The sequence below is a fragment of the Dipodomys ordii genome, unplaced genomic scaffold, assembly GCF_000151885.1.
Source record: "Dipodomys ordii isolate 6190 unplaced genomic scaffold, Dord_2.0 Scaffold8, whole genome shotgun sequence".
Lineage (NCBI taxonomy): Eukaryota > Metazoa > Chordata > Mammalia > Rodentia > Heteromyidae > Dipodomys > Dipodomys ordii.
Window position 1 is genome coordinate 18,211,511 of NW_012267224.1, and position 122,510 is coordinate 18,334,020.

A 122,510-nucleotide genomic window follows, 5' to 3' on the forward strand; every position below is an offset into this window, starting at 1 on the left:
CACATCCGTCCCCCCACGTCGATCCTTCCCCACCCCCCCTCCGTCTGCAGACCCTCGACCTGCCGGTCTGCTGGCCCCACCGGCATTCAGAGCCGGGGTCCCCCCCCCAAGCCCCGGCCCTCCCCAGTGGTCTCCCTGGAATCTGGTAAGTACTCCCAGCTGTCTGGAGTCCAGCTCTAGAGTGGGAAGACAGCAGTGAGCCGGCTGTGGGAGGGTAACCTGTGCCCTGCGGATCCCATTTGGTTCCATCCAGAACTTCCAGAAGGGTGCAAGCAAGCCGTGGCTCCTTAAATCCGTGGCTCCTTAAATCCGTGGCTCCTGAACTTCATAACACTTCGGCCAACTTTCCCTAACTGAGAAGGAGGCCTCTGTCTGCTCTGTCTGCCTCCCCCGTGGTCCCTTCCCACCCCACCCATATTCCTAGACTTTCTTCTTCCTTTTTTCCTTTCATCCAACCTTAAGATCCGAGAAGAATCTGATCCACATCTTAGCTTGTAAGCCCTAAGCAAAGAATGAACTTTAGGGGTGGGATTTGAGGCACCTGGTGCAGGAGGAGTTTGAAGGTAGAAAGGGGCCTTTCTGAATTTCAGAGATTCATGCCATATGCTTAGCCGTATAAGACAAGACATATCACCTATTACTATTTTTGCCAGTACCAGAGTTTGAACTCAATATTTTTTGCTAGTACTCTGTCACTGGAGCCATTCTCCTAGCCTGGCTTTTTGCTATTTTGAAGATACAATCTTTCGGACTTCTCTGCCTGGGCTGGCTTGGAACTTGGATTGTCCTGATGTCAGCTTCCTGAATAGCTAGGATTATAGGTGTGAACCACTGGTGTTCAGCAAATAGTGTTTGTTTTAAATCACTGTCAAACAATATATTTCAGTTCAGTAGATATTTATGAGTCAGAAATGAAAGTCAGAGCCCTGAAAGTGAGAATGACATAGAAACCAGTATTTTTAAAAGCAGTAGTAGAAATCCATACAAAGTCTTCCAAAAACCATAGCAAGAGGAACAATCCATTCTTTGGAAGTAGTGGGGAAGATTAGGGAACATTTCAAAGTAAAAGGTGACAGCCAGGCGGTATCAGTTTGCCAGGTAAACAGAGGGAGGTAGCCCAGACAGAACCTCATAAATAAAGGCAGGGAGCATGAAGGGCTGTGAATTGTGTGAGCAGTGATCAAGGTTGAGAGCCAGAGGTGTTGGGTGCCTTAAGAGCAGCAGGAGATAGGCAGACAGTTTGGCGCTGGATTCTGAGAGGCCACAGATGTCTTGGGAAGATGCTTACATCTAACACTTTTAAACAGGAGCCAATAGGTCTCAGAACAGTGCAGGGCAGACACATGAAGAGCCTGATTGTGTGCACTTGTCAGGCTGAGCAGGACCTGGAGCCTCAGCCAGGGTTTATTCCTGCTTGTTTACTGACCAGCACTTTTTTTAAAACCAGGGAGGTGATCTCATACACAGCTTATTACCATATTTCTATTTCTCCAAGGGAGGGCCTTTAAAAAATAATTCATCTGTCGTCAGTATGTTTTCATAGAATGAGAGACATTTTGACACCAAGAAAAGCACAGAGCGAAACATGCAAGACAAAGGCAGAGCTTTATGTCAAATAAAGTTAGATGTATGAAAAACTGGAAATCTTGTCCTTATTTTTCTCTGTCATGAGGCACTGGCCCAGTCCTGCAATCAGGCTTAGGGAACCAAGTATACTGATCCTTTTGTTCATCCTGACTTTATAGACGAGGGAATGAAGGAAGACCAGTGAGAAGGAGGGATCGCTGGCCCATGAAGTGCCATTGAGACCAGAACCAGAGACAGGTTTCCCCCTCAGAATCCCAGCCTTCTTCCATGCAGCCTGTCCTAGCCACATGGCTCCATCCTCACTGCCTAGAGCTTATTCTTGGCACCATGCATTTGCACATGCACCCACAGAAGCTGGAGTAAGCCAAGCAGGTCAGACTTGTGCAGGAACATTTTTCTTTTCATTATTTAATATGCTTTTTGCATACCTCCCTCCCCACTTCTACCCCACCCCCACCCCACCCCTGTGCTGGGAGTGGAACTCAAGGCTGCCTGCTAAGCAAGCACTCCACGACTGAGCTGCACGCTGTCCCTGCATAGCTTTTTTAACTTTTGTTTTTGCGCCTCAAACAAATCATTCATTTCTGAAGACGGTGACCTGCACTTATTTTGAGGAGCTGTGATGCTGCTACCCCACCATTTTGCAAAGTTCTAGAAGCATTTTAGGTGATGAATGAATTTGCTCATGAAAAACTTAACTTATTCCCAGTCCACAAAGGCTTCTTTATCCACCACGCTTCCTCTCTTTGGGGTTTTCTGAAGCAGCCTCCTTGTTCCTGTGGCTTGAGTCTCCATTAGAGACATGGACACGGCTGCATGATGATGTGCATTCCAAACCCCAAATCACAAAAGACATGACTGCTCATCTGACACTCAGGCGGAGATGTAGCCACCTCAGAAAACATCAGGTGGATCCCATCCGAAGTCCTACTGGACCCCAACAGCCCTAGCTCAGAGACAGCTATACATTTAGAACATGGTTTCTAGTGGGTTCAGACAAAAGTGCACAGCCATGAGGGAGATCCCCCATCACAGTAGTAGCTGGAGCCAATAGGAGAGGTAGATTAGAGAAAATTTAGACTAGAATGAGATAGAGGAGTAAACAGACTAGCAATGCACATAATTAGAAGTTACAGTGGCTGGACGCTAGTGGCTCACATCTGTAATCCTAGCTACTCAGGAGGCTGAAATCCGAGGATCAAAGTTCAAAACCAGCGGTGGCAGGAAAGTCTGTGAGACTTATCTCCAACTAACCACCAGAGAACCAGAAGTCCTGCTGTGGCTCAAAGTGGAAGAGTGCTAGCCTTGAGTGAAAGTGCTTAAGGACAGCACCCGAGCCCTGAGTTCAAGCCCCATGACCAAACAAATTTTTAAAAAACGTACAGCAGAACTGACTGCATGACTTTTATTTTCTAGTATATGTGAAAACAATCCAGTCATCCAGTCTTGCTGAAGTGTATATATCATCTATAGGTCTTTCTTTTCCCTCTCTTTTTCCCTCTTCCTCTTTCTCTCCCTCTCCCCCCCCCTCGCCCCCGCGTGCTCTCTCTTCTCTCTTTCTTTCCCAGTCCTGGAACTTGAACTGTAGGCCTGAGTGCTGTCCATGAGTTTTTTTTAGCACTCTACTATCTGAGCCACATCTTCAGTTCCAGCTTTTTGCAGCTACTTGGTGATAGGAATTTCACAGACTTTTCTGCCTGGGCTGGCAGCCTCCTGAGTAGCTAAGATTACAGGCATGAGCCACTGGCACCTGGCTTTAGATATTTCTTAACTATCATTTAACATCTTACAGCTGAATTTTGTGGGTTTTTTGGGTGTTTCTAAAGGGATGGTTAATACTGCTGGTTGAATGCAAAGCAGTCACGGAGAAGAGAAGTTTTATTGTAGCCATTTTTCTGTCCTTCCGGTGAACTGACAAGGCAATTTGGCCATCAAAAGTAGGTGGGGATGTAGGTTTGCTCTTTTATTCATCCCTGTTGTGAATCAAAGCTCTTTATGGAATGCAGCCACATATTCATGTGTCCATAAGCAACCAGGATTCATTATATAGCCTGTTCTGGGGAGTTTGAAGTGTTACCTCACTATCCTATAGACCTTTTTTGAACCCTAAAATCAGGACTCAAAGCTGAGAGAGCTTTGGAATGTTGCAGTCAGCTACAAGCTCTAGAAAAACCCAACTGCAAAGTTCAACAGGCTGCTGGACTCAATGTAATCTCATGCCCTGGACACAGGACAGAATGTACCTTATTTCTCACCAATCTACATATCTTATGCACTTGCCATTTTAGAAGTGTAAAATGAGTTTTAATACATCTTATGCTAATTAGCATCCCCTGCAGCCCCCAGCAGGGAAAATGGTAATTGAAACCTCAGCAGTGGTCACCCAGTTATAGATTTCAAATTTCTTACTAAAGACTCAAGGCACTTTAAGTGTTAACTGACCACCCTAGAGTGTAAATTAGGACTAATTAACATGTACATATGCCATTTGGTAAATACCCCATGACATAGTATTTTATTTTACATATGACCAATACAACAACATGTTTATAATTAACATGTGCATCAAAATATTTATAATGGTTTTTCATTTGCCCATGAATGTTTATTGTAGCCAGATTGTTCTTATATTCCTGTTTATAGGAAATATTGCTACTTCTTAAAAATCCAGATTAATAATATGAATACTCAAATTACTCCACAAAGAAATATAAATATTAGATAAGCCTGTGACCAGCAATAGATTTAAAAATGGGAGTAGAAGTGATACAAAAGTATCATTTATCCATGAAACATTCTCATTACAGCTGTGACCCCAAGACAAGGATAAATTAGGACAGAAATCTGGGGCCAGGTATGGTAATCCATATTTGTAATCCCAGCTACTCAGGAGGTGGAGTTAGGAAGATAGTGGTCTGAGGCAGATCCTGAGGCAAAACAAAATGGTCTCAGTTGGAATGGGAAGGAGGAATCTTCCCTGAGACTATATAATTAGAGCTGGAAAGTAAAGGATGGGGAAGAGAACAGTAATAGAGGGTGAACCCAAGGTTGAAAGGCCATTGGGAACGATAGTGAGGCTAAAAGTCAGAGAATAAATGTGGGTTCTGAAGACTGAGCCTTTAGGATTTGGCTCCTGGCTGAATGTAAGAGAAGAGGCAGGTAGCACTGCAGACAGGGCTCTGCTATGGTTCAAAGTCAGATTGGGTTCAAACTTTGGATCTGCCATTTACTAAAAGCATCACTTCTGAACCTTAGTTTCCTCATCTGTAAAATGGGGCCCAACATATCTAACTCACAGGAAGTAGTTTTTGCTATTGGTTTTGCTATTGTTGGTACTCAATAAATGATATTATGTATTTTTCAGAGGGTGAAGGTTCATTCTTTGATAGCTCAGAGATTTTAATCCTGAGTCATTTGGAAATCTAGGTATACAGTTTGATTTTTGATATATCTACAGAATTGAATAGCCATTGTCAGAGATCTCATACCCATTAACGGTCACTCTCATTCCCCTTTTCTTCAGTTTTTTCTAAGAAACTAATAATCTACTTTTTGACTGTATGGAATAGAGGAAGATATTTCAGAGCCACAATAAAAAATGTGACCCTCCAAGGAAGAGCATAGCAATAGTGGCTCTTTGAGGGGACAAGAGGGCTAGTGTGAGCCATGTGAACATGCCGGACCCATCCGATGTGAGCCATGGGAACGTGCCTGACCCATCCTATGGCCACTTTGTTAAATGGCTTCTCATGTACCGTGGTTTTAGCAGCAACCTGAGATTTGACCATCTAGTAAACATTGAGGCCAACAAAAATGTCCAGTTGAGGGCTGGGAAGGTGGCTCAATGGTAGAGTGCTTGCCTCACATGCATGAGGCCGTGGGTTCGATTCCTCAGCACCACATAAACAGAAAAAGCTGGAAGTGGCACTGTGGCTCAAGTGGTAGAACACTAGCCTTGAACTGAAGAGCTGAGGGACAGCACCCAAGCTCAGAGGTCAAGCCCCACGACCAACAACAACAACAAAAATGTTCACTTGATTTTCCTAAGATTTGGCCTCTTATGTAATAAGAACACCATGTCTTCATTTTAGCCTAATAATATCATTACCTTGAATTAACCTTCTGAATCTTTGGTGTTCATAAAGGTATCCACTGGCCATGTGTGCCTGTGTTAATTTGAATTATTAAAAAATTTAATGTAATTAAAAATTTAGTTCTTCTGTTGCACCAGCCACCTTCCAGGTGCTCAAGTTAGTCACATTGGATGGGGTTAGTACAGAACACTTTTACTGTCACAGAAAGTTCTCTGGTATAAAACCATTCCATATGATATCACTAACGTGTAAGCTTCCAAAAGAATTTTCTGTGTGGTAGGTTACTTCGTAATGTCTACCTACCTCATTTGGCTTCATGGTTCACTTCTTTCCTTTCCATTTCATCTTTGTATTTCCCTGACTAGATTGTTGTCACACCAGAACCCAGACCTTCACCAGCTGGTTCCCAATAAATCATTTGTGTGTATATAGTATCTCACTGTGAATCTCCAGTTATATTACAAAGCTAAATATTTATAAACACATAAATAAGTATATAACTATATGGTTGTATTTGTGCTAGTACTGGGGCTTGAGCTCTGGCTTTCAGCTCTTGGTTTGTTTTTTTTTCAACTCATGGCTGATGCTCTACTACTTGAATCAGACCTCCAGTTCCAGCTTTTTGCTTGTTAAATGAAAGTAAGTCTCATAGATTTGTCTGCCTGGACTACCTTGGAACCACAATCCTCAGATCTCAACCTCCTGAGTAGTTAGGATTATAAGCATGAGCCACTTGGGCCTGGTAGAAGTTACCTTTTGATAAGCTCTTGAATATTTTCTATGTTTTTCTTATTATTGCTGCCAAAATAATGAATAAAGGTAGGTTAAGTAATTTTACAGACAAATAATGCTGTTAGTTCCCATATGTATATCTTTTTCAGGTCAGGGAAGAGCGTCCTGAATGTCCGAAGATAGGGCTGTTAGTTTGTATTACTTTCCTATTGCTAATATATACAATACATTTAGTGGCTCATATCAGTTTTATTCTTTTATGGTCAGTCCCTTAGCCACTTTTCCTGGGCTAAGATTAAGGTGCTGGCAGGGCTGATTTCTTCTAGAATCTCAAAGGGAAGAATGATTTCCTTGTCTTGTTCTGCCTCTAGCCTGGATTCTTTGGCTCGTGGTCCTTTCCTTCATCTTCAGAGCTCATCACTCCAATCTCTGCTTCTGTCACCACCTTACCTTTTCCTTCTTGTAGTCAGATCTGCCCTCTGTTTCTCTCTGATGAGGGTGCTTGTGACTACCTTTCCGCCTCAGATGAACCCAGATCATACCCAAATTTCTAGATTTTTAGTCATCATGTCTGCAGAGTTTCTCTCTCTATGTAAGGGAACATTCATAGATTACAGAGATTAGGAGATGGGTATCTTTTGGGGCCATTATTTAGCTTAGCATAATGTTATAAAAATTATTTACCGATAGAAGAATGTTTAACCCTATCAGGTTTAATTGAATTATTTGGAACTTTGAACGATGGGTCAATAACACAGATTACAGCATAAAGTGTTTATACTCATGTTGACAGATATTTAAAATGTCTGATGATGCTGGTGACACCTTAGCTGCTGGAGACAGAACAGATACTACTGAGATACCCAAGAATCATCATGCTTCACCTGAAGATGCAGAAGTGTACTGTGATCCAGCTATAACTTCAAATGATCCAGCTCCATCTGGCCGCAGAGGAGATTTGCAAGAGGATGTACCTAGTCAGAATGCAGAGACCACTGCTGACCCACACCCAGAACAATCCAAAGACCTTGGTGCCATTGAAAGCCCACTCAACAGAGAAGGGGCTGAGGACACACTGGCTCAGTGCATTGATTCTGTCAACCTGGAGGGAGAACCCGGATCTGAAATACTTCTGAAAGAACAGGATGATCTGGTAAGAGTTGTCACTCAATTCATTTCAGCATCAGTTCCTTCTGACACCTACTATCATAGACTGCTTTCTGTTGCTAGTAACACAGTTCCACAGACCAGGTAAGTTATAAAAACAAGAGAGGTTTATTTGCTCATCCACTAACTCAAAATCCATATTCCACCGATGAATAGATTGTATGTTCCCATTTCAGGCTTCTAATAAGTATAATATGTAGGATTGTCAATGAAGTTAACATAAATCAGTGTGCTCCTATCTTATCTGCTTTTATGAGTTGTTTGATAAGCTAGATGAAATCAGATAAATCCTGCTTTGAAAATACTGTGTAAGTCTTCTCAATGTCACAGTATTAGAACCTGCTGGCAGCAGATATACCCCTCCTGTACTACCCTGGGAGCATCAGAAGAACTTTGGAAAGGTGAGCACTCCTCATAATGGAGCATCACAGAAGGATCTGGATGGAAGTGCAAATCCTGGGGTCTATGACTCTGTATTTGTGTGCATTGCATCAGGAGCTCAGATACAATCTAGCATGGGGAGAGATGGATGATCATGTTTGTTCCAAGAAGGGAAGAGAGCTGATAGGACTGACAGCACAGGCCTGGAGAGGAGAGGATCTCTCCCATCTGTGTTGTTTTTAAGCCTGCAGTGTAGATGTAAATTCACTCTATTTTAAAGGAATACCAGCACAAGGTGGTCTCCTGCTCTCTCAGTTACTAATCTTAAATTAGTATGAGAAGAGGTTAACTTTGTGCCTAGTGTTTTAGTATTATTCTTTTATATGCCCTTTGACACTTATAAGAAATCTTTTTGCATTGATAACAACTATTCCTGTCAATCTAGCAGATAATACTAAAAAAAAATATCTGGAATCCAAAGCTGGTCACTTGGATGTTGTCCTTAAGTTATGTCTAATTCTAAAGGAAAACAGCCGAACTCCAAAGCCTGTTTTGATCCCAGGTATTACTGAAGCCTGGTAAAATTTCATCACCCCTTTAAAAAGTATCTATAGGAAAAAACCTACTTACAAATAGTCTTGTGAGGGGGCTGGGAAGGTGGCTCAGTGGTAGAGCGCTTGCCTTGCATGCATGAGGCCCTGGGTTCGATTCATCAGCACCACATAAGCAAAAAGAAAATAGTCGGAAGTGGCGCTGTGGCTCAAGTGGTAGAATGCTAGCCTTGAGCTGAAGAGCTGAGGGACAGTGCCCAGGCCCAGAGTTCAGGCTCCACGACCGGACAAAAAAAAATTAAAATTAAAATTAAAAAAAAAAAAGAAAAAAAGCCGGAAGTGGCACTGTGGCTCAAGTGGTAGAACGCTAGCTTTGAGCTGAAGAGCTGAGGGACAGCGCCCAGGCCCAGAGTTCAGGCCCCATGACCGGACCCAAAAAAAAAAAATAGTCATGTGAGGAAGATTAGACTTAGAGGAAGTACACACCATTGGCTTGCAGAGCACACGCACACAAATGATTTATCCTTCTTAAAATGATTTGTATTTGCATAGTTACTTTGAATTTGGATCCCCTTAAAGTCCATACCATTAGATTCACCTTTGCCTCTCAGAGTAGGCTCTACCTTGATTGATAGGACAAGGCCAGAGAACAGGATGAAGCCAGCAGCCCAACAGACCCTTGCTTTGTAATATCACTCTGTTATGTACTAAAAGAAAGCATCTTTTTTTAAAGGTCATTTCTGTAAAACTCAGATGTCACAGAGTTTTTCTGCAAGAACCCACTTGCAAACATTTATAAGAGAAGGTCCCAATTCTTGTTTGAATGTTGATGTTTGGAACAGACTAAGACTGTATAATAACATTATAATAATATAATAACATTCTTTAAATCTGAGAGTCTTAGTGGTATGACTGAGGATGCCTACAGTCTAATTGTGGAAGCCAGTGTTGTATAAAAGTACTTCGAACATTTCTTACAACACAAGAAATGTCTTTGATGGAGCACTGCAATCAATCTTAAGGAGTCAGGGAAGGAAGTCTTCAGCCTCAATTCAGATAGGTTTGCTTTGGGTACTGGATGGGCATAGTATGTATACCCAGGGGCCTTTATTGTGACAGCCTGTCAACCCTTAAAAGATCCAACTTAGATAAAGTTTCTTTACATTCTTAACACCAAGAAATGTACCTAAAATTGAAAAAAGTTATACTTGCTATATAACATCAATGCGTAAGGCCTATTATGGACAATGTAAAGAATTAAAATTTTACTATTATAAGTACTCTCATAAGCTCAAGATTGTAGGCTGTCACCAAATACTTATCTTCTTAGAAAAGAAGGAGAATGTTTAAGAATTGTAAAATTACTATGAAAGGATAAAAAGGTTTAGAGTCTGAAGATACACCTTGGATCATATATCCATCTAAAAAGATCAGAAAAGTGGTGGTTTTTCTACATTAAAACTTAAATCTAAACAAGCTGAGGTTTATTGCTTCCCATAGACTGTGAAACCAAGTCTCTCCACCCTGAGTGGAGAAGAGGCCCACACATAGTGTCAAAAACACTGAAATCAACTATTTATCAACTGAAAACCACCCTGCCAATCCATACACCAACACTGTGCCGTCACTTATCTTCATGAAGCTGAGTGAAGAAACCACCACCTGAAAGTAAATAAGAGTTTGAAGAAGTTGAAAATAAAGCAGAGAAGTTAGATCAAATAAATAAAGACATTGGAAGACACACAGAAGATTAAACCAAGGGGACTTATAAGCGTTCTTGGACTCGGTCAAAAGACAAAACGTATGACTGACAGGAATAGATGAGGACAAAGAAATAAAAACTAAACAGCAAGAATCTTCAATAATAAAATGGTAGAAAAGCTTTCCAATCTCAAGAACGAATGTTACCCATGTAACATGAGGCTAGCAGAATGTCAGATCAGCAAGATCAGAGAAGAAACATCCTTAAACTCACCATAGATTATAGTAAAAACACTCTCTTTCTATATATATGTATATGTATATATATATACTGAAAGCTACAAAAGAAAGAAAAGTAATTTACGATGGCAATCATGTTAGAATAACGGCAGATTTCTCATGAAGGGAGGGCAAGGAAAAACATAGATTAGCAATAAATGCCAACATAGACTACTTTACCTAGTTAACCTATCAAAATTGGTAGTGGACTAGAATTATCCAAAGTGTTTGTTGAAAAATTCAGATTCCTAGGCTTTACTCTGAGAGATTACTATTTAAAACATCCTACTCCACTTCTGACTTTTTCGTGGTTAATTGAAGATAAAAGTCTCGTAGACTTCTCTGCCCAGGCTAGCTTTGAACTGTGATTCTCAGATCTTAGCCTCCTGAGTAGCTAGGATTACAGGTGTACACTGGTACCTCTTCTTAAGAGGTGAAGAAAAAAGATGTACAGTAGAAACCAGATGAGTTAAAAAAAAAACACTTTGTTGTGATTTTTATTTGTTACTGTCTGATAAAATGTAGAAGGTAGGAAATAGAGAAAAAGAAATAGAAAAACCAGGAGAGGGACAATTAGCTTACCCAAGCCCAGATGATTTCGCTCTATCTAAATACTTTGTTTTTTCTAAAACATACTTCAGCCAAATTATGTTTTGTGCATAACAACAACTACTTGACATTTAATTTCAACAGTTAGTGTTCAGTTTATTAGGACTACAAATTTAAACAATTACTTCTTCCTTCAGTTTTATATTCAGCTCATAAATCTTCAATTTAGAAGTCTAGTAAAATTGAACAGTTACAATCCTGTGGTTTTAAATTGATCTTTGGTCCTTTTTACAAATTTAAACACGTTCAAACATCTTAAACTGCATTTAAATGTGTTATATATTCTATTTCCTTTTTAAGTATCTCATTTATCTCCATATATAAAGTGTTGGTTAGTACTTAATAGTTGCTATAAAGCTGTTAAAATAAATTTATACTGTGGACTTAAGGACCTCTTAAATGTTATGATAGTATGCATAAGCTTAGGAAGACTTCAGCTTAAAGTCCTAAGTCTGAAAATTCAACTATTTATTTTAAAGTGGTTTTCAAAAGTTGTCTGTCTGTCAAATTCCATAAATATCAGTATGATAGAAAAGACCCAATGTGCACAAAACATTAATAGCAAAGCTTTGATGCTTTAGACCTTACTATATTTAATATTTAAATCTTTTTTTTTAATTTAATTTTATTTTATTTGTGAACATACTGTACAGAGGGGTTACAATTGCATGGGCAGGATAATGCGTACATTTCTTACCAAGCACTGCAGCCTCCTCCTTTGTTAACCTTCCCATCCCTTCCCAGCCTTCCCCCTCCCCCTTCATTCATGGCCATCTAACCTCCATGTTGGGATTAATCTAGTCTTGTTTTTTGAGATAGAGAGGATCTTGCATTGTAAGCCCTAACTAGCCTCCAACTCTTTTTTTTTTTTTTTTTGGGTCCGGTCATGGGGCCTGAACTCTGGGTCTGGGCGCTGTCCCTCAGCTCTTCAGCTCAAGGCTAGCGCTCTACCACTTGAGCCACAGTGCCACTTGCGGCTTTTTTTTTTTTAATATTTAAATCTTCTCAGAGTTGAATGATATATACTTACCAAGGAAGAAGATCACTTGAAAATAACAGGCCATTTCCTGCCAGATATTTTGACAGATCTCCAGTCAATCTCCAAAAAATCTCATCCTCCCTTATCATACAGAATATCAGTGTCATGAGTTATGAGACTCGAAACAGGTTTTGTTTCTGTGAGACCAAATCACATATAGGTCAAATCACCCACCTTGATGCAACACATTTATAGTACCTAATTCTCAACCACTCAAGGAACAGGACAGCCAGTTGATCTAAGCATTAAAGACCTTTGCATTTGATGGAATTTCTAGATGTGTAAACTATTTTGTATCAAATGGGACCTTTGAACCTGAAAGCCTAAAACACATAAGTTCTTTCATTTTGCTGGGGATGAGACCCATAGTCTCATGCATGCTAAGCCTTTACTTATTGCTGTTCCTATCACTGAGCCAAACCATCAGCCTCAATAAATGTATATTTTAGTTAATGTAAAAGATCTTTAGATCGTATAATAGGTACATAGATGCGTTTACTATTTATAATTCTGAACTTGATGGATTTCTGCATTTTTCATCTTCTTTGGGCCATACAATGGTTCTAGATGTTTAAATGACTTCTAGTTGAGTTTTAGATATCCTTGATCAATCTATGTCTGATTCCCTGTTACAGACAGTGTGAGATCAATCCTTCTTCTAAGAGTGTATGGGGAGGAAGAAGAAAGTTGAGAGAGTTCCCATTTGATGACTTTTTCTTTCTCTGTGAGTTAGAACATAAAGCTTTCTGTTTTAGGAGATGTGAGTTCCATGGCAAAAGGAAGATGAGAGAAAAGATTTAAAATAATTATATTTGCTAATGGAAGATTTGACTTGATCCTTGTTACCTATTTTATAGTTCCATGTGTGACATTAAGCCCATTTAAAGTGGAGATGATATTCACAATGAGGTACATTTTTAATTCTTGTTTAATATTTAGTTTTTGTATTAAGAACATTTAGTTAGTTGAATATTTTCCTTTTTAAAAATTTTAAAATTTTATTGTAAAGGTGACATACAGAGGGGTTACAGTTACATAAGTCAGGCAATGAGTACATTTCCTTTTGAACAGTGTCATCGCTACCTCATTCTCTCCCAGTGTTTCCCTTCCCAATTTCCCTTCCCTTCAAGTTGTATAGCTCATTTCCAACATAGTGTCTAGTGGGTTTCGCTGTGAATTGGTTCACCCTTTGTCCCACTGTGTCTGTGCCTCCATTTCTCCTCCCTAAGTAAGATAAACTTATATACAAGTCAAAAAGTAGAGAAATAAAAACAGCAACAGAAAAGAATAAATCAAAGAAAAAAGGAAAGGCAAAAACCCCACAAACAAAATATGCTTCCATTTCTTGGGGTTCGTTTTTATAAGCATCATTTTATATGCTCATCTGCAAATAGCTATTGAGCCTTTGTGATCCTCTCCTAAGAATATCCTCCTTTGTTCTCACTGTGCAAATGTTTAGACTACTGTTTAACTCATCATGTCCAAGTGTAATTATTTGTCTTTTATTATCTATTGGGTTTATTTGTAGATTTATAGGCGTATTCTTTGGTTACAAATAGTCTTTTCCTTTTTGATGCTACTGGGGTTGAACTTGGGGGCACTGAACTTGCTAAGCAGGTGTTCTACCACTTGAGCCAAGCACCTGGCCCTACGTTTTGCTGATTATTTTGGAAATGAAATCTTTTTTTTATTATTTTAAGTAGTTGTACAAATGAATTGCCATTTAACAAACTAGCTTATGAATACTTTTTGATCAATATCAGCCCTTTCAACATTCTCACACATTCTTCTCATATCCACTCCTCTCATTCTTCTTAATTTTGTAGAATATACATTGACTTCTTGACTGTATTCTCCCTCTCTTCACCTCTTCATTTGTCTACCCCTTGCCGGTTGATCCCACCTCACTCCCTTTCAAGTACCTGATTTCCTGGTGTTTATTTTGCTGAACTTTGACTTTGCCTTTCTAAGGAATTACACTATTTGAGATCTCCCTTGAATCTACTATATTTCAGTTAATACACTTGTATATACTTGTATACCACCCAGTGTATTTACTTACAAGTTTATAAGCTAAACACAGCTTATACATATAAGGGAAAACATGCAGAAGATGGAGTTTTGTGGACTCTTTTCCAGGCTCCAGCAGATCTTCCCTTCTGAGCAGCTAAGATTACAAGTGTGAGCCATGGGTGCCTGACTACCTATATTCATTGTAGCTGATGAAGAAGTCCCAGGTCAATATCAAAAGATATTATTAATAAAGTAGTAGAGGTAGTCACTTATTACATAGCAAAAAATTCTAGATTCAGTTAACATTTGTTTCCATTTGCTAGTCAATTACCAGCTGTCAGAACATATTAAATATTGTAAATTTGAGTCAGAAGCTGTCACCCCTAAGGGTATTAGCTATTCCAAATTATAGATAGTGTTTTGTCTTGTGGAAAGATGGTATTAATCCTCCTCACATTTGTCTTCATGATGGTATAAAATTACCAATAGATGCATTGCTGAATGAAGTAAATCAATGTAGACACCGTAAATGAAAGCAGACAGTCAGAAGTCATGAATATTTCCATTCTTGTTAACAGGTTTCTCATTGCTTCTAGACAGAATGCAAGAACGACAACCAACTTTCAAAGCTTTTCACTCCTTAGTCTTAAAAATGAAGTTTCTTGTTACTATTACTAGAAAACTTTTATGGAATATATGTTAAGTGCAAGAGGCTGTGTTCACAGCTTTGTATCAATTACTTCTTTTAATCTTTATGGCAAATGTGAGGTTGCTGGTTCAAGTAGTTCATATACTTCCACATCTCATGTCTTGTAATGAGGAAACAAAATCTTCAAAGAGCTTGACTAACTTGTTGCCCTAAATGGCAGGACCTGGACTCAAACCCTGGGGGGATGTGAGGAACATAATGCACACACACACACACACACACTTTTTTCTGGGTTGGGGAGTATTGGGGGTTGAAGTTGGGGCTGTGGACTTGCTAAGCAGGCACCCTACCACGTGAGCTATGCCCTAGTCCTCTTTGCTTCAGCTTACTTTTTAGTTAAAGACTTGTGCTTTTGCCCAGACTGGCCTCAAATCACAAGCCTCCCATCTCCCCTTCCTGCATAGCTGAGATAATAAGTATGAGCTGGCTCGAAGCAACTTAATTCTGCAATCTTTTCTATTATCCAGTTCTCTCCGCTAATGAATGTTTTTTGTGCTTATTTGGTGAATCAGTTAGGAATTTAGTTAGTGCAATTAACTCCAACCCAACATATAATAGTTCCTAAATTGCAGTTTATATTTTCTCACTTTATGGAAAGGATAAGCTACTCACATTGGTTTAGTGCTTCAGCAGAGCCATGACTAATGATTGATTGCTTCCTTGTCCTTTTCCCTAATGACAACAAAAACAACTGCTTGAATTTCAAGCATTGAATCCACCACATTCAGGGAACAAGAAAGGAGAGAGTTGGCACTAGCCATAACTGTAATTTATCATAAAAGCAAAAATCCTCCCCAAGAAAAAAAGTTTCATACTGCCACTCTTTTCAGCAAGGATGGAAAAGAGCAAGGGAGAGGGGAGCTAAGAATGACTGGTGGACCAGGCTTGGGTCAAAGTTGTTGAATCCAAAGCATGTGGGAACTTTTCACATCCTCCTTTATTTGTCCTGGGCTTGAACTCAGGTCCTGGGCACCATCCCTGAGCTTCTTTTTGCACAAAGCTAGCACTCTACCACTTGAGCCACAGCACCACTTCCAGCTTTTTTTGTTTATGTGGTACTAGTGAATCAAACCCAGGGCTTCATGCATGTTAGGCAAGCAATCTACCACTGAGCCACATTCCCAGCCCATTACTTATTTCTTTCTTGAGTGAATGGAGTGGGTGAGAAAGCTGATACACTGTATGTAGTGTTTTTTCTTGCCTTATTCGCTAGATGTGTTCCTAGATGGAAGGAGAAACTTGTGGTTCCACAAATTGAGTCAGGGCTCATTGGACATAAGAAACAGAAACTAGCCAGACACTATCATGACTCATGCCTATAATCCTAGCTACTCAGGAGGCTGAGATCTGAGGATATGGTTGTGAGCCTCACAACCAATTTAATATTTTTTTAATTTTAAAAAATAGAAACAGAAACTAACACGCAGCTAACTGAAAAAAATGGATGGCGAATTTTAGTCATATATCCAACAAGTATTTATCAAGCACACATTATATTCTAAGTACTCTTACAGACTTTAAGCTCTTTCAGTGAACAATTTTTGTGTATGTGTGCCAGGCCTGGAACTTGAACTCAGAGTTTAGGGGCTGTCCTCGGATTTTGTGCTCAAGACTAGCATTTTGCCACTTGAGCCACAGCTCAACTTTCAGCTTTTTTGGTGGTTAATTGGACATAAGTCTTACAGGCAGGCTTTTAACCATTATCCTCAGAGCTCAGCCTCCTGATTAGCTAGGATTATAGGCTTGAGCCACTGAGCACCTGGTGCAGAATGTATGTATGTATGTATGTATTCATTCATTCATTCGGGCTTGAACTCTGGGCCTGGGCATGTCTCTGAGTTCTTCAGCTCAAAGCGAACGCTCTACCACTTGAGCCACAGTGCCACTTCCAGTTTTCTGGTGGTTAATTGGAGATAAGAGTCTCACAGACTTTCCTGCCTGGTCTGGCTTTGAACTGCAATCCTCAGATCTCAGCCTTCTGAGTAGCTAGGATTACATGTATGAGCCACTGGTACCCAGCTCAGAATACTTTTTTAAGTATTAGGGATTCAAGAAAGAAAACAACAACAACAACAAAAAAAAACCAACCAAGACTAAAATCAAAGAGGAGTACAGCAGAGCATCAGGAGAAACTACACGAGATGCAAACAGCCTCTCTGAGCATCTCTCCTTCATTCTGGTCCATCTATTTTCTCTTAGTTCTTACCGTAGTACGTAGAACAAGGTGAGCCCATAGAAGCCCAAGTTCTCATCTTCTCTTTAAGCCAACAGTGCAGGTTGAAACACAGACTCCCTTAGTCCCTATTTCAGAAGCCTAAGGAAAAGAATTCTAATTCCCCCCAGAATGCCAGGGGCAATCTTATCCCTGTGCGCGAGACATGGAATTGCAGGGGCATTTGAGGGGGACAGACAAGCAAATGAGAAGAGTGTCTACCTTGCCAAGTTCTCTGTGGCTGTGAGGTCTTTTCCTGACTCTGTCCATCATCCATGACAGGGCTGACCGCTGAGGCTCCACAGGCTTCAGCCTAACTCTGCCTTGAAGATCACATGTGTTTTGAGCTTTGTAAGAATTGGCTGGTCAGGGCTGATTCTAGCATTCTGAATCTCCTTTGTGCTTTCCACGTAGTTCTCACCTTGTTTCAAACCAAGTCCTTAGGAGCAGACACTGCCACTGATTTGATTCAGTTTGGTTCCAAAGTATGTATTTTAGTGTTGTGTTAAGATACTCTTTTATGATTGATCTAAACCAGTGAGATATGGTTGTTAATGATTAAAAAACAAAACAAAACCTACTTCTCTTTGTTTCAAACCCATGGGTGCTTTTCCACTCAGGGCTAAACTGAATTGCTGACCTGCCACTGATCTGTGGTTTTTTGGTTTGTTTTTTCTCTACAGGCTGTGGATTCCCCTCCACTGGGAAGAAGCTGGGCAGGCTGGGGCTCCTGGGGCAAATCTCTGCTCTCATCCGCATCTGCCACAGTAGGTAAGCACTGGAATGAAAGGCTTTATTGGAATAAAGTTCTGAAGCCTAACAGGGTGTGACATGTTGACTCATTCATCTGAGGCTCAAAGTTGCCTTCAACAGGTTGGTGCCACTAGGATTGACCCCCACAGGAGGATGAGGCCAGTGTTTCTGCGTAGCTGGCTCTTGTGCTTTGAAGGAGTAATCTTTCGGAGGTCCTTGGGGGTGGGGTTAACAGAACTCAATTCCTTTCCATTACAGGACAGAGGTCTCCATTTCCTTGCTTATTGATCAGTGGTCACTCTCAATTACAGAACTGTTCTCAGATACTTCATCAAAGCCAACAGGAAAATCTTTCTCATACATCATGTTTCTCCTTTGGTTAGGGCCTAGTATTTTATCAAAGCTTACCTGATATGTTCAAGACCACAGAGGCTGAACTCTCTTTTTTTTCTTCGTGGGGTAGGGGGGCAAGGGAGAGTGGTCCTGGGGCTTGAACTCAGTCCCTGAGCTTCTTTTGCTCAAGGCAAGCACTCTACCACTTGAGGCACAGCACCACTTCTGGCTTTTTATGAGTAGTTTATTGGAGACATTGGAGTCTCACCGACTTTCCTGCCCAGGCTAGCTTTAAACCACCATCCTCAGATCTCAGTCTCCTAAATAGCTAGGATTACAGGCCACTGGTACCTGGCTGAGCTCTATTTTTTTTTGGGGGGGGACAGTAACTCAAATTCAATTGATTATGAACTTCAATTACATCTGAAATGTATGCCTTTGGGAGATCCTGTAACCCTGTCACAGCAGTGAAATCCTATTATATACCTAGTACTACATACCCTTCCAAAAGGAAGGGGATCCTATAGGATGGATATATACACCTGAAGACAAAGATCTTATCTCCTCAATACTGCCTACCACACATCTCTATTCTCTTGGAAATCCTAGTCTGCTCTACCACCAGTTCTAGAAACTTCATCTTTTTTTTATAGCTCTGCCAACATGCTAGAATTGTGAAAAAGGAGTAGATTTTGAATTTCCTATTGTACTCAAAATGGCAAAGAATACTTGAGGAAGATCATAGGAACTTTGAAATATACTTATGCTAAGAATCCCTGTGATTTAACTTGGGAAAATCAGATCCTGAATTTATTTACCACTATGCGTCATCAGTACCCCAAAGAGTACAGTAGAAACACAGCTGGATGCCATTCTTAAATTGCAAAGGCATATTTAGTAGACTTCATGTGTTATGACTTTGCATGATAACAGTAGTCAAAATAATAGCAATATGCACTCTAAAGCTAGCTACGTATCTTTGTGGACCTGATATAGGAATGAAGCCATGTATTATAAGAAGAGATATCCTTCATGGAATCCAAAGCTGGAAACAGACAAAATGTCTGGGAGTCTGACTCCCAGAAGGTAACAGGGAATCACTGCCTGAAATAGGGGTTGGAATGAGGTCAATCATCTGTGAAGAGAAATGTTAGGAAGTTACCAGTGCCATCCTTGATTGTCATCTATGTTGAGCTGCTACCTTGATGTTGGAAAAGCTAGGGACAATTTTCATTACATTCAGACAGCTCGTTGATCCCAGAGCTTTGCAGTATTAACAGTTTCTCATCACAGGGCAAAGAGACTTATTGGAAAACAGTACTCACAACAGTAGACAAGCTCTTGAGGGTTTATAAATTGCCTGTGGAAAGTAAAGAAAGAAAATAAGCACACGTTCAATTGCAATTGATTTCCACTCAGAAACCTTATGTTGCCCCCAGGGTAATTCCAGTTGCAAGACAGGAGTGCACAACACATCGTCTTTTAACAAAACACAAAGCTGTCAATGGAGCACTAAAAATAGGAGCCAAAACTTCTTACAATTGTTAAAAAAAACCAGCAATCACAATAGTTGGAGCTATTTAGAGTTGGCAGGAGAGTAATTGGAAAATGAGAACATCTGAAAGGTGGTCCTGCCTTGGAATGAGCAGTGTTCCATGAGTTATAAGCCTGGGACCTGGTTGTAAGAGCTACTAATTTGTCATCACCAGCGATGGTCACTACCTAGCTATACCGTGCACTAACCCTCTGAGTGACTCAGATTGTTTCTTTGGAAAAGTTTGCATTGAGAAATTTTGAAATCTCCTTCAACTTCTAGAAATGATGATTCTATAGTCTATGGCTACATAGAAAAAGAAATAGATACTCGTAACCATTCTGCCAGATAGAAAAAAAAATGCAAAAGGTTGATTGGTCCTTCTGTGTTTCCTGTTTTCTCTTTTCACCAAATATGTTGACCTCAAGGTAAGGGGAAAATGAGAAGTGACCTTTCTAGAACATATATGGTATTTCTCAGCCAGCAGTTGCCAAACTGGTCTTCACTCTTGTTTTTAGCCCATCCTAAGATCTGATCTTCTACCATCTAGGCCTTTCCATGAGTTCATAAAATGCAATAAAAATCTGCATTATTCCAGATAGACACCAGTGTGGGAAATGTCAAAAATACAGAAAAAATTTTAAAAAAACTTGATGACAATTTCAAAATGATGCTGTGTGCCAGCTATGTCCACTCAAGCATCTTGCATGCTTCGCTTACACTTACATTTATTGCTAAGCTATGTGGTAGACGAATAATAAAATTAAAGTTGATCATGCTGAAACACATACAAGTGTTCCAAAGTCAAACCCTGGGAGTAAAACAGAGCAGTTTATTTCTAGATACAACCAAAGGCTTAAATGTTTATTTGAGATGGTTCTTTTGACATTTTTATGAATCTAAACATCTCATGCAAGAGGACTTGAGGTTGGAGATATGAAATATATCTTATTATACATTCTTTCAAAATACCATTCCTCCCCATTCCCATTATCTCCTAAGCTAGACATTTTTTTTCTTTCTGCACATTTCAATGAAACTTTCTACCAGGTCCTGTCAAAAGTGATGACAGTGTTTATTACAAAGAATAGCTAACTTGTCAAAATAGCACTGCCGTGAAAACTCTGGTGTGTGAATCACTCCCAGTAGCTCATGGGTTCATTTTGGAAGGCAACATTGCTTAACAATGGAATGATTCTCAAAAATCATCAGTACAAAAGCTAACAGGACTGGTACTTGGAATTTGGCCATAATGCTTTGCAATCTATACATAGGCCTAGGGTTAATGAATTTCTGCTGGGCTATCATCCAAGTATCATCAGTTCAGTAGCTTTTGCTGTTAACTCACTGTGTGGGTCGTGAGCATCACGGCAAAGTAGAAGCCATCTATGGAAAGGAACAACTTTTACAACAGGAAGGTGCCTGGCTCCTTTTATTCACCGCTTCATAGTTTGTTTTAGTTAATTTTGACAGCCTCAGCTACATATTTTCCTAAACAGCTGCCCTCTACAACGTGTGTGTGTGTGTGTGTGTGTGTGTGTGTGTGTGTGTGTGTGTGAGAATTCAGTACTAGGGCTTGGACTCTGCGCCTGGGCACTGCCCCTTAGCTCTTTCACTTAAGACTGGTGTTACACCTCTTGAGTCACAGCTCCAAATGCAGCTTTTTAGTTGCAAACTGGATATAAGAGTCACATGAACTTTTCTGCTCAGGCTGGCTTTGAACCAAAATCCTCAGGTCTCAGCCTCCTGAGTAAGTAGGATTACAGGCGTGAGCCACTGGCACCCAGCTGCTCTCCACATTTTTCTTTAATTTTTAAGTTTTATGTTGAGCATTTGTACAAAGAGATTTCAATCCAACACATCAGATTATAAGTAGAATGCATCTTGATCAATGTCAACCCTTACATTGCTCTCCCCCATCTTTCCCAATACAACTTTTTATTTATTTATTTTTTGGGGTCTGGTTGTGGGCCTGAACTCTGGGCCTGTGTGCTGTCCCTCAGCTCTTCAGCTCAAGGCTAGTACTCTATCACTTGAACCACAGTGCCACTTCTGGATTTTTTTTTCTGCTTATGTGGTGCTGAGGAATCGAACCTGGGACCTCATGCATGCAAGGCAAGTGCTCTACCACTAAGCCACCTTCCCAGCCCAACCAATACTGGCTGGCTTCAAATGGCAATCCTCAGATCTCAACCTCCTGAGTAGCTAGGATTACAGGTGTGAGCCACCAGCACCCAGCCTCTGTAGTTTTAAAGCACACTTGTCCCAGCCTCGTAGTTTTACTGCTGGTCCTTTGCAAACATGAGTTGTATATTCAGTCACTTGAGACAAAGGCCCCTCTCTAGTGGGGTTTACATGCTATTGGAGGGTAGTAAGTAATAAACAGTGCTCATCATGGCCAGGAAAGTCATATAGAGTGCCAGTAGATGACAGGTCTATAAAAATAAGTGCAACAGGATATGAGGAGTCAAAGGCTGAGGCAGGAGGATAGGGAGGTCAAAGCCAGCTTGGGTACATAACAAGGCCTTGTCTTAAAACAATACATTATAAAGGAGGTCCTACCTGTCCCAAAAGGAGCTTGGAGTGTGGGATGATCCTTTAGAGTGACCTCTCATTAACACAGAGCAGAGCCTTTCTAGCACAGGATGTCTGGTTGACCAATCATTGTAGCTCAGCCTTGAGGGGACTAACTCCCTTTGGCCAGCCACCAGGCCCAGGGAGTCTTGGATTGAGAGGTGTCAGTAGGCAGCCCTTCTGGCACCAGTGGTACTTTGTACTGTGACCCCAGACAGTTCACAACACCCAAGCTGTCAGCATGCGTGTATACTCCAGGTCTAGAGCACTACATGGAACTGTGTGTGTGTACTGTTTCTTCCTGAAATGAATCACAAGAAATAGAGTTCTTACTTTAGGGGAAAAAGGGGGAGGGGAGGGTTGAGAGGGGAGACAGGTCTAGTTCAAATCTCTCTCTCTCTCTCTCTCTCTCTCATTTGGTGGTAATTGCACTGAAGTTTGAATCCAGGACTTGCTCTTGCTGGACAGGCATCCTTCCACTTTAGCCACACCTCTAGCCCTTGTTTATTTTAGTGTTGTTTTTCTACAAGTAGGGTCTTGCTTTTGCCTGGCATTATGCTTAGACCATGATCTTCCTATCTGCACCTCCTGCAGTTGGCATTACAAGTTTATTCCCCCATCCACCTTTATGAAAACAAGGTGCCACTATGTAGTCCAGGCTGGCCTTGAATTTATGGTCTCCTGCCTCAGCCTCCTATGTGCCAGGATTATACGTGTCTGCCACCATGCTCAGCTACTTAAAGATTTGTTTGTTTTTTCAGTCCTGAGGTTTCATCTCAGAACCTCTTGTTCTTAGATGTCTAGCTCACCTGGTACTCTACCACTTGAGCCATGCCTCCATTCCCAACAACTTTTTTGTGGGCCGGGCGCTGGTGGCTCACGCCTGTAATCCTAGCTACTCAGGAGGCTGAGATCTGAGGATCGAGGTTCAAACCCAGCCCGGGCAGGAGAGACTGTGAGACTCCTATCTCCAATAAACCACCAGAAAACCGGAAGTGGCGCTGTAGCTCAAGTGGTAGAGCGCTCACCTTGAGCTGGAGAGCTGAGGGACAGCGCCCAGGCCCAGAGTTCAAGCCCCACGACCGACCAAAAAAAAAAAAAGAATTCAAGACCCAACAACTTTTTTGTGGTACTGAGATTTGAACTTAGGACTTTGTACTTGCTATGTAGATGTTCTATCACTTATGCCTTCAGCCCCTTTAAGCCTTTAAAATAAAGCCCCAAGCACTCTATTTTGAAAGTTCATACTGTATTAGATATATCAAAGTATACCCACACTCTCATTAAGTATTATTTATGTACATATATATATAACTATATATATAATTATATGAGTGAAATTCATTTGGGTGATACCATATTTGAGTACATAGGTGTAAATATTAATTAACCTCAAATTTGAACCTTTTTTCCTTGCCTTAGAAGCCTATTATAATGTTTTTAAGACTTAATTTTTCCTTTTTTCTTATAAACTCTATTGTCAATTATGTCACTAGATGCTATCTACATAGAAAGAGGTCTGTCTACTGTCTGCTGTGTTTGTTTCTGTAATTTTTGGATTTGTAAATGTTATATGTTCATTTCATCATCATCATCATCATCACTACTACTACTATTATTGTCTTACCAGTTCTGGGGCTTGACCTCAGGGCCTGGACCCTGTATATGAGGGTTTTTTGCTCAAGGCTAGAGCTCTACCACTTGAGGCACAGCTCCACTTCCAGCTTTTTTGGTGGCTAATTGGAGGTAAGAGTCTGATGCCTGGGCTGGCTTCAAACCATGATCATCAAATCTCAGCCACTAGGATTACAAGCGTGAGCAACCAAGGCACAGCTTGTTTTTACTTATTTTTGAGCACATGCAAAGATGCAAAACATCTTTTTCTCTAATTGTTGGAACACATTATCTGGGGAAAGGGACCCACCCAGATCAAAGGTGACAGTGACTGTATGTATTATTTCCTTCTCTGAGCACTAGATGTCAGACTAAGTAAAGTTTTAGAGTTACTCTTCAAAGTAGGGTGTGGCAGTGACTAAGCCTTAGCTATGAAAGCTTACAGCTTATACATAAACGAAAGCTTAACTTTATATTTCTAGTAGAATATATTAAAAAGTGCGGAAAAGTGCATGCTAGCAATGAATCATCAACTCAGGGTTTTTGGTGCTGATTCTGAGCTTTTTTTCCCCTCAACACTGTGATCTTCCACTTGAGCCAAAGCTTCACTTTATAGTGGTTAATTGGAGATGAGTCTCAGGGACTTTCCTGCCCAGGCTGGCTTTGAACCATGATCCTCAGATCTCAGCTTCCTGAGTAGCTAGGGTTACAGCATGAGCCACTGGTGCCTGACTAAGAAGTCCTTTGACTAGCTAAAATATTATTAAAAGAATTATTAGTCAGAAAATAAAGTTGGAACTATCATCATGTCTGTTAAACAGATCCATCCTACACATAGGCACCTGCAAAGACTTTTTCCTTCCAGAAATGAAATGATGTTTTGGGAGGCAGATTGTGTGCACATACCCATGATCATCTATACGCTGAGATGGCAAGCAGCTGTTCTTTCCTGCAGAAAGAACCAGACAAGACTGGAGAAGGTGGGAGGCAGTAACGAACATGAGGTTAATTAAGCCCTAAAATGGTACTGGTAAGGACCTGTGTTACCTCTCTTCTGTGGCTTTCAGAAGAAGATTGAGCATCTGCATCTCCTATCCTCCTAAAACTCATTTATGCCTTGATTCTGGCTCTTGGGAATCTAGAAGAGGATTTTAGGTTGAGATTCAGATGTAGTCTTCTTTTGGAAAATACATGTGTTTAAACAAATGTGAAGGGACCACATATCTAAGTGAATTAGATGATTACATTCTATGACGCAAATGTGTTACTGAAACCTCAGTTAAGTTTTTACGGAAGCTAGAAACCCTTAATTGAAGTTTGGAGTTTAGTGGTTCAAATCAAAACTTTGTTTTAGAAGTTTACTTTTTTCAAGTCACTCCATAATGAGCTTGAACAGTATCTGCATAGGAGGAGAGATATAGTTCTATTTGTGATTAAGGCTGTAAATGATATTTGTTAGTTTTCAAGGTTTTCTTGGTCATGTACAGTGACAGGTGTTTTCCACTGGATGTAGTTGGTGAACATCAGTACTTTGCTTGTGTGCAGTTTTCTCTAATAAAATACTATTCTTTGAACTTGGAATTCATCCCTGTTTTTCTCATTCAGGAGATGGGTGCCAGATCAACTGGTAATTCAAACAGTAGTTTCTAATTCCAGATGGTTCTCTTTACTCTAAAACCCTACTGTGACTTGCATCCGCCCCCCCCTCTGCCCCATCCCATCCTTTGAATTAACTTCAGCTTTGTGTTTTAACAATCTGAGGTCCCTAGAGAAATCTTTCCTTTTTTTTTTTTTCTCCCTTGAGACCATAAGGGTGGTTGAGCTGTGAGGGAAGCAACCCAGGCTGTTTAGCAGTCAAGCAGCCATGAAGGCCCAGGAACTCAGAAAGGCCTCAGCTCATCCTGGGGAGGCAGGGAGGAAGGATGCCTCCAGAACAAAATAGGAACAAGCCCATCTCCCCCTTTTGCAGGTACCAGGGTTTAAATTCCTGGCCTATCTCTCTGTGTATGCTAGGTTAGAGCTCTACCACCTGCGCCATGCCTCCAGTCCTACTTTGTGCTGATTGCCCAGACTGGGTTTGAATTACAATCCTCTGTATCTTAGCTCCCTTAGCATCTAGGATTACAGGTGGAACCCACTGGCATTCAGCAAATCCATTTCTCTCTGAAGTCAAGCGTTGGGTTTTGTTCAGTGCAGGTGGCAAAGTTATTTCTGTATTCACTAATAGAATTGCCCACTGTGCCAGGTTCTCAGGAATCATACCCATTTGGATGGAGGTACAGCCTTCAGCCTGAATTGGAATGTTACTGTGTAACATCCCTTGTCAGAGCTTTTGGGTAACCTTCCTGGTTTTTCCCACTGACCTTTCTGATTTGGGGATATCAGCTCAAGACCCTTTGAGATGATGAATTTCTGGCTGGAATTCTCAGTCCTCCTACTTCAGCCTCTCAAGTGCTCGGATTACAGGCATGAAATACTATCCTCCACTGTATATTTTATTTCTCTACAGGTCATGGATTGACAGCAGTCAAGGAGAAAGCAGGAGCCACCCTACGGATTCACAGCAGCAATTCTGGATCTTCTGAAGGAGTACAACCTAACACTGAATGTGAGTGATGGCTGAGCGTGGGCTGCATGGGCTTTATTGCATTGTGTGCACAGTTAGAATGTTCCAAAGTCCAGGTCAGCAACAATCCTCTAACAGGATTGTTTTCTCTCCACAGCTACAGATGAGATCCCCGAGCAGGAGCCAACAGGGAGCGCCCCCACCTCCCCTTCATCAGGTTCAGGGTCTCGGGGCATGCTCTCAACCCTCACCAACGTGGTTCAGAACACGGTGAGTCCTGGCGACTTCCACTGTTTTTGTTTGTGTGAAGTTTCCATCTACCAGTGACCCAGTTACATCAGAGAAAAGGCAGCTTTGCTCATGGCTCTGCCCTATGACTTTGCTGTGCTTTCAGCTACAGTACAGGGGAACCCATGGATCCAGCATAACAGGGGTAAAAGGAAATACAGCTTATGATTAAAAGCAAGCAGCTATCAGAAGATGCATTTCCAACCAAGTTTCTCCGAAGACTGCCTGTGGTTGGGGAAGGAAATCTTTGGCACAGCTTGCTTTCCTGGATGATCTTTCTTACTGCTCTTTTTTTTTCTTTTCTATTTTTTCTTTCTATTTTTTTATATATTTTTTGAAAGGCTTGCAATATAGACCCCAAGCTGGTCTCATACTCACTACATAGCCCAGGGTAACTGCAAACCTGGAATCCTCCTGTCTCAGCCTCTGGAGTGCTAGAAATAGAGACATACACCACCAGGCTCAGCTAGTCAGGAGGCTGAGATCTGTGCAAAAAAGTTCAGAGCTAGGCCAGGCAGGAAGGTCCGTAAGACTCTGAACTCCAGTTAATCAATAAGCCAGAAGTGGCTACGCTCAAGTGGTAGTGTGCCAGACTTGAGTAGAAAAAGCCATAGAAGAGCACAAAGCCTTGATTGTAAGCTCCAATGTATACGCAAACCAAGTGTGAATTACTGACACACTATCATCCCCCAAAATATGTGCTTTTAAAAACTTATTCGTGTGGGCTGGGAAGGTGGCTCAGTGGTAGAGCGCTTGCCTTGCATGCATGAGGCCCTGGGTTCGATTCCTCAGCACCACATAAGCAGAAAAAAAAGCCAGAAGTGGCACTGTGACTCAAGTGGTAAAGCTAGGCTAGCCTTGAGCTGAAGAGCTGAGGGACAGCACCCAGGCCCAGAGTTCAGGCCTACGACTGGACACAAAAACAAAAACAAACAAACAAAAAAAAACTTATTCGTTGGCTTGATTATTGGTTGGCTTCCAGATGAATATCAAAATGAAAATGAAGATGGCTAATAAAAATTAATTCAGAAAAGTTACTATTTGATAATTATGAAGATTAGGAAAATATATATAGATATAAAAATATTTTTTTCACATGAAATGGGGAAAGTATGGATATGACAGTTGTACAGTTGGTATGTGTACTGAAGAAGTGTGTGTGTGTGTGTGTGTGTGTGTGTGTGTGTGTGTGTGCGCGTGAGTGCACACGTCAGTCCTGGGGCTTGAACTCAGGGTCTATACACACTGTTCTTGACCTCCTTTTGCTCAAGGCTAGCACTCTACTTGAGCCATAGCTCCACTTCCAGCTTTTTTGTGGCTAATTGGAGATAAGAGTCTCATAGACTTTCCTTCCTAGGCTTACTTTGCACCTCTCTCCTCAGATTTCAGCCTCCTTGAGTAGATAGGACTAAAGTGGAAAAGTTTAAAAAAATGTGGTTTTATTCATATAAGTAATTTATGTAAATACTGATTGTTTTAATTTTCTTAAAAGGAAAATAATGGCTGACAAAGGTATTTTCGGGTGATAACTGATTAATAGTTTCCCAAATTGGAAGTTCATGAAAATCAAGCTGTCTTATCATTAATATGTTAATTATATATGTTTCAGAATGTATTCATAAGTCATCCGAAACAGCCTGAGGCTCTTATACTCCAGGGCCCAAGATTAAAGAACTCCTAAAAATGGCAAGAGTATTTGACATTTTAATAAACTGCTCCAAATAATTCTGCTACTTGGGTTAAAATTCCTTTAAGACAAAATAGCAGTTCATTTTATGTCTTACATACATACATTTCTATTTATATGCTCAGAACCAGTAAAATTAATCTCTAATGTGTTTTCGTGTTTTTTTTCCTAAGCATTTTTTAAAATAATACTTCATGCCCTACAAATTATATAACATGATTTTTCAAGGAAAAGAAAATAGGATTAAATGGATGATAAATCTCCCAATGGGGAAAAGTGGTGGCTTTATATTGATTTTAATATTTGAAGATAATGCCAGTTACCTAGGATTTGCTGAGTGCTGCAGAATAGCAAATTGTGAAAAATAATCTGATCTCATTGGCAGGGCAAGAGCGTCCTCACTGGAGGTCTTGATGCTCTGGAGTTCATAGGCAAGAAAACCATGAACGTCCTTGCAGAAAGTGACCCTGGATTTAAGCGGACCAAGACGCTTATGGCGAGAACCGCTTCCTTGTCCCAGGTTTGCTTTTACAACTTTTTCTTTTCAGTTAACAAAGTAAATAAGCTTTTATTTACCTTTTTGAGTAGATCATTAAAGCATGTACTCACATTCAAATGGGATTTCTCAGAGAAGACTTTGTACTTGCACTTTTGAGTAATGTTGGAGCAATTAGACTTTGGGGACTCTTGGAGATGGACCATGTTGGATTATTAGCTTCCCATGAGCCTTTGGGGGACCATGAGTAGAATGTTATAATTTGAACATGAACTCTCTGCAAGCTCATAGGTAGAATGTTTAGTACTCAGGTGGTAGCACTTTGGGGGCGGTGGTGGAAACCTTAGGAAGTGGGCTTTAGGTCTGTGTTTGTCCCTAGCTCCTTTCTCTCTACTTCCTGTCTGCCAGGAGGTGAACAGCCTTCTCCTCCATGCACTGAGGCTTTGCCTCAGGCCATGTGAGCATACACTGAAGACTCTGAAACTGACAGCAAAACAATTTTCTTTTTTAATGAAAAGTCAAATGGCACAAAAATAGATGAGAGCAAAACCTAAGGTGCTGATACCCCCCTTTCTCCCAGTCACTTAATGTCCCATGGGAGACAGTGACTTAACAGTTTCTTATGCATGCTGTTAGTTATCATCTAGTTATAGGTACAAATGGACACAGCTGTGTATAAACATATAGAACATATAGATATACCTGTCTGTGTGGATAGATCATGTAATAGAGAGATACAACAGAGATATTGTATATCTGATTCATAATTACATATGCTGCAATACATATAGATAGGTATATACATGCACACACATACTTTTTCAATTAAATGATAACATACTAATCATACTGTCTTATACTTTGTTTTATTCATTTAATAATGTCTTTGGCATCTTTCCATTTGTGCTCACCTGAGCATCATAACTCATAGGGCTTACCAACTCTGGGCCACCATAACTCTATTGACTTGACCTCTTTCCAAATAGTGCTTTTCATTCATTCATTCATTCAGCAAATGCATTTGAATATCTGCCTTGTGTCAGACACTGTCTTTCAGAAGCCATAATGGATAAGAATTCCTGTCCTTGAAGAAGTTTTGTTCTAGAGAGGAAAGATGGCCGATCAATCAACATTATCGAGAAGATGAGTGCTGTGGGGAGAAAGAACATGAGGCAGAAACGAAGGGATCTGCAGTGTGGGAGGGAAAGTAGTAAGCAGCTTGGGAGGAAGTTCATGGAAATGATGACATTTGAGCAAATACTTGAAGGAAGTGATAGTGTTGACTATGCAGACACCTGTGTAAAGCACATTCCGGGCAGAGGCAGGAGAGTCTGGTACGAACATGGATCAGCAAAGATGCCACATGGTGAGAGATGAGTGAGCTAGGAATTATTGAAGATGAGGATAATGTTAATGGAACCCAGGCAATGGCAGATCATGGGGGATATTTATAAGACGCTTGAGTTTTACTGTTAGTGGAACAGCATTTGGAAGAGGAGGAGTGATAGGAACCAATTTGTGGAGCAGAAAGATCACTGTAGTTACCATCATGAAAATAGACTGGAAGAAGGAAGGCCAGGGAGGCCATATTAGAGTATGAATCAGTTTGTCCTCCTGGAAGCTGTTGCTGTGAACTAAGCAAGAGATAAGGGTGGCTCAGAACAGAACTTTGTGGAGGCCCTGCAAGTACCTGGTTGCAACACAGTTTGAAAATAGATCCAGGCTTGCTTGCTGATGAAATGATTATGGGCTGTGACAGGAAGGAGCATCAAGATGGCTCCAAGGTCCCTTCAGAGCAGCTAGAAGGATGGAGATGGCATCAACTAAGATAAGAAAGTCCACTATGGGAATTTCATCAGGCTTCTGTGTCTGTGACAAAACACCTGGTGTAAACAACTTACAAGGAGGGATTGTTTATTTTGGCTCATGGTTTCAGTTCATGGTCATCTGATACCATTGCTTTGGGACCCTATCACAACATCATGGTGGTGTAACAACTCTGCTCACCTCATAGCAGCCAAGAAACAGAGAGAGAGAGAGAGAGGAAGCGGCCAGGATCTCAATATCTCCTCCCTCTAAGTCCTACCTTCTGAAGGTCCCCCTCCCCCCCAGTAGCACTACAGGCTGATGGCCATGGCTTTGACACCAGTGCTTTTAGTGCTCACTCAAATCCATTGCAGGAATCTATGACCATAAAATCAGATCTGTTCATACGTGTACTACCCAAGTTTCTTGTTTTCTATCCTAACAGCACAGGGAACTTTTTTTTTTTTTGAGAAACACGCGTTCAGGATGGTTTTCAAATAACTGATTTAAATTTCCATAGCATCTTCCTGTCAGGAATTCTCCCACTCCAGAATCCCTCCCTGCTACTTCAGCCCATCTCCATTTTATCTCCAGAGGGCAATGGAGCCAGCATCCTTTGGCAAGGAGATTATTCTCCAGGTAGCTCTGATTCCATGCTCCACTTTCAAATGAAGCCTAATTACACTTTTCATTCCATCTCTTCTCTCTGTCCAAAAGTACACATTCAGAGAGGGAAGCTGGTGTGGGGAAAGGCAGCAGCCTCCATTATTTCCCCATCACCACGCCTTGAGATTAGCGCAGTAGTTGAGTTTCATTACATATGTTCAGTCGTTCTGGTGACAGTTTTATTTAGTTGTTTTGAGAAAACCTAGAAATTGAGAGTCTGTACTAATTTAGTCTTAAACATAGACAAGAGAGACAATTCTTTCCATAGCCCAGTGGGTTCTTGGCTAGCAATCTCAAGAACCCCAGAGAAGAATAAGGCTGATTGTTTTGCTGGCACACGAAAAACACCAGCCTCTGTTCTTGGATGATCTTCCCCATGACCTTCTGGTATTGCCCAGGGTATTTAAAGTCTCACCACGGATATTAAAGGACCCTATAAACTTTATGCTCTAGTAAACTTAATGAGAAATCACATAAAGGATGCTTACAAGCCAAAAAAGCAAGTACAGAAAATTGAGAGTGACTGATTGACTTGCATTCCTTTTGTTGCCTTTTTATTTAAATAATGGGAGGGGTATAGCACAAGGGTAGAGTATTACTGAGCATACAAAATTAAAAATGGAATATCATGTAAAAATTATCAATAGCATCCATCAAAACTTTGCGGAAGGGCTGGGAAGATGGCTCAGTGGTAGAGCGCTTGCCTTGCATGCCTGAGGCCCTGGGTTCAATTCCTCAGTACCACGTAAGCAAAAAGAAAAAAGCCGGAAGTGGTGCTGTGGCTCAAGTGGTAGAGCGCTAGCCTTGAGCTGAAGAGCTGAGGGACAGTGCCCAAGCCCAGAGTTCAGGCCCCACAACCGGACAAAAAAAAAAAAAAACTTTGCGGAAATTTGGGGTTGGGGGTTAGAGGCTTGGTTCAGTTGATAGAGCCCCACCAATGAGCAAAAGCATTAGGCACCAAGTTCAAGTCCCATTCTGAGACCTAAAAGAAAAACAATTCCAGAAATCCCAAAGTAACAAAAATCTAACCTTTCCCAGACACGAAGTCAGTTATTTCCATTGTCCCCAAGTCTTACATAGGAAGCTGTGTGTGCACGTACGCCAGTCCTTAGGCTTGAATTCAGTGCCTGAGCACTGCCTCTCAGCTTCTTTTGATCAAGGCTAGCACTCTACCACTTGAGCCATAGCTCTACTTCTGAACTTTTTGGTAGTTTTATTGGAGATAAGTATCTCAGGAACTTTCCTGCCTAGGCTGGCTTTGAACCACAATCCCCAGATCTCAGCCTCCTGAGTAGGTAGAATTACAGGCATGAGTCACCAGAGCCCATCATGGAAAGGGGCTTTTAAGCATACATCTGGTGAATAAATGTTGCATGTTTCTGCAGATGTTAAGGGAGGCCAAGGAGAAGGAAAAGCAGAGACTGGCACAGCAGCTCAGCGTGGAGAGGACCGCCCACTATGGGATGCTGTTTGATGAATATCAAGGTTTGTCACACCTGGAAGCCCTGGAAATTCTGTCCAATGAAAGCGAAAGCAAGGTACATAGCTCTAGTCACTTCAATGACATGTTTAATGGTGTGTTTCCTTACACAGGAGAGGAAAACCAACAACAGAGTTCATTCCTAGAGTCTCATATGGTCAAATGGTCGAATGCTGTATGTACATACTGATGACTCCTCCAGCTGTCCATAGTTCCCTTGATCCATGCAAAGCTATTACCCCAGCCCAAGGCCAGGAGTCAGCACAGTAAGAGTGGCCACTCTCTACTTCCACATGGTGTAATAGGCTGTTCTAAAATGGGGCTGTCACACTGCTGACTCTCTGCACGCCCCCCCGCCCCGTTGGTGATGTATTCTGTCCCACAGCTTCATTGCTGCCTGCTAGAAACAGAGCAGCTGATGCTTCTTTTAGACCATGGAGCTTTAGTATATTTTGTTATATGGATTATATTGCTATTATATATTGCTATATATTCAGCATCTTGTTGAAATACCTGGGTAGTAAAAAGCAGCATTGCCCTACTGAAAATTAGTTTTATTTGGGAAGGAAAGCCCAGCCTTGTTTGGTAGCCCTGCTCATTCACGGCCATTGACAGCACCTTCTAGCTGTGAACTCAGATGGTGGAAGGGGCCAGCTCTGTGGGTTTCTTGTTCCATTTGTTTGTTTGTTTGTTTGTTTTTGGTGCTGGTCCTAGGGCTTGAACTCAGGGTAAGGGCACTGTCCCTGAGCTCTTTTATTCAATGCTAGCTCTCTACTACCTGAGCCATATCTCCACGTCTGGTGTTTTGGTGGTTCATTGAAGAGTCTCACAGACTTTCCTGCCTAGGCTGGCTTCAAACCAAGATCTTCAGATAACTACCTCTTGCATAGCTAGGATTACAGGCACCCAGCTTTTGTGTGTTTCTTTTGCAAGGGCACTGATCTCAGTGATGAGGCTCCCTGCTCAAGACCCATTTGCCTCCAAAAACTCTACCTCTAAAAACCACTTCCTTGGTGATTAAGCAACCCCAGAGAGTAAAGAATGAATAGCAGAAGCCAGATGATTTCGATGACGTTTTCCTTAAAGGGTCTACAGAAGTGTGTGTGTGTGTGTGTGTGTGTGTGTGTGTGTGTGTGTGTGTATTTAACAAGCATTTATATGGCACTTTTCTCATTTACCTGTGTATAATTGTCATCCTGACTCCACTCTGGGCTGATTTTCCAATAGAGGGAACCCTCTGCACATGCTGCCAGAGGGGCCGTGACCATCCTGGTGACACTCTAGGGAGAGCTACGAAGGTGAACTTAGAAATGAGCCACAGAATGCAAAACTAACTTTTGATTCTGCCTGAGCTTTATCTTCTTACATTTAGATTTTGGGGAGATTGAGCCATTTTTGATGGCTACTTAGGCAGGAAAGGTCACCTCTGATCATAACACACAGCTAGGTGCCAGACAGAACAGAGACCCCTTCCAAGCCCCAGAATTTTGAGCAACACATTACTATCTGTGTAGGTCCTTTTTGTGTGTGGATAACAGTCCTGCGCTTTTTTGCTCGGCTAGCAGTCTACCACATGAACAACAGCTCTACTTCCAGCTTTTGGTGGTTAATTGGAAATAAGAGTTTCACAGAGCCAGGCACCAGTGGCTTACTCCTGTAATCCTAGCTACTTATAGGAGACTGAGATTTCAAGCTAGCCCAGGCAGGAAAGTACATGAGACTCCTATCTCCAGTTAATCACAGAAAAAGCCAGAAGTGCCACTGTGGTGAAAGTGGTAGAGTGCTAGGCTTAAGCAAAAGGAGGTCAGAGACAGAGCCTAGGCCCAGAGTTTAAGCCCTAGGACTGGCACCAAAAAAAGTCTCATTGACTTTTTATTGCCCAGGCTGGCTTTGAACTACAATCCCCAAATTTCAGCCTCCTGAGTAGCTAAGATCACAGGCGTAGATCACTGGTGCCAGGTTATATATCTGCCCTTTATTGTTAGCCATGACCTTCAGTGATTACCTTGTGGTCAAAACTTCAAGCACATCATTCTCCCCAAAACGATGAAAAATGAGCATGTATTAATTAATTCATTTCATTAATTAAATGAGAAAAACAGACTGAAGTTATCACCAGTTCAAAGGAAATGCCTGAGAAACTTTCTATGAATTAAGGGAAAGCTGAGGTGAGTGTGTAGCTGGACCCAGGCATGGTTTCTCCACAGCCCTCCCAGAATTTATTCTAGTGCCTGTGGAAGAGACTGAATTTGCATTGCCATTAGCTATCTACAGTTTACACAGCTGTGTGTATACTTTCTAATCTGTGTGCCCATAGATTTAGAAATCCATAATCCAGGAAAGGGCATCCTAAAAATGCATTTTTTCCACAGAAACACAAATTTTTCATTGCAAATCTGGGGATGGAATCAGACTTGGTGTTATTTTATATTATTCTGTAGCAGTTTAAATTTGGACCCCTTTGGCCTCAATCTTCTTATCTAGGATATAGGAATAAAACTAAAGCCTTTCTCATAGGATTATTGTAAGCATTCAAAAGACTTCAAAGGAAACTAGTAGTAGCATACCTACTATATATTAAGCACTCAATAAGTATTAGCTAATATACATAAAATATATTATGAATACATTTTAGGTGTATTTATGCATTGGATTTTTTGTTACTATTAAAATACTACAGAGAACATATGTAAAACTACAAGATTCCTGATAATAGAAAGAGATTCCATTCTGATTGGTATCATCAAAAAAGTCTCCCCTAAACTGGCTAGGCTTATGTCCATAATCCCAGCCACTGAGAGGCAAAAATTAGGAGGATCAAGTTTCCAGGGCAGTTCAAACAAAAAGTTAAGTAGGCCCCATGTCAGCAAACAAAACCAGGTATGGTGGGTTCATAACCTCAGCTATGCAATAAGCAAGGTAAGTAGAATCATGGTTTAAAGTCAGCCACAGACAAAAGCATGAGTCCCTATCAGAAAAGCAACCTAAAGTAAAAAGAGATGGATGTGTGGCTCAAGTGGTAGAACTCTTATTTAGCGAAGTACAAGATCCCAAGTTCAAATGCCAGTACCACCAAATAAGAAAGATCTCAGCTATGAGACAGCTCTAAGCCCCTGAAAAGAGTCACCTAGGATGTACAATGCTGGAGAGCAATCTAGTCCTTGGAGAGTGTGTTAGCTAGCTTTCCAGTAGTGTAACAAATACCAATGAAAATCAAGTTATAAAGAGAAAAGGTTATTGTAGTCTGTGGTTTCACAGGTTCCAGTCCAGGATCCATTGACCCTGTTGCTTTAAGGCCGATCACAAGGCAGCACCTCATGGCAGGAGTAGACATAGAACAAAACCACTCGCCCATATCTAGGAAATGAAAACGGGAAAGAGGAAGAAGCCAGGGTCCCACAGTCCGCTTCAGCACCTTCATCTGAAGACCTCCTGCTAGGCCTCATCTCCTGATGGTTCCACAGCTCCCCGTATCCCCAAGTTGGGGACTAAGCCTTTAACACGTGGGCCTTTGGGGGACATTGCAGATACATACTAAAATAGAAGCACAGTTCCTCTGCGCAATGCTTCCACAAGCTCTGATTTCTTTCCCTACTTTGGAGCTTTTTTTATGGTATTCACAGAAAGGAATACAGAACAGTTAACAAAAAAAAAAAAAAAAACCCTGATAGTGACAGTTACTAGATACTGCAACAAAAGCCCTAAAAATATATGAATAAAAACCAGAAGTTATTTTTCCCTCCCGTGACAGTGCAGGGTAGGGGTGCCTGGCCAGCAGGCAGCTTTCCAGCTCTGCACTCCGGAGCCAGACTCTATCCATCTGTAGCTCAGCTAGATCTATCCTAAGTACTCAGGCCTCTGACAAGAATACAAATGGAGAACCAAACTAGGGCTGCCAAGTGCAGCAAATAAAAATGCAGGATGATTGTTGTAGAGATCTTCTGTAGTTGGGAGCCATGTTTGTGTATTTCAAATCACTACAAGGTTAGAGTTTACATATACAAATGATAAATACATGAGGTAATGGGTATGTATATTAATATGATTGATTCATCCCACAATGCAAACACCTATCAAAACATCACACTAGATAACTAGTTAAATTTAACCTTTGAGCTAGGCAACAGTGGCCCATGCTTGCAATCTTAGCTACTCAGGAAGCTGAGATCTGAGTATCATGGTTTGAAGCTAGCCCAGACAGATAAATCTGAGAGACTTTTATATGACTTAAGTAAAAAGCCAGAAGTGGAAGTATGGTTTGAGTGCCAGCCTTCAATGAAAAAGATAAGTAAGAGTGCAAGGCTCTGAGGTCAACCCCCAGTACTGATCTAAAATTATATATGTGTATGTGTTTCTGTGTCAGTGTCTGTGTGTATATACATGTGTGTACAGATATATACATATATATGGATCCATATATATTTATATATATATATACACACATGTATATATATGGATCCATATATATGGATATATATATACATGGATATATGGATATCCTACACAGATGTACGGATTCAGTGTACATCTCCAAGCCCTCAGGGGATGAATTTGGAGGGAGACACATGGAGCTGCATTCTGTGCTCTGTATGCTCTGTATTGTATACTCCATTGGTCAGGGAAGAAGTGGTTGTGAGCCATCAAGCAATGCTCACTCACTTCTGTCTGCTGAACTCAGTCACTAATGGGCTGTGTGTTGATATCTTCCTGCTGAGCTTCCGCCCAGAGCCTCAGGCAGGTGCATTGCATGAGTAATGTGCATTACCTTTCAGGAGAACAGAGCCTGGTGTCCTGGACACCCTGTCTCCCTGTCAGTGTTACCCTGGTGAGCTAACTATGAGCATAAATATGGGAGCAGATTGCAGAGGACTGGAGCTTCTGGCTAGTGCTCCCTCCATAGAACCTGGGCTGGCCTAGGCTACTTAGGGAGTTTGCAGAATGACAAAAGATAGTCCTACCCATTTACAGACATATTTTATTTTTGCTATGATAGTCATGCCCTTTGACCATTGTGGAAATTCAGATTTCTTTTCAGAGGATGACAGCCCATTTGCCCTTGATTTTGAAGTGTTGACAGAGGGCAATTTCAAAAGAGGTTCTGAAAACCATGAGCAGAAGGGACATCACCTCCTCTGTAAAGCCCCTCCCTGTGTACCCTCTTGCAGTTCCCCAGGGATGGAGCAACTGCTCCTTTCTTGGGGCCTCCATGGTGCCCTTCACTCAGAACTATTATGCTGTGACTGATTGGCATAGCCCTCTCATCCTAGGGAGATCTTAGGGACTGATGGCAAACACAGAATAACTCACATCTAGCAAGTATACATGTGACTCTATATAACACTTAGGTATTTACTACCCATGTAAACATATATACATGCATATAATTAATTGAACATCCTTATGAATATTTTAAGTAAATTTTCTTTAAGTAAATGTTTTTGTGTGTATGCTGGTATTAGGGCTTGAACTCAGGGCCTGGTCTTTTTTCTGTTTTTTTTGCTCAAGGCTGGTACTTTACCACTTGAATCACAGCTCCACTTCCAGTTTTTTGATGGTTAACTGGAGATAGGAGTCTCACAGACTTTCATGCCTGGGCTGGCTTTGAACTATGATCTCAGATCTTAGCATTCTAATTAGCTAGGATTACAAGCATGGGCCACTAAGACCTGGCTTAAATAAATTATTAAATTCAGTCCTCAGAACAACCTTATACAATAAATGCACTATTCAAGAAAGGAAACTGAGGCATAGAAATGCTAAATAACGTTTCCATGTCTATAAGGTTCTTGTAGATTTTCCTTCCCATGCTGGCTTTGAGCTGAGATCCTCAGATCTCAGCATCCTGAGTAACTAGGATTATAGGCATGAGCCACCGATGCCTGGCCCAGAGTGAGTTTTTAAGCATGATTGAAGAGCTGCCTCCACCCTTTATTTAGCATCGACTATGCACACTTTCTACACCTACTATACACAAAGGATCACAATAAAGTATGGATTTTGCTTTAGGACTGGGAAAATTGGCCTGGTGTGGTGGCACACACCTGTAATCTTAATATTCTGGGGCACAGGTTGGCCTAGACTACTTAGGGGTTCCAGGACAGTCCGAGTTATGTGGAAAGAACCTGTCTCCAAAACAAAACAAAACAAAAGGCCCAGGTTGCTTTTATAATCTGCCCGAAGCTGCAATTTATATAAAGTCAGCATTAAGCACAACAGTACCTCCCATTCCACAGTGTCATCGGGGTCTGGATGTTGGGGAAAACTGGAGGCTGCTGCATGTAAACATTATTAATGAGAAGAAAAGACGGCAGTTTTGCTGACCTAGATCTTTTATTTCAGGTTCAGTCATTTTTAGCATCACTGGATGGAGAGAAGCTGGAATTCCTAAAAAATGACCTAATTTCCATTAAAGATATCTTTGCAACAAAAGAATTAGAAAACGAAGAGAACCAAGAAGAGCAAGGTAAAGGAAAACAGCTAGCTAAATATTACTGGCATGAAACTGCTGTTCATCAACCCAGCCCTTCGGACATGGTGGCATTATTTAATCCAAGTGCTCCTCCTGCGTGCTTCCACAATACCCTGCGTGCCTGTGCTGTGCTTACAGGAGCTGTCTGAGGTGATTTATGACCCTCGCTCTCCCTGGGCAGGAACTCCTCTTCTTTCTCTGTCCTGCCCAGTCCCTGGCACATCACAGGCAGGCACAAATTCATACAGTTGAATGAGCAAAAGCACAGTCTACTGGGTCCTAAATGACTGCAGCTTTGTGTACCATCGTCTCAATTTATCTGCATGTGGAAGTTGCTTCATGTGATTAATGGTGATGCTGGGTGAGTCCTACAATGGATTTCTTTGCAAAAGTGTCTCTTCCCTTATGGCAGCAGCGGGGCTTGAACTCAGAGTCTTGTACTCTTGCTTAGCTTTTTATGCTCAAGGTTGGTGCTCTACTGCTTGAGCTATTCTTCCACTTCTGGCTTTGGGTGGTTAATTGGAGATAAGAGTCTCACAGACTTTTCCTGTGTAGTCTGGCTTTGAACGGCAATCCTCAGATTGCAGTTAGAATTCCAGGCACAAGCCATTTGCTTTCATCTATTTTTCGTGTGTGTGTGTGTGTGTGTGTGTGTGTGTGTGGTGTGTGTGTGTGTGTGTGTGTGTGAGAATGAGTTTGGGTGTATTTATAAATGTGATATACTTCACCTAAAAAGTCTAGTTCTAAGACTAGGGCAGAGTGCTTACCAATTATGTATAATACCCTGGGTTCAATCCTCACCACCACCAATAAAAGAAAAAGGAAAGCATTGTTCTGACAAAGACTATACCATTTTCCCACAGTGCACAAAAAATGCTTCAGGTTGACACTCACTAGAGTGATGAAGTGCACATGTCCTGATTATCTTCCCAAGAATGACTTGACCCATCTCCCCAACAAGAGCAGAAACTATTTTAAGAAATGCAAGATTCCTTATGAGGGGAAAAGATGTGTGCAGCATGGATTGCACTTTACCCCACTTTGAGCCACAGTGCCATTTCTGGTTTTTTGGTGGTTAATTGGAATTAAGAGTCTCATGGACTTTACTGCCCCAGCTGGCTTCAAACCATGATCCTCAGATCTCAGCCTCCTGAGTAGTTAGGATTACAAGGATGAGCTGCCCAGCTGGAATAACTTCTTACTGAGGTCATAGCAAGCCCTATACCACAGGAGTTTGGGATAGGCTGTGCTGAAAATCCTAGCAACTGCAGACACAAGGCCATCTTCTCTTAGGAATGCAGGAAACGCCCCTTGCTCCTCCCCCTCCCCAGGCCTCTGAGCATAGCCTCTCTTGCTGTATGGCTGTGAACAAGTTATAGAATTTCTGAAACTCAGTATCTTCCTCTATATTATGAAAATAATGATGTGCATCCCCAAAGGTGAAATTAGATAGCATTGTAAAAACATGTGTTACAGTGCCTCACACACTAAACTTCTCAGAAATGTTAGCTGTTTATTATTTAGAGTATTATTGCTGTGCCAGGAAAATGGAAATCTGTGGTACTTATTTACTATTGGACATGCTATGGCCATCATGCAAGAATCATGGTAATGTGTGTTCACTCTCCAGTCACTGGAAGTGTTTTGTGGCCAAGAATGTTACACACCTGTAATCAAAGCTCAAACACAAGTGTTCAAATGTTTGGGTCTTGATGCTCAGAGCAAAATTATTCTAAGCATTTATAAACACAGCTTCCCTTTTAGACCTAGTTATTGATCTTGTATGCCTTCCCCTTAATAAGATTTGTGCACTTTGCATTAAGATACAAGAATCAGTTATACTGAAGCATAGAAAGAAGTCAGTATAATGATTTTCAGTATAAGTATGTTTCTACAAAAGTCACAAAAGACAACAACCTTGTCTGTTATTGTTCATGAAGAAATTAAAATACTAATTGTCCAGAGGGCCTGAAGTTTTCATTAGGAACCCAAGATAAGATAGTCAGCCTTCCCTTCTCAACCAAAACAATCAGGCATTCCTCTTAAGTGTCATGATGCTTGAGGTAAACCTGTTTCCTCTGAAGTGTCCATCAGAAAGGATAAAAAGAACTCCTACATTCCCTGTGACCCTAAAGACCTACTACAGATGATGTATTAGAGCTCTGTAAGTTGAAATTAAAAAAAAACCTCAAATACACAACCAACTGGTGATGGCTTATACCTGTAGTCCTAGCTACTTATTAGAAGGCTGAGATCTGAGAATCATAGTTCAAAGCCAGCCTGGACAGAAAAAGTCCATGAGACTCTTACTGCTAATTAACCAAGAAAAAGACCAGACTTAAGGAGCAGCTCAAGTGGTAGAATGCCAATCAAGTAAAACCTGTGTTCAAGTCCGATATAGCATACACACACACACACACACACACACATTGAAGTGCTCAACATCATGATTTAAGAATGATAGATTTTCTCTTTAAGTGTCAAACTCTATTATCTCCCATATGTCCTTTTTTTCTTAGAGTATTTCCAGATTGTCAAAACACTATTAATTTTAATTAATATGGTTTAATAAGTAAATGTCACTTAGACAATGAAATACTGGAAGAAAAGAACAGGGATCCTGTCATTAAATCAACCCAGTTTGAGGGAGAGTTAAGGCTCCAGGAAGATTGGTGAGTTGTCCCAAAGCTGCGGAAAAGAATCTTATCATTAGGATGAGCAGTAAAATCCAGGAGCAAGATTCTAGGAGAAATCAGAATTTCCATCATATGTTTTTTTCTTGTAGGTACATAGATTCCTAAAAGCCTCTAACAACTAAATAATTTATTTGGTAGTCTCAGAAAGTGTAATAAAGTCATTTTTAGATAAATTTATTATCAAGTTCCTGTGCATTGACGAATGTTAGCAAATGGTAACTTTTTCATCCTGCTGTGGCTCTCTAAGTTGGTTTACCTGACTGCAAGGAGATTTTTTAAGACATTTTCTACTTTTATTGCCTTGGGGAAGACCTCAGTCATATGTACAGAATCCTCGAGAGTTGCAGTAATGATTTCTGTTGCAACATTTTACTATCATCTATTTCCATCTACTCCCAGTTTTCTTTGCAATTTGTTTTGCCTAAATTATTTACTAGAAGTTATTCACTTATGTTTTATAGCATCAAACACACATTTTATTTGTTTGTACCATCCTAGAGCTTAATCTCAGGAACTGAGGTGCTGTCCCTCAGGGCTCTTTTGGTTGTTGTGGGTTTTTTGTTTTGTTTTGTTTTTTTGGTTTTTTGGGGGTTTTTTGCTGAAGACTAGAGCTCTACCACTTGAGCCACAATTCCACTTCTAGATTTTTGGTGGTTAATTGCAGATAAAGAGTCTCACAGACTTTCCTGTCCAGGCTAGCTTTGAACCGTGAGCCTCAGCCTCCCGAATAGCTAAGATTACAAGTATGAGCCACCAGTACCCAACAAAACACACATTTTAAAGCCTAAACTCGTGTCTAAGTTAGTGCCAATTCCTAAATGTACTTAATCTTCCTGTTTCTATCCGTGTAATTTATTTACATAATATTTCCACATTTATAAAGCAGTGCAGTGTTTGTTGAAATATTTTGTCCTCATGCGATCTTTAAAGAGGAGATGGGTAGATTTTATTACCCTCAATTTGCAGCGTAGGGTGTGGAATCAGATGGAGCCTGAGGTTGCGAGCCACATTAGCTGCCTGAGCCGCGGTGGGACCCGCACTTAGTCAGGATTCCTTCTGGTCTGCAGCACTGTCTCATGTAGGACAAAAATGACCAGGCTGTTTCCTAATGAGACCTTGTTGATGCTGTTCCTGTGTGCCTGTCCGTCCTCTCATCTTCCCACATGAGGATGAGCAACACCTCCCGCCTGCAGCTCTACCCTCTCTTCCTGTGTGTGGATAAGAAAATCTCTTTCTCAGAGCCTGTATTCCAACATCACCTCCTTCAGGAAGGCTTCTGAACCCCCTCCTGAGAATTAGATTAGTTCCCTAAAAGCCCCTGAAATCGCAGCACTTATCTCTATGGGTAAAAACGGGGCTCATTTTGGATTTGTCATAAGCCAACAAGTCATCTCTAACCCAAGGCACACGCCTCCCTCTCTTTCCTGCCGCCGCACTTGGTTCTTCTTAGTCCCCTAAACTTGCCAGCCACAGCCACACTCCCTCCTGGGCCTTCCTCTCACTGTGCTACTTCTGGAAGACTCCTTCCCCTCACAGCTAACTCTTGGCCGCCCTTCTCCAGGTCATTACTAAATTTCACCTTCTTTAGCTTTCCTCCTATCTTGACCTGTTCAGGCTATTATAACAAACCAGCATACACTATGTGGCTTCTAAACAACAGTGGATTCGTTCTCACAGTTAAGGAGGATGTGAAATCTAAGACCAAGTGCTGGCAGATCCATTGTCTACCGAGTGCCTGCCTGCCTGTGGTCATTAACAGCGCCCTCTAGCTGTGAACTCAAATAGTAGAAGAGGCCTGCAAGGGCACTAATCTCATTGTTGAGGGCTCCGTGCTTATGACTCAGTCACCTACCCCCAAAAACCCATCTCCTGAAACAATCTTCTTGGTGAATAGGAAGAACACTGACATACAGACCTATTTAAAATTCCTAAGCCCCAGCTATACTGATTCTATCCCTTGACTTACACTTCTCCATAAAACTTACTACTTGATTACTTGACATGTATGCTTTACCTACCCTTTTTGCTTATTAACCTGTTTCCTTTATGAGAAAAGGTAAGTTACAGGTAATAAACTGATCTAAGTCAAATGTTTTGAAGAAAGATATACAAAGCACCCTCATGAGCTGCCAATATTGTTATCGAAACAACTGAAACTAACCTATCTTGTGCTGTATTTCTCACAAGGCTTAGCGATACCTCACTTCTTGCTCCCAACCAACATTTGCTTCTCAGGGCCATGTGAATGGCTTGATTAATTATTATTCCCCCCCAGATAGGGTAATGAGCCCACTATGAAATCAGCTCTTCAGCGATACAGAAACTTTTAAAATGGAATTACCATTTAGATTACCATTCTAGATGTGAATGCAAGAAATAAGATTGTAGCTTTTAAAGATCTCTGTTGTTAATGATTTTTTTATTTTATAATACTTATTAATATGTATTATATAATTTAACAAATTATTGATTCCATAAATATTCACTTTATCACCTCGTAGGTTCCAGGCCCTGTGTGGGTGGTCTGAATTTAGAAATGAGCCACATAAAAGCTGTCTCTGTCCGTAGGTAGCTTCTAGTCTGAAAAGAAGACAGCTCATTAAGGAGTATTGCCGGACCAGTCAGGTATCCTAGAAACCTTGGGAAGTTTCTCCAGAGAGATGATGTTGTTCAGTCAGATGGGATGCACCCCACTGAGACCAATTCTGTGTGCTCAGTATTGTGTCTCTGTGGACACAGAAGGGTACCCTGGGACTCATCGGGGTGTGATGAATCACTACGAATCATAAACAGACTCTGGGTCATAAATAAAATGGTCCATGTATCAGCAGCCGGGCAGAGGTGTTTTGTTGGTTTTTTTTTTCATTCAGTCATTAAGCAAACATCTACTAGCCACTGATAGCTGTGAAAAAGACAAACTTCCTCCTGCCCTCTTGTTAACCCAGTCCAGCCTTAGAGGATCTGCAACCAAGCCTCAGCTCTCACCCCTCACCCAGCTACTACATGCACACCTCTCTGTTTTACTGGCATTGGCCAACATCCCTCATCACTAGTAGCTAGAGGGCAGACTGACACAGCCCCCTTCGTCTACCCCCCTGCAGCCTAGAAAATTGGGGGCAGCTGCCATATTCTGAAGGATGGAAAATAAATCATGCTTCTTATTTCTATTGTGTTCTATTTCTAGGCTTAGAAGAAAAGGGAGACGAATTTGCTAGCATGCTTACAGAGCTTCTCTTTGAATTACATGTTGCAGCCACGCCTGACAAGCTCAATAAGGTCAGCACCATCTGATTGTGACTCTTTGGTTTTAAAAAGGGCTGAGAGGTAGGACCTCCTACCATGTAAAACTCTAGAGATCCAGGTGAAACAGAAAACCCCAGTCCCTGTATGGCACAGGGAAGAAAGTAATTAAGATTTGAGGAGGCAACATAATGACATGCCTTGCTAGAGAATATTCAAGACAGTCATGAGACTTGCCCCTTGCAATTTTACTGGTAATTACATTGTGACCTTGAACGAGTCACTTATCTGCTCATGGCAAAATAAAATGTTCTGTCCGAGTAGCTGTTATCTTTGGCACAGGGAAGGAAGAGGGGTAAAGAGTCAGCAAGGGATTTTTTTAAATCCTCTCACCAAGCCTTTTAAGGAAATATACCAGAATTAAGCAGAGAGAAAGAGACAGAAGAGAAAATATGAGAGGAGAAGAGGGGGAGAGAGGAAGGAAAGGGGGAGGGAGAGAAGAATGAAGGGAGGGAGAGAGGGAGAGAAAAAGTAACAATTAGGTGAACCATACCTCTCCCATCTGGGCTACTACAGCTATATCATGTCTGAGAACATTCCAGCATTAACAGTCTATTTCTCTAATAGTACCACAGTATGTTTTGTAAGCTAGTATAAGGTCTTTCTGTGGGATTTCTTTTTTTAATATATATATATTTTGTCTTGCAAAGATACTGTACAGAGGGATTATAGTTTCATGAGTAAGGTAATGAGTACATTTCCTATCAAGCATTGTTACCCCCTCCTTTGTTTTTCCCCTACCATCCCTTCCATCCCCACCTCCCCACCTCCTCCCCGCCCCCAAGTTGTAAAGCTTGGTTTTCAACATAGTGTCTTGTACATCTCATTGTTACAATGGGTCAACCGTATCCTTATTTTCAGCATTTTGTTATTTCCCTTCCCCTCCCCAAATTAGAACAATGTACATACAAGATACGGGCACCAGAATCAGATACAGTGAAAACAGGGGTTATACCTTGGGGGAAGAATACACAAAAGAAACAAAAAAATCACATAATACATTATAAACACATTAAAAACAACAGCAAGAAAGATAAAACCTCATTTCGCTTAGCATCATCTTATATGGTCATATGTACGTAGCTTTTGACCTTTTCTGCTTGTCCTAGACATATACTAGTTATTGCAAATAAGGGAAACCATGGGACCTATGTTTCTTTGGGCCTGGCTTACTTCACTTAATATAATTTTTTCCAAGTCTTTCCATTTCCTAACAAATGGAGCAATGTCATTCTTTCTGATGGAAGCATAAAATATATATATATATATATACACACACACACACACACACACATTTTCTTGATCCATTCATCTACTGAGGGGTATCTGGGTTGGTTCAATGTCTTAACTATGGTGAATAATTCTGTGATAAACATAGTTGTTCTGGCACCTTTCGTATGGCCTTGTTTGTGATCGTGGGATCACAATCCCACAATTGTGGGATTGCTGTGTCATAGGGGAGCTCTATGTGGAGTCTTTTGAGGAACCTCCATACTCCTTTCCAAAGTGGTTGAACAAGTTTATACTCTTGCTGTGAAATTTCTTTTTATTTTTAATTGTGAAAATATCATATAGAAGGGTTACAATTACATGGACAAGGAAATGAGGACATTTCTTATCAAGCATTGTTGCCTCCTCCTTTGTTTCCCGTCCCATACCTTCCCACCCCACCCCTGTGCCGCGACCCCCCCCCAAAGTTGTAAAGTTCATTTTTGACATAACAACTTCTACATCTCATTGTTGCAGTGGGTTCACCTGTATCCCTATTTAAACAATTTGTTTCTTCCCTTCCCCTCCACAAAGTATACCAACATCAAATACAGTGAAAACAGGGGTTATACCATGGGGGAGGGATATACAAAGCAACAAAGAAATAATCTTATAAATATGTTAGAAACAATTGCAAGAAAGAAAAACCATTTGAATCCTTATCTTGGGGTTCATTTCGCCCAACATCAACTTATCTGACCTTTCTGCTTGTCTCAGATATATACTAGTTATTGCAAATAAGGGAAACCATGGGACCTATGTTTCTTTGGGCCTGGCTTACTTCACTTAATATAATTTTTTTCCAAGTCTTTCCATTTCCTAACAAATGGGGCAATGTCATTCTTTCTGATGGAGGCATAGAATTCCATTGTGTATATATACAACATTTTCTTTTCTTTTTTTTCTTTTTTATTGGGGGGGTGTCCGGTCGTGGGGCCTGAACTCTGGGCCTGGGCGCTGTCCCTCAGCTCTTCAGCTCAAGGTGAGTGTTCTACCACTTGAGTCACAGCGCCACTTCCGGCCTTTTTTTTTTCTGCTTATGTGGTGCTGAGGAATTGAACCCAGGGCCTCATGCATGCAAGGCAAGCACTCTACCACTGAGCCACCTTCCCAGCCCCCACATTTTCTTGATCCATTCATCTACTGAGGGGCATCTGGGTTGGTTCCATATCTTAGCTATGGTAAATAAGGCTGCAATAAACATAGTCGTGCTGGTAGCTTTAGTGTGGTCTTGTTTGTAAACATTTAGGTAAATGCCCAAAAGTGGGATTGCTGGGTCACAAGGGAGCTCTATGTGGAGTCTTTTGAGGAACCTCCATACTACTTTCCAAAGTGGTTGAACAAGTTTACACTCCCACCAACAATGCAGTAAGGTTCCCTTCTGTCTACATCCCCTCCAGCATCTGTTGTTATTAGATGATTATAGCCATTCTAACTGGGGTGAGGTGGTATCTCAATGTTGTTTGCTGTGGGATTTCTTAAGAGGACACTGATCATTCCTTTATCTCAGCAGTGTGATATCCTTTTCTTTCTCCCCTCCTTCTTTTAGCCTTTCAATTTCTTAGCCACAGTGTTTTACACAGCCCTCACCAATGTGGGTGAGGACAGGGCAGAGTGAGCTTCGAGGTGGTGAGATGAGTGATTTCTTTCTCTTTCTAGGGGTCATTGATGCTGGTGGGTCAGTGACTTGAACACAGTGGGAAATTGCCTAATCCATCTCCCTGCAGCATCTGCCAATGCTGGGAGGGCCCCGGGTGGCTGCATGGTTGCAGTGGTTTATTTACAATACTTAGAGTCAACCTTTATCCCTGAAGAAGACACACCAAGCACAGCTTTGTTTCCATGTGCCACTCAACATTCTGATATGTTCAACTTTAAATCGTGTTGGCATAAGCCAATAAATACTTTTTACCTTAGCAAGGGACTTAAGCAACCTGATAAAAATCTGGATAAGGCTGCCCTTTTAGATGCAAGAAACGATATTGAGGCAAGATTGTTTCTACATCTTTAACTAAGTCATGATTTTGAAGCCAGGGGTTGCTTACATTGCGCTCTTGTGAGGCTAAACTAGTCCCAGAGCAGCCTCAGGCCTATTCCAGCCACTTCCCTCCCCGTGGAGCCTGGAAGACCTGCCATGAATCAGGAAGAGCAGAACCATCTTTCATCTCCCCAGCTTGATATGTTATTAGGCTTCTGAAACCTGATAAGTTTCGAGGAAATTGGCTTTAGCTATGGTCCTGGCTAAATTTCCAGCTCATAAAGGAAAAAGTACCTGTTCTTTTTTTTATATACTTGCCATGAAAAGTGAAAAGTATACTGTAGATTTTTCAGTGTAACAGACATTTTTATTCTTATCTGCATATCATACTTTTTTAGAAGTACACACGGGTTGGGAAGGTGGCCCAGTGGTAGAATGCTTGCCTTGCATGCATGAGGCCCTGGGTTTGATTCCTCAGCACCACATAAGCAGAAAAAGCCAGAAGTAGCACTATGGCTCAAGTGGTAAGTGCTAGTCTTGAGCTGAAGAGCTCAGGGACAGTGCCCAGGCCCAGACCCAGGCCCAGAGTTCAGGCCCCACAACCAACTGAAAAAAAAAAGAGTACAAAGGTCCAGCTGGGTGTAGTGGTTCATGCCTGTAATCCTAGTTACTTAGAAGGTTGAAATAGGGAGGATCACAGTTTGTGGCCAACCTGGGGAAAAGTTTACAAGATCTTGTGAAAACATAAAATGAAAAAGCTATTATCCCAGCTGCGTAGAAAGCATAAATAAGAATATCACAATCCAAGCCAGGCACTGGTGGCTCACATCTATAATCCTAGCTAGGAGGCTAAGATCTGAGGATCACAATTCAAAGCCAGCACAGGTAGGAAAGTCAGTGAAACTCTTATCTCCAATTAACCACCTGAAAACCAGAAGTGGTGCTGTGGCTCAAGTGGTAAGTGCTAGCCTTGAGATAAATAGCTTAGTGACAGTGCCTAGCCGGAGTTCAAGCCCCAGGACAGACCAAAAAAAAAATCACAATCCAACCAGCCTGGATAAAAAGTGAGATCTTATCTAAAAAATAACCATAGCAAAAAGTGCTAGAGCATATATGGCTCAAGTGGTAGAGTGCCTCCCTAGCAAGCTCAAAACCCTAAGTTCAAACCCCAGTACTGGAAAAAAAGTCTCAGGCCTGGCAAGACGTTCTGCAACTTTCTACTCTGTTCCCCTTTCTTGTTATATTATTTTATTATTTAGAGAATGCCGCTTTATTTCTGTAATCAAGTCTATGTAGGCAGATTAAATGTTAACATGTATATACTAAATATATATGCATATATTTAATACACTGTGTTACTCCTACACAAATGGAAAAAATTAAGTGTCTAGACCAATTTGGCTATTATTTTTTGTACAACATGATAAATTGAGATACTTTTTCCAAGTTGACAGCACAAATAAAATTTTCAAATATTCAAATTTTACATATATATGGTATTTATATGAAAAGACAAATAATAGTAGTATGCTATGCATCAATAGCAGAAACTAGTTTATGGGTGTTTTTTTAAACAAACAATAGTTGATTATATTATGTTTAAGAAGGTTGAGGTATGGTCCTATCTCTTCTTAAACATAGAGTCGCCCCTTGCTGGAGGTTCTAAGCTGGGGGTTGGAATGACTTTGATTTTATGCTCCCGCAATGACTGGATTGCTTGGTTGGGGGCCATTGCAGGCCATGAAGAAAGCTCATGATTGGGTAGAAGAGGATCAAACCATGGCCCCTGTGGATATGACCAAGGAATCAGAAGAGGTGACTGAGAAGGATGAAAAGGAAGAAAAAGCTGAAGACCCTCAAGAAGAGAAAAGAGAAGAAAAGAAAACCAAAACTATAGAGGTAAGTTCATTCTGGATTGTCCACAGGAAGGATAATAATCTTTTATTAATTTTATTGGCAGCCTAATTTTAGTGAGGAGGATTTCTTTTTTATTTCTAAGCTGTCCTACATAAAAATAATTAGGAATCTAATAAACACTAAAATTTCTGTATGCTGAGACAATTTATAAATCAGAATAGATTATTGTAGCTTTTCTCCATAGCTTAACAAGTATAATTTAAACGAAGAAAGATCTCTTTAAGAACACAATTGATTTACATTTAGGGTAAGTATCCATCTTATATGCAAATTTTTATTATATAATGTCTTTATACTCCATAACTAACAATGTAATTGAAGGGTTTTTTTCAAAACTCATTTCTGTGCTTTTTATTCTATACTTTAATAAAATTTATATATGCACACTTTATGTCCTGCCCATATTCAAAAAAATAGCTTGCAATATATGTACCTTATGTTGAACTTAAATTTTAAAGCAAGTAGCTAAGTTAGGTAATTCTAAGGAAAAAAATGCTGAAGGAGTCTCTCATTCCACCTCCTTTCCACATACCTCAGTTAGCACCTGCCTCTTGTGAACTCATCATTGCTCTGAGTTCAGGAGACCCACCATGAATAAACAGGCACGTCACCTCCCTGGGAACCCAGAAAAAGTCTTAGACTGCCCATAATCTTGGTATAAACTTTTGTACATTATGCATTTTTACGAAGGATTCAATCATTTAAGTGCTAAGGATGAAGTTCAGTGGTAGAGTGTGTACTTAGCATGTGACAAGGGCCCAAGGTCAATCCCCAGCAGAAGAGAGAATTATATCATTTTTTAATATCTGCTCAGTGAATAATTCTCTGGTATTGATTCAGGAAGTATACATGTTGTCCATTGAAAGTCTGGCTGAAGTAACTGCGCGCTGTATTGAGCAACTTCATAAAGTCGCAGAATTAATTCTTCATGGACAAGAAGAAGAGAAACCAGCCCAGGACCAAGCAAAAGTCCTGATAAAGTAAATGCCACTTTTTATTCTTCATTTTTCAATTATAGATGTGTGTGTGTATTGTGTGTGTGTGTGTGTGTGTGTTTGTGTGCACACTATATATCCTAAGCAACTAAATAGCCAGATTCTGTGTCAACCAAACCGTTTGTCCCATTGTCACCTTAAGAAATACTCACTTAAAAATTCCTTATATAGGAAGAAGAAGCTGAGTAGGAAGAGAAAAAAGAAAGAGAAAGGAAATTAAGGAGGAAGGGGGGAGGATAGAGAAGGAGGAGGAAGAAGAACAAGAATTAACTAGGTACTTCAGGAATTCTTTATAAGGAAATTTAAGAGAAAGCATAGTAAATCATTCAGAACTTCAAAAGTGCTTATTTTAGTAGATCAAAGTCTTGGAAGTAAAGGCCTTTTAGAGTAGTTCTATGTTCCACATTGCACACAGAGAAGAACACTCTAATGTAACTACTCAGCTAGCTTCACAAAATAGACAAGGGCACTTCCAGTTCCCAGGAAGTTGTGGCAGCTCTGAACAGTGATGGTGGCTAATGTAAACCACTGCCCTGTGGGTTGTATTATGTCTCTGTTATAATAGTTTATGCTCTTTCACAAAGACTTGCTATGATTATTAGCTTAGCAGAAATAAGTACATATATATAGATACCCACCTGTACTAGCACATAATGATGGTTGACATGCAGTTGAAAAAATAATACACATGTGTAATTTAACATAAGGTAAAGTTATTACAAAGTACCTTTTGGAACATTGGCAGGATTTAAAGTACACATGTTTATGCATATGACTGTGTACTATAGCATAGAAAATTAACACATGTCCCAAATGCCTTCTCATTATTAAAACACAAACCAAAGTAAGCCCCTTGAAAACATATAGAAACACACAAACATACACACATACCTCAATATTTTTGCTCATTTTACCAGCTAGGTAAGCTTTACTTATTACTTACTGTGTTTGATAGAACAGGAAGGACATTTTTAGTTGAAGGACCTCCACAAAGTTAATGACTTGGTGCTGGTAGCATTTTTCTCAGTGATAAAGATTTGTCTGCTAGTCTAAATATTTGTATCGAAACATGTAGCAATAAAAGATATTTTAAGAAGTACATATTGTGGGTGTGTATGGGAGGGAAAGACTGGGAGAGAGCGAAGGAAGGGGTAACATTTTCCAAAAAGAAATGTACTCTTTACCTGACTTATGTAACTGTAACCCCTTTGTACATTACCTTTATAATCGTAATAAATTTTAAAAGGTACTCCCACAAAATAGATTAATATAGAGAGAAAAAAGTACATAATCACCCCCCTGTAATACTCCTAGAAAGATGTGTACTTGCTCAAAATATAGAACAAAGAAAGGACAAAACAAGAAAGTTTAAAATATTGAGGAGAATATCTGGTGATTATGTTATCTTTGAAGGAGAGCTGAAGTTATCGACCCTGAGTGTAGAGAGGAGGACTTCTTTCTTAGCTCTTTTCTGATTGTCAGCCCTGATTGCCCCACCTTTCCCAAGCTGCCCAGGCCCCTGAGGGCTCTAGCGTAAGTGCCCCTCCACCGCCTACTCAAAAATGTAGACAGATGGCTCTAGGCTGTCTCCTTGCCTTATTTTTGATGCTTTCTGCAGACAAGGTCAGACGGACAGATGCCACAGTGTAGCTCATCAGACCTGAAAACATAGGACTGAGTGTGTAATGCAGCAGTAGAGCACTTGCCTACCATGTGTGAGTCTATAGATTTGATCCACGCATGTGGGTATGTGCACACACGCACACACACAGGCAGACAAGAGGGAGATGGAGAGATGGAAGGGGAGCGAGAGATCCACAAGTCTAACTACAACACCTGAATAATCAGACAGACAGACACATAGACACACACACACACACACACACACACACACATACCATGAATATGCAAGCTAGATGGGGCTCATGTTTATCAAAAAACTTCTCTCCTGATTTCACTAGATCTTTAAGCATTTAAGATTCTGAACTTAGAGTTATAGTTTTTTCAATAGCATTCTCACCAGTATTCATAAAAGCCATATACACTAATTGTTAAAAAATCAGACAGGACCCATATTGTCAGGTAATTTGATTTTTTAGCTTTTATCATCATCCACTATGTTAGGAAAACACTATTTCAACTGAACTTTTGTTTCTCTCTTACTTTGTTTTCTTAAGATAAAGTCCTACATGTGGAATGGGCAAAAACATTGAGATTCTTTGATATATCATAAAAACATATTCTATATGATCTTTATTTAGAGACCTATAGGAAACACATAATCAATAAAGGCACAGTGGAGGGCCAGACATAGTGGTGCACAACTGTCATCCCGATATTCAAGAGGCAGAAGTAGAAGGATTAAAATCCATGGTCAGCCCAAGCAGTTAGTAAAAAACTAAATTGAAAGCAAAAGGATCAGGGAAATGACTGAAGTGGTAGAGTGCTTGTCTAGCAAGTACAAGGTCTTAGTTCACTCCTAGTTAGAGAGAGAACAAGAGAGAGAGACCTGAGTTTAAAAAAATCCCACCTCTACTCCTAGTCAGGTTACTTCATCTATATAAAAGGAAAGCAATAATACAACCCACAAGATTACTGGAGGACTGAATATGACCAGGCAAACAAGTATACTTAACATAATGACTCATTGAGTATTCATTATTATAAAGTGATCCAAAAGCCAGAGACAGGTCACCTGGGAAAATTCTATTTTCTATAGATGTGGAGACCAGGCTTCGTATTTTCTGCATGCTGCTTGACCTCAAAAGAGGTCAAATGACTTAAATAGTTATCCTTTCATTAAACGTGGAGAGAATTCTCTTCTTTGGAAGCTTGTTAAGAACTGTTTGCTTGTTTATTTCTGTAGACTAGCTTTGAACTTACATGCTTGTATGAAATAATTCATTGATATCAGTAAGTACCATGCCAGTTACTTTACTGTATTGAAGCCTCCAAACTCTTAACTTATTTCAGATTGACTACTGCGATGTGCAATGAAGTAGCCTCGTTAACAAAGAAGTATACAAATGTCTTAACCACTACTGGGGTAAGATTTCCTCATAGCCCTACTTTCCTTTAGAAGGTGAAAAAATAGCAATATTTTAAAAAGCAGGGAGTGCAGCACCTTTTGGAGTAGCTCCATAAACAGAGCCTGTGCCATGCTATGGGCTGAATTCAACCAAAAGCACCGCCTGTACTATTGGGCAACTTGGGGCTTGCTATGCCCAGGTTCTATGCCCAAGTCTGCTGTCTCACAGATCTGAGATGTTGCACAGGAGATGAGACTTTTACCAGCCTTTTTTCTTGTTAAAAAATGTCAGCTGGACATTGGTGGCTCACACCTACAATCATAGCTAATCAGGAAACTGAGACGTGAGGATCGTAGTTCAAAGGCAGCCTGGGTAGAAAAGTTTGTGCGACTTTTAATTAAACACCAAATATCTGTAAGTGGAGAAAGCTTGAGTGAAAAAGCTAAGGGACAGCACCTATATTCTGAGTTCAAGCCCCAGTACTAGCATATTTTATGTAGCAAGTCTCTACTGGGTGAATGTATATCTAAACTTCTTTTTGTACATGCAAGTAGTGGGCTTGAACTCAGGGCCTTGAGGTCATACTTTTAGTTCCACTCAAGGCTGGTACTCTACCACTTGAGCCACACCTCCACTTCTGGATTTTTGCTGCTTAATTGGAAGTAAGAGGTTCATGAATTTGTCTGCCTAAGCTGTCTTCAAACCATGATCTTCAGGTCTCAGCCTCCAGAGTAGCTAAGATTACAGATGTGAACCACTGGCATTTGGCATTTGTTCTTGAACTTAACATGTGTGTAATATATACCCCTATGTACAAATGCTTGTGTTCACAAAGTCAGGAGCACATATGTTATCATTTGGGAGAAAGAATAAGCTGGGATTATTATGACAGAATTTACTGGAATGTCATCTAACCACAACAATGCCCCATCTTGGGCTGTGATGAATCATTTGTATCAAGTCATTGTTTCTGCTTTCTAAAACAGCCATTACTCATAACTTGAAGTTAATGAGTGTATATTGTTCTCCAGACTCAGTTTAAATTGCTTGCACATCTCATTGATTCTAAAAACCAATGCCATTTTATTGCCCTCATTTTGATTATATTTTAGAGGTTATTGATAATCAAATAAAAAGGAAAGCAACCATAATGGATTTTGTGGTTACATTCAAAAATTCTTGGGGTTTTTAAGGAGGATTTTTTTTCTCCCCAAGATTCCATTATGGTTTCTTCTGTGAGACATTACTTTATCCTCAGTAATGCCAATGAAAGTTGGCTGCTCTGGAAAGATCTATTTAATTTATATGCCTTTGTTTGCCACAAACTCTTTCAAGTACAGTACGGGAAATAAACATATTACAATTGTCTCCTCTCTCCAGGCCTTTTCATGATTTATTGTGTAAGAATAGGTTGTGCATGTTAGGATAGGAAAACTTGATTACAGACCAGTAGCACAAATGAGGATAATGATACATTCTCTCTCACTTTGTAAGGACCTGTTTATACTAAATTTTGTGTACTGTGCTTTGTATATATTTCATTTTTCAAATTGTATTAACACGATCTGTCTCTAGGTTGTATTTAAGGGTACTTTAATTTTGTTACCATTTTGGAAAATTCTGTATGTCCAACCAATCATGTTTGCAGGTAAAAGAAGAAAGAAAAGAAGAGTTGGATCTAAGGTAGATAAATGAAGGACCTAACCTACCTGTAAAATTTGAGGGAGACCAAAAAAGAAATTAGGAAATAAAAACCCCTCAAGAAGCTAGATAAGGTATCATAATGCGGTATATTTTAAACTGAGAAATGCAAAGATATAACAAACTATTTATCAAAGTTATTTTTCCTTTCTCACATTGTCTTTCTCCTTTTTTAATTTTTATTGTTATTGTAAAGGTGATGTACAGAGGATTACAATTACATAAGTCAAATAAGAGTACATTTCTTGTTTTGTTTTGTTGGTCGTGAGACTTGAACTCTGGGCCTGGGCACTGTCCCTGAGCTCTTCAGCTCAAGGTGAGCGCTCTACAACTTGAGCCACAGCACCATTTCTGGTTTTCTGATGGTTAATTGGAGATAAGAGTCTCATGGCTGGCTTTGAACCACAATCCTCAGATCTCTGCTTCCCGAGTAGCTAGGATTACAGGCTTGAGTCACCAGCACCCGGTGTACATTTCTTTTTTAACAATGTTGCCCCTTCCCTCACTCACAATTTTTTTCCTTCCATCCCCATCCACAAGTTATATAGCTCATTTTCAACATCGGGTCTAGTGACTATGACTACTGCATTTGTTTACTCTTTGTCCTACCATTTCTATAACCCCCTTACCCTCCCAAAGACAGATAAACAACAAGACAAAAGAAAATGAAAACAAAAACAGCAACAAAGAAAAAGAACCTCTTGTTTCTACTTTGTGGAGTTCATAAGATGTATGTGATCTCCTAAGAATATTCACCTTTAGTCTAATACTGTATGAACGCCTAGAGACCTGTATCATTTATCATGTCCCAGTGTATTTTATTTTATTCTTATTGAAAAGGTGAGGTACAGAGGGGTTACAGTTACATAAGTCAGGTATTGAGTACATTTCTTTTTGAACATTGTCACCCCCTCCCTCATAAAGCAGAATTTAATCCCATACTTGAACAACCAGGCTTAATCTCCCCCTATTCCTGCATCTGCTAAAAACTTTAGTTAAAATGAGCGTAATCTGAGTTTACAGTTATTACTCTGTGACCTTACACAAGTTTCTCAATCTTCCTAGTCTCCATTTTCTCATCTAGAAGTTAGAGTACAAAGCCTGCATTCTACTTCTCCCTTCCTCTCAAGGAGATCTTCATTGAAGCTGGTGTCTTACATTTTATGTGGCAAGCCTTAAGATACAAGTCCCTAATCTGCCAATTTCATTCATTTGATTCCACAGAGCAACAAGAAGGCTGAGGTCCTCAACCCCATGATCAATAGTGTATTGTTAGAGGTAAGTAGCCCCTGGGGAAAGGGGGCTTCTGAATCAAAGCAAATGTTACAGCTATATTTTTCCCTTCTCTGTCTTTCTTTCCAGTGTTATTTCCATCCTAAATCTTAGCATCAACAGTCTTTTTAGAGTACATTTGTGTGGCCGAACCAGCTGTAAACTCTCTGATGAAGCAACAATACCTAATTTACAAGAATCCCTGATTATAAAAAGAAATGCAAAGCTTGCATGTTATTTCTGATTCCTGCTGCCAGTCTTGCACTGGATTTAATAGTGATTATTGGCTGTGATGAGGGATTATTCCTTGAAGATGATTTCTGTAAATCAGGGCATTTCCCTCTGTTCACAATAACCTTTGGTCTTAGCTAGGTCTAAGCTCCAGAGTAGCAAAAATGACAAGTGAGAGGCGGGAATGGGGGAATAGGAACCAGACATGGCCCAGCCTGTAAGTTTAGCTACTGAGGAAAAAGAGATGGGGAAATCATGGTCCGATCAGCCTGGGTGAAAGTTAGGGAGATTCTTATCTCAAAAACAAGCCTGACGCAGTGGTTCATGCCCGTAGTCCCAGTTACTTGGAATGTGAAGGCAGGAGAATCCTAGTGTCAGACCCTATCCAGAACATGAAGTAAAAAAGCAGAAAGATTGGGTATATGGTTCAAATGGTAGAGCACTTGCCTAGCAAGCACAAGGCCCAGAGGTCAGTACCAAGTACCATGCCCCCCACACACACACGCATGCATACATGAGACACAAACATAGAATGCTTAGACTCTGGTCATTCATCACTCTCTGTGACTACAGACTGCATTACCCACTTGCTCAAAAGACCTTCATAACACCAACTGTACAGGTGTAAGGTTCCTGTAGCTCCTCTAAGAACAGTGAGAAGAGACCCAGGGTTCTTGTTCTGGAGCGCAGGCACTGGATGTCTCTGTGGTTGGTATGGGAAGTCATCAGTTAGGGGCCAAACAATAAGACAAGGACATATCTGAAGCTGATGTCACAAGATGTTCACAAGCTGAAGCGGAGCCTGGCCAGGGTATATGCAGTGGTTTGCTTTCTAACGTAGTTGTAAATAGCAGTCTCTGGAAATTATGACACTTGAGCAGGGCTGCCTGATTTGCAGTAATGTGTTTGCGGGACTATACCTTAGCACTAAGAAAAATACCAAGGTACAAAAATAACAGACGAAGCCGGGCACCGGTGGCTCACACCTGTAATCCTAGCTCCTCAGGAGGCTGAGATCTGAGGATCATGGTTCAAAGCCAGCCCGGAGAGGAAAGTCCATGAAACTCTTATCTCTAATAAACCACCAGAAAACCGGAAGTGGTGCTGTAGCTCAAATGGTAGAGTGCTAGCCTTGAGCTGAAGAGCTGAGGGACAGCGCTCAGGCCCAGAGTTCAAGGCCCACGACTGACAAAAACAAAAATAACAGACAAGAAGCACCATGGTTAGTGTTCAGGACACAGTCACTCAGTGGAATAGTTAGCTGTAGGGACAAGAACTTAGGGACAAGTCCAGAGGGACAGACACAGCTAAGAGGAAATACTGGCAGGCAGAGGTAGAATAGCAAACAGGAAAATCCTTCCCCTGGCCTCCCATCCATTCACCAATTAGCCATCACAAATTAGGAGGTCAACCCATGATTCATTCATTCCTCCAGTAGAAGTTTTTCATATGTTTTAGTTACCTGAAGTTTATTGTTTGTTTGTTTGTGATGCTGAAGATCAAACCCAGGGCCTCACACATACTAGGCTCACTGGGTTGGACCACTGGGTTGGACTGAGTGGATAGAGCTACCACCAGCTCTATCCTAAACTTTCAGTGGCCTCTCTGCGTTTTAGTATTGTTCGGGAGTATACCACAGAGCCCAAGTTGTAATATTGCATATCCAAGCCCAGCAGAAGGTACCAGCACCCCGTGCCATGACACAGGGTGTGATGGGTTGCCGTGTATGCTTCTGTACTAATCAAATCTACAACTAGCTTTGTGTAGACCACACTGCTTATTCAGCTATAGGTTAGAATATGACTATTTTTCTGCATGTTCTTGTGGGATTTTAGAGCAGCATGATTAAGGTTGGAAAGGAATAGATAATACTTGGCACACTAGGTCATCTATGGTATATGTACATATACATGTGTGTATAAAAATACAAACTCATGCCCCTTAAAAGCCCATGGGAATGATTTGCCTCATTTGCCTTATGAGTGAATTCTTCTCTCTGGTAATACAGACAATGAAGAGCTACGCATACTTCATTTAAAGAATGTGTTTATAGCTGGGCACTGGTGGGTCATGCCTATAATCATAGTTACTCAGGAGGCTGAGATCTGAGGATTCAGGTTTGAAGCCAGCCTAAGCAGGAAAGTCCATGAAATTCTTATCTCCAGTTAATGACCAAAAGCTGGAAACTGTAGTGGTTAAGCCAGTCTTGAACAAAAAATAGCTCAGGGACAGTGCTCAGGCCCTGAGTTCAAGCCCCAGGCTCAGCACAAACAAAATGTGTTTACATCTCTTGCCACTACAAGCATTACAGGAACTTCATGATGTTCCAGTTTGCTAATGTTTCCTCTCAGATGAAAGGGATCATTAGCCAGTTCAGAGATCTAGGGCCAAGTGTGTGGGTCATGTCTTTTATCTCAGCCAAGCAGAGATAGGAGGATTTCAGTCAGATGAGCACCAGGTTAAAAAAAAGCAAAAAGGGCTAGGAGCATGACACAAGGGGTAGATCACCTGCCAAGAAAGCATGAGGCCCTGAGTTCAAAAAAAAAAAAAAGGGAGAACCATAGGTTGATGTATGAAAATATTCCTTCAACTCCATTTGTTTCCCTCTTGCAGGGCTGCAATAGCACCACATATGTCCAGGATGCCTTCCAGCTGCTGCTGCCCGTGCTGCAAGTTTCCCACATTCACACTAGTTGTTTGAAAAGCACAGCCATGACCTTGACAGACTCTGTCTAGCTCAAGAGCATGGCCAGCCATCACTTTGCTCTGCACCGCGTAAGGAGAAGCTATCAGCTGAGCCTGCCAGACACTCGATGGAGGACAGACAGCAATTTTGCACAGATTTGCAAGTTTCAAGAAAGTTAGTGTTTCCTTTCATGTATATCGCCATTTTTAAAAACAGTTGTGTTTTCTTTATATTAATTTAAGTTAATACAGCTTAAATCTCTGAAATTTACCCACAAATATTTGAATCTATTTCCCTAGTCAGACATGCTATATTTAAAAATTCATAGGCAGACCCAAGATTTTTCATGAATTGCTTAAATTTCTATCTTTGAATGTCACATACTATCAAGTGTCTCTTTAATACTATTATTATGTGGAACTTTGTTGTGTTGCATAAATGTTATGGGTCAAAAATAACACTACTTAAATTTTTACCTATTACAGTGACAGAAGAATATAATTATTCCTTTATAAGTCATTCATTCTTTCAACAAGCATTTATTGCACACCTAATATATGCTTACATTAAAGGAATGTAATCTCACTCTAGAGAGATACATATTCTGAAAGAGGTTTTTACAACAATTCTTAAAATAATTATTTAAAGTACTATTAAATTGCCTAAATCTAAACATTTGGAGAACAAGGCAATCGGTGCTATAAATGGTCTACCTTCAGTTACTTAGGTTTCTACCCCCCTTGAACTTTTTTATCCCACACTTTGTATATAGGATAAAAATATATATGAAAGGGGTATTTTTAAAAGTAAGTAGCAGGTCACTACTGTAATCCTAGCTATTCAGGAGACTGAGATCTGAGCATCACAATTCAGTTCCAGTCTGGGCAGGAAAGTCACTGAGAATCTTATCTCCAATTAACCACCAAAAAGCCAAAATGGAGATGTGGTTCAAGTGATAGAGTCCCAGGCCTGAGCAAAAAAGCTTAAGGAGAGTGCTTAGGCACTGGTTTCAAGCCCCAGTATACACACACACACACACACACACACACACACACACACACACACACGGAAAAAAGATACAGTTTAAAGTACATTATGATACCATCTCAAAGCTTAGATACAGATATACATAGAGATTTAATAGAAAATTTAAAGTGTTTCAACACAATAATATCACAGGTCTGCATTTTAGAACTCTGCTGATAAGATCTCATTCACTGGAGGAAAATCACAGGAAATACTGAGATGAGAGTTGACTTAACTGATATGTTGATCCAGGGAGATTGTACCAAAGACCTTGCAGCTTGGAGGGGTCTGGGTGACCTGCATGTGCTCTGAGTTCCATGTGTGTGCTGAAGGTGGGGAGTTTGGGTGATGCTATTTCAGAGCCTCATTGACATCCCTACTGAAGTGTCAGAAGACATCTGTCCAGTGGCTCTCTCAGAGCAAAAGAAGCTTATAGCTTAGCAAGTGTGAGAAATCCTTTATTTCCTTGATAACCATCTGCATTTGTTCCCTACTGGTCAAGTAAGGATATTTTCATATCATCCTACTTTTATTAGCAATTCATTTATCTTTGGTTTTTGTATTTCATTTGTTGATCTGCTGGAACAGCAAAGTAGAACATTTGAAGAAACAATTTTATTTACAGCCTGGAAAAATAAAATTCTAAGAGAGCTCTGTTGAAGATGTTTTCTTCTCCTTTTCTGATTGCCTGAATTGTTTTAATAAATCTAGAGGTGGTTACCTGATGAATATATTACATTTACTTCTTTATAAATTTTTACAGTGTTTGTGGGTAGAACAAAGAAAGTGATTTAGATTACAAGAGATTTTTTTAAATATTTGTTTTGGTTTTAAGCACTAGATGGATTTAGATATTACATGGAAATGTAAAAGAAAATTTTCTTTTTGTTTTTTTGGCAGCACTGAGGAGTAAATTCAGGGCCTCAAGTTTGCTAGGTGTGCACTCTACCACTTCTGCTATGCTTTCAACCCTTTTGTATTTTTAAGTTATTTTTCAGGTAGGTATTGAGGTACTTTCATCCAGGGCCAACCTCAGACTATGATCCTCCTACCCACAGCCTCCCATGTAGCTGGTATACCGGGGAACACCACTACATCCAGCTTATGGCTTGATTGCTCTTGTTAACTTTTCATCTGGCCTGACTTTGAACTGAGAACTGCCTGATCTTCATTCACTGAATAGCTGTAATTATAGGCAAAAGCCATCTTGCCTGGCCTAAAACAAGTATTTACAAAGGAGCTAGAATCTTAGCATCCAGTTCTAACTGTACCCTTTTAGTGATATAATGCATAGAAGAAGAAAAAACCTTACGGTGCTGGGGATCCATCCCAAGAGTCTTGCATATGTTGGGTAAGTGCTCTACCCCTGAGCTACAGCTACAGCCCCTCACATTTTAATTATAAGATAAAATAGCAATCCTTATCTTTTATGATAGAATGTTAAAGGTTGCCCGTGAGAATAGACTGAGAGATGTTTCTCTGTTTGATGGTCTGTGAATTGCATTATTTAAGAATAACTCCTTAACAGATATTCACCCTTCAAGATTACTCTTTCAATATTAGATTTCCCCCTCACCTTGAAATCCTTGCTCTTTCTTTACTTTGCTTTAAAAGCCAACAAAGTACAGCCTCTGGATCTGGGTAAATGTCAATCAATTGCTGAATGAATGACTGAGCAAACTAGCTGTGGAGGTTTTTATTCCTTCAGTAATCCTTTACATAAACTGAGCTCATTGCACTCTATGCCATTACCCTGAACAAGCATGTCAGGTTTCTCTTACCTCTAGTGCAAAGTAAGTTCTAGTCTACATAATAATGAATGTAGCTCTATGTCTATGCTTTATTAAATAAAGTGTCCAAAGTATATTTCAAAGTAAAAATGCCTTCAAGTGAAATCGGGGAGGGGGTTGTTGTATTGATACTTGCAGATCTAAAGAGCAAAACTGAATCCCACATCTTAAAGCTTCCACCTACACTTAAATAATCCACACCACTGAGGACAGGATTCGTGGCTTTTTCTGGGTCTCACACTGGACTGTGCTTCAAGCTAAGAGTCCAGTGAATAGTTGAGGCAGGGATGAGGGCCCTGGGTCACACCCAGGGAAGGAACTGCACACCTTAGCTGCAGAAGCTTAAAGAGATGGGGACACCCTAGCTATCACAGGTGGAGGAAAGTGTGAGGGATCAGGGAGCAGCCTGAATGGAGGAGTCAAGGGAAAGCATTTCCTATGCGCTTGGTAGCAATCGGCTGCCCTAGAAAGCTACTTCTGTGCATGCTGGTCATGCTAAGCCTGTGTTAGAAATGAAAGCAGCAGATCTCATTGGCAGCCATCCCAGAGGTCCAGAATATAACAGCTAAGGGGAGCAATGGACAAAAATGTGAAATAGCCATTGCACTTCTTTCTTTAAATTAAAAACATGTGTGTATAAGTGTTCATGCGCACTGAACTTACGGGGCTGATCATAATGCATAACTTCAAATGGTATTTAATTTTATAACAGTAATTCTGCTGGGCAAAGCTAGCCTTTTTGTAATGTAAAAAAATGTCTCTTTGATCTTCCTCTTAAGCGTGTCCTACATTCTAATGTCCACTTGGTTTCCTATATCCCCGTGTTATAAAGGCTTATCAGAAGAGATCATCCTGGAAATCCATCTTAAAGCTGCAATTTTGCTCTGGTTTTCATAGTTGATTAGAATTAGTAATGCCATAGGAGCAGATTCAGACCAGCCATTCTTCACATAAAAGAAAACAAATGATGTGGTTAACCATGTGTTTTATTTTTCTAGATATCTCATCCCTTAGGCGGGTTTATGTTCATTTCTTGTATGTTCATCCATATTAGATGATCCATTGCAATGTCTGCTACTCAACAGTTCTACTCACTTTTCAATTTTCTATTTCACTGGAAATAATGAGTCCTTCTACCCTTTGAACACTTATCCTTTGGCAAGGATTGAATGATTCCAATCCAAACAGCAAGTAATGTGTGGAGAGCATCTCTGAAATTTCTGGTGTCTGGAATCATCATAGACTAGGTAGAACTGGAAGCTGGTTGTGGAAGGTTCGAATTTTGTGTTGAATTTCAACTAAATTTACCTTTGTCTTGATCAGAGAGGATTTTTCTTTGTCTCCTTATTTTTCTTTTTGAACTGTCAGCCAACAGGATTATGTCAGCCTGGAATTGCTGCCACTCACCTGACAAAGGAATTGTGACCTGCAAAAGAATACTGTATTTCTTAAATGCCTTCCCTGAGTAGAGCAATGTGGAGTGGTCCACTGTACTTCTTCCTCCCCACACTTGGCTTCACCACCAGGCTGCTCCATTGCTATTTGGAAGAAAAAGGCAGCATCCGTGCCAAGGCCAGATGGGTGAACCCTGGCAAAAAGCAAAGCTAAGCTTCCACTTTTGGGACTCTGCCATCTTTATCCTTTTTCTCTCAGGATTTTTTTTGACAGTCATTAAGTATCCAGCTTCCAGGATCCATTTTTTTTAAACAATGTGCCCCTTTCCCACTTCTCTTATATTTGTATTACTACTCTAGTCTCCTGTTTACTGGCAAACTTATCTATCCAGTGACATGTGCCTGGCTCTGAACTGAGTGCTTTCTCTGCTTGGTGCTATTTAAGCTGTGGTCACCCTCCCGGGTAGATTGGGTTATCATCTCTGCTGCTCATGAGCAGATGACCCAGAGAATAGTACAAGTGGCCCAGAGTTAACAACTAGTAACCACAGAGACAGGATTGAAACCCAGATCAGTTTGCCCTGACTAACCAGCCTTTTGTACTCTTCTACAGAGTTCTCCAACAAACGAGAAACATGTGTTATTTTTAGGTATCTGAATGCTTAGATTTCTAGGCTTAGCTTCTCTTGAAGCTGTGAGCTAGATTGTAGCTGCAAGCTTGTGCTGTCAGCTTTGGTTGTTTCCATGCAACTGAGAACACACTGGGACTAAGGAGACCCAGAATGAAGCCACATGAGGTTATTTGGCCCCTGGGTGGTTCTCACCAAAGCCTGCTCTATCATTTCACAGACATTTACATCAAGCAAAATCCCGGTCTTCAACAGCACAGCAACCTGTCTCACAGGTGCCTTTGAGAGCTAGACATCTCCATTGCCTGCCCCGCCCTGGTCTCTAGTGCCAGGAAAACCCATTTGTCATTGCTGAAAATCCTGAGCCCTCTGTCCCTTTCTGGAACACCAGGTTTTAAAATACTTTAAAGATTCCAGACTTGTCTACAAAGCCTTTCAACTGCGTCTTTAATACCAAGTGGTGTGAGATACTGAAAAATGTTTTAAAGAAGGGTTAACAGATACCTCCCTACTCCTGAGCTTTACTAGTTCCATGCTACACTCAGTAAAGGATGGTGATGATGATGATGATGATGATGTGATGATGATGACAGTGATGGTGGCATATGCTTCCATATCTAGTCCAAGCACTTTACCTCTTTATTTCATTTAATCTTCCCTATCAATCTTATAGCATTATTACTGTTATTTTGTCCATTTTACAGATAAAAAAAGTGTGGCTTAAAGAAATGAAATAATGTGCCCATGATAGCCTAACCAATCATTAGAAGAGCTGGGATTTCTACCTAGACAGTCTATAAATTACTAGATAGAGCCCATAGACAAGTGAATCTCTTGTCATAAATAGAAAATAAGTTTGTTTTTCTTTGGAATGAGAGAAATCTTCCAGCTAATAATCCAAGGCCTCCTCTCTCTCAATTCTGTTGCCTCTAGCAGACATAGATTGCTTCACAAATCTCCCTGTCAAGGAGCTTACCCAGGTTTTTCCTACCAGTAACTTTGATCCCAGGAGATAGTGGGCAGCCTGCATGTCCACTCTCCCTGTTATAAACCTTACATGTTGATTGATTTATTTCTCATTGAAAACTTGGCTGCCTTCTGCCTTGAAGTCTACTGTCTGAGGGAAAATACTGCTGGTAGGAAGTGATAACAGACAAGAAACAAAAACAAGCAACTATGAGACACAGACTGGACATTTCTCTGTCAGAAAAAGACGAATTGGTCCGAGACAGCATCTTAGTTAGAAATGTACTTCTTTCAGCCACACTCACAACTCCCTCGCTGACTCTTTCAGGTCTTCATTCATTGTTTTCTCATGAGGGCATATCTGTACTAATACCCTTTCTAGCTTACTATTTGTCTTCGCTGTCTTGCAGTGTTTGTCTTATCTCTGCCTTACACTAGGATGCAGTTTCCATCCATGGGCATTTCTCAGTGTTTTATTTGTTACCAAGCCCCTAGCACCCAAAGTAATGCTTGGAACACAAGTATTCAGTACTTGTCAAGTGAACAAATATATCAAAGTTTAAATATGTCAAAATCTGTAAATGCTGAATGAGAGAGCAATCATATTGTAGAGTCATTAACAATGCAAAAAGAAGTGTCGAGTTGAGCTATGTTATGAAACATGAATGTTGTGGTTTGGGTATTGAATGTCCTTCAATGACTGTACATTGAGGGTTCTTGCAGCAGTGTTCAGAGGCGATTGGATCATGAGAACTCTAAGTTCATCCATGAATCAATTAATTAATGAAGTCATAGCTGAGTAGGCTATTAGGAGGTAGGGACTAGTTGGAGGAAATGAGATAGCTTGAGGTGTGCATTTAAGGGGTACATCTTATCCCTGGCCTCTCCTGTCTGGCTTTCTCTAACTTCCTGACTGCCAAATCCTTTTACTATAATGTGTCTACCTTGACGCACACCTGAAAACAATAGACCCAGCTGAGCATGGCCTCTATCCTCTCTGTGAGCAAAAGTAAACCTTTCCTCTTTTAAGTTGATTTTGTCAGGTATTTTGTTACAGTGATGACAAGCTGACTACCACAGTTAACTATGGAAATAATGGTGCCCATTTAAACAATATTTGGTGTAGCATAAATGACTATGAATTGGGAGCTTAGAAATGTATAAACTTTTTCCCATGGAATTTATAGAGTTTTTACTTCAAAGAATTCATGCTAAAAGAAAGCTTTCAGGACTCTTCATAGTAAGAAGACGATAAATGAAAATCTGAGCCACAAAAACAAGTGAATTGTGGTAACCGTACTGTGGAATGTTATGTAGCAGTCAAACAAAGAGGAATGAAATAACTCCAAGGTGCATTGCTAAAGGAACAAGGAAGACATAGGAAAATTCTCTAAAAGATGATACACATGCTCAGAGAAATACTATCCATAGCCCAAACTGTTAATACAAAAACAATGGCTCACACCTGTAATCCTAGCTATTCAGAAGGCCAAGAAGACCATGATTCAAAGCCAGCCCAGGCAGGAAAGTCCATGAGATTCTTATCTCCAGATAATCACTAAAAGCCAAAAGTGGAGCTGTGACTCAACTGGTAGAGTACTAGCCTTGAGAATAAAAGCTTAGGGTCAGCAGCTCTCAGGCCCTGAGTTCAAGCCCCAGGACTAGCATAAAACAAAAGACAAACAGATTGACAAGAAGTAGAAAGGAGTATAATAGGAGGGAAGGAATGTGAGAATATGACAGTAATCAAAAGAAACTCCAGTAGTATTTATAATATTAAGTTTTTAATTAAAATGCATTAGTGGATAAATATGTAACTAAATTTTTAAATATTAATATAAGAAGCAAAAGAAATTGCAATGGAAGTGGAGGTCAGAGGACAGAACCTTGCCAGAGATTAAAACTATAAAATGCCTGGATCATTTTCAAGAGCAGCCAAAAGTGCCTGTGTAAGTAATCAACGTGATTTTAATTTCTTGTAAATTTCTAACACAGTATTGATTGACTGTACAAATTGCTCCTCACTTTTCTCAGCAAAACTTCCTAGTGTTCCTTTCTCTTTTTTCTCTTTTTTTTTTTTTGAGATAAGTTCTACCTTCAATCTTGGCCTCTAGAGTGTTGGGATTACAAATGTGTATTCCTATACTTAGATGTGTTCTACCATACTTAATACTGAGTATTGAAAATGAATAATTTGTAAAGATTGTGATTATGTAAATAGAAAAAATTTATTATTTCTGCCTCACTGGATACAAAAAGCCTCCAACTTCCAATATTTGCTCTAATCCTCCTACTCAACCTGAACAGCTCTGGGATACAGAATTACTACAGAAGCAATCTCAGAAACTTCTGAAGAGAAATGCCGTGTAAATAAATGAGTCTGTGGTTTGGAGTTATTAGTTTGATGCCCAGATGCATATCATATTTGCAAGAGGTAGTTTGCAATCTGCTCATCTTGACAAATACAACATAAGGGAATTTAACTCTGCATCTGCAATTTCTGTCTCTCCCTCCCTGAATGTATGATGTAGTGGTAGATGCAAATAAAATGTCAGGTTGAACAAGGGGGGAGAGTGTCTCTGCTGTGCTCTTCCAGCTCCATTTCACTCTGAAGGGGAATAATAAATGGAAAGTAGAGGACAGTCTCAGCAGAGAACAAATCTGAGTCCTGATGATGTCCTGGAATCGCAAGATGGGTTTGTCCTGTCATTTCTTTGGCAGAGCCCACAGCTCATGACACCTGAGGTGAGTGTTAAAACCTTCTGATCATTTTATGCCTTTTAAAGTATTTCCTTGCTGATTGGACAGAGGGGGAGGGAAGAACTATGTTTCCATTTTCCTGTCAAGGTAAAAGTATCCATTAGTGGCAATTTCCACCCTGCCCAGGTTATTGGCCTGCTGATTGTGTGACTGATTACCAACAAGTCTTTGCAGCCCTGAGACTTTACAGAACCATTTAGGTAAGAATGGATGTTGAAAGTCAAGGCCTGCATCTCACATAAAGACAGACATCAGCTGGGCAGTAGAGGCTCAAGCCTGTAACCCTAGCTACTCAGGAGGCTGAGATCTGAGGATCACCGTTCAAAGCCCAGGTAGGAAAGCCTGCTAGACACTTATGTTCAGTTAACACCAGAAAATTGGAAGTGGTGGTGTGGCTCAAAGTGGTAGAGAGCTAGCCTTGAGCAGAAAGGCTCAGAGACAGTGCACAAGCCCTGAGACCAAGACCACTAATAACAACAACAACAAAAAAGAGATTGTGTGTGTATGTGTACCCACATGCGTGTGCACATGCGTACACCAGTACTGGGGCTTGAAGTCAAGACCTGGATGTTGTCCCTTAGCATTTTTACTGAAAGCTAGCACTCTACCACTTGAGCCACAGCTCCACTCCCACCTTTTTGGTGATTAATTGGAGATAAGAGCCTCATGGTCTTTTATGCCCAGGTAGGCTTTGAACTAAGATCCTCCTGTGTAGCTAGGAGTATAGTAGCCACCAATGCATTTTGAAAACAATAACCAAGGCAAAAAAAAAAAAAAGAAGAAGAACAAGAAGAATGAGGACTTCCACTTTCCCCAGGGAAGTCTTGCACAAAACAGTATGTGGCTCTCTGAGCAGTGCCCAGGCTGCCGCTCCGCAGCTCAGCTCCAGCTGGGCTTCCTGCAAAGGCAGCAGTTGGTCAGTCGCTGCATCAAATGGTCTGAAATTAGCAGGCTTCAAGAATGAAAGGCTCATTGATTTTTAAAACAGGAATAAGAGCTTCCATATATTGCATCTAAATGCTGACTTTCTACTTCTTAAAAGTAGCCACATTTTATTTTCATGCCAGAGGCAAAGCTGAAACATATTGTAAGATAAAGTAAGCGAACAGCTATTGATTTTCATGAAATTATGTCATATTTTTAATTGTATCTCCATCCAGTCAGTTCATAAGCATTTATTGCTACTGTCATGCACACATACATATGCACACAATTATCATACAAAATTATCAGTCTGAGCAAATCAATCCATTTGAAAGGCTGGACATTGGTGGCTCATGACTGTAATCCTAGCTACACAGGAGGGTGTGATTTGAGGTTCCGAGTTCAAAGCAAGTCCAGACAGAAACATCTATGAGATTCCTATCTCCAATGAGGCACCAAAAGCTAGAAGCAGAGCTGTGGCTCGAATGGTAGATTGTTAACCTTGAAAAAAGTTAAGGGACAGCATCTAGACCCTGAGTTCAAGCTCCAGTACAGGCAAGCACATGCACACACACACACACACACACACACAATATTTAGGTATAAACTCAGCAGAATAAATGGAATTCTGTAAGTCTCCAGACACAATATTCTTCCTGCCAGGACTTAAGAACTGAGGTTTAGAGAAAACCAAAAGAATATGGGATGTGTATTGGCTCTATCGTTGATAAGCTCTCTTTCTCATACCTATAAACATTTCCCAAGTCCTTTAGTTTGTTTAGGGGGCACTGGCACTCTCTAAAAAGGGGACAGGGTTTATGGAGTAGCTTTAAGAAAAGCCTGAAAGAAGCTGGCACTGAGTCCTGTCTGTGGGTTATGGGGGGTGGTGCTACTTACAATGCAATCTGGCTTCCCTGAATTCTAATAACCTTTGGGTAATAAATCAGTCTTTCAGCTATGCAGTAGCATTTCAGGCCTGCCTGCTTAATCTTTAATTGGTTAAGCAGCTACAAGCTCAAATTATACCGTTGTAAAAAAAAATCTTGCAATAGATCACAATACTGTCAATTTTCCTCTGCAGAACTCTGACATTCTCAAGCGTAACACCTCTCTGTCATACATTAATTATCTCTATGTCCTTGAAAACAGAGAGCCCCGTAGTTATTATTCACCAAGAGAATATCTCCTGAATGCCAGGAGCTCATGTATGTGCACCTGATTTGTGGGAGGGAAGACACATAGATCTTGAATATGTGCCCCCCCTTTTCTGTAAACTTTGTGTATTTTTCTCTTATCTTGGAAACTCTTCCAGGAAGTCTTAATTTCTGTCTTCTACACACTCTGATTTGCCACTAATACTCCATTCCTTTAGTAAACACTCACTGGGTATTTCTGTGTGCAGTTTGGTACTAGGAGTTCAAATATGGATCAAACTAGTCCCTTAAAAACTAGTCTATCGCTTGCCAGACTGCTTTGTCACTGTCTGAATTACTTGTTTCTTTGTCATAGTGTACCTGGCAAAGGATAAGTCTTATATTCAATGAAAGAGCTTCACTTTGTCTATATGTTATTAATCAAAAGGGAGTCCACGCATGGTTTTAATGAACTTTAATTTATTGAACTTTTTCACTGAAGGAGACTGCTAATAAACCAGATCTGGATGTTTTAATTAGGGAGGAGTTTCTATACTTCTCAGCTCTTTATGTTGGTGGTGCTTTTTTTTTTCTGGTTATTTCTGAGATATTCCTGCTTGAGTATGGACTCAGTCAGAACTGCCTGTGTTAGGCCTGGCAGTAGGTAGAAGAACAGAACCAACGTATCCAGCTTCCTATTGAAAAGGGATCTCTTGAACTTTTGTGCCCAGGCTGGCCTAGAACCATGTTTCCTCTAATCTCAGCCTACCAAGTAAATAGGAATACAAGGTGAGCCCCCAATGCCCAGCTCATTGAAATCATTTTGACTGAGACCTTCATTGTTTGTAGATGAAAGGGTCTTTTCATTTTTCTTCAGAGATTTTTTTTATTTTAGTGTAGCCAAATCTGGCCAAATAACCAAAATGAATACAACTAGTGGTGGTCTTTTCCTCCAGCCTCAGCCTCCAAATTGATAACTTTTCCTGGGAAGAAAGAACTCATTTGCATGATTGTTCTAATAACTGTGAAAAGGACCAAAGGTAGAAAAAATATGTATCTGGAAAGGCTGGTTGAAATTCTCAGAGATCGGAGAAACTATTTCCAAGGGCTTGCTGCAGAGTATAGCCTTCTGCAGAACCTTCTCCTGATTCCCCCTACCAGAAATTACTTTATTGCCTGTGAATTCTCCCAGGAAGTCACTACAGATGACACTTTTCTACTATGTTGCATCTACCATTTTCACAAGTAGCATGTGAGTTCTGTCTCCTGTACTAGCCTCTAACCTTTTTGCTGTGTGTTCCAACGGCCATTAAAGTCTTTCACTTTAATAAATAAGGGAAGTTAGCGCCTGGAAAACTGCCACGATCTAAGTGAACTTGAAACTTAATTTATGCCTTCTGTAAGCCAAGTTCCCACTGATTTCCAAGTCATTTGTCAGAACATAATAAGTGATGTGTGAGGAGATAATAATTTGGCTTTTCAGAAGTTGTATAATAGTCATACCTCATGAAGTGTGGCCCACCTAAGCTCCTGAAAAATCCCAGACCTGAGCTGACTCACCAGCTAATTAGGCTGAAGAGCCAAGAAAAAGACATGTAGAATTATTTTTGCCAAATCTTCCATTCCCAAACTTTTCAATTAAAATTTCAGTGTATGATCTAGAATAAAAGGGAGCCAGGGGGGTGCACTAGTAAGTCTTCTGTGTACAAGAACATTCATTCCTGTTAAGATTACTTACTTAAGACGTAAAAAAAAAACATATCTTTTCTTTCTGCCCTTCTAAATTCATGGCCAAGGCCTCTACAACACAAGAATAACAAGAGAAAAGCATACTAACTTATTTAAATACATTTTAATGTCTACAAAACGCTTCCTAAGGAATGAAGATCCAAAGGGGGTGTTAGACTGAGTGGTTTTTGTTGATTTTTATACTGGTCTTGGGGCTTGAACTCAGGGCCTCATGCTCTTGCTTAGCTTTTTTTTGCTCAAGGTCAGTGTTCTGCATTTTGAGCCACAGCTCCACTTATGGCTTTTTGGTGGTTAATTGGAGATAACAATCTCACAGACTTTTCTGCCTGGGCCCGCTTTGAACCTCTCAGATCTCAGCCTCATGAATACCTATGATTACAGGAGGGAGCCACCAGCACCCAATGGCTGAGTGTTTGTTGTTGTTGTTGTTTTATAGTACGTTTGATGAGAAATGGAAACTCATGGGAAAATATGATAGTGCAAGCCAAATTGTTCAACTTCTCTGTGCACTTGTGTGTTTGGGCATAAAGATCCTTGCTCTTGCGTACTGGAAAGGCACCTCTCACATGGATGGGGTCTTACCATCTGTGGCAAAGAGAGGCCAGAACAGGTGTTATTACTTGCTTCAGGGAAAAATGGTGGTGGGGAGAGATCACAGGGGCCTTCTTGCTTCCGTCATTTTCTCAAACACATTCACCTTAAAATATTCCATCTGTCAAGTTGCCATATTTTGGGGTGACATATCCTGAACTCCATCACTTAGTATGAATTCGAAACAGCTGTTAAATTCTAGAAATCTACTCAGATAAGCAATTTTACTCATACATAAAGATGGCAGAAAATAAATTTGCCAATGGAAGCAAACATCTGCATAGGAAAAGTTATCCAATCAGTATGTGGAATGTGGCTCAATAAGAGGGAAAGAAGATTTTCATCCTTGACCATTTTTTTGCTTCCTTAAAATTAAAATTTAAAAAAAAATAAAATTAAAACCTTGGGCAGGGCACTAGTGGCTCATGACTATAATCCTAGCTACTCAAGAGGCTGAGATCTGAGGATCCTGGTTCAAAGACAGTTCTGCCAGGAAAGACCATGAGACTCTTATCTCTAATCACCAAAAAAACCCACCAGAATTAGAATTATGGCTCAATAGTATAATGTTAGCCTTGAACACAAACACTCAGGGACCATGCCTACACTTTCAGGGCCAGCACACTCACATACACACAAAATTAAAACTGTGAGTCCACTCTTAGCTTTACAATGATAGAATAAAAGGGGAATTAGTATTGTCTTGCTTTTCCCATGGGTTTTCTCAGCTGTTTTCCATGACTCATTCCATCCCTTGAAACACTCGTTTTCTTCATCTCCTGGGTCAAATGCATGTTCTCCAGCTGCTTCTCATCAGCTAGTTGCCATCCTTGCTGCTGCCCTATTGTGCATCTTCACATGGTCCTCAGTTACCAGCCCCCTCACTCCCAAAATAAAACTGGATGCGTGCTCTTCATGAGGTTTAGTCCAGATTGCCCAGCGATAGTCTGAAGATTTAAAAAAAAGCAAACATGATTCGAACAAAAGGCTTGTTAACAATGGCCTAAAATAGAATTGGTAAATGATTTTTAAATGGTTTACTAAAATTGTGTCTTAAATGAAAGCCTAAGTGTTCATGCAAGTTTCTTTCATTTATAACATTCCTCCATGCTAGGAGAGAGAGAATTGAGAGAATTCTTTCAGTCAACAGATTTGTTTAATTGAGCATCCAGTGAATGCGAGGCGTCCTTGTCCTCCGCATGCAGAGGGTCTGTCCTAGTCCCTTGGGAATGCCTGTCACATCACCTGACACTCTTCATGGGAACTGGAAGTTTCCTATCCTGATCTCTTTACTCACTGTCTATCTGTTTGGCCAATGTCTAGAAGTCTTGACACACAGGAGGTGCTCAAGAGGCATTTGATGAATCAAGTGGAGCTCAATGTCAGCAAATGGGAACAATCTAGTGTGAGCACCAGCTTGAGAAAGAAGCAAACCTAACGCCCAGTGATACTTCTTGGTCGCAGTCACCTGACTACAGTACATCCTACCATGAGATGTCCAAACTAGCTACAGACCCTGACTACACTAAGAGGCAAGCACCAAATAAGCTCCGCCTCTCTCAGCCTGAACACAAATGGAGCCTTGATGTGTAATTTCCTGTTGACATATGGACCACCGATGCTCCATCCTTCAGTTGCCCCTAGGTCAGCCCGCCACTTCCTTCCACCTGCTTGGTGCCCTGTGAGACCAACCCACATGAACTATCTTAAACAGGCTCAGCGGATCTGGTCTGGTTTCAGCAATTGGGTGGGGAAGTACTCCTGCGTTAACAAATGCCCACTTTCTCTGTTCTCATGCTATGACTGAATTATGGATCACTCCAGAACAAACAGTGCCAAGGGATGAGCTGACATTTCAGGGGCATTTTAACAGACTAAGGGATTTGTCTAATAGGCTGAGAGATTAGTTTATTGATCCTTCCTGGATCTTGGAGAAAAAGGCAACATTAGTTCATGTCTACTAAGTCAGATGAGCTGACAGTAACAGCATCACTTCCTGACACTCCTATAAACCAGACAGAAATGCCATTTGGGATCAACTATACCTCCCCAAATCTATTCACAGTCATAGTGAGCACGCCAGTCAATGAAACCAAGTCTTCACTCACCATGTGTGCAGATCTTCCTGATCTACTGAGGAAGTAGCTTCTAGTTCTGGGATGGGAGGAAGTATTTCCTTGACCCCAGCCAAGGTTAGCCTCTGTGTGGATTCTGCTATTAAAAAGAAGAACTGGGTCAGCCTCTATGTAGTCCAAGCAAAATAGGAAGGAACAAGGCATGAGAGGTGAGAAGGTACAGTGAGAGGGCCATGTCTACCTCTAAAAAAGACTTTTGGCCATTTGCATCACTTACTACAGTTCCTTTCTGCAATTCTCTCACCTTGAACCTACTTCCCCCACCCTGTTTCTGTTCCCTCCTTCTTTCCCTCACCTACCTGTCATTCTATCTCCTCTACAAAAGACTTGAAGCCTAGTTAAAGAAAAGCAATGCAGGGGGAAAAAGATTTTTAAGCACAATGTCAAGTAGCAAGAAAAGATCTTAGTCTGGACTTGTACTGCAGACATTTCCTTCTAGTATGTATTCAATTTCAGGGACAATTTTATAAAGTTACACAAATTAGGGGAATTATAATTTGTCTTCCTCTATGACTTTGTGACACTATAATGTCCTTCTTGTAATGCCCAGTGATACTTCTTGGTCGCAGTCACCTGACTACAGTACATCCTACCATGAGATGTCCAAACAGCTGTTCTAATGGAGGGGCTAACAATGTTCAAGAGGAAGTGTACTCATTACCTCACTCATGTAACTGTAACCCTCTGTATAGTATCTTTACAATAAAAAAAAAGATCAGCTGTTCTATATCTTAGCATACTTTTCCTAGGACCTGGAGTCTCACTTTTTAAAGCTTTTTTTGTGCTGGTCCTGGGGATTGTACTCAGGACCTGAGCATTGTCCTTGAGCTTCTTTTGGCTCAAGGCTAGTACTCTACCACTTGAGTCATAGCACCACTTCCAGATTTTTCTGTTTATTTGGTACTGAGGAATTGAACCCAGGGCTTCATGCATTCTAGGCAAGCACTTTACCACTTAGCTACATTCCCAGCCCTTTTTTAAGCTTGTATATTGAAGAATTTTCTTCACATGTCCTTATTAAGTTTATTCTTAGGTATTTATCTCCTTATATTGGGTTTAAGTATAGTATTTCTTCTATCTGATTGTTGTTTATATAAATCATTATGTTTTTATATTAATTTGTATGCTACCCCTTGTGAAATTTTTATTTTTTATACTTTTTTTGGAAATTATCTTAGATTTTTCAAGTACAAAATTATATTATCTGCAAAATAAGTGATCCTTTTTGTCTTTTGAATTTTAAAACTTATTATTTCTATCTTGTATCTAATTGTGTTGGATCATATTTCTAATAAGTCACAAGCAGAGTAGAATAGTAGACATCCCTGATAATTTGTGACTAGGCATGTTTTCAGTGTTACCCTATTAGGAAGGTTTCTATGTATTTTGTTTGTGTGAGACAAACATAGTTTATCATGCTAAGGAAATATCTATTGATCTTATTCTTCTTACAATTTTTAATCAAGAATGGCCATCATTTTTTCAAGTGACACTTCATCATCTATAGAGATAATGAAAACATTTTCCTGTTCAAACTAGAAATATATGAGTGACATTAACAGATTTTTCTCATGTCAAACCATTCTATGTCTGCAACAAGACTCAGTCATTATAGTGTGTTGTGTTGTGTGTGTGTGTGTGTGTGTGAAAAATCTTAAAACTATTTTATGGGGGCTTTTGTTGTTATTTTGCTTAATGTTTTTTCATGGATTATACATAAGTAAGACTGCTCAATGGTCTCATGTTAGACTTATTTTGTTGGGCTTGAATATTATTACTAGCATTTATTTCAATAACAGAATTGGGAAACAGCCCTTTTCCCTTTGGTCTGTGGTATGGTTAGATATGGTTTCTTTTTACAACTAGTTCATGTGTTGAAGACTAGGACCCCATTGTGGTGATATTGAGAAGTGATAGAACCTTGAAGAAGTGAGGCCAAGTGGAGGTACTGCTCCCAGGGGGATTAAGTAGTTCCTGGGGGACCCTGGGGAGTTCTCTGACTAGAATTGTTATGAAAGAGAAAACGTGACTCCTTTGGTTCTCTCTTCTTATCTCTTGTGTTGTGATCTTTCCTCTTCACACTCATTCCTACCACTCTAGTATCATCTGCCAAAAGGCAAGCAGAAATCCAAGTGATGTCTTGATTGTCCAGAAGTGTAAGCTAAACAAATCTCTTTTGAAAAATAAAAGTACCTAGTTTGAGGCACTTGATTACATTAACAGGAAACAAAAAAATCTCGTCTATCATAGCTCAAATCCACAGGGAACATGTATTTATTTGAGAATGATAAAATTCTCCTGTGAATTGCTCTTCCTGTTACTTTTTGAGATATAATTGACAAACTTTCTGGTTTTTCAATTACAGTTTAGACTTTTTAAAAATTTTTCCCCTGGTGTCAAGTTTTATATATTTTCCCCAGAAACATTACCTATTTTAACTAAAGACTTAAAAAAATAAGATAAAAACTACTTTATAAGGGGCATGAATAAATGGATGATTTTTCTTTTTTTAAACTTCCCTTGCTAGGTACTCAACCAGGTGTTGTGCACATTAAAACAAGTACTCTACCACTGAGTGACACCTCTAATCATAATAGATGCCATTTTCAGTCATTCCAGCAGATATTGAGAGAGTCTTTCCATATTTGTGAATCCTAAAACCACTAATAAAGTTAGAATATTTTCTTACAGAGGACTTAATCTTCTAAAATCTTCCTTTCTGAATTATTTTTCTAATACTCTCTGGCTGATTAGAACAAAGATGGAAAACAGTTGAGCCTCGGCATTTACCTGGGCCCCATCGTTCCCAGCTCCTTGCTCATCTCCTCACAGACCCACTGCATCTGAGTCTTAGCATCCTTTATTTTTTTTATCTTATTGCCAGTAAGTACCAACTACATCTATGGTTATCAGACTCATCCCACACTGCACGCTCCTAGAAATCTCTGATTTCTATCTTTAAAACTTGTGCATCTCAGTGGATCGTTGTGGTAGACAGAATTTTACGATGGTATTCCAAATTCCTACCACCTGGTATACATTCTCTTTATAGTCTCCTTCCTTGAATGCAGATATAACTTTAAATAGAATGGAGTTTTACTCAGAAATGAAGAGATCTCACAGGTGCAAATCAGCTCTCTCTCTCTCTCAAATCAGCTGATTTTGAATTACTGAAGACTACCTTTAGTAGGCCTGATTTAGTAAGGTAAAAGCCATTGAAAAAGAGACTGAGTTCTCCTGCTGGCTTAAGAAAGCATACTGAAGCCTATGTCCATGGCTGTCGACTGTAATTCTAGCTACTCAAGTTGTTGAGAGCTGAAGACCACAGTTCCTACCCTATGGAGGGGTGACTGCAGGTGGCCTCCAATAGACAGCCAGTTAGAAGCCAGGCCCACCCTCCACAGTAAGTGAGAAGTGAATTCTGCCAATCATCTGAATGAACTTCTAAACAGAGCCTCCTAAAGAGAATCCACATCTTGGTTTCAGCCATGATGGTCCCTGAGCTAAGCCACTCCCAGCTAAGGTATACCTAGTATACCTTAGGTATACCCCAGGCTCTGACTTCTGACCATCAAAACCTGAGATAGTGCTGGGAATGTGGCTTAGTGGTAAAGTGTTCGCCTAGCATGCTTGAAGCCCTGGGTTCAATTCCTCAGTACCACAGAGAAAAAGCTGGAAGTGGTGCTGTGGCTCAAGTGGTAGAATGCTAGCCTTGAGTAAAGGAAGCTTGAGGACAGTGCCCAGGGACTGGCAAAAACAAAAAGCAAAACTGAGATATTAAATATATGTGTTTAGTCAGAAAGTTTGTGGTAATTGGTTACACAAAAGAAAAGTATTGCAGTCATCAACAGATCATTGGCCTGAAAATCACCAGAGGTGGTGCTTTACAAACAAATGCTTGAGCTCTGTTGGCAGATCTGTTGAATTTGAATCTCCCTTCATAGAAACCTGGGATCCTGAATGTTATAGATTTCTAAGTTGACTTGAATGCACAGTAAAACTTCAGAATGAATTTACTTTGCAAATAATTTCTTATACTAACACTTGGTAAAATGCTTTGGCAAAGCATCTCATAACTTCTAGAATTCCAGATTTGGAAACTTTTTTTAGGACATCTTTAGGCTTTTTTTTATTGTGAAGTTACTTTATTTTTCATTTATTTTATTTTCTTTAAGGAGCTGTACAAAGGGGTTTCAATGCAACATAGCAACTTATGAGTTCAAATGCATCGTGATCCATGTCCCCCTTTCTAGCCTTCTCCCCCATCATCCCCAACCCCACAAATCCCATCCAGTTACATTTTCACATTTGTGCATGGAGCATTGTGACTATCCTCACCCAGAAGTCCTTTCTCCATTTATCTGCCCCCACTCTTCCTGAAGCCCCACCCTATCTCAGACAAAACATGGTTCAGCTCCATGGTATTCATTTTGTCAATCTGTCAGTTAATGGTTCAAAGGAGTTACACTATTGGAATCCATCTCTAAATGCCATATTTTAGTCAGAAGCTATTCTTTTTAAAGGACATAGTATCAAAAGAGCCAATTCATAAAACTAATTGCCAATGAAAATTAGCAAATTTCTTTAGGTTGGAAAGCCTAACTGCTTATCATTTGCTTATTCATTCACTTTGCTGATCTTATCTTCTGTTTTTCCTAGGAGCTAATGTCATATAACTTACAAGCTAATGGCAAAACTTCAAAAGAATTGATTTTTAAAAACCCCAAAAGGTAGGATAGCTGTCATTTTAATACCTTCTTCAGAATAGCTGAAGCAGATGGATTTATTTTTTTGTTCTCATGCTACACTGGGAAATAGTTTCTTTTACTGACAGTTTAGGCAACAGAAGCAGTGAGAAACATTTGAAAACTTCACAAATGTCTTTCTATGAATTTGTCAAGTCTCTGACCAAAACATGTTGACTTTTTCCCCTAGAGCCTCTAAAGAACTCAAAAAGTAAAGAAAAAAACTTCTGTGTGAATTTTGCCCTGACTGCATATAACAGTTTGAGTTCCAGCAGTAGAAACAGTGATTACATGAAACTCCATGCCTGTGTGGTTGAATAAAAACCCATATCACTCTGTCTATAACAATGGTAGGTTGCCTTTCAATGCTGCTACTATTTCTTCCTTTCAAGAAAGATTTCTCTCACTTTTCATAGTTGCTTTTCTATCTATGATCTGTGGTATCTGAACACAATTCAGCTTTCCAAAGTAATTTTATATTTTTTCAGTCATGGGGCTTGGACTCAGGGCCTGAGTGCTGTCCCTTTTTTTGCTCAAGGCTAGTGCTTTCCCACTTCCAATTTTCTGGTGGTTAATTGCAAATAAGACATGGACTTTCCTGCCCTTGCTAGCTTCAAACCTCAATCCTCAGATCTCAGCCTCTTGAGTAGCTAGGATTACAGATGTGAGCCACAGGGCATTTCCCACCATGAGGATATATCTATCTAAGCCTTCTGCATTCTAGCCAGACTCTCTTCTCCAACTAAGGGAATTTGTCCACCAGTTTTTGGGGAAGGGGGACAATACTAGGATTTGAGCTTGCTTGGCTTGCTTGCTCAGCTGGCCCTCTACCACTTGAGCCAGCAAGGGTGAGGCCCTAAGTTCAAATTCCAGAACCAGCAAAAAGACAAAGTACTTTGAAAAGTAGAAAGGACTACCAAGTGCAAAGCAGAATGTGTGCGCCAGCATTGGTCTACACTCTGTCCAGGGTTCTGCTCCAACTCTACTAGGATCATGGCTGCTCAGGAGGGGAAGATTGAGGAAGGGCAAAAGCCCTCTTTCCTTCTCTCATACTCTGAGATATTCAGCTATCATGGTTCCTTGAAGAGACAATGGCCATAAACACAAACTGTTACCTACCACCTACTTGGTTTCTTCCAAATGGAAGGAATTGTGCTTAAGCTTTACTGGTTACCTTAATCAAGACAGGTATTGGAGTTTTTCCACTCATTTGGGGATTCTCATTCAATTCTAATCTGGTTTCATAAAAATCTTCCTGTCTTAATGATCTCTTATTGCCGTGAAAATGTGGAACTTCAGCATCACTGGACATCATCTGACCTTTGTATCCCATAAAAACCTCAGCACTCTCCTGCAGGCTCAAAACAGCTTGGAGCCCTTTGAGACTAACAGAACCAATTATGGAAGCTTAAAATAGACTTCTATTATTTAAGGGGCTAACTTCCTACTACTTCAATACCGTGTCTGTTATTAACAGTGATCCTGAAACTACTCCACTGCAGTGAGAAAGTCAAATGAGGATGGAAAATACATGACTGCAGCATAATCTAAAGTTAGAAATTATAGAAAGAGCCTTGTTGAATTGACAGCTGCCAATACTCTGGGCCATTGATTCGATTCCCGTTACTTCACACTGCGGACATCTATAATGCTCCAAAAGATAAAACCAATGGAGTGCTTCACTGTTTTTTTTTTGGTGGGGAGGGGGAGGGCTGTTTGGCCTTTTAGTGTTGTAGACAGACACTATTAAAGGCTACAATGTGAGGAGCTGAGGGAAGTGGCTCATGCTTGTAATCCTAGCTATTCCAGAGATGGAGATTGGGAGGATTGATGTTCCAGGCCGGCCTGAGCAGAAAATTTATCAAGACCTTTTTTTCAACTCATAGCTGGGCACAATAGCATATACCTTTCGTCCTAAACTATGTGGGAGACTGAGATTGGGAGGATCTTTGCCCAGGTCACCCTGGGCAAAGATGTCCATGAGACTTGAACTCAGTTGAGGAAAGATGGATGCCATGGCATACACCTGTCATCCCAGAACCTAGCAGATGCCTAAAATAGGTGAATGGTGGTCAAGGTGCATGCTCAGGCATGAGATGAGACCTTACCTTAAAAATAACCAGTGAAAAATAAGGCTGGAGATCTGGCTCAGCAGTACAGCCCCTCCCTATCAAGCATGAGGCCCAGGGTTCAAACCCTGGTACTGCAAAGAAAATTTTACAACTACTGATCAGGAAAGAGGAGAAGTACTTGATAGGTCTTTGTACATAGAAATAGCCATTCTTTCAGCATAGTTGAAGGAAAGTTGTATATATTTGGCAAACTTATTGGTTAACTACTGTGTACTCTCATAACTATGCTGTGTTAGTCTAGGTTTGCAGGCACCAATTTCATCAAAGGATGTCCCTGACTTGAAGGAGCAAACTGGCTCTTGTGAAAACTATCAATCAGACTCTAACACAAAAATAAAAAGGGCCACAGTGACAGTTGCTACAAGGAGACTCATGGTATTGACTAGAATCCTAGACCTATTTCCCTGAGGATGCCTTGAGCCCAGATCTAGAGGGAAGGATGAAAACAGACAAAGCCTGGGAGAGGGGGAGGTAAGTGGGAGGCAAGGGTAGCAAGATCGTGAGGCAGGGACCATCTAAGCAAAGCTGGAGAAGATGCTTGAATGCATGTGTTATCATCAGTGCTTCCAAACCTGGTATAAATGGCTGCTGCATAAAGGCAGTCAATGAATGGACAGAATAAATCATCCTATCAGCGAGTAGATCCTTCACATGTAGGAATTTCCTCCTGCGGAGTCACCCTCTGCATTTTGATCTGTTCTGTAATCAAGTAGAGGGCTATAACCTTTCTGTTTTATGAACCCAACTCTGGATTTTAAGAGTCATAAATATTATAGTTAAGCAAGTAGGAATTAAATTTTCATGTTATCTTGTTGGGTTGCAAAACATCTGGCACCAGTAGTTTATCTTCTCTTCTGCAGGAAATTGAAACTTGCTTAGTCTTTATTATACTGACCATAAACATGTTGCAAATTATAATTTTATAGAGCCATTAGTTTTATTTGAGGGGTAATAAAAACTGGGTCATCCACTTACTTTTGACATTTACTGATTCTCTTACCCAATAAAATTCCATTTTTTCCTTGCCCTAAGTTCCTTTCGAATTCACCAACACAGCAAAAAAAAAAAAAAAACCATTCCAGCCAACGCTGACATGTTTCTTTGTCGATTATTCACATCACCGCACAAGCTGCTATTACTTTATATAGAGAAAGCGTTGTATCACCGTTTCCATTGTGATTATAAAAAGCAAGAAGAGTTCTGATCTGTGGCCTTACCTAGCAGCTGCCCCATTTGCCATCATGCTAACACATGCTTTTGGTCTGGACATAACTGAGTTTGAATTCCCACTACCAGTAACCCATTCTGTCAGTTACTTATTGTAACATTCTACTTTCTTTATGTTCCCGAGAACCTTCTCACACTAATTAAACTAGCAAACTTAAACTCCTTCAGCTTCCATTTTCACATCAGAAGAAAAGTAAGGCCTTGTGAAATACCATGTGTGGATGGCTGGATTGTGCATGGGAGAGAGGCCTGATGAAATACTTGTTGTCCTTCTGAAGCAGCCGGGGACAGCATCTCCTTAACTGTGTGGGTAATCCTATGACAGGAAGGCCTGTGCTATACCGCAGGCCCAATGTTGGTGTAATGGCTGGCCTGTAGTCAGACTTCAATACAATTTGGTTGAAGAATTCAGTGTTGAAAGGTGAAGAACTCCCAAGTTGTAAAGATTTATCTATTTGGGATTTGGGGAGGATGGTTATGAAATGACCCCCAGCTGTAAGAGGCAGCTCTAATCCCAGAAACTTATGTTAGAAATATTTATGGCCTGCCTGCTCTCTGGGCATATGAACATCTCAAGACATCTCAAGTACAAGGAAAGCCAGAGCAGGCGATAATTCCTCTCTCTTCTTTCTTCCACTCAGAATTCCATTCTGTAGTCTATACTCAGTTGCCAGATGCTTCTCCTTGGGGCTTGCAATTCTGAGAAGAGAACAAAGCTCCCTCTTTTTTTGGGGGTTAGTGATTTGAGGAAGGGGCACAGTTGCTCAAAGAGAGCCACCAATGGCGGCAACAGCAAGGTTGTTCTTGTTAGGCTATTTCTGAGATTGACACTTGGGTTGTAGTTTTTTACTTTTTGGCCCCTTAAATTCCTGTCTATTCTAAGCTTGGATTGCCTGGCCTGCCTATTGTTCTATGGTATCTACTGGTTTTCCAGTACTTCACTTGTCTGTAGTCAGTTAAGTGGGTTTTTAGGATCTGAAGCCAATGATTTAGATCTTAGTTCACAGCTCTTAGAAGTGCTTTCTTTTTCCCCAGGGCTAGTATTGAACCCAGGGTCTTCTCCATGCTAATCAAGCAGGTAAATAAACTATATCCCAGCTCTTAGAGATACATTTTAAGATCAATTTTATACAGTTTTCTAAATGCCTTCTTCAGGATGGTCAGTGTTTTTCATTATTCTTTGACATACTTAGCAATTGTATGAAATTGAATTCTAGATTCTTCAGAATTTTTTTTGCCAGTCCTGGGGCTTGAACTCAGGGCTTAGCCCCTGTCCCTGAGCCTCTCTGTCTTCAAGGCTAGTGCTCTACCACTTGAGCCACAGTGCCATTTCCAACTTTTTCTGAGTAATTTTTTGGAGATAAGGGTCTCACAGACTTTCCTGCCCAGGCTGGCTTCAAACCAAGATCCTTCAATCTCAGCCTCCTGAGTAGCTAGGATTACAGGCATAAGCCAACAGTGTCCAGCTTATTAATATAATAATTATTATTATTACTATTATTGCTTGTACCAGCATTTGAACACAGGACCTTATGATTGTATAGCTTAGGCTCTACTACTTGAGCCATATCTCCAACCAAGATTTTTTTTTTTGCTTGATGTTTTGGAGATGAAGTCTCAAAGACTAAACCTTAATTCCCTGGACCTGAGCCTCCTAAGTAACTAAAATTTCAGGCATGAGCTTACTGGCACCTACCCCAAAGTTGAATTATGTTCTAACGATTCCTGCTCTCTGCATTTGTTTCCATCTTTCCCAATCCTTAAGATTGCTTACTTGCTCACCAGCTCTTTTTTTCCTCTCCAACTTTTATTGTGCATGAGCTACATACCAACTGTTATGCTGGGGACGTGAATATGAAGATGAATAAGACAAGGTCACTGCTAGGTACAGATGACCATTGAACGAGTGAGATGCTAAGTAGATTCGTACCAAGCTGCCATGTTTCTCAGTCAAGGCGAGCATGAGGGAGGCATAGAGTCATTATGTTGAATGATTTGTGTCAGTACAGTGGTGACTCCTTTATTCTGTAATGTTCCCAATTTCCCCAGGTGAGCCAGGCCTTGTGAGGTACTGCTGGGCTGTACTGGGAATCTCTCCTATTGCTCTCTCATACAATAAACACATTTGTGGAGGTGTGACCTGTCTACACCTGTGTGTGTGTGTGTGTGTGTGTGTGTGTGTGTGTGTGTGAATGAGTGACAATACTGACTTTGTAGTCCCCAGACAACTGGAAGGACACTGGGAAATGAATAGCTAGAATCACCCAAGACTGTTAAAAGTAGCACAGAAGTGACAAAGACATAGTGGCTTCTTTGAACTACATTTTTCCCCTCATGTTACTGCCTTCCCTCTGAAGCACACGGGCACACTTTCCCTTCCATGCTCACTGCGGCCTACAATCCATCATTGCGAAGAGCAGCCTTAGAAATGGCACCCAGATACAGTTTCTTTTCTCCTTCTCACTCAGAAAGAGCAGCTGGATGGGGTGGGGAGGGAGATTGCATTCAGGTTAAAGGAGTAGAAATAAGAAGCCATTGTCTTCCTTCCCTCTTGAAGATGCTGAGCCTCCTAAGGTTACTTGGTTTTAAAATAGACTAAGGCCCCTTGGCTTGCACTGAACATTAATATTATATACTCAGTCAAAAAGCCAGAGGATTTTTAGTGAGAGCTAACAAAGGAAAACATGGCTGAGGCAGGCTTCGTTGGGTGAGTGAAAGTCCTAGGCTCATAAACACACTTTGTGAAGGTAGTACTGTGGTGTGCTAGGACTTAAAATTTATAATTCCCATGCCAGGTGCTGGTGGCTCATGCCTGTAATCCCAGTTACTCAGAAGGCTGAGATCTGAGGATTATGGTTCAAAGCAGCCCAGGCAGGAGAATCCTTAAGACCCTTATCTCCAATTAACCAACAGAAAACTGGAAGTGGTACTGTGGCTCAAGTGATAGAGCGCTAGCCTTGAGCTAAATAGTTCAGAGACAGCGCCCAGGCCTAGAGTTCAAGTCCCATAACCAACACCCCCCCCAAAAAATTGTGTGATTCCCCTGATTATATGAGTTGACAAGAGAACTGTTGAATTTTTCTCAGGCAAGACTTCAGTATTCAATATTATGACTGGAAACTAGAAATGCCCAGAATTTCTAGGGCAATCCAACAGTCCAGGAGAATTGCACAAAGCTGTTCCTTGTATCTTGACACAGGTATAAGATAAGAGAGCACCCAGGAGAAATGCTATTTCCTCCTTTTGGTCTGTAATCCTAACTACTCCGGAGGCTGAGATCTGAGGATCGACGTTCAAAGCCAGCCTGGACAGGAATGTCCATGAAACTCATATCTCCAGTCAACCACCAGAAAGCCAAAAGTAGAGCTGTAGCTCAAACTGGTAGAGCACTAGCCTTGAGCACACACACACACACACACACAAATAAGTTTTCCACTTAAAACAACTCAGTACCTTTTATTAACCAACCACCATGTTCACTAACCACTCAGAGTTCCCATCATCTTAGCTCACAGGTAACAGGAGTTTCTTAGCAGCCCTGGCTTAGTCATTTGACTAACACTGAGTACAAAGTCTATTTTTTTAATGGAACTCTTCAGGTGCATCCTATTTTTCCCCAAGTTAAGGGTCTGATTCCCTGCTAATTTCAGTAGCTAACCAACAGTAAAATGTCAGGCAGGTCTCCAGGTGCCTATGGCTGTAGTTTGGGGACAGAGTATTGTCTGGTTTCAGCTCTGAAAAGTGTTTCCACACCAGACCTGCAGCTTCCTTTTGGATCTTCTCATGGAGTATGGAGGGAGACAGTGTGAGTAATAGCCACAGTAATTCTGTGCTTTCCAGAATCCAAGATGAGGATTTTGTCCATATGAAAAAGAAATCCACCCTTCTTTCTTTTTAATGCAATTTGACAGCATGAATTCAAATGGAGGCTTCCTAATTAGAAAGAGATGAACCCCCCCGAATCTGTACCAACAGCTCCCTTAGCTACTGTAATTAGGGGCCCATGATTCCATTTCTGCTTCTCTGGAGAGGACAGGGGGCTTTTTAATTGGGGCTATTAGAAGTTCTCTTTCCACAGTGACACCCTCTGCAAAGCAAAGACTCCGGCAGAAGCCATGCCCACTCTGCAATTACTTCCTGCAGTTCTGAGGAATAATGGTATCTTGTCTCATTTCAAAACAAATCTGAGACTTTTATTCCTCATTGCTTTCTCTCCTCTGCCTACTCACCCGAGTTTCTTCTTACCAATTAAGCCAACTTTCCATTATTTAAGGAGGTCGTTTTGATTGCAACTGTCCTCGGATAATAAGACATATTAAGCTGGATTTCATTTGCCTGGGGTTCCTTTATAGCAGATACAGGGCTGATGTAAATGAGCTGAGATCTTGAGCTGACTCTCTACTGAAATGATACAGCATTGGAATTTCCTGAGCATGCTCCCTGTGCAGACAGCCGAACTCACCTGGAATAACCCACGCAGTCAACGCCCTTCGTTTCTCAGAATCACCTCCTCCAAAGAGACCAGCCATAGACTTGCAATTATCACCTATTCCAAGAAAAGAAATGAAACGTTCAGATGAGAAACAAGCTTATTCTTACCACATAATTCCTGGGTGGACACAAGGGTCACAAGGAGCAAGAGCCATTCACAGCAAGATGTGGAGTAAGGAGTTGTCAAGAAGGTTTCCCTATTCCATTTTGTCCCATCTTCTAAAATCTGTGATTTCTCCGCTACCATAGATACCATTCTTTCTCATGCTCTGTGAAATGTACCTTGCTCAAGGCTGGTCCTGGCATAAAAGTTTTAGAGAGTCCATCTCACTCAAAGGCACAGGCCTTTATCCCAGCTACAGGAGAAAACAATAGCTGGGCAAAGTGGCATGTGCATATCATCCAAAGTGTCATGGGAAGCACAGGAAGAAGACTCTAAGCGAAGGCTGGCCCAGGCATACAGAAAGACCCTACCTCAAAAATAACCAAGGCCAGAAGGGAAGCATGGAAGCATAGCTCAAGTGATAGAGTACCTGCCTTACAGGCTACGAGGTCAACCCCAATACACCCAAAAATATCAGAGACAAGACTTGATAGAAAACTGTTCTCAAAACTATCTGCAACAAGTTCTTAGCCAAAAGAATGAAGGGTCTTCTTATTCAAGCCTAGAAACAAGCTCTTGTTCTGCTACTGAAACAATCTGGTAATAAACTTAATAAGAACTTTGGAAATAAGCAATCACCATAATGCTACTACTCTTTACTGAGAGCTAACTCTGCACTAGACACTATGTTTAACGTCTTCAATCACCTCTTTTTCCTTTTTATTTTTGGCTGCTTGGATTTGAACTCGGAGCCTCGCATTTTCTAGGTAGGCACTCTACCATTTGTGCAAAGCCCCAACCCCTTTTGCTTTAATTACTTAAGAATGTTTTTAGTTATCTTTCTGTAGTTGTACAAAGGGGTTTTAATTCAACATATCAATTGGTTTTTAATTGTTGTTATTATAAAGCTGATGTACAGAGAGGTTACAGTTACATAAGTCAGGTAATGAGTACATTTCTTTTGGGATGATGTCATCCCTTCCTCAATTAGGTTTAGGGTGATTTTTTTGTTTTTTTGTTGTGTGTTGTTGTGGTTTTGGTTTTGGTTTTTTGTTTTTTTTTATGTCAGTCATGGGGCCTGAACTCCGGGTCTAGGCGCTGTCCCTCTACTCTTCAGCTCAAGTCTAGTGTTCTATCACTTGAGCCACAGCACCACTTCCAGCTTTTTCTGCTTATTTGGTGCTGAGGAATCGAACCCAGAGCCTCATTCATGCAAGGCAAGCACTCTACCACTGAGCCACCTTCCCAGTCCTGTTTTTGTTTTTGTTTTGTTTTGTTTGTTGGTCATGGGGCTTGGACTCAAGCCCTGGAGGCTGTCCCTGAGCTCTTTTGCTCAGGGATAGTGCTCTACCACTTTTAGCTACAGCTCCACTTCTGGTTTTTCATGGTTAATTGTAGACAAGAGTCTCATGACCTTTTCTGCCCAGTCTGTCTTTGAATGTCGATCCTCAAATCTCAGCTGCCTTGATAGCTAAGATTACAGGTGTGAGTTACTCGTGCCTGGCATCAATTAGTTTTTAAATAAGTATTTATACCTGGGCTACACTGGACTTTGATCCTCCTGTTTATACTTTGTGAGTGGTTAGGATGACAGGCATGAGGCACTGTGTCCAACTTTATTGGTTGAGACTGAGTCTTTCCCAGAATGCCTCGGACCACCATCTTCTCAATCTCTGTCTCCTAAGTAGCTAGGAATACAGGCCTGAGCCACCACACCTAATTACAGAAGCTCTTTGTTTCGATCCTTAACTGAAGAAGAAGAGCATATTTAGCTATGTTAACTTGCTCAAAGTCTATAGCTAATTAAGGTAGTACTGAGACTCTCACATCTGTCTTTAAAGCTATTCTTAAGCTGATGCATTTTAAGAGATCAACTACTCATATTATAAACTGTCCATCAGACCTTACATTCAGCTAGTGTATGCTGACATACACACCAGTATCATCATGCCGCTCTCTGACAATCCACTCTGGTGGGTGCCTATGGCAAACTACTGAGAGAGAGAGAGAGAGAGAGATCTGTAGATAGATAGATCTATAGGTATATAGAGGGGGGGAGATCCTTTAAGACCAGGTCTAAATATGTAGTCCAAGCTAGCTCAAACACAATATCTTCCTGTCTCAGCCTCCTGTGTACTATGATTATAGACATGTAACATCACACCTGGCTTTGTTAAATATTTTTAACATTGTTCTTATTGTCCTGACTTCCAGTTATATCTGCTAAATCTTCTCTTTCCAGGATCTACTGACACCCATTCTTGTGTGTGTGTCTGTGTGTCTGTGTCTGTGTGTATTGTTAGGGATTGATCCCAGAGCATGGCGCCTACTAGGCAAGTGCTTTAACAGTTAGAGGGGGGAGGGGTACTAGCACCTCTCTCCCTCTTCACACACACACACACACACACACACACACACACACACACATTAAAATTCCACTCATACTTACCATCTGGGGCCACTCTGCTCAAGATTGTTAACTGAAGCTGTCACCACTTCCTAGCCTTCTGCCTCTTTTCCCTGACCTCCTTGAAGCCCCATTCAACTTCTTATTCACCCAGTCTTCCTTATCCTCCCATTCACTTCTCTGGATAAGAAAGATACATGACTGCTGGTGCTGGGTCTTCTGGATTATCTAAATTTTCCCTCTATTTCTTGGAGTACCTAAAAATCACCATGTACCCGTAGTAGGTATACAGCAAATGATACATTGAATGAAAAGAAAATGTAGTCCACAGAGAAGTTCTTTGACTTACAATAGAACCTCTTACACGAAGGATTTCTTTCTCAGTACTCACTCTGCCACTTCCGGCCTGTTCTGTGACCTTCAAGTACTTTGTAGATAATGAAGAGGATCAAAAGTATGAAAACTAATAGAACTAAAATGTACCAAGTGATCTTCATGGCGCAAGTGACATCTGTGAAGAAAACAACGTATGATAAAAATACAATAAAAGGTAAAGCAGATAAGGGGCAACATGGGGGTACATTCCCTTCCTGGGGAAGCTGAGGGTGTAGCTTTACTCATCACGAGTTACTTGCTGCCTTGAGTTCCTTCCTGATGTATTAAATGAGGGTTTTAAATAAGGAAGCTGGCCCAGGTGGCTTTCAGGGATTTATTTAGTTCCAAAATTCTAGCATTCCTTTCTCATACAAGCAATGCTGATATGAGTTTCCCTGTCAGTGCCATCACTAGATCAAGACTACCACACAGCAGTCTCAGAACCAATCGGTGGAAGTGATGGCAAGCACGATGAAGAAGACTGAGGCCTATGAGGGGCCAGGACAGGTGAGTGATCAGACCCTCTCCTCACCAGGTAAGAGATGTTCAGTTGTTTACAGGCCTATGGTCAGGTCACAGTGAACATAACAGTTTCCCTGGTCTAAATTCAACCAAGATATGGTATAAACTCAGAAAGAGGGAGCCATCCAGCAAATAATAAAGTATGGTTTCCCTTGGCTGTATGAAAGACACACTGGCTAGCAGACCCAGGGACCAAAGATTCAACATGGATGACCACAGCTAGTTCAGGACACAGTCATGTACAGACTTTGTAAGCCCCTCTGTGTACCTTCTTTCTTGCTCTGAACCAGGGAGAATCAAGTCCTTTGTCAAGATCTTTTCAGATCCTCTTCCATGCCCCCCGACACTCACATTCTATTATACCCCTCACTGTAGTAACTGTAGGGCTCTAGGCAAACTAATCACAGGAGAAATTTCTCTAAAGTCACAGTTTACCTAAAAAGGGCATAAAATGACATTTGTGTTTGCTTTAAATGCCTTATTTCTAAAAGAACTTCTAAAAGAATTAAGCTTTAGAGAAGCATTCTAAAGCAATATATAAGCTTCCTATGGTTGACATGTCGAAAAACACAGCAACTTGCTCTTTCATAGCACCTGTAGCTCTGGAATGTGTGTGTGTGTGTGTGTGTGTGTGTGTGTGTGTGTGTGGTGTTTATGTGTGTGTCTTCCTCTCCTAGATATTTAAATTGGTCTAGCTCTGTCCCCAGTGCCTGGCACATGATGTGACATTCAGAAGGCATTCATTAAATAAAGGCATCACAAAATGCTAAGAGTAGACCTTATGGATGAAATGCACATGACTTTGCACAAAGGACTGAGTGAAGTCATTCAGAGTAGTGTGAGTAGGAAGCTAATCAGCCTTAAGCAGAAGTAAGACATATGTAAAATTTATTTGTCTGCTTTTCCTAGAATCATCTAGTGACCTTAAGTGCCTAATCTTGATGGTGTTATATATCAAAAAGCTCCCTTTATCTAGGTCTGGTTCTCAGTTCTGAGAGAATATGCTAAGTCAACTCAAAACCAAATATAATAACACATGGCAAAGAACATGAACCTCTACCCCTTGATATCCATGTGTGATGACTTTACATCACACACAGCTAATAGACGGGCCTGAAATCATTCCTGGGATCAGAGGACCTTCATAATTCATCTCAAATCATGGCCCATAGAGAATAACTCTTCCCAGATGAAGACTGAAACCCATAAACAGCTCATTTTTAAAAAGAAAAAAACACATAAAAAGACTAAGATGCCTTCAAGTCTTACTATTTAATCACTAAAATTCTTCAACTTGGGTAAATGTGATAGGCCTTCTTTATCTATCTCTGATTTCTTCTTTTTTATTATAACTTTATTGGACTTACTTTTTACATCCATTTCTAGATGCAAATAAATGTGAATACAATTGTCAGCATATTCCACAGTTCTACAAGTATGGTTTAAGGACTCTTCCTGGGCTGGCTCCTTCTCCATAATTGTTGTGGTTCCAGTGTGAGTTTTTAGGTTGCAGCTTGTGTTATATTCTTCCAAGTTGTCAACAATAGGTGTTAGGGTGACATTAAAATGTTGACAAGGTGCATAAAAGTCACTGTCTTTTACTGCCATTGATCCTTTTGTGATAAGACCTAGGAAAAGATTAAAAAATTGACTTGCAAAATAGTAACTACACAAGAAAACATAATTCAACATGAATTCTACTTCTTTCTATATGAGAATATAGAGACAAGAGATGCCCACATTGAAAATAATTGTAAAAATGATTTCATACTTCAAGATTACAAAAAAGCCAGGCAAAGATAGGGCTGAAATAGGAATGTAACCTGTAAAGAAAAACATAGACTCACAGGATGAATCATAGTTTCCAAAAGCATTCACAATACTTTCCAGCTCATATGACTGTTGCAAGCACTGCAAACTAGAAGCTTTGTCTCATAGCTCTAGAGGCTGGAAATGTAAGGCCACGGTGCGGGCAGGCTTGGTTTCTTCAGGGTATGAGGAAAAATCTCTCAGCCTCTCATGAAAGAAAATATTGCCAGATTGCTGGCAATCACTGGTATGTGTTGCTTTGTAGACTCCAACCTTGTTTTTTGTTTTTGTTTTTGTCAGTCATGGGGCTTAAACTCTGTGCCTGGGCGCTGTCCCTCAGCTCTTCAGCTCAAGGCTAGCACCCTACCACTTGAGCCACAGCGCCACTTTCGGCTTTTTTCTGCTTATGTGGTGCTGGAGAATTGAACCCAGGGCCTCATGCATTCAAGGCAAGCACTCTACCACTGAGCCACCTTCCCAGCCCTCCGACCTTGTTTTTTGCCTTCCTCTTCACTTGGTGTATGCCCTGGTATGTCTCTGTACTGGAATGCCTTCTCTTGTAAGCTGGAAATTATGGCTCGTGCCTGTAATATTACCTACTCAGGAATATGAGATCTTAGGACTATAGTTTAAAGCCAGCATGGACAGAAAAGTTCATGAGACTTTACCTCCAATTTAGTAAAAACAAAAAACAATGCAAGACACAATGTTGAAAATTACAAGTTCCAGGGTGGCGGAGTAAGGAGTTGGGGAGGTGGGAAGGGAAGGGATGATTGGGGAAAAACAAAGGAGGGGGTAACAATACTCAATAGGAAATGTACTCATTACCTTACTCTTGTAACTGTAATCCCTCTGTACAGTATATTTGCAATAAAAAATACATATTTTAAAAAAGAAGTTGGAGGTGTAGCTCAAGTGATAGAGTATCAATCTTGAGTGGAAAAAAGCTAATGGATAGTGCCCAGGCCCTGAGTTCAAGCCCAAGCACAGGAAATAAATAAATAATCAGACATATTGGTCGAGGGCCATCCTAAACAAAATTGTATGTAGAATGACTATTTCTAATATCATTATTTTTAAATATTGGTGGCTAAGACTTCAATATCTAAAATTTGGAAGGACACGATTCAACATAAAGCATATTATTCTAAAACTTTGCTACACCCATAAGTAGGTGCCATTTCATTCCTTCCCCTTTGACCCTGAGAGGGGTTAAGACTTACAATCCATCAAATGCACAGCTAATAGCACTGTGAAACTAAGCCAGACAAAAACAAAGAAGTGATTTCCATTTTGTTCTTTGGAACACTAACACAGTAGTAGCCTTGAGTCACTATGAAACTGTCTGACCATCAAAGTCATCTTGCTGTTGAAAAACCCCAAATGAGCACAAGTGCAATGATGACATCATAAATGACAGCAGAGTAAAAGGGCTACCTGTGGCATGGGAGGGAATAATTGTAAGCTAGATTCCTGATGAAGAGTTAATATCTAAAATATAAACACTGTTGATAGGAATGTAAAATAAAATTTTTGATAACATAAGTTATCAATAAAAATAGAGCTACCATATGCTCCCATGCAATACCATTTCCTGGTATATATCCAAAAGAATTGAAATCAGATCTCAAAGAGAGAGCTCTGCTCCCATATTCGTTGCAATGTTATCCACCATAGCAAAGATAGGGAAACATCCTAAGTGCCCATTGATAGATAAATAGATAAGGAAATTTGCCAGGTACATGCACACAACCACCACACATGTGTACACTTGCATGCACACTCACACAATGTTATTTAGCCTTGACAAAGAAAGAAATTCTGTCACTGTAGCAACATGAATGAACTCAGGGGACAGTATGCAAAATGAAGTAAGTCAGACACAGAGAAAATACTGCATGATTCTCCTTATCTGCAGCATCTAAAAAAGCCAAAGTAGAGCTGGGAATGTGGCTTAGTGTAGAGTTCTTGTCTAGCATGTAAGAAGCCCTGGTTTGATTCCTCAGGAACACATAAGCAGAAAAAGTTGGAAGTAGGGGTTAGGCTCAAGTGGTAGAGTATTAGCCTTGAGCAAAAGAAGGTCAGGGACAGTGCCCAGGCCCCAGGACTGGAATGAATAAGTAAATAAATAAACAAATAAATAAATAAAGTGGCCAAACTATTAGAAACAGCAATTAGAATAGGGGTTGCTAAATGTGGGGGGTGGTAAAGGAAAAATGGGGAGCTGCTAAAGGTTATATAGTTTCAGCTATGGGAGAGATCAAGTTTTAGGGCTCTGCTGTCTATACTGTTAACAATATGGAACTCTACACTTCGAATTTTGTTGAGACTAGACATCATGATAAGTGTTCTTAGCAAAATAACAGAACTAAGAGACCACTTATAGAAAAACTTCTGAGATTTCATGAAGAGAGAGATGCCCACTTATTGCAGGCTACTCTGCTTCCCTCTGTTTCAATCTCTGCCACTGTCTAACACCAAAAAGATCAAACACCCCAGGCAGAAATGCCCAACTATGTCCATATGCCCGTTCTGGATTTCCTTCCAAGGAGAAAGAGGCAGGCAGGCAGGCAGGCAATGTACATTACAATAGTATTTTGAAAATAGATCTTTTGTTATCGATAATCAACCTAACCTAAAAACAGTCCTGTGATACCATTCATCCAAAGTCACACTACTGAGTGTGTCAGTGGCACTGGATTTTTAACAGAATAAGTTAATTCACACTTGGGAAGTTTTATTCTCCCCTCCCCGCCCCCGCCATCCCCCTTCCAATTCAGTTTGGGTTTACCTTTTGACAATTGTTCCTTAGAAACGAAATCCTTGTTTCCTTTGGATTCACAAACCAAATACAGGGAGCACGTTGTAAATTTACTTGTGATGTTTTGGCAAGCCTTAGTGACATTTGGGAAATTGGAATATTTTGGAAAGATTCCCATAAGAGTCTGGTTTTCCCTTATTGGTAGCAGGAAAGTCACAGAAGAAAAATTTAAAGACAGTGAATATGTGAAATTAGAGAGTACACACACTTCCAGACAGGATAGCTCCAGTGTTGTTCCTGTTAAAAAAAAAAAAAGAAGAAGAAGAAGAAAGAACTAAAAAGTACTTTCTTTACTGTGGAATATTTGAGGCTTGGGCATTTAAATATACAATAAGATTTCTTTCTTTCTTAGTAATATTTTTAGCTTATTCATGACAAGATTTTGTTTTGACAAGATTTTGTTTTTACATGAGTTAGTATCTTAGCATCTACTTCATTTATTTCTTTTTAAAACTCATCAACATTTCCTTAATTTTCAGAGGAAGTTATCTATTAGAGGAATACTTGGAGATCCTAGCATTTTTACCAGTCTCTGTTTTGGAAGTTTTTCAACAGCCAGCCCTTGGGTTTTCTGAATCCATCTGTTCCAAAATAAACATATCAATTGCATAGAGTTATTTCTCTGTAGTTTCCCACATTATTTCTCTGTGGTTCCTAACCCCACTGTAACAAATTGCCACAGTCTGAGTAGCTTGAAATAAGAAAAACTCATTCTCACCCACTTCTGGAAAATAGTTCAACACAGGTTACATTTGACTGAAATCAAGACATCTGCAAGACGATGATCCAGCTGCAAGCTGTAGGAAAGAAGCGATTCCTTGGCCCTCCCCCAGTTTCCCGTGGTTGCCAGCATCCTTTGGCTTCTGGCCTAACACTTCAAGGCCTGGCCATTGTTTCTGGGTCACCTTGACTTCTTCTCTGTAACTTTCTTTTACTCTTCTGCCTACACTAATTCTCCCTTTTCCTCTTCCTTATAAGAATATTTGTGATTGGAATTAGTGCTCACAAACGTTTGTTTTTTACAAAAACCAGTAGGGATGCTGTGTCTCAGGTGGTCGCGTGCTAGCCTTGAGCACAAAGAGGCTCAGAGAGAGTACCCAGGCCCTGAGTTCAAGCCCCATAACAGACCAAAAAAAAAGTGAAATTTAATCAGGTTATTGCTATATTTTAGATTTGGAATGTCTCCCAAAGGCCCACAGTCCCCCAAATGACCCCCTTAGGCAGCAGGTTGGCAATGTTGGGATGTGATGGAATCTACGAAAGGTAAGGTTTAATGAGAGATCTTAGGTCATTGTAGGTGTGTCCTCAGAGGGTGGAATGGAACTCTAGCTTCTTTCTTCCTTTTTTGATCCCATCTGTGAGGTGAGCTGCCTTTTCTGCCAGGCACTCTGTCCTGATTATCTGTATCAACACAGACCCAAATAGATACAAACCTCCAAAATGCTGAGCAAAACTAACTCTTCTCTTGACAAACTGATTAAGCTCAGGTATTTGTTACAGTAGTAGAAAGCTGACTACAGATAAGCATCACATATGGGGATTATGTGTATAACAAAAGAACACTGAGTTCAGAAACCACAGAGACTCTGATACTGTGTCTGTCTCAAGCCAAGGCACTGGGACAATTTTCTTCATCTGCATGAAATGAAAGGAATAACTCTGGGTTTCATGGTTAATAACTCTGCTATCAACCACATGGATTTATAAGAGTATCGAGGGGTATTTTACCTATAAAATGCTTTTGATATTTGTGTGCATAAATGTGTGCATATTATTTAAAATGTAAACCTATATTCCAAAGTAAAAATTAAATATTTATTCTTTAGCTAGGAAAGACTCTTCTGTAACTTAATACAAATAAGCAAAGCTCACTATGAAAAAAATGAGAAGCAAAAGGTAAGCCAATTCAACAGTTATACTTACTAAACATTATATTAGAAATGAATTTTACAAAACTGGGAGAAAATTAGGAAGTGACATGGTTCAAAAAGAAACGTTCTCATCTCTGATTTATGTAACTGTAACCCTTCTGTATATCACCTTTATGATAAAATTTAAATTAAAACAAATGAGAGTCCTCACAAAGCTATAATGATCAGAAAGAAACAGGAAATAGATCTTCAGTCATTTGTTAGCAGGAGGAAATAAGTCAAAGGGCCAATTCCACCTTTATGTGGCTTATTTACCATCTCTCGTAGCCATAGGAGACAAAATGTTTGACAACTGCTAATAAAAACAAGAAACACAATAAAAGAGTATTTCATTACTTCATCTTAGTGCACACTTAAAGTCAAACTAGTGATTGATATTAAGCTATTTTTAATTGGTGGAATTCATATTTTAATAGCTGTCCCTAAGTGTTTACTTACTGGTAATTTTTATTATTATTTAATAAACTCAGTTTCTAGCCCTCTATATTTGAAATTGCTTGTGGAATAATTTGCATATAATTTGCAGCTATAAAGAAATTTCAAAATCGAGTAGTTATAAGGTCTTTGAGAGGAAATGGAATTTTACTCAAGTATACAATTTTAGTCTTTCTAACATAGTTATAGTCAAAGTCATAACCAAATTACAACTGTTATGAAAATATTGCCTTCAGTAATAATGTCGAAGGAAGGAGAAAGAAAAGCATCATCTGAAGGAACTCTGTAAATTTTTTTTGCTTTTATAATATTACTAAACCCCATGAAAAACTTATTTCTTTCCATCTTTCCATTTTCCTTACTAGCCTTTTCTAGCTTATGAAAATTTCAGTTTCTTCAATTTATATTGCTACAATGTGACCTAGAGAGGTATGGAAGACAATTTAACTGTCAGTATTGCAGTCTCCTTCTTCAATAGATGACCAACTGGGTTTTCTGGAATTGATAGTATGTCCTTTATATTTAACTATCAGTACCTTTTATTATGGTTTTCAACCTTGGTTTTAAATAATTCCATCAGAAAAGAAATAAATACAGAATGTATCCTTTCCAGGAAAGGATAATAATAATTCTTCTCAAGCCACTTTTGGTCATTGGGTGGACTATATGTCCTCATCTCCATAAACCAAGATTTATGAATTTAACTACTACCATTAATATTACTGGGAGTCTGACATCTGAGTTCTCACCCTGGGAGATAGAGGACAGACATCCCAGAATTACTTCAGGACTGGAGCTATGACCTCTTAGAGGAAGGACCCAAGACACTAAAGAGAGTTAGGAAACTACATGAAAATAGAGGACAAAATCAATTGCTTTTTCTTATTTTATTTTGCCAAGCCTGAGGCTTAAACTCAAGGCCTGGGCACTGTCCCTGGGCTTCTTTGTGCTCAAGGCTAGCAAAAAAGTGGTGCTAGCCACGGAGCCACTTCCAGCTTTTTCTGAGTAGTTTATTGGAGGTAAGAGTCTCACAGACTTTCCTGCTCAGGCTGGCTTTGAACCACAATCCTCAGATTTCAACCGGTGTAGCTAGGATTACAAGTGTGAGCCACCAGGTACCAGCTTATTTTTCTTTTTAAAGAAAAGCAAATAAGACAAAAGAAATACCAACTATCTTACTTATATAGTCTTTCCCTCCCCCCGCCCCAGAGCTGAGGACCAAACTCAGGACCTTGCTCTCACTAGGCAAACACTCCTCCACTGAACTAAATCCCCAACCCCATAACTATCTTATTTTATTTCTGAACTTCTATTATAAAAATATATGCATTCATAAGATGTATTATGTCACTTAAAGATGAATGAAAATAAACAAATGCCTGTGTACTTATTGCCCAGATTAGTACATTTTAGAACTATCCACATCTAGGTATGAATAGATGGTGTGTTTTTATTGTGCTAGTTCTAGGATTGGAACACAGGGCCCAGGTACTGTCCCTTGGCTTTTTTTTGCTCTTTTTCCACTTAAGCCACAGCTATACTTCAAGCTTTTTGGTGGCTATTTAAAAATAAGAGTCTCACTGCTTCTTCTGCCTGGGCTGACATGGAAATGCAATCCTCAGAACTCAGCTAGGATTGCAGGCATGAGCCACTGGCATCCAGTTTCTTTTTGCTTTTTTTATGTTTTAGACATGTTGATACATATAGCTGTAGTTAATTGTTTGTGGTATTCTTATGGAATACCATATATTCACACCATAGTTATTATTCATTTTGACAGTGAATAATTGGGTTGTTTCCATGGTTTAGCTGTTATGAATAATGCTGCTATGAACTGTAATTTTTATATGTTGCTGATAGGAATGTAAAATAGTACAACTTACTTTAGGGAACAGATTTTCATTTCTTATAAGTTAAATAGCATACTTTCTGTAGAACCCCAAAATTCTACTCCAAGGAATGTACTACACAAGAGAAATAGAAACATATATCCATACACAATGAGATGCCTGAAGATGAATTTTTAATGGTAGTTTTAAAGATTTATAAGCGCCAAGAACTGGAAACGATCCAAATTTTCAACATCTAATGATTATACAAGCAACTTCGAACATATCCATGCAATGGGTATCACTCGGCCAAAAAGAAAGGAAGCAGACGGAACAGTATGATGAATTCTAAAGGCATTAGGCCAAGTCAAAGAAGCCAGCCACAAGTGACTACGTACCACATGTCTCCATGGGTAAGCAACTGCTAACATGCAGTGTGTTGGCCTAGAGAGAAAGCTCTTCTGTAAAGGAGCAACAGGGGAATTTTACAAGTGATGGAAAGTTTTATATTTTAATTTTAGTGGAAATGACACTGGTGCATACACTTGTGAAAAATTATCAACTTATACCCTTCAAATGGAAGCATGTCGAGAAGTGTCTGTTCAAATCTTTTGCCTACTTTTCCCCTTTGGATTATTTGTGCTCTTGTTATTGAATCTTAAAAAAGTATATTCTATGTTTTGGATCTTAACTTCTTTTTTTACTAGGTGTCTGGCTTGCAAATGTTTTCTCCTGTTTTTGTTTTTAACCTTATTGATTGCTCACTGTAAAGAAGCCTTTTAGTCTGAGGCAATTCCATTTGGGTTTGGTTTTGCTTTTGCTTTTTGCTCATACCAGGGTTTGAACTCGGGCCCTTGTGCTTGCTCAGATGGCTTGTTCAGCTGGCACCCTACAATTTCAGAGATGGCTCCAACTTGGATTTTTGCTAGATATTTTGGAGATAGAGTCTCTTGGACTTTTCTGCTTATGTTGCTTCAACCCACAACCACTTGGATCTGACTGACGCCTAGCTTTCACTTTGGGGATCTATACAAAAATCATTGCCTAGATTAATCAAGGAATTTTTCTTCTATGTTTTCTTTTTCTTTTTTCTTTTTTTGGGCCCAGATGCGGGCCTGAACTCTGGGCCTGGGCACTGTCCCTCCTCAGCTCTTCAGCTCAAGACACAGTGCCACTTCCGGCTTTTTTTCTTTTTGCTTATGTGGTGCTGAGGAATCGAACTCAGGGCCTCATGCATGCAAGGCAAGCACTCTACCACTGAGCTACCTTCCCAGCCCTCTTCTATGTTTTCTTCTAAAACTTTTAAGTTTCTAATCCATTTATAATCCATTTTCAGTTTATTTTTTATCTGTACTTTTTATTCATGGGGAGAAGAGTCTGTTTTGCAAAAGATAGTGCTCTATCACTTGAGTCACAGCTCTACTTCCAGTTTTTTGATAGATATAAGAGTCTCACAGGCTTTGCTGCCTGGGCTGATTTCAAACTGTGATCCTCAGATCTCAGCCTCCTGAGTAGCTAGGATTAAAGGGACCCCACTTAATTCTGTGTGTTTTTCTCTTACCTGTTAACATTATGTTTTCTAATAGAGACATTTTTTAGTTAGATTCTCATGAATTTTTGGCTGCGCTGGCCTAGAACTGTGATCCTTGTGATCTCAGCCTCCTAAGTAGCTGTGGTTACAAATGTGAGCCACTGGCTATTATTAATGTTTTAGAGAAAGTTTTTTTGTGTGTATGTGCCAGTTCTGGGGCTTGAACTCAGGTCTTAGGCACTGTCCCTGAGCTTTTTTGGCTCAAGGCTAGCACTCATCACTTGAGCTACAGCTACACTTCCAACTTTTTAGTAGTTAATTTGGAGATAACAGTTTCACAAACTTTCCTGCCCAGGCTAGCTTCACACTGAATCCTCGGATCTTAGCCTCCTGAGTAGCTAAGATTATAGGAGTAAGCCACCGCACCTGGCTTCTCTTTGAAATGTTTAAGGAAGGAAAATGAATTATTATATATAAAAATATTTGGCATAGTACTTAGTGCCTAGTTCCTATAAATAATTTGTAAATTTTTCGTAATTATGTACCAGACCACCTATAATCCTAGAACTTGGGAAGTTGGAGTGATAACATCACTTGAGCCCAAAAGTTTGAGAACAGCTTGGGCAATATAGTGAGAACCCATCTCAAAAGAAAAAAAATTAAGCAGGGTATGGTGGTATACTGATGTAATCTCAGCCATTAGGAAGATGGAGAAGACAGGAAGATCTCTAGTTCAAGTTAAACCCAGGCAAAGTAGTGTAATCCTGTCTCTAAAGTACAATATAAACAAGGAGCCCTCATTCTATTTGAACCTGACAAGCACAAGGTCCCAGGTTCAATCCCCAGTACCATCAAAAAAAAAAAAAGAAAAGAAAAGAAAAAAGAAAAATGAAGTCATAATGCTAGGGCTCTCTCCTCACTAGAGATAACACATTATAATTTTATTAGCTAGTCAATACGAAAGCAACATGTCCATTTTGAGAACAGGAAGATTGATTGCCATTACCCTTGATGTACCACTGCTCTTTATAATAGAGATATAAATACTATGATCAGCTGTTACCATACTTCAGGGTTTATCCTGTAATTTGCAAGTCAATTTCCTTTATCCCTGTTGTCTCCAATTTTACTGTTCCTTATACTACAACTTCTCTCACCAAGAGTTCAGGAATAGGAAGTGAAAGCTGGTAAGCTTCGTTTATGATGTTGACTCTTCAAAGTAGGTGAAGAAAATTAGACCAAGGGGCTGGGCTCTGTCCCTCTTCCTGTCCTGCATTGCTGCAAGTTCCTTGTGAATCCCTTGTCAACACTGCTCCTGTGCCTGGTTTCAGGAATTATTGAACTATTGATTTGAAAACATACTATTTGAAAATCAGTAATAATCATGGCTTCTCTACTAAAGTGCTTCTGTCAGCAAGTAAGGAGGAATCATTTGAGTTCTGCAAGTTGTTATTTTTCTTGGCAGGTGGAAATAGAAGGATCATGTATTCTAGGCAACTCTGAAAGCAACATTTATATTCCCATACCCTCCTTTTCACAGCCCTAGTTTCGTATCTGCAGTGCTACATTTAATTGCTTGTCAATCCGTCCACGGCCTGACTCAAAGCACTGGAAGGAAGACTTGACTTTCATTTTTGTACCCCAGGGTTCCTGGCACAGTAAAAGTTCTTGACAAGTGAAAGAATAAATAAGTAAATGGTCATCAGGATTTATATAAGATTAAATTTAGTCTCTTAAGTACTTAAGTCCAACAGAAGTAGACTGGTGAAGGGGTTTTTGTCTTGTTTGTGTGTTTTGTGTGTGTGCTAGTACCGGGGTGTGAATTCAGAGCCTCTCTTCCTCTGCAGGTACTCTACTGATTTAGACACACCTCCAATTCCAGTTTTTTGGGGGGTGTTTTTTTCCTGGTTAACTAGAGATCTCATGGATTTTTCTGTTTGGGCTGGCTTCAAACCAGGGTCCTTAGATCTCAGTCTCCTAACTATCTAAGATTACAGGTGTGAACTATCAATTACCCAGCTATGGATTGGTGAATCCTCTAATTGCAATAAATTGCTCCTTTAAGTGCAAGAAGCTCTGAATATATATATATATATATATATATCTCAGTTGCCATCTGTATCTCCATGTTCTGCATTCAGTATCAGTGTATCAAACTATGACATTAACTGTTGTAACTCAGGTGCCTTTTGAATGACCAGGAAGGTTAAAAGCATTGCTTTCCAGTGCATACTAATGCCAGCCTATAAAAAGATTCCAAAACCATTTCAAAAGTTTCTTTTCTTAAAGTTAGACTGAGTAACCTTACAGTGTAACATCATGATAGTTCAATATTCCTACTAATGATTATTCTGCAGCTCAGAGATATTCCAGATGAAAAATTATCAAACATGATGTTATGTTTTTTAACTTAGGACACCAGAAGATTTATTATTTCACAATCAAATATATTAAGCCTTGCGACTACATCGTTCCTCATTAAGATTCCCTTTGAATCCATTTGACACGTTAAAAATAGGGAACCAGTGAATAACTTATGAGTAAAAAGCATTTTATGATGTTTAATCTCAGAAATCAAAGTGAATAGAACAACAAAAAAATAAAAAAGGAAAAAAGAATTCAAGTAACTGACAGGATAAGACTAGATCAGAAAATCCCAAAGTTAATTTTCCTTCTTTTAGAATATTTATGTTGTTCTCTAAGTAATTTTTCTAGAGACTTTATTCTATGAAATTGACTACTTGACAACTTATTTCCTAGACTAACTAGTATTGTGATTCAAAGCTAATTTGTATCCTGGAACAGTGGCTCAAGTCTGCAATCCTAGCTACTTGAGAGGTAGAGTTGGGGGATTGAAGTTCAAATCCAGCCCAAACTGAAAAAAAAAAAGAGTTTTTAAAACTTCTTCTCATGGATGGGTATGGTGGCCTAGACTCTCATGTGAGCAATGCAGAAGAGCACAAATAACAGAATCACAACCCAGACTGTGATCCACTTCAAAATAACCAACACAACCAGGAGCAGGTGGCTTGTGCATGTCATCCTAGCCACTCAGGAGGCTGAGATCTTAGAATCAAGATGCAAAGCCAGCCAATGCAGAAAAGTCTGTGCGAGTCTTAGTTCCATCTAACCACCAAAAAATAAAGAAAGAGAGAGTGAGAGGAGACAAAGAGTGATCCAGAAGTAGAACTATGGCTCAAATAGTAGAGCACAGCAAAAAAGCTTAAGGACAGTTGAAGACCCAGGACTGGCACAAAAATAAAGTACTATAAAATAAACAACACAAAAAAGGGCTGGCAAAATGGCTTAAGTGGTAGAGCACATACGTGCCTAGCAATTGCAGGGCTCTCTGAGTTGAAACCCCAAAGGGGAATAAAAAAAGCTCAATTTATAAAAGCAATCCTTACATTCAAATTTTCTTAGTTTAATCAATATAGACTATATCAATACATTTCTGGTAACACATAAACCATTATTATTATACTATTACATATGTGAAAGATTCACCTAATATTTATGGTTGCTCTGTGTAAAATTCTTTCTACCACTAACTCAAGAAAAGACATGAAGAAAAGACAATAGTTTTCCAACATTTTTGTTTGTTGACCCACAATAGGGATCATTTGAATCAAAATTCCCAAAGAAATCTATCACCCCAAGAAGTAAGGAAGAATGTTGTAGGCTATATTGTGTGTGCATTTGTGTGTGTGTGTGCATATACATGCCAGTACTGGGGCTTGAACTCATATTATTGCCCTTGCTCAACTTTTTTGTGCAAATATGGCATTCTATCATTTGAGCCATACCATTACTATCTGTGTTATTCTTGAACCAGGAAAAGAGAAAGGATTCTTTTCAGCCTGGGAAGGCAGCAAAAGTAGAATTGTGAGTTTGTGTAATCAGTTATGAAATTAAGAGAACAAACATCATCATAAATGCTAGCTGATCATCGTCAAGATGAAGAACTGACATATTACTACTAGGCCAAGGTGGATTTTATTTAAAAAGCAAAAAAAAAAAACCCCAAACTAACCTCTTTTTTTTCTACCACAAATACAAGGGCCATCTCTCCCTATGAATTTCTATGAGCTTTCTGGCTTCTTTATATTAAGGCCCTGTGTCACACTGTGAGAAACAACACCAGAACAAACAATGTGTCTGCCCCGCCCCCAAAAAAACACTTGAACAATTTTGTGGAGTTACCAATTTCCATGAAACCCTAAGCAATAGTTAACAAGTCATTCATTAATCTTCTCTGAACCAATTACCTGGTTTTTAGTCAATTTAACCTAAAATTTAGGAAGTGATACATATAAACAGAGAGAAAAGTCTGCTTTAGATGATTTCTGAATTGGCTTTCAGTCCATGAAAGCTTACAAATACACTTTGTTTACTTCATTCTCTTTATAACACATTTTCACCCAGTGAAATCAAGCATTAAACATGTATGTTAGGGTTGCTTGATCTGAGCAGCACAATAACAACAAACAAAAAAGAAATGTAAAAATGCAGTCATTTGCAAAATTACAGTCACTGTGTTTTTGGGCAAAGATATTTTTGTCTGACTTCTTAACAGCACCTAATATGCATCACTAAATGATCACTGCAATGTGTTATCAAATACAATTAGCAAAAAATACTTTTATCTGGCTACTTCCCATCACATATAGGCAACAATAAATATTCATTACAGCAATTCATCAAATGGAAAATTTCCCCTAATTTTAATAAATCCATGGGGTTTCTATTTAATGATAGACCACAAGCGTTTTCTTTTTCCTTTACTTCTTATTAAACACTAAAGGGTGCAGTGCCATCCAAACACTCACATTAATGAGTTTTCAAATCTTTTACTAAGATATAAAAATAGTTTAAATTTACCTTTATTTCTTTTCCTAACCCAAGTTTCAATAATCATACAATTATCTGAGTGTTCAGAGATTCAGTTCTATTTTTCACTAGTCATATACACATGTCATTTGTGCATACATCTTCTTTGCTTTAGATTTTTAAAATACCTAAGCACTTCTTTTTTCAAAAATAGTATAGTCACAACATTGTTTTGATAGAGGGAAATTGATTAGAAACTCAACATAGAATTTAGTACAGAAAATGTTACTTCCTTTATTAAGTAACTCCAGAACATAAAAACAAACTTAAAACTTTAGGGGAGGAAACTGTTTCAAAGAATGAAATAATGTAATGATCTTATTACAAACTCAATGCTGAAAATCTAGACTACACATTTTAAATACTTCTTTCCATTTTGGTGCATGCTACAACAAAGTAGGATGAATCAGATAGCAGAGCTGTGTAACAGACATCTAACTGCCATCCATTTTCCTTTGCTTAATTCTCAAAGGCAGAAGTTCAGCTGAGACAACATGCACCCAGGAAGACCTTTTCTGTCACTGTAAGCTGGCAACCGTTAAAAATTAGGAAGGAAGAGCTAGATTGCATAGATTTTTATACTTACCTTGTGGTGTCTTGAAATATTCTGGCAAAATTAAAATGAATGTGATCGCTACTGCCACAAATAACTTAAGGAGCACTGTTTGGGGCATGTCTGTTCACAGGGTACAAGTGTGTTTCCATTCAGTACATTGATGCCATCTTACTTCCTGCTTCAACTTTCACCTCCACAGGACACTAAGTTACTGCAACTCACCCACACTCACTTCCTTTTGGGTAAGACAAAAAAAAAGTCTGAAGAGAGGCTTCTTCGTTTTGAGTCATTTTCCAGTAAGCAGAGTATCCTACACAAGATAAGTAAATGATCTCAAGGAACAAAGTTGAAGCTGATTTCCCCTGTATTTAACACTGTTTGGGGAGAAAGATGAGCCCACACCGTTACCCCAAATCAGATGATGAAAGTCAGTAATGGCCAGGGTTACAGACATCATTCATTCATTCATTCCTTAAGTGACTTTTGCCAGATGCTTATGCCTAGAAGTTAATGTACACATGTAAAGATAAGCTAAAAGCTCTGTGTTAATAGAATGGAATTCATTAATGATATGCCCATAAACACTGGGATTATTGTTATAGACCCCACATTTTCTGTTTCCATTGTAAAAAAAATTAATTACATTAGTCCCAATGACAGAAAATACTTTGTTTTGGAATATAAATGAAGGATAGGAAAAAAATCCACTGGAGCAAAGCATAAATTCAATGTGAGCAGAGCATATGTTCAAACAAATATTTTTACTTAGAAAATCCAGAGAGCCAGCATTTTCATTGTTTTTGATTTTTTATTTAAATAAAATGGTACCAAATATTTCCAATATCTCCAAATATTCTACAACCTATCAATTGCCACTATTCCTGTTTTTTTTTTCCTTCTCAGCCACCTAGTCGTGGGCTTTATGGAAGAGTAGGTAAACAGCAGAGGGTATGAATAGTCAGTATGATGGATTAATTAACTGACCTTTCTGATTGGATACAGCAATTAATGGGCAGGTGGAAATATTCTTGCCTGAATGTAAGAATAGTCACAATGGGAGTTGGAATCCAAGCATATAACTTACCTTAAGAACAGCATCAAGGACTGTTCTAAGAATGAGAGTAACTAGGCTGAAGGTGTAGCTCAAGTGGTAAAACTTTGTCCTGCCTAAGCAGGACAGTACCACTGAAGAAGGAGGAGGAGGAGAGGAAGTGGTAGAGTAGGGAGGGGAAAAGAAAGGGAAGAGAAAGGGAAAAGAGAGAAGGAAGGGGAAGAGGGAAGAGAAGAAGAGAGGAGGAAAACAAGGAAAGAGAGGGGAGAGAAGAGAAAAAGGAAAAGAAGAGACCCACCAGTTATAGCTTGTGTTTTACACCCAATTAAGCTCTACTGAAGGTCCTGTTCATTCTTCCCTATCTTATAGGCTTCACTGAATAAATGGTGAACAATCTTCTATTTCAACCCTGTTTGTTTTCCTAAAGGAATATAAGCATTCCAATCTTAATTTTGCCCAATTTTTCAACCAAATACTTACTTGATATAATAACATTATCAGAAGTTAGTTATTCCTTAATCAATTTTCCCTAAAAGTCAGCTAGCTGAACCACCTCTGTTTTTCCATTTTAATTTTAACTGAAATTAGTTCTATTACTACCTGTTCCTTTCCATGTATATTTCACAACACGCTGACTCATTTGTGAATTCTTCATTTTACTTTTTTTGTTGTTATTATAAAGGTGATGTACAGAGGGTTACAGTTATATAAGTCAAGTGAAGAGTACATTTCTTTTTTGGTGGGGGGAGGTCCGGTTGTGGGCCTGAACTCTGGGCCTGGGCGCTGTCCCTCAGTTCTTCAGCTCAAGGCGCTATAGCACTCTACCACTTGAGCCACAGCACCACTTCCGGCTTTTTGTGCTGAGAAATCGAACCCAGGGCCTCATGCATGCAAGGCAAGCACTCTACCACTGAGCCACCTTCCCAGCCCATGAGTACATTTCTTTTTGGACAGTGTCACCTCTTCCCTACCTTTCTCCCAGTTTTTCCCATCCATTGCCACCCACAAGTGTATAGTTCATTTTCAACATAGTGTCCAGTGAGTACATTTGTTAAGTCTTATGTTTATATCAGAATTGGTTGACTTCTCAGGTTGTTTTGTATTTGTTTTTTGCAGTACTATATCAGATCTGTTTGTGTGTTAGTCAATCTTCATTGCTATGACAAAATGCCTGAGCTAAACAACTTAGGAGAGGAAGTGTTTATATGAACCCATGGCTTCAAACATTACAGTACTTGCTCACTTGACTCCATTGCTTCTGGGGGTCCATGGGTGATGAGTAAGCACATCATTATGAGGAGCATGCAGTGAAGCAAAGGTGTTTGCCTCATGGTGAACAGGAAGCAGAGAAAGACAACCAGAGTGGAGACAAAGTATTCCTTTCAAGCACACACCCTCAGTGATCTACTTCCTCCAAGTAAGCCACACCTCCCAAAACCTCTACTCATCTATGAATTCATCAGTGGATTAGCCCATTGATGAAGTTAAAGTCCTCACGATCCAATCGCCTCTCAAAATCCCATCAGCTGGTATTTAAATCTTTAACAGTTAAGCCTTGGAGGACATTCTTAGGTTCAACTCATGACAACACCCATGCACACCTATACCAGTACCACCACTACCACCATCCTGCTCTTTCATGCTGGTTATCTTATTCTTGAGTACTTTTCTTGAGTACATTTCTCTCTAGCAGCTCCATGGGTTCTTTGTCCTAGCCTGGCTCATATGTTCTAAACCTGACTTCTCTGGTGATGTCCAAATGGCAGAGATCATGAGAGGACTCGAAATTCCACACCAGAGCCTGACTGCTCTAAAGACATGAGGGAGCAGCATTTCACAGCCAGCCTACAATTTAACTTGCTGGACATTAGTGTGTTAACTCTGACTTAGCACATTTTGAGAAAATTAAATTTTTCCCCAGATATGTCAGGAATCTTATTGTCTGTGACTTGTTTTCATATTGCTAATCTACTTTTTATAAATGTTTCCAATCATTCTTTCTACAGGGAAGTGTTCACAGAACAGCCACCAATGACAAGTTCTGAATATTTACTGGAAGTCTTTCAAGGCTCAGTGGCAACTCTGGTGAGCCCAGTGGCTTCCTCCTGTAATCCTAGCTACTCAGGAAGCTGAAATCTGAGGACTGTGGCTCCAACAGGCAGAATAGGCAGGAAAATCTGAGATTCTTATCTCTGATTAACCCCCCAAAAGCCTGAAGTAGATCCAGGGGCAAAGCACCAGCCCTGAGCAAAAACGGCAAGTGAAAGTAGTATGTAGTTGCCTATTGTTACATAAAATAAACACTTTCATATATTACTATGGCTGGAGCTCAAGGTATTTTGCTCTTGTTTGGCTTATTTGCTCATAGCTGACAATGTACCACTTGAGCCATGCCTCCAGTCTAGCTTTCTTGCTGTTTAGTTGGAGATAGAGTCTCTTGAACTTACCTGCCTACGCTGACTTTGAATTGAGATCCTCAGATCTCAGCCTCTTGACTAGGAAGGATTACAGAGATTAGTCCCTGGCACCCAGCTTCAGTTGTATATGTGTACACAAACAATATTTTCCATTGAATGATTTCAATATTCTATTTGAATGCTTTCAAATCCCTTTATTATATCCTGTGCAAAGATCTATTGGGGGTCAAAAACAACATCATTCATCAATGACAGTTGTCAAACCTTTACTATGTGCTGCTGTTCAGTGTTGAATGTTTTTTTGTTTTTTTTTGTTTTTTTGGTCTGGTCTTGGGGCCTGAACTCTGGGCCTGGGCGCTGTCCCTCAGCTCTTCAGCTCAAGGCTAGCGCTCTATCACTTAAGCTACAGCGCCACTTGTGGCTTTTTTTCTTTTTGCTTATGTGGTGCTGAGGAATCGAACCCAGGGCCTCACGCATGCAAGGCAAGCGTTCTACCACTGAGTCATCTTCCCAGCCAAGTGTTGAATGTTTTATATGGATTATTATATCCAATCCCTCCACAACATTAATTAATTACTTTAATCCAATTTTATAGACAAAAATATGAGGTACAGGAAAAAATGAATCAAGTAGCATGTTCAAAAATCACATAGCTAATGAAGGGTAATTCTGGGTAAATTTTAAAGACAGTCTTGACTGCAGACAATGTCCTCCACCAAGTTTTCTGTCATTCCTCTCCTCTTACACTGTGTGAGAGAATGCATCAGGTGGAGACATTTATAAAGTAATAATACGAATACAATGCAGCTCCTACTATGTGCCTGGCACTGTATTCAGCCAGGATTTCTCACCGGCAGCATTTTAGAGATGTTAGGACAGGTGAGTAAGGAACTTTCCTGAACATTCTGGAATGTTCAGCAGCAGGTACAAGTAGCAGTCCTTCCCATTCCAGCTTTGACGACAACACAAAAAGTCTCCAGACATGCCAAAGTCCTGGTGGGGGAAGAAAGAGGCAGGATAAAGGTGGAAGATAAAATAGCTCCCAGTTGAAAACCACTGCAGAAAACACTTCACTAATGTTAAGTCATCTAATCCTGTAATAACCCTACAAAATAGCTACTATCGTTTTTTCCATTTCAGTCACTTGAGGTCAGTTCCATTCTGGGTAATGTAATCACCCAGAAAGTGAGTTGAAAGGACAATTGATGATCTGGATCAGCCTAATTGCTTGTAATTGTCTTACTTCAAGATAATCATCTCCTTTGGCTCCAGAGCAATACTTAGATGAACACATTTTATAGGGGAAAAGATAATCTCTTTTTAACAAGGTCATTCTGAGTATGGAGAGGATCCTGGGAAGTTCCAATCTCTTCGTCCTTTTTGCAGTTCACTCAACAAATATTTACCGAACACATAAAATGTCAGGCTGCATCCTGAACCCTGCAGATACAGGAGCAAACCAGCAAAATCCTCATTCTTACGTCCTCGTGGGAGTGAACACTCCAAGGAAAGATATAATCAAATAACTATTGAGAGTAATTTATCCTCAGGTAAAACAATCAGGCTAGGTATGAGCACATGCTAGCAGGGAGCCAGCACAGGTTGGGTTAAATCCTTAATGAAGTCCCTATATGATGCTATTTACAAGACACTTGGGGAAAAGCACAACTTCAGGGGCAGAAAATAGATCACTCAGTTGCCAGAGGCTGAAAGGAAAGGGAAAGGTTAACAATAAAGAGACACGAGGGAATTTTGAAGATCATGGAAATGTTCTTGATAACATCTCCATTATGCAGGTAATTATGCAAGTGCATTAACAAAATGTGCGCTACAGAGGGTGGATTTTCATTCTAAATCAACAGGCATTATTCTCTGCCTCTGTGTGTGTGTGTCTGTCTGTCTGTCTGTGTGTCTGTCTCTGTGTCACACACACACACACACACACAGAGCACAGACCATTGTTTTAGAAATGGAGATTGAGAAAATAGCTCTAATGTTATTTTTTATAGTGGCAAAGGCAGGTATCTCCCCTGGGCCACAGCTTCCCAGAAGAGGAATTCAGAGAGAGAGAGAGAGAGAGCACGCGCACATCCCAAGCAGTCTAGCTGCCTCATTATCATCAGTGGCTGTGGTCCGTTGTAGTGTAAGGTATAGCAGGGCACCAGGACATACGTCACCCTCCCACAGTCAGGCAGCCGCAGGTTGCTGCTGGGTGCCTCTCTCTCCCACAGGGAAGGAGATCTGCCTGATCAGCCCATTACTATTGAGAATGTTCAGAACTGAGATGTCACTTGGACCTCCACACTCAGGCCTCCTCAGAGCCTGGCCTTCTCACCTTGCCCACACATGGCTGCTTTGCCAACACTACCCCCATGCCAATCACTGAGAAAAGCCTATGCAGGAAAGAACCTGTCGGAGCTGTTTTCCATAAAAGAGCTATGAGTCAGCCCTGCCTGCCCAGAGGGAACCCTCAGAAAATACAACCACCCTGAAATACTTTCTCCTACCACATTATGCCAGGTGCATCAATTAGGGGCATAATGAAAGGGGAAAGCATAATCCCAATACTCTTCATGTTGATAGAGTAATCTAACAACCTTTCGATTCTTTGATAAAGTAGAATCAATTGCCCTGACTGAAAGTTTCGGACCTGATAGATGGCAGCCTCAGATTTAAAACACAAACCAAAACCAACAACAACAACAAACAGACTGCAACAAGAGAACCCTTCTGAATCTCAAGTATAGCATTTCTTGATTTTTCTGGAGTGGAGGAGAGAGAATGAAAAGATTGTTTCCTTCCGTCTTTGTATTTCATAGCCGGCTATATTGACATTGAATATATTCAGATAGCAGGCACGCAGGATCTTCTGTTTATCTGCTGTGTTTGTAGCTCAGGTCAGCTGTTTGCTATGCAGCCACAATCTCTCCCCCAAGAATTCGGTGCTAAGGATAGTCACTGAATATAGAAGCAAGTGTGAACACAAAGGATGTGTGTTTTTTAAAAGATAAACAAAGCAGAAAAAGGAGAAGCATAATGATTGAAAGAACTTTTTGGCATACAAATCAAATTCAACATGTTTATTCTTTTCCCCCTAACAAGTAGCTGTGTTTTCTATGCTCTGGACATCTTCAAACTATTAGGTAAATATTGCCAAATGAGTATTCTACAAGCAAACCATCAGCACAGCAACAAACTTTGTGGAATGGTCATGAACTTGTTCTAGGAACACAGAAGCCAGATTGTGTGCTTCCTGTCTGTTAGGGAACAGGAAGTAATATATCAAGTGAAAGATGCATCCTGGGATTTTTTTAAAAATTAATACTAAGGTTTAAATTCAGGGCCTTGCCCTTGCTAGGCAGATGTTCTACCATTTAGCCACCTACCCTACTCGACTTTTTTTTTTTTTTTTGGTCATTTATGGGGCTTGAACTCTGGGCCTGAGCTCTGTCCCTCAAATCTTCAGCTCAAAGCTAGCGCTCTACCACTTGGGCACAGTGCCACTTCCAGTTTTCTGAGTGGTTTATTGGAGATAAGAGTCTCACAGCCTTTCCTGCCAGAGTCTGGCTTTGAAACTCCTCAGATCTCAGCCTCCTGAGTAGCTAGGATTATAGGCGTGAGACACCGGTACCCAGCTCCTACTGGACTTTTTGCCTTCATATTTCTCAGGTAGGGTCTTGCTTTTCTTGCCCAGGCTGGCCTGGTCTGCAACTCTCTGGCTTTAAGCTCTTCATACAACTAGGATGACAAGCACATGCCACTAAAGTTTGTGTCTTACAAACCTTTTGTCTGGGTTAGCCTCAAACTTCCATCTTTCTGACTTCTGCTTCCAGAGGAGCTAAGATTACAGGTATAAGCCACTAAGCCCAGCCTGAAACATTTCTTAACCCATAAGAATCAATGTCAGTTAGTAATCTGCTGTTAATCTCTTTTATTCTTTTTTTTTTAAAAATTTTTTACCAGTCCTGGGTCTTGAACTTAAGGCCTAGGTGCTGTCCATGAGCTTCTCTAGACTAGTGCTCAAGACTAGTGCTCTACCACTTAAGCCCTAGCGCCACTTCCAGCCTTTTCTGAGTAGTTTTTGAAGATAAGAGTCTCACAGACTTTCTTGCCTGGGCTGGCTTCTAACTGAGATCCTCAGAGCTCAGCCTCCTTAGAAGCTAGGATTATAGGCGTGGGCCACTGGCACCCAGCTCCAACTGTTAATTTTTAAAAATATAACACGTTTATTGAGACACTAGTATCATTTTTTAATACATGAAAATAAACATAAGTATTTTTTGGCTATTCCTTTGCCCTTATAAGTTTATGGAATACTAAACTTAAAGCCTTCTGAAATTTCATGAAACCAGTGATATAACACTATAAATTAGAGGAAAGTCCCCATCTGCATGTTCTATAATACTTAGGGAAGAAAATAGTCATCCTCCAATAAATTGATATTTCTCTTGGCTTTATAGCCAAGTGCGTTTTCATCCTTCCATCCATGCATCAAATATTTATGAATGCCTGTAGCAGGCACTCTCAATTAGTCAGAGAGACAGACAAGCAAAGCAACATTTACACTCAGTAACTGTTACAGTTAAGAGATTCCTAGTGTTCTATAGAAGCACAGAAGAAAAACATAGGCTGGAAAATTCTAAATAAAGGTTACCAGAGTAGCTCTTTCATTTCCTAGTGGCAGCCATGGCTCATGGTCCCAAGAAGCATCTGAAGTGGGTAGCCACTGCCAAGCATTGGATGTTGGACAAACTGACTTGTGTGCTTGCTCCTCATCCATTCACCCACCCATCCCCCACAAGCTGAGAGAATGTCTGCCTCTCAGCATTTTCCTAAGAAACAGTCTTCAGTACTCCTTGACAGGAGATGAAGTCACAAAATTCTGCATGCAGTGTTTCATTAAGATTAATGGCAAAGTCAGAACTGCTATCACCCACCCTGCTGGTTTTCTGGATGTCATCAACATGAACAAGACCGGGGAGAATTTCTGTCTAATCTATGACACCAAAGGTCTCTTTGCTGTTCACCACATTATACCTGAGGGTCCCAAATTACAAGTTGTGCGAAGTGAGAAAGATCTTTGTGGGCACAAAGATCATCTGGTGACTCATGATACTCAAACCATTTTCTAGCCAGATCTCCACATCAAGGTCACAGATTTCATCAAGTTTGACACTGATAACCTGTATATAGTGACCAGAGATGCTAAGTTGGGAAGAATTGGTGTGATTAGCAACAGAGAGAGAAATCCAGGCTCTTTCCATGGGGTCCATGTGTAAGATGTCAAACAGCAAAAGCTTTGCCTACCCAGTTTTCCAACGCTTTTGTTATTGGCAAAGGCAATAAACCTTGGATTTCTCTTTGCCAAGGGAAAGAGATCTGCCTCACCATTGCTAACAAGAGGCTGGCAACTGTGGGTGAATTTCACCCACAGTCTTTATGTGCCATTGGAAATAAGAATCAAGGCATTTTACTTAATGAAATGGTCTCTGTGACATTAGAAATAAGAATCAAAGGATTTTAATTTAAAAATGACCTGGTATGATTTTTTTTAAAGATTGCCACAGGAGATGCCTCTGAATTTGAGTCTTCAGGGCCAGCAGATCTTGGAAAGAGGTGTGAAAAAATAAAGGCCTAATTGTGGGAGAAGTAAGATGTTCTAGACACCAAATCATTCAGAGAGGCAGAAAGGGGTGAGACCCTATGAAGAGCAATGAATGCTACTATGGTGGCCTAGAAAGTAATAGGGAATCACTGCTGTGTATTAAGTTGGGTCCCAGAATTGGGCTAGTATTAGGAAGGATGGTCTGATTGTAGGAGACCTACTTGTGAATGGGTGAGTGAAAATAAGGTCGTGAGAGAATGCCATTCTTCCCATATCCACAGCACTGTGTGGGTCTGTTCTTTGGAGTGGACTGGCAGTGTGGGCCAGTCTCACCAGAAGATAGAAAGCATATCTTAGGTCAGTTACCATAGTCCTGACATTTGGGACTATGCAGTATCCATCTGACCAGATAAAGCACAGAGAATAAGAAAGGCATTTGGCCTGGCTTGTGGGGAAGTTAAACTCTGAGACTCTCACATGAAAGTCAGAACAATGACCTTACCTGTGGAGAAAGAGAAGGACTTGGAGGCGAGCAGACTAGACAGCCTGCCTCCACAGTTACATCTGCCCTATGGGATGTCAGTGTGCTCCCGGGAGGATGGGACCTCGAGAAGCCTAGCTGAACAAATGAATGAAGGTGTTGGTGTTCGTTCTGTTTTCCATCATAATTTCATTTTCATTCTCCTTTAGATTTTAGTCAAGTTCCTTTTGAAAATTCTAGATTGGGTTGCCTGTGGTAGAGTGCTAAGGAAACTTAAAAAAAAATTGGTATTTGAGCCAAGTTCAAGTTCACAAAGGGAAGAGCTTACTCCAGGGAATCAGAGAAACCAGAGAACTTCAGGTAGACACATTTAACAACTTATGCCCAACTCTTCTGAGCCAGAGATTCTTCTTCCTGTGGGATCCAGGAAAACATTAATTTTACAGTTGCTTTGATGAGGCAGGGATAGTCATATAGAAATGTGATTGAACAAAAAAGGTCTAATCTGCTAGAAACCAAGCAAAACCCATCTGTTCAGATCCTTCTTATCTTGGTTGTAACATTTCTTCCTCCCAGATATGGGACCTCTGTGGAATAAGAGTCTTGTGAACTACGTTTGAATATGGTAAATCAGACAATTTCCTTATGTTCAACTCTTCTTACACATAATTGTAAGTTATGTGACTAACTCTAGGAAAGGAAATTCTGGTCTCTAAGCCCTACCCTAGGGAAGGAGATTCTCCTTTCTAATGCTTGCTCTGAAAAAAAAAAAAAAAAGAAAGATGACAGACAGGAAAGGGAAAGTTCAAAGAGAAACTGCTTATGGAGCCTTCACTTTAGAACATTGTTTTCTGAGCCCCCACAATTGTCAACCTATCCCAGTCACTGTCAATTAAAATTATTTGAACACTTACAAAGGACACTGTGTTAATACTGTCTGTAAACTTATCAGTAATAAAAGTATTCCAGTCCTGATCACAGCTATATTATGCTTTCCCAGGGACAAATACTAAGACTTTCACAGTTACTATCTGAATCTATGGGTGCGTTTACAAATCAAGTTGTAGGACCTCAGCATAAATTAGCTGTAATTGTTCCTTCAACTACTACTGCTAGTCAGTATTGCTAGAATGAGAGATAAAAATAGCCCTTTAAATTCTCATTTTAGATAGAGTATAACTGGGCTACGTGTTAGACTTCCTAGTATATCTAAGTCATATGACTCATACAAGGCCTATGAAAGCCGTTGGCCATTACAAAAGAGAAATACAATCTACCCCACTGAGGTTGAGTCATTCATCCATTCAAAAAATGCTTGATTATCTACTCTGTGTAGGCAGGAGAGTGTACATTCCCGAGAGAGTGAGAAGAGAATCAAACAGATAAGCCAGGCGGTGGTAATGCTGGGAGGTGAGGAGATGGGGGAGGGGCCTGCAGGTGTCACCCTATAGTTAGGAAAGGTGACAAGGAAGAGTGAGGCAGTTGTTTGCCTTCCCAAAAGCTTGCCACCAACGGGAGGCCCTGACGACCAGCGCTGGCCCCGTGGCCCACCTCCTGGAGGGGGCGGGGCGTTGAGGCTGACGTCACAGCTCTGTGGACTGAGGGCTGCTGGAGGGGGTGGGGCACTTAGCCCCACCTGGCAAGCTGTCACAGGAGTTTCAAGCGCTGTCAGCTCTCAAGAAGTGATTGGACGGTGGGCAGCTTGGGGGAGGGACATGAATGGCGGTTGGAAACCGTTAGACCTGTTGGAGTGGGGGAGGGGTGCAGCCTCTGGATAGGCTGCGTGTTGAAGTGGGGGGGGGGCGTGCGTGGAGAGAGAGACAGCAGGAGGGGAAAGACGAGCAAGAGGCGACCCCGGAGCAGAGCAGGGCAGGCCTGCGGCGAGGCCTCCAGCGAGGCCTGTGGAGCGGCCCCTCCCGGAGCAGGGCAGGCCTGTGCAGAGTGGAGAGGCCTGCAGAGAAGGAGGAGGAAGGAAAAGGAAAAGCCTTCCCTCTGGAGGTTCGGAGCTTCGGAGGTCTGGGGCTGGAGGTTTGTAGTTTGGAGGGTTGAGGTGTAATAACCCGTGGGGGCCCAATAGTCTGCGTGGCCGCGTGGCCTGCCGGAGGGGGCGGGGCCCCAAGAGGCGAGCCTCACCGCTCCACCAATCAGGTCACGGGACAGAGCAGGGCTTTGGGAGGCTGACCTCGCCGCCCCACAGGGCGCTGCCGCGGGAGGGCGGAGCCGTGCCGCCGAAAGGGGCGGGGCATGCTACTGGATGGGTGGAGCGTCGAGCCCACATGGTGGGCTCTCAGGAACTGATTGGACAGTGGGCAGCTTGGGGGAGGAGCATGAATGGTGGCTTGAAACCGTTTTTGGGGGAGGGACCCAGCCTATCTGGGTATATATAGGCTGCGTCGGGGGATGCGGGGGGGGGGGGGGGGAACCAGAGGCGGGAGGAGCGGTTAGGGAAGGGTTAGGAGAAAACAGGGAGTTAGTACGGAGTTAGCTCGGAGGGAGGGGAGGAGTAGGCGTGGAGGAGAGAGAGCGGGAAGGGAAAGCTGGCCGGAGCAGGGCAGGCCTGTGGAGGACAGGGCAAGCCTCGGGAGCCCATTTGGGGCCTCCTCCGGAGGTCATTGGGGCCTCTTCTGGGGGCCATTTGGGGCCTTCCTCCAGAGAGGCCTGTGGAGAGGCCTCCAGGAGCAGGCAAGGGCAGGCCTGTGGAGAGTGGAGAGGCCTGCGGTGGAGGAGGAAGAGAAGGAAGGGAAAAGCCTTCCCTTTGGAGGGTTGGAGGTCTGGGGTTGGAGGTTTGCAGACCCACTAATAAAGGTCGGGGGGGGGTCAGGACTGCCTATTGGAGGTTTGGAGGTTTGGTGGTGGAGGCTGCTCTTGGTTCTGGGATCTAGCCCAGGACAAGATAGTCTCAAGACCCTTTTCTGGTGTACATAGTGTAAATAAACTTCTTTTGTCCACCTTTCACTGTCTGTGCCTTGATGGATTGTCTCGCTCTTGGGAGGTCATAAGTGAGGTTGATGGTTTGCAGACCAACTAATAAAGGTCGGGGCTGCCCACTGGAGGCTTGGAGGTTTGGTGGTTGAGGTTGCTCTTGGTTCTGGGTATCTAGCCCAGGACAAAGTAGTCGCAGGCCACCTTTCTGGTGTAGTAAAAAAAAATTTTTTTGTCATCTTTAACCATGCCTCGATGGATTGTCTTGCTCTTTGGAGGCCATAATTATAGAGGGACACAGAGATTCACCAGTGTTTGTTGCCTAGACAGAAATAGTGGTGTGGAAACTGAAAAGCAGTAGGAACTCAGGCTGTTGGCAGAGAGCCAGAACAGAGTGGCTGTTTTGGTTACTTTTAGTGGGGTGATGGAGGAAATAAGCTGAAAATCCAGGTTAGTAAATCAAATGAAATGGATTTCAGAAGAGAACAATGAATTAGAGAGACAGAGACAAAGACAGAGAGACAGAGACAGACTATATCTTTTTTTTATTTTTAATCAGTCATGGAACTTGAACTCTGAGCCTGGGTGCTGTCCCTCAGCTCTTCAGCTCAAGGCTAATGTTCTACCACTTGAGATCCAGCACCACTTTCGGTTTTCTGGTGGTTTATTGGAGATAAGAGTCTCATGGACTTTCTTGCCTGCCCAGGCTGGCTTTGATCCAGGATCCTCAGATTTCAGCCTCCTGAGTAGCTAGGATTACAGGTGTGAGCTACAGATGCCTGGCTGATACACTATCTCTTCAATTCGCCTTTTACAGTTGTTATCTGATTTGATGGCAATGCTTTTCTAGAATACAGATTCAAAACTTGATTAAGAAGTATCTATAAACAGGAAGAAACAAGAATGCTATTTGCTATTAATGGCACACAATGGTGAACACTGAAAAAGCAAATGAAGATTAAACAGGAGTACTAAATTTCAAAAATTCAGGCTTTAGGTTTACATAGACCTTTGTACTTAAAAGATAATGCTATCTAAGGATGTCATTTTATGGGGAGTATCTTCTCCACAAGGCACTGATAAAAATTGTATCGGAAGGCTTGAGATTATAGCCAGCCCAGGAAGAGAAACAATTGTAAACAATATTAAGCCATAACAATTGCAACAACATTAACTCTTTCCATCCTCTTCCATTTGAACTAGCAGTCTAAGTACTTCATGGTTTTATATTATGTTATGTTATATTATTATGTTGCTTTTTCTAACCACTTCTTCCAAGCAGAAGTACACAAAGCATTCCTAAATCCTAGTCACCCTAAGCAGCTACCTCAATTTGGTTATATTATTCAATTATCAGTTTTCTGGACCACTTGCTTTCCAGTGGGTTTGGCTTTTTTGTTTTGTCGGCCATAAGACTTGCCTGGGCGCTGCCCCTGAGCTCTTTTGCTCATGGCTAGCACTCTACCACTTTGAGCTACAGTTCCACTTCTAGTTTTTGTAGATAAGAGTCTCATGTGGACCTTTCTGCCCTGGCTGGCTTCGAACAGCGATCCTCAGATCTCAGCCTCCTGAGTAGCTAGGATTGCAGACATGAGCCACTGGCCTCCAGCTGCCAGTGGGTTTTTATTAGGGAGATATACGGAAGATCTCCTGAGCCACATTCAACCCCACTCGGTAAGATTTACAACACTGGATCGACTAGAAGTGAACAAATGACTTACTGTGGGTACCAAATGCATGGGGGTCTTTTGGTACACGCGTCTTTGAGACAAGCAGGGAAGGATGAGGACCCACCCCTTCCTCCCCTGAGCCCTCGGGGGAGGAAACCATAGCTGCTTACTCCGACCTAATAATGTGGTCACTTACAAGGTGTTTCAGTGTTGTGGCACAGAGGCGTTTGATACATTATTGTTTCAGCACTAGCATACAGGAGTTCATTGCATGTTTGCTACAGGACTTCATAAAGACCCTGCTTTTGCAGATTCTTGGTATCCCACCGAGGGAAAACTGATAAGGGCCAAGGTTCATGACCAGACACAACGATCAGATTCTTACAAAAGGAAAGGAAATTAGATTATTGCAAGAAGGGTCTGGAGCACAGAGGTAAATCTTGGTGGGTTTCCACAAAGCCGAGACCCACTGGCAGGCTCCCCATCATCTCCCAGCCCGCAGAGGGACCTCGTGCAAAACTTCCACTCCAGGAATCTCCCTAGCCCGCGCGGGGAACAGCTGGGAACAGCCCGGACCTCAGTCAGATCCGCCTCCTCTTCGGCCCAGAGCCCGCCCCAGTCTGACGTGTCCCGTTCCCCGGGAGCCCCCAGGCCGCCGGCAGCTACCGCTCCCTCCAGCCCTGGCTCAGGCCAGGGAACGGAAGCTGCAGATCCGCCCCGGCCCTCGAGAGGCGGGGTCTCTCGGGGGCGTGGTCCCGTTGTGGGCGGGGCTTCTGGGGGCGGGGCTTGTTGAGAGGGGCGGGGCGGGCAGCCGCTCGCGCCGCGCCGGGTCTGACTGACAGGCGGGTTCCGACCCCCCGCCCCGGAGCCCGCCCCCTCCGGAGCTTCCTGACGAGTTTGGACCCCGGCCTGGCGCAGCCCGGCGAAGGGGAGTCGTTCGCTCCCGGTCGGCCGCCGCCAGGGGTGAGGCTGCCGGGAAGGGGCTGGGGGCGCGCGAGGGGCCGAGCATCCCTCTCAGGGACGCGCCGGCCTCCGGCCCCCGCCTCCCT

At 40.7% G+C, this 122,510-nt stretch overlaps 2 protein-coding genes and 1 pseudogene across 4 annotated transcripts; 2 read left to right on the forward strand and 1 right to left on the reverse strand.

Annotated features, from left to right (window-relative positions):
* The first annotated feature begins 7,211 nt into the window (after positions 1–7,211).
* Fam114a1 (family with sequence similarity 114, member A1) lies at positions 7,212–61,254 on the forward strand. Its single transcript, XM_013009120.1, has 13 exons — positions 7,212–7,566; positions 17,758–17,845; positions 26,392–26,490; positions 26,606–26,718; positions 28,809–28,943; positions 32,777–32,929; positions 39,211–39,334; positions 45,221–45,312; positions 50,321–50,482; positions 51,341–51,480; positions 54,469–54,541; positions 57,450–57,503; positions 60,342–61,254. The coding sequence occupies exons 1-13, from the start codon at positions 7,216–7,218 to the stop codon at positions 60,462–60,464; spliced, it is 1,707 nt and encodes a 568-aa protein (XP_012864574.1). The 5' UTR covers positions 7,212–7,215; the 3' UTR covers positions 60,465–61,254.
* Tmem156 (transmembrane protein 156) lies at positions 19,468–107,487 on the reverse strand. 3 transcript variants are annotated; one of them, XM_013009122.1, is made up of 7 exons: positions 107,346–107,487; positions 96,114–96,380; positions 92,881–93,141; positions 91,008–91,127; positions 88,078–88,161; positions 75,485–75,587; positions 73,901–74,323 (listed from the first exon to the last, which is right to left on the reverse strand). In XM_013009122.1, coding segments are annotated over exons 1-7 (924 nt in total). In that variant the 5' UTR covers positions 107,434–107,487; the 3' UTR covers positions 73,901–74,322. The 3 variants fall into 3 exon arrangements, with proteins under 3 accessions (XP_012864578.1, XP_012864576.1, XP_012864575.1); XM_013009121.1 differs by having other exon boundaries at positions 75,485–75,590; XM_013009124.1 differs by lacking the exons at positions 73,901–74,323; positions 75,485–75,587 and adding an exon at positions 19,468–19,520.
* Positions 107,488–115,450: 7,963 nt separating this feature from the next.
* LOC105980163 lies at positions 115,451–116,421 on the forward strand (annotated as a pseudogene).
* Positions 116,422–122,510: the final 6,089 nt, after the last annotated feature.

Bases quoted from the DNA above. Each gene is read 5' to 3' on its own strand.
- Fam114a1 (XM_013009120.1), top strand. From the start codon at position 7,216: ATGTCTGATGATGCTGGTGACACCTTAGCTGCTGGAGACAGAACAGAT. The intron at 17,846-26,391 runs GTAAGCACTGGA...ATTTCTCTACAG, and splicing joins ATCCGCATCTGCCACAGTAG to GTCATGGATTGACAGCAGTC. The intron at 45,313-50,320 runs GTCAGCACCATC...GGGCCATTGCAG, and splicing joins CGCCTGACAAGCTCAATAAG to GCCATGAAGAAAGCTCATGA.
- Tmem156 (XM_013009121.1), bottom strand. From the start codon at position 107,433: ATGCCCCAAACAGTGCTCCTTAAGTTATTTGTGGCAGTAGCGATCACA. The intron at 93,142-96,113 runs GTAAACCCAAAC...ATCTTTTCCTAG, and splicing joins TAAGGAACAATTGTCAAAAG to GTCTTATCACAAAAGGATCA. The intron at 91,128-92,880 runs GTAAGTCCAATA...TTTTCTTCACAG, and splicing joins TCTAGAAATGGATGTAAAAA to ATGTCACTTGCGCCATGAAG.